Here is a 144,179-nt window from a genome sequence, read left to right as displayed (position 1 = left end):
TGCGTGGAATCCCGGATCACCTACGCTCTATGGAAATCCCAAAAATATTTTCACGTAAGTTCAGGCATATTGACTCTGAGAAAATGTTTTACACGGACGGATCGCGAATTGAAGAAGCGACAGGGTTTGGTATGTTCAACAATAATGTTTCCGCCTCATTCAAGCTTCAAGAACCTGCATCTGTTTATATAGCAGAGTTAGCAGCAGTCCATTATAGCTTGAATGTAATCGTCACATTATCTCCAAACCATTATTTCCTCTTCACAGATAGTCTGAGTGCAATTGAAGCCATTCGTTCAAACGCTGCTGGCAAAAATGAACCGTTTTTCTTGGGCAAAATAAAACAGTGTCTGAACGACATATTGAATAATAATTATCAAATCACAATAGTCTGGGTCCCGGCTCATTGCTCCATTCCAGGCAATGAAAGAGCCGATAGTTTTGCCAAACGTGGTGCTATTGAAGGTGAAATTTATGAGCGACCGATTGCTTTCAACGAATTTTATAGCGCGACTCGCCAAAGAACACTTGCCAGCTGGCAAGCTTCTTGGGATAGAGATGATCTAGGTCGGTGGATGCACTCAATTATTCCTAAAATATCGACAAAGGCATGGTTCAAGGGGCTGGATGTGAGTAGGGACTTCATTCGTTTTATGTCCAGACTCATGTCCAATCACTACACCTTAGATGCACATCTCCTTCGAATCGGACTTTCCGAAACTAATCATTGTGCTTGTGGCAAAGGCTATCGCGATATTGATCATGTCGTTTGGACATGCGTGGAGTATCGTGATGTCAGATCTCAACTAATAAATTCCCTGCGTACCCAAGGTAGACTATCCAATGTCCCAGTTCAAGACATTCTTGCTTGTTGTGACCTTTCTTGATACGGCGAAGAAAAACTTATGTAAATTGCCTTAAGAAATAAACGTATTTATGAAAAAAAAAATTAAAATTCCATAGTAATAATATATAAGATTTTTTACGACTGAACCTGAATTCATAAACTGGATTTTGGACACGAATTTGGATTCAAGGCCTGGATCCCGGAAATGAATTCAGGGATTGAATTGTCGGTCTAAGCTTTGAAAGTGGAATTCTGGAAATGAATTATGAACCTGAGCCCTAATTTTGAACTCTCGACTTACCTCTGGATTCTGAACTTGGATTCTGGACCTGAATTCTAAACTGAGCTTCGAAACAGAATTCTGGACCTAAATTCTGAATCTTAATTCTGTAAATGAATTTTAGATTCTGCACTAGAATTATAGAATTTGAGATAGAGTATCTGAATTATAAATTTGTATTCTGGTTCTGGGATTGAATTCTGGACCTTAGTTCTGAGCTTTTATTCAGGACCTTGATTCTGCATCTGAATTCTGGACTTGAGTTATGGAGTCTGGGTTCTGGACCAGAATTCTAGGACTGTATTCTGTATCTGAATTCTGGACATGAATTTTAGTTCTGTATTCTGGAGTAGGGTTCTGTAAATAAATTCTGGGTTAGGAACTGAATTTTAGACTTGGATTCTGGTTCTAGCGACTGGGAATGAATTCTGGACCTGGGTTCAGAACTTTAATTCAGGACCTGTATCCTGCATCTGATTTCTGGACCTGTAATTGAGACCTGAGTTCTGGAAAGGTATTAGAGAACTGGATTCTGGACTTAGATTCTTAGATTCTGTACCAGTACTTGGATTCTAGAAATGTATTTTGAACCTGAATTCTGGAATTGGATTTCGGACATGAATTATGAAATTGGACGCTGCTCTTGAATTCTGGAAATGATTTCTGGATCTCAATTCTGAACATTATCTCTGGATCTGAATTCTACACGTACACTTTGGACTTGCCTTCTGGGCCTATATTCTTAACTAAACTTTGGAGTAGAATTCTACAACTGGATTCTGTATCTGAACTCTGGACATGAACTCTAAATCTGTTCTGGAATTGAATTTTGTAAATAAATTTTGGACCTCAAATCTGAGTTAGGTACTGGATTTTGAACTTAGATTGTGGTTCTAGAAACCGGAGTTCTGGACTTGATTTCTGAACTTTAATTCACTTGGACTTTTAAGCTGGAATCTGGACCAGCATTCGGGACCTGGGTTCTGGACCTGAATAATAGAACTGGATTTCGGACATGAATTCTAGATTTTCGACCAGTACTAGAGAGTGTATCGAAAAGTAGTTAGCAAAATTGATTATTGAATAAAAAAGCGAGAAAAAACATATTTTGACATCAGTTTTCGATATATTGTAGAAAAATTACATTTCTATGCATTTCGCTGATTATATTGAAGGAAATCCTAGTTTCTGTGAAACGCTCGCAATTTGGACTTGACATTCTCCATTAAATTCTGCACAGTTACTTTTGTGACTTTCCTGGTGGTAGCTGTCCAGTTTTTTTAACTCATACATGTTTTGGGACACTGTACCTTCCTTCCGAAAGTGCCACTTGACAATTGCCCAATACTTTTTAATTGGCCGAAGATCCGGGCAGTTCGATGGGTTGATGTCCTTTTCCACGAATTGTACATTATTTTTTGACAATCACTGTAGAACGGAGTTGGCGTAGTGGACTGAAGCCAAATCCGGCCAGAAGAGAGGAGGAGCCTCGATAATCTCGATAATATTTTTGACACTGGTGTGGTGCACTTTCACCCGTTTTGCAATTTCGTTGCACGTGACACTACTTTCTGAGCACCAAGTGTGAAGAATTTTCTTTCGCGTTTCCGGATCAATTCGACTCATCATAGAAACGATAAACCGTACCGAAACCAATCGATTGCGCAGCAGTTATTGACATGTGAACAAACATGTCACCGCAAAACACGCTGCAAAAAATTAAGCCATTTCAGAGTAATAACTGTCTGAATGTTGCTAACTGTGTGTGTGTGTGTGTGTGTGTGTGTGTGTTTGTGTGTGTGTGTGTGTGTGTGTGTGTGTATTAGCACCTTTTCGCATTTTGCCTATGCACTCACTTTTCTCGAAGGTGGCTGTGCCAGTTTTAAAAAGCCTAAGATCGTTTGAAAGCTACTTTTGGATTGTGAATCACGTTCGAAGATCAAATGGCTGACTCTTCTGGTTCCGGAGATATGACCGTAGAAGTGGCGTAAACGACATACCGCACTTTTCTTCATATGCTCCTTTTTCAAGGAGATGGCTCAACTGATTTTATCAAACTAAGGCTCGCTCGAATAACAATTCGCTTTAACTTCCGGTTCCGGAAATACAAAAGTAAAAGTGACGTAAACGACAAAACTAGTTTTTTTCTATCCGTACTTTTTTCAGACAGTAACCATTGATCCAGAACAAATGTATTATTGCTAAAAAAAGCAGTTTCAAACCTATTAAAAATAATTCATTTAAAAAATTGACTCAATCGGCTACGTAAAGCTTGTAATCAAAAAGACCTGAATTTTTTTTTCAGATAAACCAATATTTTTGTTCGCAGCCGGTTAGCCAAAACAAAGTAATACACTAAATCATCTATTTTTATCGTGAATAACAATATTATACTAGATATTCGTGAATTCTGTTAACTTTGTCTAGTGACCAATGAATCAATCGGTTTGCATAAATCATATTCACTTGTTTATACTGTAGAAACCATTTTCAATTAGAAAAATAAAATGATCTAATTCAACAGTACATGGTACATTGGATATGTATTTTACACGGGCATTGCGAAGTTTTGATAGTACCAGTCGATTCATATCATTTACTATCATACCAAATCGAGAACAAAAATCAAATAATTACTTGGACTGTCGAATTTTGTTCAACTAACCCATTTATTTTGATCCAGCTCAACATGATCTTGTTCTACGATGACATCATCGATAAACATAAAATTGCACGGAATGTGCTACCTTCAAAATGCCTGGAATGAATTGGCTCCTACTGAATGAACTGACACACCATGATTGTATACACCTCAGGCGTATTCCTCATCCGTTTCTAACAATTATTGATACACTCTCATCTAAAAATAAAAATATATAAAGTGTTAAACTTGGACATTATTTTGGTAGACACTGACTGTGAAACTACTTTCAAGCAGCTCAGCTTTAAATAATCATTCAATTTTAACTACTGATCTATCTATAGGTTATTCTTCAGGGCATTGTTGACACAAACTTCGTAAAGCATGGGACTAGATGTACTTCCTTACGACACACCGGCAGGAATGAAAAACGTGTCAGAAAGTACAATATTCGGAGAAACCTGGAATGGTCTGTCTGAGAAATAATTTATGATAATCTTGATAAAGTACATGGAAAACTTTTACCGATGCAATTTAAACGTCAGCTGCCACCCATTGTCGAAAGCCTTTGCAATATTCAAGACTACCATGCCGGTCGTTTAGGTCTTTTACATTCATCTCGGTGGAAAAGTTAGATGTGCTATGAATTCTCGGAGCGCAGGGAAAATTATACCTAACACGGTTTACTTTGAATCGTGCGCTGTCCGAATCTCGCGGGCGCTTGTTGCTAACTAATAGCGTTTTCGTTTTTAACGGTGGCACTACACCGATGTAGGGCAACAAAGGATGCCTTGATTCCATAATATCGTTTTCGCTTCATGCCAAACCTAACCCAGTTTCCACCCTAACTGCTGTAAAACCGTTTATTTGCCTAAAGTCTACGTAGTCTCATAATTTTTGTTTTTAATTTTTCAAGCAATTTACTTAGTATAAAGGCCGACTAATTTCCTTCGATTGATCAAAAAGACCGTTGAATTTTGCGTATTCAACCAAATGCATGATGCTTAAGAGCAGAATTGTAATTTGTCACGTCGAATAACCTTGACAGACTGACTAAAAACATCCATGCAATCCATGAGCGTTCTGACGAGTGAAATGTCCAGAGAATTTTAGAAATCGATAAAGGACTGATGTTAGTAGGGTGACAAAATGATCAAATTTTATCACTCATCTATAACCGATCACGAATAAGAAAAAAAATTAATTATGAAAATACCAAATCGCGAGGAAGTCTGAAAAGTTATTCATATTTTTGTTCTGACGTGAAGTAGTTGTCAGTGTGGTTTCTCCCAACCAAAAACGGATTTGTAAAATCATAATGATTGGATTTGCGAAAGTAAACATTTGCCTAAAAATATATCGAAGAGGTTGAAATCGAACCAACCAACTATTTCCACCCATAAAATTGTTCATTTTAATTTAAAATAATTATGGTTTCGACTTTACCGATCTGTTAAATAAAAACGGCTGTTATATACTTCCCGACGTTTCGACCACTGGTTATGGTCTTTTTCAAGGGAAACTGTAAAGACTGTCCTAGAACCAAAAACCGGTTTAGGGTCTGTCAATTTTTATGGCTGCGTCCTGTTGTTTACACTCTTCTCTAACTACTTGTGCAGTTGTTTGTTCGTTTTCATTATTTGTTTTCGAAATGCGTGGACTTTCAGCAGAACAACGTCGAAAAATTGTGTACAAATGGTGCACAGTACGCGGACTGTCACTGAAAAAGATAGCAAAAATGGAAGCCGTGCGAAATCCAATCAGGAAGTTCGGTGAGGTTAACACCTTTGAGGATAAACCGAAAACGGGTCGAAAAAAAGGTCCTGCAAACCCTCAGTTGGATAAAGGTATACTGAAGGCGTTCGAGCAAAAGAAGGAGGTTTCAGTTCGGGATGTGGCCAAAAAAGTGGGCACTTCTAAGTCAAATGTTCTTCGTGCTAAAGAACGTTTGAATCTTCGAACCTATAAGAAGCAGAAACAACCAAAACGTAGTCCTAAACAAGAAGCATCGATCAGGCCGAGGGTTCGAAAGCTGTACAATACGATTCTTGCTGGAAATTTGAACTGTATAATGATGGACCTACGTGAAACCCGATTACAAATCCTCGCCGGGACCACAATACTATACGGTGCGAGAAGGGCAAGTGTTAAACCAGTCCGAGACATCGATTGAAGTCGAAAAATTTGGTAAGAAAGCTATGGTCTGGCAAGCAATTTGTAGCTGCGGTAAGATTTCGAAAACCTTCATCACCACTGCTTCAATGAACAGGAAAATATACATCAAGGAATGTTTACAAAAATACCTTCTACCCATGATTCGAAGCCACAAGGATCCTATTGTGTTCTGGCAAGATCTTGCTTCTTGCCACTACTCGAAATCAACGGTAGAATGGTATACTACCAAAAATGTCACTTTCGTCCCAAAAGACATGAATCCACCAAATTGGGCATTAACGAAGGCACATCTTAGGAAACATGTCTCGGCAGCCGAAACCATTCAACAGTTCGAAAAAGATAGGAAAGTGTCAAAACTTGTCGCCAAGAAGTCTGTACGGAATTTAATGAGGAACGTTCGCAGGAAGGTGCGCCAGTTAGTCTGCAATGGCTAAGTAGCAAATGTTGAGAATAATATTCTGTTGTTGTAGTCTAATATTATCAGTATATCCAATAAAATTTGAATATCTACCACTTGTGAATTATTTTCAGCGAAATCAAAGTGTGTCCATACTTTCTGGGGCAGTCTTTAAGTTTATTGGTTATGAAAGATATTACAAAAACATTAAAGGGGACGGGTTTAGCGTGATGGGATAGTCGATGCCTATCACGCAGCCCACCTGGGTTCGATTCCCAACCCCGCACATAGGGCCAGAAAGGTTTTCTGGTCCGAAGAGGCGAATGACCTTGAGATGTTGAAACCTCTATAATTGAAACAAAAAAACAAAAAAAAAAACATTAAAACTGTGTGTTAACTCACTATCTTATCGTTCCTCGTCTAAAAATCGTATGCCCACGAACAGTTGTTTGAATAATATGTGATTTCAATCATATTTGCTTTCTCAACGTTCATCCAGAGAAGCTGTTTAAGATTTATTGTATATCTTTACCTCTTGAATATCTTGAATAACTAAGACTTTATGACAACGGTACTGGATCAGATTTTATTTAATCTTATTATACAATGTGAACTATAAAAATCTATCAGTGATTGAAGACTTAGAAACCTTTCACTGAAAAATGATTTAAAAAATTGTTTTGTGACAAAGAAAAGTCAGTAGATTTTCCTGGAGGGGGGGGGGGGGGGGTTACTTAGAAAAAGTCTACGAAAGTCTACGAAGGGGAAGGGGGATTAAAAAATACCAAAATTTGGTCTACGTGGTTTATGGACGGTCCCTTACGTGGGCGACCTGATACCCCAACGAATTTACTATAGATGTCGCCACTACCCATAGTAACCTGTTCTCAATTAACTGTTTGGTAGTAATAAAAATGTGGCAACACTGCTGATTGGAACGATCGATTCATTAGGAGTTCATGAAGAATTCAGAAATTGATCGATTCCAATTCTAGCTCTTAGGGCTGCTATTTCCGGAAATCCTGGAAGCGGTAAATTGAAACCAATGAGATCAACAGGGCTTCAGTCAATCACCTACGAATCGAATCAATTTGGCGCATATTTAAAGGGTGATTTTTTAAGAGCTTGAGAACTTTTTTAAACAATAAAACGCATAAAATTTGCAAAATCTCATCGGTTCTTTATTTTAAACGTTAGATTGGTACATGACATTTACTTTTTGAAGATAATTTCATTTAAATGTTACCGCGGCTGCGTCTTAGGTGGTCCATTCGGAAAGTCCAATTTTGGGCAACTTTTTCGAGCATTTCGGCCGGAATAGCCCGAATTTCTTCGGAAATGTTGTCTTCCAAAGCTGGAATAGTTACTGGCTTATTTCTGTAGACTTTAGACTTGACGTAGCCCCACAAACAATAGTCTAAAGGCGTCAAATCGCATGATCTTGGTGGCCAACTTACCGGTCCATTTCTTGAGATGAATTGTTCTCCGAAGTTTTCCCTCAAAATGGCCATAGAATCGCGAGCTGTGTGGCATGTAGCGCCATCTTGTTGAAACCACATGTCAACCAAGTTCAGTTCTTCCATTTTTGGCAACAAAAAGTTTGTTAGCATCGAACGATAGCGATCGCCATTCACTGTAACGTTGCGTCCAACAGCATCTTTGAAAAAATACGGTCCAATGATTCCACCAGCGTACAAACCACACCAAACAGTGCATTTTTCGGGATGCATGGGCAGTTCTTGAACGGCTTCTGGTTGTTCTTCACTCCAAATGCGACAATTTTGCTTATTTACGTAGCCATTCAACCAGAAATGAGCCTCATCGCTGAACAAAATTTGTCGATAAAAAAGCGGATTTTCCGAATGGACCACCTAAGACGCAGCCGCGGTCAATATTTAAATGAAATTATCTTCAAAAAGTAAATGTCATGTACCAATCTAACGTTTAAAATAAAGAACCGATGAGATTTTGCAAATTTTATGCGTTTTATTGTTTAAAAAAGTTCTCAAGCTCTTAAAAAATCACCCTGTATTAGATTCCGTTCCTTTTGTGTTGAGTATCAAATGGGTATTTTAGATCAACCCAAAACTAAAATACAATTTCAGTTATTATACTACCTCAAATACTAACTTTCATTTGAACCTAACTTTCAACCGGAAACAGGAGATGATTTAGTAAATACAATATTATGTTCTAATAGTTGAAGCTGGAATCAAGTCCAATCTATTGTGTATAAAAACGCATAGAATGAGAACTTTGAATTTAAACCATATCTTTGAGTTCAATGTGATGTAATTGAACTCAAAGATATGGTTTAAATTCAAAGTTCTCATTCATTTTCTATGCAACAACTAAAGTGTTGGTTTATGTTTATGATGTTAACACTGAAAATCAAATGGGAACCGATAAACAATCGAGCTTCGTTGATATGAATACGAACATGTTGAGGATTTGTTGATACAGAGAAAATGATAATTCTGTTCATTCTGCGAACAAAGCTTACTTCGAACAGAGTTGTCTTCTCTAGGTGTTTATGTTTATTTACAAGTGCCATTTTCGAAGACTATGGACATATGAAAACAAAAAGAAAATAGCACACGCATCAAAGCAAACCGCGTTGGACATTTTTTTCTTGTATGTAGCAAAATGTTTATTCCAAGTTATTTCAATGTCATTGTTTTTGAGTAACACATAGATCAATAAGTCCCGGGAATGATACATAGATTATTTTTCATGAGATTCCAAAAATACCTGTGAAATTTCATGATATTCTGCTGTTTGGTCCACGAGTTACAGCGATTGAAGAGACGCTAGTCTTGATATTCTGAAAACAGTGGATTTCGTTTGTTGATTTGTCATTGCTTTTTGACACAGTGCAAGCTCAGCAATGACATGAAAAGTGCTACGGGGACTCGGCTCCATCAGAAACAACCATTCCTCGGTGGTATGCTGACGGTCAAACTGACTGCTCGAATTGACACTGAAGCTACTGAATACTCAAGTTGTTGAAATTCGTAAATCAATCTAGTCAATTGGACTTTCTTTTCATGTGTTTTCATATGCAGGGTAGTTTAATTGGCAAAACAATTTCAGCGGTTAAGAGTTAGCTACGGGTTCGAGTCTCGTCTCTGTGGTAACATTTTCGCGGTTTATATTACATAATTGCATTTGCGTGTCGATTTTACAATCTGTTTCTCCGATACTGATAAAACTTAAAACTAGCTCAAGACGGCGGCTCTACAATGAAAATCAAGTTTACCTATTTTTTGAAGAGAAATCACTCACTGTCAAGCTCGTCTATAAGCTGCCCAAAATTAGAACGTTATCCACTCAAACTCTGACTTAATCGTAAAAAAATGGGTAGCGTGATTTGCCATGGCATAACACTTTGGATAAACTTACATTTCCTAAATTTTGAGGTCATCACTCGTTATTCTCTTAACATCTGATCGATGTCGCCTGTTAGGTCTTGACACTCTGGAACGACGAAGGAAGATTCAACAATCTGCGTTTGTGGCGAAGATTATCAACGGCGAAATCGACTCTCCAAAAATCCTGTCTCTCATCGAATTCCGGGTTTCACAACGAACTCTACGATCAACAGGTTTGCTACAACGAGGATTCCATCGAACATCGTTTGGAGCCAACGAACCTATTGCAGCGTGTGTTCGAACTTTCTCCCTAGTTGAAAATTTATTCGATTTTGGTGAATCATCGCATAAGTTTGTTCAGAAAGTGTCGCAATCCTCGATTTTATAACTTAACTTTATATTCATTAAGACTTTTATTGTCAGATGGAACAAGCAAACAAATAAACAAACAAATAAACATTAGAACGACCAAATCTCTAAATAAAGAAACGGAAACTTACTGGTTTCGACTGTAACTTGCGTTCTGCTAGCAGGTGCGACTGTATGAATTCAAATGCACCTTTTACCAGCCAAGCAGATGCATGCTTCTGTGGCTCGGTCGATTAACAGACGTACTTGCGATCCAATGATTCTCGGTTTAAGTCGCGACGGGTTGCTCTCAGTATTTATTTTATTTCAATGAATTTCATGTATGGAGTTTTGGACACAATATTAAATGTTCTCCCACGTAAATTTGCCTGAACTGCAACGCTCTATTTATGTGTTTCTAATGAGATGTAAAATCACAGGGTTTTTTCAAAGTGTGTACACTCTTGGAAAAAATGAAATTTACGCTTGACGTAAATTCAAGTTAGCCGTAATTTCGGTGAGGACAGAATATTATATCTACTAACATGTAAAAATAAATTTTGCGTCTGTATCGATATAAGCTTCAGATAAATGAACTGTGAATTTGAAGATATGACTTATCTTTACATATTTTGAATTGTGTATGTAAGTGAATCGCGACGCTCCTTTTATGTGCATCTATCAAGATGTACATTTTTCTAAGCGTGTACACTTTGAGAAAAAATGAAATTCTTTCTTGACGTAAATTCAAGCATGCCGTAATTTCTTCGATGATGACACAATATTACATCTAATAACATGTAAATTAAATTTGGCGTTTGTATCGATGTAAGCTTCAGCTAAAGCAACTGTGAAGTTAATGGTATGACTTATCTTTACATGGTTTAAACTGTGAATGTAAATTTATCTAAGTGTGTACACACCTAGAAAAAATCGTGTAAATTTACGTCTTCTGTGACCGACATATTAGAGCGTCAAAAATAAATCAATTCTACAACTGATATAGCACATATTTAATGCATTCTGACACATTCTTAAGTTCTGAAACATGTAAATTTACACGCCTGCTTGAGAAGCTGGGTGTGTTTGACAAATATTTGAATCATTCTTGTAAAATTGAGTTATTTTACGAATTACGTCCTTATGAATTGAATCATATGTCGATTTATGTCAGCTGTAATTTTCTCAATTGTTTGCTGTGTATGACTTGCCATATCACAAAGGCTCTCAACAGAAAAAATAGCTAATATAATAACGATATATTGTATGTTTTCATATTTTTCAATATCACCAGTGAATTTTGTCGCAATGTTTTTGAAAGAAAACATTCTAGCTTTTCTCAGAAAGAAAGGGCATACATGAACAGTGCCAATAAATTTTTCTATATTTCCATTAAAAACAAAAATTCAAGCGCATTCGGAAAGATAGGAAAAATATCCGTTGAAAAACGCCATACCATGTTGCACAGATGGTACGTTACTATCGTTTATCAGTAACAATAAAAAAAGTCATCCAAACTGTGAAACGTGTGAAAGTGGTACGTATTGCAATCCAGTAAGAGTGGAGATGAAAAAAATGAACGACGCTTCTTAAAATGGACAAAAAAAACTAGGAAGCACTTTCTATAAGGGAAAGTCTCATTTCACGCTTTGAAGTCAAAGTTAAACGAGCCATATGAAGATTGAAGCTGAACACGTACCGTACGTAAATCTGCCAAAACGAAGTCTCACTCCGTCAGCCAGAATGCCAACCATGAGTTCGGAAACTAAACGACATATGTAGGTTTCGATCAGAACCAGTATCGTAAAGAAGGGCCGGTGAAAGAAGTGGGTACGGTGGGTAGTACTACCCACCCGAAAATTCCAAAGGTGGGTAATTACCCACCTAAAATTTTGATCGATAAACAATGCTAAGATTAGTATTATTCATAATTAAAATATTTGTGACTCAGAATAATAAAGGAAGGATGTGAAGATATACAACAGAGAGGTGAGGTATTTTACCATTTACCATCCGAACCGGTAAAGTTACCAGAAGTTGGCACTTTCCACTCTTCTGAAAGAAAGTAAAAGTTAAGTTACTTAAAAATCTCTGTTTACCTAAATGAACCTTCATATCGCACCTTTCCGTTCTATATCATCACAAAAATAAAATAAAACTTTTGACGTAGGACTACGTTTTTATTTTCTATAGTGGGGTGCAAATTCAAAATACAGAAAATAAGACCGTACAAACAGCGTTCTGGTTTTGTACATCTACATCTTTAATTGATATTCGATATCATATCACATGTTTCAGATAATTGATGATCGAATTGTCAATTAGTAACGTTTCTCAAACCATTGTCATGATTTCATCCAACAGATACGACAATTTCGTATACATCGGTTCGCGGTTTCTATAAGATTTCTGCTCTTGAATGAGTGCGTTCGATTTCAAGAAAATCGCTCATACAAAACAAGATTTAGTATCGAATCGACTTGCACTCTGTGCGGTTCGATACTGCCGTAGAGAAGATTGCTAACACATCGTTCAAAAAGTCCAGGAACTAACAAGGAAACATCATTCCTTGTGTAAGAATCTTTTTCATTCCTCAGCATACTCACCTTCAAATGCAATACAATCGTTCTTGCGCTTTTCTAACTATTCGATACCATGCTTATAGAAAGATTTGTCCATGCCCTCAAAATGGGCTCATTTGCGGCGATGACTCTGTCATTCGAGCCAAATATTTTTCCCTGGGGTATCTTTTTGACATCAGCATAGGCGCGGGGGGCTAGGTTCTTGAGAATATGGTGGGTGAAGAAGCAGATCGGAGCCCAATTCGGTAAATTTGGCAATTGTTTTAATTCATTTTCACTCGGCCATTTTTGATTTCGCACTTCAAATGCATCAATAATTCAATGTAATAATCACTTTTGATGGTACTTTCCTTTTCAAAATAGTCGATGATGAATGTACCTCAAGCATCTAAACACTGACGCCATGATTGTTCCAGCTACCAGTTTCGTTTTTGCACGGTTTTTTCCGTTTGAATGTTAATATGACTCTGGAGAAAAAAATAGATCCATGTTTCGTCCACTGTTTCATACCAACGCAACAAATCCTATTTATTGCGACTAAACAGTGCCGCTCTTTGGATCGTTGATGCGTTGTTGCTTTCGTTCGATTGTGACGAGGCACCCATTTTTAAAAGACCTTTTAATGTCCAGATTTTTGCGATTACTCTGACTTTTCAAACGTCATCTTCGTATCAGTCCCGGGATCTTTTGACTAAAGTGATATGCACATCAGTGGCTGGACCGTTTGTGGATTAATTTTGTGCACCTTTCGATTCGCACGAGACACATTTTGATCAAAATTCGGCAGTTTCTCCATATTCGAGAATATTGCAAGACGACTACTAGGTGAACGAGTTCAGCACCTTCCATCATCAACCCCAACAAACTAAACAGTCAGGGAAACCAAAATTCTCAAAAAGTTAATAGCGAAAATTCACAGACATAAATTAGTTTATACCGAACACAAAAAAACTGCTGAATATTGAATTCAAAACAAATGTTAGCAGTACTTTTTACACTAGTTGAGTAGTCCTACGTCAACAATTCGAACAACCCCGTAGTAGTTTTATGTCGTATTTAACGCTTAAATGCGCAATTTTGTTTTGAAACAAAATATCGAAAACGTTTCAAGCTTCGAATTTACGCATTTCATGCAATTATATCGAAACAAAATATTAAAAAGAATCGATCTTACTTTTTTGAGAGATAAATAACATTTCCATTAGAATTAAGGTATACTTGAAAATAGTAGGTCGTTCCTCCCGGTACGAAAAATTACCCACCTGGGCTTAACATGTTCCACCGGCCCTGCCGTAAAGTGATGAACGTATAAACATATTTGAAATTGAATTAAAAAGCACTCGAAATTCGACAATCCCTCTGATTTGAAATAAATTAAAAAGATCTGACCTGACATGCAATTTTCTCTTGCGGTAATTTTACGCTGCCAAACACCGTAAATGAAGCTATAAATGCAGATGTTTACGTTAATAAAGGCTTTAAAAATAATATATCGATTGCAACTGATTCCTCCACATGACAATCCTTCAATGTTCTGTACTCGGCCGGGTTTTGTGTCAATACGCTTAGTCAGTCGTGGATAGTAGCGCCCATAAATTCTTCTGAAATTCGTTCTGTTTTACATGTTCACTATAAATCGGGGGAATTCACATCAGCATGCAGCACAAAACTTTGACTATTCTTCGCCAATTAATCAGATTTTTAGACTAAATAAATATTTCTGCGGTTGTAAGAATTTTTTTATTGTACTCAGATGTACATCGACCGAATTAATATTTTTTTTACAGAAGAGCTCGACAGAGGTTTTTGCTGATAAAGTCAAACTTTTTCGGTTCTAATTATCACATCACATATTACGAGTACTTGTTGTCGGGATCGTACTTGGCTTTCAGCAACGTCCACTGTTCAGGACGATTCTCGGAAATGTGTTTTATCACCTTGGCACTGGTCACCTTCTGTTTCTCGCTGCATTTGGCGCACTTGTTTTCCAACGATTCCGGTAGGACACGTCTCAGCTCGTTGCCTTCTGGCGAGCAGCTACCCTCGTCCATCAGGCACTTGAAATAGTTGATGAAGAGACGATCCGATGCCAGGATCTCATCAACATCAATGCTATCGTATTTGGTAGTGTACTTGTCATCCTGGGCAGCAACCAGAACTACCAGTGCCAGAGCGATGATAACGAATTTCATGGTGGTGAATGCGTTGTTCGGCCACTGAAACGATCAAAGTCAATCAAATTCGATAGGCACAAGCTTGTTGGCAGTTTGCTCAAGTCTTTCTTACCTTACTTGAGTGAAGAGCTTGATTGGAACTATACTTTTGGCTGTGGTTCCACTGCTTTATATAGGGAATATTGAAATCATCTAATTCACGCAAGCAAATCACCGTTTTGTTCCATTCCTCAAAATTTTTCCTGATCACCTTTTTGCTACCGTTGGTATTGACCAATCATTTTTTTATGCTAGTACTGGATAATCCTGTGATGACGTACAATAAGGAAACCCCAGACAGAGCGATGAGATTGCTAATAATCAAAAAACAAGTGCTGCAACCTAATCGCGTTAGTATGAAATCGATTATCGTTTATTGAATAATCGTAATTCGACTAATGCAGAAATCATCATACCCAGAAATTTGCCTACAGGTTAACAAATTTTGCAATTCGATTCCAGAGCAATTTATTCAGATGAGTAGCGTTCTGTCTTCCTAGAATGCAACGCAAAGCAATGGAATTAAAACAATGGTTGTGAATGACGCCATACGATGATGCATGTTAGCTGTTTGCTGTACTGGGAACTAATTAAACGTTCATCTACTTTTTTAGTAACTGTGGCGACCGGCTAGACAACTTTCAATTGGTTCACGATTACCTGAACTTTGTAAAAGCAGTATTAAACGAAACCTGTTTAGAATCTCAATTCTCTTGAATTCGTCTTGAAACTGTTTTTTTGTTTGTTTTGGTACGATTATGGAGATTTTTACCCTGATGTTGATTCGTTTCTTGATTTCAAACATTTACACGTTCTCAACTACACTTATTTGTCACCATATAATTTTATCATTTCACTGTCATGTCACTTTCACTCAGTATAACAAACGTTACAATACAAATACGTTGAAAAGTTCCGGGCCTAACAAAGAGAGCACGATTTTTTGGGTCAAAATTACCTTTACTCATCAACATAATTTCCATCAAGAGTAACGCAATCATTCCACTGCCGCTCTAACAGTTCAATACCACCTTTGTAGAACGATTTATCTTTTGCCTCAAAATAGGCCTCAGCTTCAGCGAAAACCTCTTCATTCGTGCGAAATTTCTTACCGTCGAGCATGCTTTTCAGGTCTGCGAACAACCAGTAGTCACTGGGAGCCAAATCTGGCGAATACGGTGGATGTGGGAGCAATTCGAAGTTCAATTCATGTAGTTTTGCCATTGTTTTGATTAACTTGTGAAACAGTTCGTTGTCGTGATGAAACAAAAGTTGTTTCTTTGCCATATGCGGTCGTTTATTCGCCACTTCAGCCTTAAAACGCTCCAATGACGCTATATAATTCGTGAAAAATTGTCAGGGTGCTGTCGAGACAAACATCTAGCGGCTCATACAGCAGATGCTCCGGCTAAAAAATAAAAGTAGAAGACCTGCTAAATCAACACCAAAGGCGCCACCATCCAGATCATCGGCCATGACAGCCAAGGCGATTCACTATCCGACAATGGAGACCTTTGTCCAAAACGCACCCGAAAAGAATAAATTCCGGTTTCCCTTTGAATAATTGCATTCTTTACTTATATTTTTTCCGAAATCTCTTGGGGTTCCGATAGCCAAACACCTTTTTTGAAATTGCCAAAATTTATCACTTTACTTAATTAATCAGTTTAATCAGTTAATAGCTAGGGACTTTAGCTTTCCATTGATGTATAGATGTCCGCCAAATGTGCACTAAGCCAGACGTTATGACTTTAAAATAAAAGGGTGCCGGTAACCGAACACTCTCCCTTACATCACGCACATCCCACCCACAATACCGAGGCCACAACCTTTCCAGCCGATTGTTGTGCTTTCGGGAGCTTTGGACGAGGTTCACCAGTTGCTGTCCACTCAGATGACGATCGTTTTGATTCTGGAGTGAAGTGATGAATCCATGTTTCATCCATTGTCACATATCGACTCGAAAATTCGGGTTTGTTACGTTTAAACATGACCAAACAATATGACATGACGTTTTTGGTCAACAGTGAGCAAACGCGGCACCCACTTTGAACAGAGCGCAGCTCAGCGAGACATCAAAGAAAAAAATTTTAGTCAGAAGGGGCATAGTCGTGGGAGCGTGATGGATGAAGTAAATGTTCCCATCTGAGTTCTTTTTCGAGTAGTTCTTGATTCTATTCCATCATTTGCTGTCGGTGGCTATTAGTATTTACAGTTTCCCCTGGTTTGAGGAGCTCGTACAGGACACTTTTTTGATCCCACCAAATGATCAGAATCGTTTCCCCTCGATCCGAAGCATCCCGTTTCGATCCGAAGCAGTGAACTCATTGTTTCATGCAGGTGCGTATCCACAGTGGGACCTGAGGAGCCCTGGCCCCTGCCTAAATCAGAAACAGAAACAAAAACGGGTTTAATAAAAATTATGGCACTGTTGATCCTGCAGATTCCACCGAGAGATAGAGGTTTTGAGAATTTTGTGATGGTCGAAATTCTACTCAACTTCCATGCAGAGGTAGGCCCTACGATACGAAAATGCATAACTGTGTCAAAGCTACATAAAATAAAGTTTAAACCCGGAGCAAAATAAACTAAAATAATAATACATAAAATTGTACCTGATGACCGGAAAGAGAAAGTATGCGAGAATGCCATATTTGGGCCAGATTCTGCAGATGAGAAAGATATTTTGCCGCTGGATCACGCACATATGTATTTGGGACTAAAAATACGAACGCAAGCGCATTTCGAATATATATTTGGCTGGATCCATTATTATATGCCAGAGAGTGCTTCGGAGCGGCACGAGTGCCTTGAAGGGAGGCTCGATGGTTCTGAAAGATCATGATGTCGGTGTTCTGGGATTGTCATAAAGACTGTCTCAGAAAGTATGGACGCACTTTGATTTCACTGTAAATAATTCACAAGTGTTAAATATTCAAATTTTATTCGATATACTGATAATATTAGACTACAATAACAACGTTGCGAACGTTCCACATTAAATTCCGTACAGACTTCTTGGCGACAAGTTTTGACACTTTTTTCCAATCTTTTTCGAACTGTTCAGTGGTTTCGGCTGCCGAGACATGTTTCCTAAGATTTGCCTTCGTTAATGCCCAAAATTCCTCAATTGGTCGAAGTTGTGGGATATTTGGTGGATTCGTGTCTTATGGGACGAAAGTGACATTTTTGGTAGTATACCATTCTACCGTTGATTTCGAGTAGTGGCAAGAAGCAAGATCTAGCCAGAAGACAACAGGATCCTTGTGGCTTCGAATCATGGGTAGAAGTCGTTTTTGTAAACATTCCTTGATGTATATTTCGCTGTTCATTGAAGCAGCGGTGATGAAGGGTTTCGAAATCTTACCGCAGCTACAAATCGCTTGCCACACCATAGTTTTCTTAACAAATTTTTCGACTTCAATCGATGTCTCGGACTGTTTTAACACTTGCCCTTCTCGCACCGTATAATATTGTGGTCCCGGCAAGGATTTGTAATCGAGTTTAACTTAGTTTTCGTCGTCCATGATTATGCAGTTCAAATTTCCAGCAAGAATCGTATTGTACAGCTTTCGAGCCCTCGGCCTGTTCGATGCTTCTTGTTTCGGACTACGTTTTGGTTGTTTCTGCTTCTATAGGTTCGAAGATTCAAACGTTCTTTAGCACGAAGAACATTTGACTTCAAAGTGCCCACTTTTTGGCCACATCCCGAACTGAAATCTCCTTCTTTTACTCGAACGCCTTCAGTATACGTTTATCCAACTGAGGGTTAGCAGGACCTTTTTTTCGACTCGTTTTCGGTTTATCCTCAAAGGTGTTATCCTCACCGAACTTCCTGATTGCATTTCGCACGGCTTTTTCACTTACTGCTTCCATTCTTGCTATCTTTCTCAGTGACAGTCCGCGTTCTGTGCACCATTTGTACACAATTTTTCGACGTTGTTCTGCTGAAAGTCCACACATTTTGAAACAAACTAATGAAAACGAATAAACAACTGCACAGGTGGTTAGAGAAGAGTGTAAACAACAGGACGCAGCCATAAAAATTGACAGATTCTGAACCATTGGATGTTTGGATGTTTGGAAAAATATTGATGGTTGAAAAAATATCAACCGATATTTAACAATTTTGCTGCATTTTCTGTGTTTCTTAAGAGTAAAGAAAGTGAAAATTACTTAGAATTATTGCTAAGAAGTTATTTAGTTTGTGTTTGTCTTATCCCACGATGCATTAAAGACACTGGAAGCAACAAATTATTACGTGCAGAATGCATACATATATTTGCTTCCTTTCTAACTTGTATTGTTTCCATGGCATTTTGCCCAAACGTGTCGACGTTTATAAACGAAGGGTTAATACAATTGCACTATTATACCGTTTTCGTTTTTGAACCTAGACGCGGGCTACTCTGACTCCGAGTAAAACGAACACGTTTTACGCGCCCTAAACAACAACTCATGAAAAAAAGATAAAATAAACAAACTCGGCTGGAGGCGTGGTGCGACCCGAAAAAATTTTCAGAGCGAAACTACGCGATTGGAGTCCGCTCTAGAGCGACCTCAGGTTGCTAAAACAAACATATTAAACGTTGTTTGGGCGACTCTGGGTCAGCTTTCGGGCTGCTCTGATCAATAAACGAAAACGGTATTACTGAGCCTACTGGTTCACGATTATTGGTCCGACCTTTTTCAATAGATCGTGTACGACATTTTATTTTGGAGTTTATCGGTATATAAATGTCATACGTGATTATAATACCATTTTCCATTTGAATATAAGTTCACGAAAATATGCCCAGTAATATCCAAGGAATCTGTGTAAGTTCCATTTCGACGATTTTGAAGGCTTTTTCCGGTGCTTCCAGAACTGGTAGAGTCAAAGTAAATTTATTCGGCAAATAACTACCCTAATTGACAAACCGATGGTTTACTGAATAGTTTTAAGATATTTTTTTCTTTCTACAACGTCACTTATAAACGCATTATAGAAACCAGGGTCGTCGAGAGAAAATTCGGACCAATAATAATAATACTTGTGATGCGCATGTAGTGGACCCTGGCCGCCAGTTCAAAGTGTAAGGCTCTGGTCAAATAAGCCAGATGCCGTATATGTTCAAATTCAAAAGAATTTTTAGAGTCCGTATGATCGTAGCACTGGCCATGCAGTAGTTCTGTAAAGAGCGATATTTTAAGAAGTAAAGGATTAGATTTTCATCCAAATTTGAGAAAATTGATGAAATCTTTATTGGAATCGATTAAACGATCAATATAATTTAATATTTGAATATGATTTCATGCAAATGTTGGCCGCGTCTCCGCTTTAGATGGCCCATGCGCAAGATGAAATTTTGGCACGGATGATGCCACCTGCCCATAATCCACACCAAACAGTGACTTTTTTGGGATGCAATGGTAGCGCAATGCTTCTGGCTGGTTTTCATTCTAGATGCGTCAATTTTATTTGTTGACGTATCCATTCAACCAGAAATGAGCTTCGTCGCTAAACACAATTTTTCGATAAAAAAGTGTCTTCGCCAGAGCCCATTTATGATTAAATTATATCAAAAAATGTTAAATTTCATCAAGACATGACCATCCGATTCCAAAACTACAGACTGAAAAGTCAACTGAAAAAAACAAAGAACGCTCTTTGTTTTTTTCAGTTGACTTTTCAGTCTGTAGTTTTGGAATCGACATTGAAAAAACGAACAAAATCCTTTCAACTAGCCGTATATTTCTTGATTTTTGCAGGTCTGGTTAGTTGATGACCACCGAGCCATCTTGGCTGCGCAACATCAATCATCCAGGAGACATAATAACACAAAAAATAACCTCTAAATGACAAAAAATAATACAATGTATTCGAAATTACCCTTTCGGTGAAATGTCCCTTTCGGCGAAAAGACCCTTTCGGCAAAATTACCCTTTTGGTGGAACGACTTTCGGTGAAATGACCCGCTCCCGAGTGGAGGAATTGATAGGCATAACGGATCTCACTTCATTTTCTCCATAATAGCTTTACCAATTTTTACACACTTAGACTCAAGTTTAAAAAAAACCTATGGTTCCATAGGTTATCATTAAACCCTATCCGAATCCGACTTCCGATTTAGGATTTACAGGGAGAAATGTGATCAAAATTCCAAATTCTTAGCGAGTTTTTACTCTTTTCAGAAAAATCATACAGTTTAGGTATAAGGACGCTTGTACTTGCGATAAAATTTCTATGAATTGAACTGAAGAATAAGGTATAAGGCATTATGCAGAAAGCGAAACATCTGCCAGCTAACAATAACGCACCACTCGGGTTAGGCAGGTCCGGCAGATATAAAAATACTTGTAACTCCATCAATTTTGCACTGATCATAATCAGCCACATTTTCCGATTTTTTTCCCAAACACCTGCGTCAAAGCTTTTTCTCCTCGTCATCGTGTGGGTTTATTATAATTGTTACACATAACTGTTAAAAAATGAACAATATTCTCACATAAACTGTAACGAACGTAACGAAAAAAAAATAGGAGGCACGTCACTACATTTGATTTGGTTATAAAAACAAACTCTCAATTAATCCCTGAAAGTAACAATCCAAATAGCAATGCATTTTAATGCCGAAATTGATTTGCCCAAAACAATAAGAAGAACAGGATAACAGTGTAACATTCATCAAGTCATTGTCTGATCGATCATGAGCTAACCAAACTGGATTATTGGACTGGATTATACCTATATAAACCAAAATGATGATTTAGGAAGTACAGTTCAATTTTGGACATCAGCTCAACTTGGCCGAGATCTTCTACACGCTGCCATCCATCACCATGAAATTCGTTATCATCGCTCTGGCTCTGGTAGTTCTGGTTGCTGCCCAGGATGACAAGTACACTACCAAATACGATAGCATTGATGTTGATGAGATCCTGGCATCGGATCGTCTCTTCATCAACTATTTCAAGTGCCTGATGGACGAGGGTAGCTGCTCGCCAGAAGGCAACGAGCTGAGACGTGTCCTACCGGAATCGTTGGAAAACAAGTGCGCCAAATGCAGCGAGAAACAGAAGGTGACCAGTGCCAAGGTGATAAAATACATTTCCGAGAATCGTCCTGAACAGTGGGCGTTGCTCAAAGCAAAGTACGATCCCGACAACAAGTACTCGTAAGCGGTGACCAACAGCGCCTTCTGCCTACATCCAGATGATTAACAGATTGCTTAACAGCAATAATCCAAACAAATCCACTTACCGTCAGGCTGCTCTTCAAGACAAATAAACAAATTACTAATTCATCACCTTTTGCTTGCTTTTTTAATATCACAAAGTTTCATTTCACTTAAAATATATATTACATTAAAAGGTTTAATAGATAATGAGCACAAAGAAAGTATTTAGTAGTTTCGTTCTTCCGGAATTTCGATGCAAAAAGTGTTTTGCAAGTAACAATCAATAAAAACAGGGAAGTTTGTTCGAACGTAACCTAGAAAAATCTACGAATCGAAACACCCCACAGTTCCGGAATCAAAAACACTTCCTTGATCTAATTGTTCCCGGAATCACCACCGTGTGGCGCTCTTAGTCACCCGATTAAATTTCTTACTTATTTTTAGGTTGCCACATCTGTCACTGATAATTTATCTAATTTTCAGCTCGATACCTGGACATTTGTGAAAGTTACGTTGTATTGAGTACATCTGCGATTGTGCGCGTGTCTTCGATTTTGTACATTTTTCAAAATGGAATTGAATTTGCAACAACGAGCTTGCATTAAATTTTGCGTTAAAAACGGTTTGAATGGTGCAACTACATTGCAAATGTTAGAAGAGTGTTTCGGCAATGATACTCTGAAGAAAACAGTCGCAACAAACAATAGCCGTGAGTCTGTGAATGATGATGAGTTTTCATTGATTACAAGGGTTTTGTCTATCATGAATTCCGTAGCGTCACCAAGATTCGTGAAAATCGGTTCAAGTAAACTGAGAAATCGAAGTGAGTTCTTGTTTTGGAGATGTTCTTCACTACTTTTGGTGCTTCCGGAACAGGAAAGGCGGAACCAGTACTGCCGAATTGAGGTTATATGCTCACAAAGTAAGAAGTTCTGCAAACTAGAAGAATTTATCAGCCAATTTGATGGGGTTTAACCTGTTCTTGTCATCGTTTGTGAAAAAATACTCATGAAACCGAAGATTTTCCATTTATCGCGCTCTAGTTCCGAAACCGAAAGTCCGGACGAATTTTTTTTTATAAAAGATATTTTTATTCAGGCCTATTTGCGTACAAGCTTTACGTGGCCGATTAAACTGAGTTTTTAACAAAACATTTTTTTGTATTAGATCTCATTGTCACCCTTTTTCTAGGTGGAGAGGAGCTTCCATTTCCCTCCTGCGAGGGAAATTGTTCGTGGTTCGTCTCGTCATCCATTGCCGCATCGGTGGTATTGTTGTTGATTTCGTTGCTGTAGATGCGCCTTGTTGTACATTGTTTGCAGTTGCTGGTTGGTGGGATGGTAAGCTGGTTAACTGCAGCTGGTGAACTTTGTTCTATAGGGGTTACCTTGGATGGATTCGTTGAAGGGGATGCTTCATTGTTGTTGGTGGCTGTCACAGGTGTATTGGGGTTGCTTGGGGTTGGTGTGAAGGAAGCACCGTTGTCCTTTGGTGTGGTTGTCTCCTTGTCCAGTTTATCACATGACTTACCGTAATGAACAGCTTTTTGGCAATATTGACATGTGGCCATCTGATTGTCATAGGTAACAAGTGATTTGCACGGGATTCTTGTATCCTGACCGAAAGTTACATAAGAAGGTATAGGCCTTTTCAAGCGCATGCGTAACAAACGTACGCTATTTAGAATACCGGGGAAAAAGTTCCTCCACTTTTCCTTTTCGATAGAGAGAATCTCTCTGTATTGAGACATAGTTTTACGAATATAAGGATCGATGACGCTTGAGGGAAGATCATGCATACGCACTTCTATAGCACTATCTTCCATATATACTGGAATGTTGTACTTAATGTTCTCGTGCTCCACATAGTGCACATTGTTATTGTCTTTTGCGAATTGAATTGCATCCAACTCTTTATAAAACTTGGATGTAAACAACATTATTCGTCTTATTGCATTGAAGTAAATGCACACGTTTAATGTCAATATGCATTTGCTCCATAAGCAAACCTTTAAGTTCTCGTATCGAAGGTCGAATTTTGCACTGCCTGAAGTCAACAACAATTGTATTCTGTCGTATCGACGGTAGCTTTTGTTCGTTTGGTTTGATTTCGAGGTCGTTCTATTGTTCACTATACAATACTCTACTAGGTTTCTTTCGTCCCGAACGTAAGCGGTTTTGTTTTATCGACTGACTTGGATGAGATGTGAAAGCGAACTGGGTCCGAACGAAATGTTCTGTTTTTAAATAAATTAAGATATTTTCGTTTGAGCCTTAGTTTGTGGGAATCGGTAAATCAATTTCCGAGAAAATTGAGTGCACATTTTCGCCTTTCTCATATAGAAAGGCTATACAATCACTGTGAAAACCGTCTTTAGAATCGAGGCCCGGAGGTCCGAATACCATTCGACTCAGCTCGACGAACTGAGCAAATGTCTGTGTGTATTTAGTTGTGTGTATGTATGTATGTGTGTATGTGACAAATAAAGTCACTCGATTTTCTCAGAGATGGCGTGACAGATTTTCACAAACTTAGATTCAAATAAAAGTTCTTATGGTCCCATAAATTGTTATATCCTCCCGGTTCCGGAACTAAAATTCAATATGTGCAAATCTATGAGAAAATGCGCAGTCGGAAATTTCTTAATCGATTTTTACAAACTAAGTTGCAAATAAAAGATCTTAAAATTTTTTAAAAAGTCGCCGAAAATTTTATCCAGATCCGACTTTTGGTTCCGGTATTACAGCGCGAGAAGAGAAAAATTTTCAATTTCATGCGGATTTTTTCAAAAGTGATGCAGAAACGAGGTTTTATCAAATTTACTGGTAAATTCATCTAGTTGACAGGCCTTGTTAGTAAGTGAATATATAAAACTACTTTGGGACTACTAGTTTCCGGTTTCCGCTTCCGAAAGCACCGGTAATAGTGAAGAAAAGCTCCAAAAACGATTTCTCAATAACAATCACCGCGATTTCCCCAAATCATGAATCAAATTAAAGCACTCATTGTCTTATAAGATACTGTGCAATTTCAACATACGGTTCCGAAATTATAGGGCAATGAGTATCAAAACTTTCAAACTGTCATACAAAGTGATGTAAAATCGGTACGCAGCGGTACGTGCTGGAACAGAAGAAGAAAACGCCACCGCCTATCACACAGTGGGCTTTGTTCAATTTTGTATAGCGTGCGGGGTTGCCACATTTAAATCTATATTAACTTGACATAACTGTTTACAAATTAAGAAGGTGATAGTAGTTTATAGCAAAGAACGTTTTTGATTTTATTCAAGTTTGAATAAAAAAACCTTGATGGAATCTTCTGGTGATGTTTTTGTATATATAATCAATATGAGAAAGGCATCATTACATCACTAGGTGGTTTAAAAAAAGTTTTTCCTTAGTTTTTACATATTACCCTAAAACTCCGGAACTGGAAGTCGACTCGGGATGAAATTCAATAGCAGGCTATGGGACTATAAAACCTTTCATTTGAATCTAACGGCGTTTTCGTTTTTAATTTGCACTACACCGGTGCAGTGCTACACTGAGGCATGAATAAACGAACAAAAATGACGAAAACATAAACAGTAACCATTGACTACAATTAACGATTCCATTGCACAGAGCTACACCAAACTTTTGATGAGTGCTACACCAGTGGTATCGGTGCAGAAACAGTGTAGCACTGGTGTAGTGCAATTGGTAAAAACGAACGGTTTAGGTGCAGCTTTCGCTACACCGGTGTAGTGCAATTTAAAAACGAAAACGACATAAGCTTAGATATATATTACACAGCACAGATATTTGTCCAGTTCGTCGAGCTAAATCGAATAGTAACATTCGGCCCTCCGATAAACTCGGATAAACAGTCGGTCTTCACACTGATTGCATAACCTTTCGATATGAGAAAATCAAAAATAAATTCAAATGTTTTGCATATTGCAAAGCATCATTCGAGAAAGATACTGTGAAGAAATATTTTCGAAGACGCATTTGAAATCATGGTTTGCTGTGTCCACTCAGTACAAAATTTTCGTGTTTTCGAGAAAAATACGTTTAAAGTTTGTAGTCCATAAAATCGAAGGAAACAGTTTTTTTTAGGGGGAGCGTGAGGTCTAACATTTTCGAAAAATCATCATTTTCTTTGAATTTTGTAATAATAAAACATTTTTAGCATCTATTTCTTCGTGTTTCGCCTTCGGTACATCAGTGCTTAAAGGAGTTCAAATAGAACTACCATATCCGCCTAACAGTTTAATTTAAATCGCTGAGCAACTTAGCTTGGATGATTAATTTGAACTGCTAGGTGAAGCGGTGAAGCCGGATTAGACATTTTCTTCAGTTGCACTCAGTTAACGGAAATGTACCGCAAAAATTTACCTAATAAATACATCAAATAAAATACTTGGTAGTTGAAAAAGTTGACTAGTTTCCCTGGCAGCTCTATTCTGAGGATCTGAAAATTCTTCATGAATTAAACAGAGGGAAAATGAATTTTAATGACAATTTAAGATCAACAAAATGTCTTCTTAATTTTTCTCTATTTTTAAACAACTCCAAGACACTATTAAGACAATTGTACGATTCGGCGAAATGTCTTATGATCATAATAAATAACACTTATGATCAAAACAATTTATCCAAGGTGGTTACCTCAATCCAAACTACCACATAGTGACGCATTTTTAGCTAAGATTCATGTAAAATCAACACAACATACAATTATTTGCTATTGAGTTACGTTGAGGATACGCAAAAATTCACGAAAAAAGAGAATTACTCATGATAAAGGCAGGCACAAAAATTATTTTTGTAGAATGATTAAGATATGCAAATTTGAATTTTTATTATAACGGAATTCCTATACTTACCTCAATAGTTAGACGGAAATCTGTATTAGACTAAATTTTCCATTCGATACCATATACATTTCCATACATTTATTTACATGGCAATATTTCCTGCCTACAAATAGATTTGTTTACGTCATAATTGTATGAGTTTTACACATTTCTCTTATACTTTTTACTTGGCTAACACTCGACTAGCAAGTGCAACTGTACAAACAGTTTCTAGTTCTAGATATGGGCTTCTATGGCTCAGTCGTTTAACGTATGTATGTTGTGAGCAAATGTTTCTTGCTTCAAGTCCCGGTAGCTTCCGTATCACTTACGTTTTTTTATGAAAATTCATGCCATACCAATTTAAAAACACACGTTAAATTTTGTTATTATTGATGGACAACATTTTGTTACAGTTGATTGAATGGAAGTTTACTGGTTCCTTTCGTACTGTGTACATTAACTAGTAGCAAATGAATATCTCCCTTATTAGACTGGAGGTTCAGCTGAATTCCATACGGATTTAAGGGCTGAGGCCAGTGTGTTTTAGGGTGTTTTGGAGGACTATTTTACGCATCAAATCTGATTTTCTCAAAAACGGTGACGAATATATAAAAAAAAAAACAACTGACAATCTCTGAGAAAATTAGTTTAGATTATGCTGTTAAAATTTCAGAATAATTAATTGACTTTAGCCTTTTTTTCTGAAGGAAGAATTGCATAGCTGAAAACGGCTACTTTCAACTTGTTCATTGAATATCTCGCCTTCAAAGGCATGCATAAATATCTATCGTGACAATGTCTAGATAACTTTTTAGATGCAATTAGTGTATAAAAACATAGGCGTTGTCGCGATAGAAATGAAGTTAATGTTATCTTTGTGAAGGTAAGTCGATTTCTATGCATGCGCCATTTTTTTTGCTCCAGTTTCCTGGTGACGTAACGAAAAATGAGAGATAAATAAAATCGACTCAGCAAGGCTGCCAAACAAGCGGTAGCTTTATTGGATTGTATGTGAAGTAGTCAAACTTGTAATCGAAAATATCAAAAGTTTCTTGGCCACCCGTTCCATCGAGAGTCATTCTGCACATATGCGAGAGAGCAGTAAGAGAAATGCTATACGCAGAGCGAGGCACGTGGTTTTACGCGACCTACTGGCCACAGCCCTTAAGAGCTAATCATTGTTTTATATGGTTTTCTATTAAAACAAATTAAATGACTGTCATTTTTTTTCGTTCATCGCACAATTAATGATTTTGACGTATATTCAAAACATAGTTTTAAAATAAAATATAGTCTTACGAGCCAGCAAATATTTCAGATGTTTCATTTTCTATTGATTCTACTAGCAGTTAACGCTCACTATCGATTTGTTATGTAAACTTTCCAATTATGTAGTATGTATTTCCAATTATTAACTAAAAGCTATTTAATGGCTCTCCAAATCACTAGAATAATCTCAATCTGCGTACAACTAAATATCAAGCTTAAAAAAATGAATATTTTCGAACCATCATTTTTTACCCTGTTTATCCGATTCGAATAAGTATAAAACTAAATATTCAGTCATAATTTCTCTATTTTATCGGTTAATTGATTCGGCCATCGAATGTTTCTCGAGGTGTAAATCAAAAGAGTCAGCATCCACAGTCGTCATCGTCGCCTATGGCAGAAACGCGCTTTACTGATCACTCGAATGTGATTGAGCTAACAATCTGGTAGTACCATGAAATCTAGAAAAAGAAAAACGTAGTTAATTATCGGTGTACGTCGTATAATTTGAACGCAGTACTCACCTGTCAAAGAAACACTGCTGCGATGATTGTAGCTAATCCCGTCTAACTGCGCGGCTCGAACGATTCGTTCTCGTTCCGTCATCAGCACAAAGTTTCCCAACAGCAGACAAATCAACACAAACCCTACCAGTACGCAATAGTGTCCCATTCTGACTGAAGCCCTTCAGCTCAGTGGCGACAATGCAAAAAGCCGTGCGTCCGAACGCAACCACGGAAATTATTCAAATTCGTCTCGTGTCAATACTATGCATTAATCGTAATGACCGACACGCTAAACTTTCAATCCATTCGAAAGGGTCACCCCCCGTCAAACACGGAACTAGCAACGCGGTGATTTACGGAAATGATTCACGACCTGTAAGCTCGGTAAGCGGTAAGTGAGGACCGAACAATGCGCAACTGTCCGCTTGAGTGTTTACTCTCGGTGGCACTTGCCGGGCGTCTACTGAATAATCCGCGTGCGATCGCGTCAAAATCATCTTTTATTTTTTTCTTTTCGATTCTTTTTTCAATGCACACACCGTCGAACGACGCACGTTGAGACGGCATAGAGGTAATTTACGTTTCGTTCGATTGTTTCCGACTGTCTGGGTTGAATGAGTTCGGAATTACTGAACTGTATGATTTAGCAATAGATTTGAAATGAGTGTGATTGTTGCAACAATTCGCCATGAACATGCTATCATATGTTAATTATCTTCGAAAAGGAAATTTTTATATATTAGTACTTGCAACTTGAATGATATGTTATAAAAATAATGGTTTTAACCTAGTAATCATTCAACGAGGTCTTGAATGTCCGAAAATGTGTAAGGTTATCAAATTTCATCCAACATATTTTCGTCTTTCTGAGTAAGACAAATGAACTCATAATGTAAAAAAGAAAAGTACTGAAATATTTTCCAGACAGTTTCCAATCCATGGAACTGCCCTGTCGATTGAGCTACTCTGCGTAAGGAGTGTATCGAAAATAAGCTATCCACATACATTTGTGTTGTACGCATGTATTTGTGATGCTTTTTTATGCTCAGATCACAGTATGCTGTGCGTTTGGCTGTCAGCTTTCGTTTGTATACTTGTTTGTGCGGTAGAAATTCTGCGTTTTCAAAATGTCGTGTGTTGAAAAGGAAGTGAAAATTAGGGTTCTGGACACATGGCTAAGTGAGAAGGCTATTACTATGCGAAAATTGGCGAAGCGGTTTGGAATTCATAATGCCAGTGTTAAAACCATCATTAATAAGTTTGGGGAACACTATTCTTTGAATGAACTACCAGGAAGAAGCAGAATACCCGGTTCTTCCAACCCGAAACTGGTATCTCTGATCATGCAGAACAAATCAATGTCAATACGTGATTTGGACAAAAAAGCAGGAACGAGTGTCTTAATGATCCAGCGTATCAAGAAGCGAAATCACCTACAGATCTACAAGAACAAAGTGTAGAACAGAAGAAGCGAGCAGCAACAAGGGCCCGGAAATTGTTTTCGCGTCTTTTGCAGTGTCGGATGCATGCATTTTGATGGACGATGAGACTTATGTAAAGAAGAACTCAAAAACCCTTCCAGGTCCACAATACTTTACTGTCGTGGTTGGCTAGGATGTGAGCGATGCGGACAGGTCGATTCAAGTGGAGAAAATCGGCCGAAAGGTACTGGTATGGCAAGCTTGAAGTCAACCAGAAATCTGTCGATCTGAGTGTCTCCAAAAGAGATTGCCGTCTTTGTATAAGAATCATAGTACACCTCCACTGTTTTGGCAGGATTTAGCGTCGGCTCACTATAAATTTCGTTGAGAAAAATACCAATCCACCAAATTGTCCTCAGCTTCGACCCATCGAACGTTACTGGACAATCGTGAAGTTCGATCAAAAGTTCGAAAATTCATGAAGAAACAACTTAAATTTCATCTGGTTTTCATTATGCTCAAGTTTAACTTGGTACAATAAAGGATCAATTTTTGGTTTGAATAAAATATCGGTTTTTATCATAATTTGAAAGAAAAATTTGTGGATAGCTTATTTTCGATACACTCCTTATGTGAGAAAATCAGTTATCAGACTCAATTTTATCGGGCAAAGTGTCGCACAGGCATACTTTACCAGTTATCATAACATTTATTTTGAGCTATACTTCCAACGTTTCTTCCCCGATCACAAATATATCAAGGATCTTCAATGTTTTGCTTCTGCAGGGCTTGCAAATTGAAACAACGAATAATAACAAAAGAGTTTCACCCTCTGTGATATTCACACACATTCGTATGTCGGGTGGAATTCACAGCGCAACCCAAGCAAGGAGAGCTGCTTCGTTCGTTAATTAGTTCATGAAGATGTGCGCCAGCTGATGATTATGCTTTATGAGGTTAGCATCAAGTTCGAACATGTAGTTAATGCTACCTTCGAATTTGAGCATTTATGGCATACCGTATCGAGTCGGAGCCGGAAAAGCTGTAATAAGTATGCACAAAGCAAGAAACGTACTTCCTGCTGCAAAAATGCCACTTTATTAAATTTTTCTACTTCACTTTATCAGCAAACACACGAGTAGCAACCTCTGGAGCTACCTACCGAAAAATTGTAGTAAATACTATATGTTCAAAAGTTGTGTAGTAAAGTATCTGCTTTTGACAGGAACTTGATCCACATGTAGCATTTACTACCGAAATTCAAGCATGCTACATTTTATTCATACGGCCCAATGTTTTGTGTTCATGCACAATCTTGACAGCACGAAGAATTAGTTGTAATGATCGATGGAATACTCCTCGCTTGCTGCGATCGAAAATTTTGGTGTTAGGAGAAGAGTGTAAGCGAAGCGGGAAGGCAAGGACGCGGAGTTTCAGCTCGAAAGGCGAGCGATCAGCACGTAACGTAAATGAAGTGAAATCTATAGCATGCAATTTTTTAATCTACAACGGAAAATAGAAGTAACATAGAAAGACTTTAGTGTTTCCTTACAAAGTATAGAATTCCGACCGTCTGAAGAAAGCTTACAGTTCTCGGTTTACAAACAAACATTTGGGGTCGTTCCAAAAGCCAAAATGACGACCTCCGGTTTATTAATATTCCGTGAAAACCCCTTAAAATTGGAATATTTTCGAAACGGTTTTGATGTGTAGGTTCCAGAAAACGTTGTTTGAGGTCGTTTCGAGATCTAAGATAACGACTTCCCGTTCATCGTTATTCTTTGAAAACCCTAACAAAATGAGTAAGAGTTTTCAAGAAATATCGCTGAACCGGAAGTAGCCATCTTGAATCAGAGAAATACCCTTATTGTAAAGGTTTTCAAGGAATATCAATGAATCTTAAATCGCCATACTAAATTTCGTAGCGACCTTTTCTTTTTTCACAAAAAAATTTCTGCGCGATTGTGAAAAGCAAAACCCGTCCCACAGATGGATCGTGAAACAGTTGAGAATCGATAATTCGACCGTGTACTGTGTGGTAAAGTCATTCATCGAGATCCAGACGACCCCGCGGCGAGCTGGCAGCGGAACAAAAGCGAATACTAGGGATTTCCTCAACACACAATCCGAACCTTTAGATTTGGTAGAAGACCGAAAAGGTCAATTCGTCTGTCTGGCTCGTCCAACAGACAAAGAAGCGGACTACATTTCAGGTTTTCAAGGTAAGAAGGGGTCTAACTGAACCAATGGACATACTTGGTGAGGTTGGTGTCCCACCGGGATGTTCCGAAGAATTTCTTAAAAAGTACTTGATGTGGCAGGCAATCTGTGGGTGCGGAAAACGGAAAAGGTCAATCCACCAAACTTTTCGTTTTTTGGACCTCTCAGAAAACTAGCCGCAGCAACTTGGTCATGAAGAGACTATTTTTTATCGGAATTATTCCCCAATTTTTTTTTGTATGGTGGCCTTACCTCTTAATGGAAAGAAAAGTGCAACTGAAGCACATCAAATGCTTTTAGAAGATTGTGGCGATAATGTTCCAACTGATAAATCATGTAGCGAATGGTTTCAAGCATGGAGACTTCAGCGTTGAAGATAGGCCTCGCTCTGGACTACCAGAAAAAATCAAACGCAAACAATTGGAGGCATTAATCGATGAAGATCCGAGTCAAACGCATGAGGAGCTTGAAGAATCATGGGAAGTGACTCAACAAGCAGTTTATGTACGATCAAAACCCATGGGATGGATTCAAAAGCAAGGCAGTTGGGTAGCTTATGAACTGAAACCGAGAGATATTGTAAGGTAATTTTTCACTTGCGAGCAGCTGATTCAAAGGCAACAAAGAAAGGATTTTCACATCATTGCTGGGGACGAAAAATAGATATTCTATGATAGCTCCAAGAAGAAAAAATACTACGCTCCAAAACATCGACATTCTGTGCATCTGATGGGACCATAAGGGCACTATGAACTGCTACTACCAGGCGGTACTATAACAGGCGACCGGTATAGACTGCAATTGATGCATTACGAGAAGAACAATCGGAATACAAGCAAAGACATGATAAATTTATTCTCCTGCATGGCACGCTCGACCTCATGTTGCAAAAGTTGTAAAAAAAATCTTTAGAAACGTTCAAGTGGGACATTCTATCGCACACGCTGTATTCTCTTGACATTGCTCCTTCTGATTACTGGTTGTTTCGATCAGGGCCGCCGAGAAAAAATACGGGCCTGGGGGGATTGCAATATTACCGGCCCTTATACATGAGAATAAATCCTCCGAGTGTTTTTTCCACACCAAAACGCAACTCTCGAATAAATTGCACCACCCTCGGCCAGCCCGTCAGGCACGTTTTTTTTCTCTTCGGCTTTGATTGCGAGTGTTGTTTGTGCACGTATTCGTATAACGGATCCCGACAAAATTTGTACTTATATTCCCCTTCAAAGAATATTAAAAAAGTGCGTTACTTGGGGAAAACTATTATATAACTAGTAAATTTTGTTGAACTGATACACTGATGAAGGTTGTAAACAGCACACCGAAATATACGAAATAATACCTGTGTTTTAATGCCGAAATAGTACAAATTTTATAGTTGAATTAAATGCGATTAACACATATTGTTTATTCAAATTTGAACTTTCGGATCTACGCAAAGAATATCAAAAACTTCAATACAGCAGGGAAGCAACTTACAACGAATACTCTCAGCACGAGTAAATGCCGAGGAGCATACCAGTTTCAATAATTGCTATAAAGTAAATATTTATTCCACTGAAAGCTGTTCAATAAAATATATAATAATACCACATGCTTTAGTAAATCTATGTAACTAAACACCTTTTTACAAAACTAGAAAATTTATTCCCTTCATAATCGATCAACAATTTAAGCATCGATTTCAGCTTACTCTAAACTTATGCCAACGGTGACAATGCGTACATCGTTCTATAAGTCTATATTTAGGCGAATAAGTTATTAAGCTTTGATGATCGAAAGCGCTAGAAGAAGACTTTAACGATAGTGCAGTTAACCAAGCGAGAAACTTGCTTGCAATCTTCAACCGATCAGACGTGATCCAACGGACATACGATCTAGTATTTTGTTAAACAGTAACTGGATTTACTTGCGCAACACATGAACTCACACGATTATACTGTCGGACCTGCAAAAGAAGTAAGTAAGTTTATCACGCACACTCCGAAATGATTTAATTCGCTGGCAACATATAATAGAACACGTGCTTTATTAAAAAACCATCGATTCTACAACTGGCGTTTCAATTGCTATGAAACAAAGTTTTACAGAATTTCACTCAAATTTTAACTTTTACTATTTTCGCTCTAGATCACTGTAATATGATATGATGAAGAAAAACGTTTATAAAAAGCAATCACGCCGCTCCATTCCGGTAGAGACCCGATCCTTCCATGACGACAATTTATCTCCACATCCAAGTGCTAGTGACCCTCGGACTGACCCTGATCAACGTCAGTAGTGGCTTCTTCAGAAGAACTCGCCGAATCGGACTGATTACTCTCCGCCCGGGTGGAGGTGGTTTCTTCCATCGGCTGTTGCTGTCGGAACTTCGTTCGTTCATCCAAATACTTACGCCGATACTCCCCGGTCGGGTCATACATTGATTCCAAAATGTTAAAATCTTCGGTTCGATTTTCAATGATGAAGCGAATCACCTTGTTGGCTCCTGCTTTCTGTTTCTCAGAACAATGCATGCAATCGTTTTCCAACGCATCTGGTAGTTTTTCTATCGACACGGGAAGCAATTATCGGTGAGTGCAAAGTCTAGGCAAAAACTCTTTGACGTACCTTTCAACTCCTTTGCATCCGGCGTACAGGGTCCAATGTTTTTCAAACAATTTACGTAATTATTTACTAATCGAGTACTCTTGAAGACTTCATCCAGATCAATATCGTCATACTTTGTGACGTAGTTCTCCGCGATTACCGCCACTGTTAGGAAACAAACTGTAACCGATAGGTAAATTACGCCTGTGAACATTTTGCTGAGATTTTATCAAACGAACGTCTAATCTTTAGCTGAAATGTGACTTGTCGTCCAGTGTTGAATTTATATATTCATCGACGATAGAGGTTCAGGTATGCTTTTAGGTTCGTGATCGTAATCTGATAGAAATTATCTACGAAATGCATACAAAATACTCTTCCGGTCATTAAGGAAAGTGAAATGATCAAACATACCTAGAAACAATTGCTAACAGACATTTCGCGGTCTTGACAAACTGACTCGGTTCTCGGAAACTCTATTCAAATGTCGGTTTTCACCATGATTGTGAAACCTTTCTAAATGAGAAAAGCAAAAACTTATAACTGCCGAGTGTTTAGTCATAAGTAGTGACATTCTAGGCCTATTACATATCTGATTTAGTTATTACCATTACGATCATATTTACTTTTTTCTTGGAATTTCCTCAGAGGAAATAAATAAACCCTTTAGGATCTATTGCTCAGTTTTTAAGGGATTAACTTCTATTTACATTCATCACTACCAAAAACATTCTTTAAATTGATATTGTCACACTAATCGAGCTGTAATTTCGGAATCGGATTTCGAATCCGGATAAAATTTTACGCCAAACAATGGGACTCTAAGACGATCCATTTTTATATTATGTTATATCACAGAGAACAGATATCCAACAGACATTCATACGTGCAAAGTCGTGTGCAACGGTGATTTCTAACGGATTTTCACTTGTATGCTGGAGTTGAAATATGATCATATTCAAATGATATTTCGTATTCAATAAGACTCACAACGTTCAAATTAGAATTGTTGACATTCTATAACTGCTGAGCAAATTTTGGCGCTTTTCCACTGTGTGTTAGAGGTTTTCGATTATTTTTTTTCGAGAGCACGAATTGGTTTCTGAGGTTCTTTAAGAATCTTAGGAGATTTACAGAAAGGTTTTCAACGAAGTTTAACTAATTCAACTTCTTTAACGAAAATTCGCAAATGAGAAAACCACTAATTACTTTCCATTTGTAAATTCTTAACTATAGATTTCATAGCGGGACCATGAGAGCGTTGTCGTCGACGAACATTCTTCAAACGAATGAGCAACTGAAGGTTGTCGTAGAAGACGGAAAAATTGAATTTAGTTAGAGCTTAGTGGATTGATAGATTCCTAGCTTCAATCAGGTACAGATTCAAATGCTCTATTACTGTATCGATGTCACCAGAGCTTTGTTTTCAATGGGTGGCCTGTATTGAAACGCGGTGGCCGCATCTATCTGTCAGTGTGGGTCCGCGAAAAACACCTCCAAGTCCAGAAGACTCGGCGGGTGGCCCGCATTGAAAGTACAAATCTCCAAATAACTAGGGGAACGTGCCACTTGAGCCAATTAGTTCTGATTTCTGATTCTGATTCTGACCCGCATGTTGGTCATCGGCGAGAACGGCCCTCGGTGAGCGGTAGTTGGTAATTTTGCAGAATAGAAGAACCAAAAGCGAGAGAAATGGATATTGTTGCGATAAGGATTGATAAGGGGAAGGGGAGCCAATAATAATTAAATACAGAACTGATTGGCTTAATTATTGCTTCATTTGAAACTCTGAATGTTACAGGAAGATGAGCTGAGTTAAAGTCTGCATGTGTAATCAGTTCACTACAAATATGACTTTGATCTGTTAGAATCAGATCAATTGTCGAAAGGTTTCTCACAGAAGAGAAACACGTTGGATTGCTTGGAAATACAACTGAAAAATAACCAGCAGAGCATTGATTACGGAGTAGTTTCCCATTTCGGTAAATCGAGTGTCCATTTAGTTACTTATATGCACATTTCACACTGTAACTCCCCCGGGCTGGCGGTTCAATGCATAGGACGCTGGTCTTATAAGCCAGTTGTCGTATGTTCGAGCCCCGACCTGGAAGGGTTCTGTCAGTGTCAGTAGAATCCATAGTACTAGCCATGCAATGATTCTGTACTCTAAGAATCGGCTGCGAAGTCTGTTGAAACAGAAAGGCCAAATTCCACAAAAGGAATGTAATGCCAAGACTTTGCTTTTACACTGTAACTCCGGAACCTTCAGCTTTGTCTTAGCTGATCATTTTGCATAAAAATGAGCATTTTTTATGTTATTTGAAATTTATTTATTTTTTCCCCTCTCAAATTTCAACATTTCAACCGAATCCCGGAGATCAACTAAATTGAAACTAAATTCCTTCTGTTGCTTTATTTTTTCAACGATGTTTTATCATATGATTTTCTTGAAGTGAAAGTCAGAGAACGGAATTATAACTAAATCAATGTAAATGAAATGCTTCATCCATTTCATGTCAGATTTAAACACGACGAATTCACAACGCAATACAGACTGCTATAGTACATACTAACATCTTTAATAACAATCGTTCTAAACCCATCACAACTTGTTTGTATTACGGATACCAACTTACTTATTTCCATAGTTAGAACTGTTTCGGGTTTCATACTTCCATACTTTTTATGTTTACTGCCAGTGACAAAATATTTTAATAAATGCAATTTGGAACGTATTTAAAATAAACCTTTTTTTATGTACCTAGTGGTGTAATGATGATGTGGTCACTAGAAGATTCCGTGAGGAATCTTTTTTTTTTCTCTAAACGACGGTGTGCAAATTTAAACATTCTTTACCCTATAAAAGCGTGATGAAACTCAATAGCAAACAGTCGGTGTTGAACAGTCGTTCGCACCGCACGCGTATAGCTCTTGGCTCCTGGAATTTTTTTCTGGCTACCTAGAGTTTCATTGATTCAAGGCTTCAGTCTTTTTCAAGACTACCTGAATCACTAACTAAGTGACTAAGTGATACAAAGAGTGACTAAGTGATACAAAGAGTGATATTAGAGTGACTAAGAAATTAATCAGCCTTTTTTAAGGCTAGCTAGGAGTCTAATCGAAGACTAATTTAGCCTAGTTAATTTAATTTAAAATTTCAAAAATGCCTGCGTCCAACCGGAAAGGCAACAAGCCTAAGGCTAAAAATAATTCAATACGGAATAAATCACAATCCGTTATTCAACATTTTTCTAATAACATTCACGATATTATAGAATCTGAATGTAAAAATAAAAGACAACGGACGGATTTCCCTTCCGCTGATCCTATGCCGTCTAACAATATTTACGAGATTCTTCCTGAATCCGATTGTAGCGACATAGAAGAAAATTCTTCAAAAATTCCCAAAATGGACGCTTGTCGTTCTGGGAAGAAACATCAATTTATGCCACCAGTGACGGTGATGATTTCCGACTTCAAAGCATTCCGTACTGAGCTTTCTACTTTTCTCCCGGAAGTAAAAGTCTCATTTCAAATCGGACGAAGAGGTGAATGTCGAGTCTTGGTGGATGGATTGGAAGATTACGAACGTCTTATTCGATATTTGACCGAGAAACTTCATAAATTTTATTCATATGATATAAAATCAGACAGACCCTTCAAGGCTGTCTTGAAAGGATTATCAAACGATCAAAGTATTAATTAAATTAAAAATGAACTAAAAGAATTGCTTGGTTTTGCCCCTTCCCAAGTAATACTTATGAAAAAAAGAGCGAATGGTACTTCTAAACCACGCTCTGGAATTTCCCATGAACTTTACCTAATACACTTCAATCGAAGTGATGTAAACAATTTGAAAACTTTAGAAAAAGTACGTTTCATTTCCCACATTAAAATTAATTGGGAACATTATAAACGGCATAATCGTATTGCAAACTTAACGCAATGTCGTCGTTGCCAAGGCTTCGGTCATGGAACCAAAAATTGTCATATGGATATACGGTGTTTGAATTGTGGTAAATCGTTTGTCCAGTGAATGAAACCACTGATAAATTTTCATGTTCAAATTGCAATGGAAATCATAAATCCAATTATTTGAAATGTTCTGTCAGGGAAAAAAATTTAAACGCTCGTTCGCTTAGACAACAAGTCAAATCAACGACCTTAAATTTACAGAACATACCTGAAAATCAAAAGGCCGTTACAAATGCCACGCCTAATTCTTCTAAGGCACCTATTTCTTCGAATTTAAAACAAAAAACAGGTACGCCTGCCAATTCGTCTTCTAACGAAAACAATTTATTGACAGGTAGATCGACCTCGTCATCATCTTCTTCTAATGTCAGTTATGCTGGTATATTAGGTAGAAAACTACCACCTATTTCTTCTAATGTAAATAATTCTAACGAAAACAATTTATTAATAGGTAGACCGGCCAAATGACCTTCTTCTAATGGCAGTCTACCTACCAATATTCCTTCAATGCCATTCGCTTCTTTAAATGAAGTCGATTTAGGCGATATAACTGAAAATAAAATGATCTACCTACAAGATCAACTTTTTCAAATGATCATCCAAATGAATTCGACTTCATCTCTTTTTGAAGCATTTCAAATCGGATGGCAATTTGCAAATAAATTTTCGTCCAACGGCATATTAAACATCGAATTTTACCTTCTTCCAATACTAAAGTAATTGAAAGCTTGGGAATCGAAGTTGAAACCATTCATGGAATTTATTTCATCGCTGGAGCATATTTGCCATTCCAATGCACCGGCGAACAATTAAATTTCTTTAAAGGCGATTTGCAAAAACTTACAAGATATCGATCGAAATTTTTCGTAATAGGGGACTTAAATGCTAAGCATGTCCAGTGGAATTGTAGGCAAAATAACAGTAATGGTAAATTACTTCATAATCAACTCTCAGCTGGTTACTTCACAGTTCTTCATCCCAGTAATCCGACTTGTTTCTCTTCAGTGAAAAACCCGTCTACAATTGATCTGGTTCTAACAGATCAAAGTCACATTTGTAGTGAACCGATTACACATGCTGACTTTGACTCAGATCATCTTCCATTAACATTCAGACTTTCCAACGAAGCTATAATTAATCCAATTAGTTCTATTTTCAACTATCATAGAGCTAATTGGTTGGATTACAGATCTCACATTGAAAATCATGTGGATCATGAAACTATTTTAGAAAATTCTGCGGACATCGACACAGCAATTGATAATTTGAATCATTATATTATCGAAGCTAGAAATCTTTCAGTTCCTAAAGCTCAAACTAAATTAAATTCTCCTATCATCGATGACAATCTTCAACTGCTCATTCGGTTGAAGAATGTTCGTCGCCGACAATATCAACGTTCTCGTGATCCTGCTATGAAAAACATAGTTAAGGATTTACAAAAAGAAATTAAACATAGATTTACTCTTTTGCGAAATGAAAATTTCGCTAAAGAAGTTGAACAAATTAAACCATATTCTAAACCTTTCTGGAAACTTTCTAAGGTTCTTAAGAAACCTCAGAAACCAATTCCTGCTCTCAAGGAAGGAAATCAAATACTTCTTACAAATGGCGAAAAAGCTCAAAAACTTGCTCAGCAGTTCGAGAGTGTCCACAATTTTAATTTGAACGTTATGAGTCCTATTGAAAATGAAGTCTCACTGAAATATGATCATATTTCAACCCAAGTGTTATCACACGATGACATTATTGAGACGAATTTTGATGAAATTATATCAATTATTAGGAAACTCAAAAACATGAAGGCTCCTGGTAATGATGGAATTTTTAATATTCTTATTAAAAATCTTCCCGATGTTGCCTTGAGACTCCTGGTTAAAATTTTCAACAAGTGTTTTTCATTAGCTTACATCCCAAAAAGATGGAAAATCGCTAAAGTAATTCCTATCATGAAACCTGATAAAAACCCAGCAGAAACATCAAGTTATCGACCAATTAGCTTACTTTCTTCTATCAGTAAACTTTTTGAAAAAATTATCTTGTTGAGAATGATGACTCATATAAATGAGAATTCAATTTTTTTACCAGAGCAGTTTGGATTTCGTCATGAACATTCAACTACTCATCAACTTGTCAGAGTAACGAACATGATAAAATCAAATAAATCTTCTGGGTTATCCACTGGAGTTGCTCTTCTAGACATAGAAAAAGCATTCGACAGTGTTTGGCACAAAGGTTTAATAGCAAAAATGTCTGATTTCCAGTTTCCTATTTATTTGATCAAAATGATTCAAAATTATTTAACTGATCGTACTCTTCAGGTTAGCTATCAGAATTGTAAATCTGAATTGCTACCCGTACGAGCCGGTGTTCCGCAGGGTTCGAGTGTAGCTCCAATCTTGTATAATATTTTCACTTCTGATCTTCCAAATCTACCCGTTGGTTGTCAGAAATCGCTATTCTGTGACGACACAAGTCTGTTAGCCACAGGTAGAAATCTAAGAGTGATCTGCAGTCGCCTACAAAGAAGTTTTAATATTTTCAGTGATTATCTGTCAAAATGGAAAATTAAACCAAATGCAGCAAAAACGCAATTAATTATCTTTCCTCATAAGCCAAGAGCTTTATTTCTTAAACCAAACAATAATCACATTCTCAAATTGAATGGCTTGGAATTGACATGGTCTGATCAAGCTAAATACTTAGGTTTAGCGTATGACAAAAAACTCACTTTCAAGGATCACATTGAAGGAATCCAGGCAAAGTGTAATAAATATATTAAATGTTTATATCCTCTTATAAACAGAAATTCTAAGCTCTGTCTAAAAAACAAATTGTTAATTTATAAACAAATTTTCAGACCAGCCATGCTTTATGCGGTACCAATTTGGTCAAGCTGTTGTTCCACCAGGAAGAAAACGCTTCAAAGGATTCAGAATAAAATTCTGAAAATGATTTTGAAGCGTCCTCCCTGGTTTAGTACAAATGAGTTACACAGACTCACAAATATAGAACCATTAGATGTAATGTCACATAATATTATAAGCAAATTCCGACAAAAATCGATGCAATCTTCAATTGAATCGATTCGCTCTCTGTATTAGTTAGTAAGTTAGTATATAAGTTCCTTTTCCCCATTACACAATACAAGTAGGTTTGATATAGGAATTTACTTTTTTTTCACCTGAAAAATATAAATTTGAATGTGACAACCCTATACGAAATTGAATAAAGCACGCTGCGAACGGAGAAAAGCCGCACGTACCGTCGTGTACTAGTTTTGCATCGTCATTTTGAATGACGTTTTAAATGTTTTGACACTCATCGCCCCATAATTTCGGAACCGAAAGTCGGATCTGGATGAAATTGCACAGTGTATTTAAAGACAATGAGAGCTTTTATTTGAATCATGATTCGTCAAAATCGGCTTAACCGTTCCAGAGAAATCGAAGTGAGCTCCGTTTTCGGAGATTTTCTTCATTTTTATCGGTGCTTTCGGAAGCTCCTTTTTTCCTGCTTTCTCCAAGCTAGATGAATTTAGCAGTAAGTTTTATGAAAATGTACACATCGTTTCGCCATCGCTTCTGAAAAAATACTCATGAAATTGAGAATTTTCACTCATCGCACTGTAATATCGGAACCGGAAGTCGGATCTGGATCAACTTTTTGGAGACTTTCTAAAGAATTTTCAGAACTTTTATTTGCTTCTTAGTTTGTGAAAAACAATAAAGAAATTCTAGAGAAAATGGAGTGCGCATTTTCAATAAATTTGTACATATTTCCTTGTACTTTCGGAACCGGAAGTCGGATCCAAATGAAATTCAAGAAAATTGTATGATACCATTAGACCTTTCATTTGAAGCTAAATTTGTTCAGCCATCTCTGAGAAACGTGTGACTATTTTTTTCTCTTTTTTGGTGCATATCACCCTGTAATTCCGGAACCGGAATTCGGATCCAAATGAAAATCAGCAACTTTGTATGGACCACAAGACCTTTCATTTGTATCCAAGTTTGTGAAAATCGGTTCACCCATCTCTGAGAAAATCGAGTGACATTATTTGTCACATACACACGAACTGAGTCTACCCTAAATATAAACCAATGGTAATTCGAAAGCATGTACTTTAACCTAACTTTTGCACCGATGTCCAATCGTGGCGTACCCTGACTTCAAAGTTTAGAAGCTTCATTTCTATGAGGAAATTAAATTGGCACGTTTGATAGCTTCAGTCTATGATAATCCATGAACGGAGACACATCGAGTGCGCAAGGCTTCATCTACGTCAAGACAATGGAACTATACCCGGCATTATTCAATCAGTCAGTCAGTGGCGAATATGAGTTTTAGTTCCTAAGCCTAAACGCAGAGAAAACAACTGCTGTTGGACGTGTTATAGTATTCGCTTCAATCAAGAGCGTCATCCAACTGCTGGTCGTTTGCATTGTATAAAAGGAAAACGAGAAGTTGACAACGATGGGGACCATTACACGAAATCAGTCGTTCTAATGGCTCTAAATGTTAGCTAAAGATCTTTTAAGATAATTTCTTTGAAAATCAATGGTAAAAATCATTACTTTAGTGCAAATCATGAATAATTTGATTAGCTTTGTGCACTTTTCGCTGTACGAAATTCACACCAAACAAGCGGAAATACAACTAGCATTTACTGAATCGCATTCGAAAAAATGTTCCGAACAGTGTTTGATATCCAAGAGAATTCCACAATTTGACGGAAATGAATCCCGTACAGCATTTTGATAGTTTCTTTCATTCAAATATTGAGATTTAAGAAATGGAAAAGTATATTAGCGATTGTACGACTTGTGTTTCTATTATATTTATGTAATGATTTCTTCTAGGTCAAGGCTAAAACTTACAAATAGCACCCATATTCCTGGAATACAAACGTAATCATCTGTAACCAAATAGTCTTTTCTAGGACTTCAAAGCTACTAACGGTCCTTTTCAGGACCCCAGAAGTAACGAAAAGAAATTATTTAGAAAACTCGTCGCCCTACTTCCTACAATACAAACGCACTCTTTTGAAACCAAATGCACTACAAAATTTTAAAAGGTCAAAGGGTATCATGCGATTATGTCTCTGGCATTACCTACTCCAACCTTTCAAAATAAAACTGAAATCTAAGTCTACTACAAAAATATATTACCGATTTGAGTGAAACAGATGTATTTCAAACATCTTTTCCTCGAGTGTCATTTAAATTCGAGCGACTTCAAAGAGACGAGTCTCGTTACCGATTTTTCTTTTCGAAAAAAATCAATAAAAGTGTGAAATTACCGCAGCTTTGAAAAATCGAATTTGGTCGTATTGAGTTCAAATTTTAAATTTGCACGCGTGAATAGTATAGAATGATGTTGAAAATAAAAAGGGAGTATTTTAAAAGTACCAGGAATAGTAATCAAAGGCTCAAAGCTCCATATGAAACTTACTTTCTCAGAGAAAGCTTAACTAATTTTTAAAGTCTTTTGGTCTCACTGGATTCAGTTGAAATACCCCCAAGATAAATACAGTAAAAATACTGTTTAGATATGTTCAAAAACGAAATAGGTTAAGAAGAAGGTAATTAATAAGCATTTTAAATGGCAAAAGCGAAACTATGATTAATTTGGAAAGACCACGTTCATTGAAAATAGCGTACGAAAAACATCCAAAATCATCGATTTGATTGTGAAGAATCGGTGGCGCGCCGTCCAATGCCATGTTTCAGCACTTCTGCTAGTGAGAATGAAAACACGAATCACACTCAAATTTAAAGCAGTCTGGAAATACCCACGAGTGACTACTTCCAATGACATTGAAACGAGAGCTACTGAAAATGCATCCCTGCTGCTCACGTGACAGCCGGTTTGTGATGTCGTCCCACCGGACCGTCTCGCAATCGCCAAAGTAGACGGCAAAACGAGCATATTATGTAATCTTTGGCCGGTGGTGGGTGCGCCGCATTGGCTTGCGAAATTATGATGGCCTTCTGTCGCCGCATACTCTGGTAGTTCTCCCAGAGGGAACGCAAGCGACGAAGCGGCGGACACAAAGAAACTGATAAAAGCAAGATGCTCGGCATGCATTTGTCAATGATGATGGAACCGGTTTCACATACTCTTCGCCCGACAAGGCGGGAAATCCGTGACCCGCCCGATGGCAATCTGAAGCAAACTTTGGTGATCAAGGATTAGCTGAGCGAGGAAAATCGTTCACTTTAGTGTGTAGCCATTCATGGTTTCATCTAGCCAATCAGAGGGGAACAGTCATTTTTTAGTTGAATCAAGAAATATAATCAAGCAGGTTTCATAGCATGGCATCTTTATGACTGTTTCATAAAATTGCAATCAAATTTTTGTAACAGTAATTTAAATTGTTTCTGAAATAAATAGTCAACGAACTTTTTCAAGAGTATCTTTATTTTTCCTGTTCTTATACAAATAATAGTTAACTATGACAAGATTCGGCTGACCAGTTTGTAAAATGCATCTTCTTCACTAGACCGTACACTTCACCAGTGGAAAGCCATTATTATGAGTTTCATTTCTTGCGCAATTCTAGGGAGCCGGTACCGCTGCTACCATGCTGTTTTTCGTCACTTATTGACAGTTGACAATCTAGGCAGGGTTGCAAAGTTCGAACAACTCACGAACCGGCACCGTTGCTCGAAAGCGACCTGCCATTTCATGTGTCAAGTAGGCGTTGCCTTGCCGATTGTTTATTATTTATTGTTTACTTCGTCTGACAACCGGCAGCAGCGAACACCACCTAAGAACCGTCTTTCGTACAATTAAGGATCGATCACAGATAAAAGAAGATTGGGAAATTGTGTGTATTGTCATATTTTTGCAGGATCATTTCAAGAGTCTAAAGAGCAAGGCTGGTGACAAAACAAGGCGACTTTAAAGTGTTGCTTCGCTCGTTTGAATGCATTTCTGGCGCTCGTCGCTGTATCACTTCGTGGGTTGTGCTGGAACTTACAGCTGGATGTTGGATTTGTTGGCTTCGGAACGGTAACGATTGGTGTAAGCATCATCGGGATCGTACTTCGCTTTTAGTGCGCTCCACTGCTTGGGACGATTATTAATCATATATCTGAGAACCTTATCTGTACCTTCCTTCTGTTTCGAGCTACACTTGGAACAATCGGTTTTCAACGCATCAGGTAACACTCGCTTCAATTCGTTTCCGTCCGGTGTGCAACGGCCTTGATCCATCAGACACTTGAAATAGTTATTGAACAGTCGGTCCGACTTCAGGATCTCGTCCAAGTTGATTCCGTCATATTTGGTGGTATACTTCTCCTGGGCGGCCACGGCAGAAACTGCCACGAGAACGATAGCGAAGAAAAATTTCATGATGAAATCTGTGAAATAAAACAGAACCGTTAGAACCAATAGATCGTTCACAGAGATTTGCAAGTATACTTCTCATCAACAACAACAATCGACAATGAACAAACGAATGGAAAACCCCACTGCTATCAGCTCATAGTCAACTCTCACTAATCACATCCCACGTGCAAAATGTTACGATTCCAATCACGAATGCGTAATGAAGCAGATGCGATGCTAATGATAATACTCAAATAGCAGCATGATTACAGGTTTGATTATAAAGTAAACTAACGCAAACTTGAAACAGTCAGCAAAAACTCATCCTAAGCTAGTAAACTCAGCCGCAGTCATTTTGGCGACTGTGAAAATAAATCATCACATGCTCGCTAATTGAGGTTGCCTCATTGGAAGAAACTTCAAGAGTCTTTTTCGAATTTGTCGCCGTTTAAAACCCATTGTTAGTGACGTCAATTCAGAAAAATCAGCAATGTTTACCTTGCACATCTCGTGAATGAGGACACCTCTGGAAGACATACTGTTCAAACTGACGCATTTAGAGGTTAAAAACCGCTTCACCAGTAAGCATCGGTGATGACGCCGTGATCATCATCGTTGCGCTCAAGTTCAACCGTCGTCGTTAGTGTTGTTCCATTATTTGCCGGCTTTTTAATTATTATTCTTGCTTAGATTGAAAGAAAAAAACAAATGTTGACAAATAGCTGTCGCAATGTCGGAAAAAGATTAATTGTTTGTTGTTTGCTGTTCCTTGTTAGACTTAATGGCCTATTTGTAGCAAATGTGGTATCAGTCCAGCGCATAAAATTCGCACTTTGGTGAAAACGGATGTCACGTCACGATTGTAGTCTAGATAGAGAATAATCTAGCAGGCTTTGGAATCCGTTCGTTCAATTGTGATGTGACTAAAGTCCATCCGTAATCAGAACGATCCGTTCAATTGAATGGAATAGTTAAAGATAAGACTCACGTTCAAAACGGTAATCAGATCAGACTGTTAGGGAAGTTTATAAAAAATAAATCGTTTTCAATGCAACATTGGCTATAATGCATCGATGCATTCATTTGATAAAGTCTCGCATGCGTCTCGTGGCGTTTTTCATTGAAAAACACTGGTGGCGTGGTTGAAGTGGTTCAGATATTTACCCTTATTTTTTCGATCGAATCCTAGCTACCTTTGATTTTGCTAGCGTTATTGGAAATAGAAATGAAATACACTCAGGCAAAACGAGTAGTGAAAATCATAAGACAAATCTTAAGTTGGATCAAAAATCATCAAAATCATCATTCCAAAAGATCAATATGAAAAATATACCTCTATTATAATGTTCATAACTCTGCAATGTGTACCTCATCTTTCACTATTATAGTTTTTATACGAACAACTTATGAATTCTACAGTATATGAGAGAAGTTATGTCTGTCATTTCACACAATGTTCCAAAAAAATTCGTATGAATTGCATAAGGCATTTTATTGGAATTCCAGTTTCAGAGACTTGACCGCCGTCTTATGATTTACATACGATATTCTTGTGGCTAAAAACCACACGATATCATTAAAAAACTCCATATTTTTTACCTGAGAGAATCGAGAAATCAATACAACGTTATTCAGCATGCATTTAACTGATTTTTATTTAAAAAATAATCTCGATAATAATATGATTCAACCTATCATTGGCAAAATATTGCGGGTGTGGAGTAAGACCTGGCTGAAAAGCATGGAAATAGAAAGGTATATCTCATTTAGCTCTTAAATCTGATAAAAAATATTTTGATGTGCTTCGGTAGACAAAATGTAAGAACGATTGGCAATTCTCTAAAATATTAGAAGCCCCATAGTCCACTTCAGGTGACAAATGTGTGTTCAGTGAGTGTTAAAGAAAACCCGTATCTCAACTAACAATTAAAACTTGCTAGAATTTCCATGTCTCACAATTGCTACAGGAATGTTATTTTTGTTTGATTACTTAGACAATGGATTCCATGCGTTTTTGTAACAAATGTGAAAATCATTCAGATCATCGTTTGTGAATCCAACCCAAAAACCTGATAGGACTATGTTCCAAATCGGGTTTGTTAACTGACTGCACAATATGTTCATTCAAGCAATTTCATATCCAGTTTTTACTTAACAAATATATGAATAATCATGTAAAAGAAATCGGCAGCACTGTCAACGTCAGTAGCAATCGTTAACAATTGACAGACCTCATGGAAAGCAAAAAGAAAAACAAAATAAATCCTCTTTTCACATGCCGTTTTTGCTCGATATCGAACCTATCCCAATCGCTGTCAAATTTGTTTGAACAAATCATGCCATTTAACCTAGTTTTACCACCATCTGAAATTCGACTCAATTTCGAACCTGGTTCTTATTTTAGGTTCGCTCATATTACCGTGCGAACCCAACTTTGTTTGAAGCAACTGTCCTAATACAATTCTAAGTTTCTCAAGTTAAAATGACAGTGAAAGTGAGAATGTCAACTAAAAAGATATTTAGTTATATTTACTATTTTACTGTTTTACTGTTTTACTGTTTTACTGTTTTACTGTTTTACTGTTTTACTGTTTTACTGTTTTACTGTTTTACTGTTTTACTGTTTTACTGTTTTACTGTTTTACTGTTTTACTGTTTTACTGTTTTACTGTTTTACTGTTTTACTGTTTTACTGTTTTACTGTTTTACTGTTTTACTGTTTTACTGTTTTACTGTTTTACTGTTTTACTGTTTTACTGTTTTACTGTTTTACTGTTTTACTGTTTTGCTGTTTTACTGTTTTACTGTTTTACTGTTTTACTGTTTTACTGTTTTACTGTTTTACTGTTTTACTGTTTTACTGTTTTACTGTTTTACTGTTTTACTGTTTTACTGTTTTACTGTTTTACTGTTTTACTGTTTTACTGTTTTACTGTTTTACTGTTTTACTGTTTTACTGTTTTACTGTTTTACTGTTTTACTGTTTTACTGTTTTACTGTTTTACTGTTTTACTGTTTTACTGTTTTACTGTTTTACTGTTTTACTGTTTTACTGTTTTACTGTTTTACTGTTTTACTGTTTTACTGTTTTACTGTTTTACTGTTTTACTGTTTTACTGTTTTACTGTTTTACTGTTTTACTGTTTTACTGTTTTACTGTTTTACTGTTTTACTGTTTTACTGTTTTACTGTTTTACTGTTTTACTGTTTTACTGTTTTACTGTTTTACTGTTTTACTGTTTTACTGTTTTACTGTTTTACTGTTTTACTGTTTTACTGTTTTACTGTTTTACTGTTTTACTGTTTTACTGTTTTACTGTTTTACTGTTTTACTGTTTTACTGTTTTACTGTTTTACTGTTTTACTGTTTTACTGTTTTACTGTTTTACTGTTTTACTGTTTTACTGTTTTACTGTTTTACTGTTTTACTGTTTTACTGTTTTACTGTTTTACTGTTTTACTGTTTTACTGTTTTACTGTTTTACTGTTTTACTGTTTTACTGTTTTACTGTTTTACTGTTTTACTGTTTTACTGTTTTACTGTTTTACTGTTTTACTGTTTTACTGTTTTACTGTTTTACTGTTTTACTGTTTTACTGTTTTACTGTTTTACTGTTTTACTGTTTTACTGTTTTACTGTTTTACTGTTTTACTGCTTTACTGTTTTACTGTTTTACTGTGTTATTATTTTTCAATGCGCAGAAAACAGTCTAACGTTGACAAATCTAATGAAAAGGGTGAAAAGAACGCTCAATAGCTCATAAAACTCATATGCTCAATTCAAGATAATAAATTGTGCCAAGCATTAAAATTATATTTTTTTGTAACATAAACGATTTGAATCAAAAGTGTTAAAACTTTACAACATTGTATTCGAATTAATATGCATAGACGAATCGTAGTAAACCAAAGTCTCGGCATTACATTTCTTTGTGAAATTTGGTTATTCTGCTTCATCAGGCTTCGCGGCCGATTCTTATCGTACACAATCATTGCATGGCGATCAGTACTATGATTCTACTGACACTAAGAACCTTCCAGGTCGGGGCTCGAACATACACACCAAAAAAATTTGAATATTACAGGTGACTTAATTCCTCATACGATGTAATTCATAAAGACCTAATTTGTCAAATGACGGCAAATTTAATTTGTCATGACTTAATGTTAGAATTGCTTGAATTTTACTGGTTTCGACTGTAACTTGCATTCTGTTAGCAGGAGCGACTGTATGAATTTAAATGCACCTTTTACTACCAAAGCAGATGTATGCTTCTGTGGCTCAGTCGATTAACAGACGTACTTGCGATCCATTGATTCTCGGTTCAAGTCGCGGCGGTTGAAATTAGTATATTTTTTTATTTCAACGAACTTCATGTCATGGAGTTTTAGACACAATATTAAATGTTCTTCCACGTGAATTTGAGTGAACTGCGACGCTCCATTTATGTGCATCTTATAAGATGTAAAATCACAGGGATTTTTTTAAGTGTGTACGACAACTGGCTTGAAAGACCAGCGCCCTATGCATTGAACCGGGTGAACTGACGAATCGGAGACATTATGTAGAAATGGAATGATTTAAATTCATGTATAACTTAATTATTCAAAGTTTATCAATAGATCTATAAAAAAAATTCATTTGCTAAATTTAAATTGTTTGCACAAAATTTTGAATTTAATTTGCAATTGATATGAATTGATCTTGTCAATATTGTTAGAAGTGATATTTCTTCTATCAGATGAAGAAAATTGCGTGAAAAGCTGATCGCCTCAACAACTCTTTGACTACTTTTTCAAATACAAAATAACTCTTCACACCTCACAGTTTTGAATTTATTAAGTACGGTTTCATTTCGTTAGTTTCAACGTCATTCAACATAAACCGTGAGTTCTAATAAATTGAGTGTCATGTAATTAATCCAAACTTTCCTCGAACAAAACTTATCATTAATAACACACTAAAATTTCGAAACTATATTCCAGTAAAATAGAAACCAAGACTAGCCAAGTAACCACAAAGTTCAAGCGAATAAATGCTCTGCATGCCTAAATGGAGCAGATATAATACTTTTGAATACGAGAAAGTCATACTCTCTTATTGTTATTTGTTTGCAATATTTTGAGTTCTGCCTTGAATTTTCCTTATCTCAGTAATCAAATCGACGTAACTCGTCGAAATACAACTTGCGGATATAAAAGCTGCCAATTGACATGATATTATTGATAGTAATGATCGCTTAGATCTTATCCCAGGCACTCATTCGGTTCTCCAGCGAGAATCCAGGTTTCATCAACAGTTCTCGATCGATGTCAAAAGTCCACCCAATTTAAAATCACCGTGACCAAACACGCTTCTGAAGTGCGCTTGTGATTTAGTTTTGGTCATCTGCAGAATCATGTTCTAAATATGGTGTATGTGCTCAGTATTAATCTTAGTAGTATCTGCAAGCTTTCGCAACATCAGTTTCCGGTAAACCAATTAAAGCCTTTTCAAGTGTTTGTTCCGCGTAAAAAAATGGCGCAAAAAACCGCATAACTTCGGAAATCCGAGTACAAAAAAAATGTTGAATAAAAAAAATTATGTCCTATATCTTAGAAATGAATGAAACGTCCAGATCTAGAGTAATTTCAATAACAAATTTTTTTTTTCAAATCGACTTTGGAAAAATCTTGAGATTTCCGGAATCGGAATTTATTTATTTTTTTTTATATCATTTATTTTACCCCGGCTTTAACCATTTCGGTCGTTCACCGGGGAGGAATACCAAATGTCCTGAAAATGCATGAAACGTCTAGACAGTAATCTCAAACAAATATTTTGGAAAAGAACGACTAGGACTAGAAATTAGACCGCGTAACCGCGTGGAAAAAAACTGCAAAACTAAGAAAAAAAATTTTTTGTCATAGAAATGCATGAAACGATCTGGTTTGAAAAAAATCGTAAATTCGCGTAAAAAACGCATAACTTTGTAAATCCGCTTAAAAAACTGCATAATTCGTGTTAAAAAGCCGCCTAAAAACCGCATAAAAACGCGTAAAAAAGACCTCAGTGTATGACATATTGAATTATGAATATACTCATAATATTTTCACATTTTTACCCGTTTGGTTTGGTAATTCGATAATGAGATATTCTTATCGCTTGCTGTTCAAATTTGCTGAATTTTACTAAGACAAATAATTAACTCCAATCTTGAAATTGATTCCAAAACTTTGGATTGCAGAAAAAATATACTTGAATATAGGCTTTGCAGTCCAGGTGAAATTATAATCCGAATAACAAATCTTTGGAACTAAGTTTGAAAATGAAAATGCAGAACAACTATTTCACTTGAATGATTACTCAAAAAAATGGTTCCAGCATATTTTTTCAGAATTCAAAAGCGAATTTTAGCGATCTTTTCTCGAAAATTCATAACGTTAATTTAGTGCTGGGAGTTCATTTTCAATATTCGTTAAGTAAAATTGTATTTAAAAACATCTGAATCTCGTTAGAGGCTAGTCTAAGAAAATTGTTGAATATCAACAAGCTTCCAAAACATGTCCTATTTTGTGGTCTTTAATGAACCATCTCGGAATACTAGTGGAATCAAACTTTATCAAACTACTAGAAACTACGACGTAATCGTCACTCAGTAATTAATTCCTCTGTGTTTCAAAATGGTATCATTAGGAAAATAAAAAAATAGAAAACTATCTCGACATTTGTGGTAGAAAGGTGCACGATGAATCTATAATAGCAAATCTGACGATAAAACCATCAATTATGCATGATCACTTGCAAAATTACCGGCTATCGCTTTGCTTCTAGTAGTTGTCACTTTATGTAAGATTGTTGCGTCTTACGTGACAAACGTGTCTGCATCATTTAGAATTATTCAAGATTCATACAAATATAAATCTGTTTCCACAACGTTGTTCTAATTCCACCTTGCACCAAAATTTGCGAATTTTAAAACAAGAATATGTGAAATTCAAAGTCATTCGAATACTAGCCTAACTTTCTGTGAAATTTAAAAGATGATTTCCGGGCATCGGAAAATTTCTGTCGTTGACTAGATTAAACTATTGAAATGAGGTTGAAATTTGAGCTGCTTTCGTAAGCGACGAACCTATTATCACTATCACTAATCACAATGCACTGACGTTCCCATCATTCCAACCGAACTTACCGTTAAGCTTTGTATGAACTTGAAACTGCGTTAACGTTTTACTATCCAGAGAACTTTAATCGAACCCTCGAACTAAAGTGCTGTGTAAACCGAACAAGCAACAAACTGTGATTAACGCCCGATCAAGCTCGAGTTTATATATATGCAGAAAGTTATAAACTCATCTCACTCACTCTCTCCAATTGTTGAACGTTTGGGACCGGTGGAGATGGAAAGGGACTTTGTGTGAACAGGGCCTGGTTGACAACGTAGGAACGCAGCAGGCGGGTCGCCCAGTCGCGGCGTGAGTGATCGAGATTAACGGAGGGTTTCTTGTTGTTTTTATTTTGTTTAAGTCTCTCGCTGTCATACTGCTGCACGTTGCGATAACGCGGCATACGCTTTTAAAGATACAGTTAGTCCAGCATATGTCGCGTATCAGCGTAATTTGTCGAGTTAATAGTAATTTATATGTTTCCCGCAGACAGAACACTAATGAGACGGTTGACTGTACACTTACAACTTACAGGCTGCATTCGTCATCAAGCTCTCCCAGAGAGTGTGAATTAGTATTACGAGTCATCCTAGTAAGTGGAAAACGTTTGGGCTAGAACAATCAACTGCGTCATAAGATCATGCCTTAGAAAACAATATTCATTCTTTCGGAAAGTTTTTCTTGTCGTCACATCTGAATCTTGTTTCACTGTGACTCTTTATCGGACCAGTTTGTACAATTGTTAAGTGAATTCGGAGAATTAACAGGTCATTTCAACCTGATTGCAAACGTGACACAACGAAAAAAGGTGATCACGATGTTTTTTTTTTTGCGGTGCTAATGAATAATAATCTGACTTCTTATTATTTCCGAGTTGTTCTGGTTGAGAAATGATTCCATCCGAATTGAAATGGAAATATCTGGTCCATGATCCCATCCACACGAACAATACTTTAACAGCGATTTCTGAAGGAAGCAGATTCGTCATGATCTCTGAAGTATTTCCAATTTCCTAGTTTCTAGCAGGTGTACCCTTGACATGGCCGGTGAAAGAGGTGGCTACGGTGGATAGTACTACCCACCCGAAAATTCCAAAGGTGGGTAATTACTCACCTGAAATTTCTAACAAAAAATAATAGTAATGTTGAGCTTGAGCGACCACCCCTGGTTGCTACTCCGTTACTGATCGGGATTAGCTGAAATTGTACAGGGAGTTTCTAGATGATCCATCCTGGGACTGGTAAATCATCCTTCAATGTACATCTTCTGGTAATCCCAGAATTCATTGATCAGTACCGGCGCCGGCCAGGCCAGAACGTAGATCGTCTAAGGAATGGGAAGGGATGTTAGTCCAACACTTGTTGTTACTAGAGGCCGTATATACTACTGCGCACTCCACAAGTGTCACGGGAGAAGGATATTTGTTAGTAAAAATTTCAGTATTGGTATTATTCGCAGGCGACTTAGTATGTTCCGGTTTCAAGATGCTCGGATGTAACACTAAACTCATTGACTTCCCGAGTGAACGTTTCAACAATATCCTATATTGAAGTCCCGGCATGTCTTTATTCACAGCTCTTATTCGAGAAAACTGAAGAAAAATTTGCAATACTATCGCGTAAAGAATGAAAACTTCCCTTTTTTTATACAAGAAATTACGCGATACAAAATAAACGAGTGAATAGGATTTAGGTAAAATAGTTGATTCATTGCATTGACATATTCTAAACAGTTGTTATAAAATCATTTTAAATCACCAAATAAAGGTCAACAGATTTCACGCGCGTCTTTATTTATTATTTATTATTCTTTATTATTTCCGCTTTCTTATTTTAATTACTTATTAAAACTATTAATTCGTTATATTGGTTGATCTGGGCAGCCGGCTACCAAGAAAAATATTAATTTATTTTTTGAAATATTAATATCAAGTGTTTTTTACTACGTGTTCAATATTATCTCTGTTATTAACTTTGTAATATCAACGGATTTTCGCAATAGTTATAGATTATTTATTTATTTATCATTCAATTTATAATCCTGACAGACAATCAATAACATGGAAGAAGAAAACATTCCAAATTCCAAAATTTTTTTCGAAGTTAGACGGAAATTGATAGGTTGAATGAAGAGATAATTTAGTAAAATAGAGTAATCAGAAGTAAAACATTGAAAATATCTGGTAACTGAAAGGAAAAAGAAACTCCTGCAATTATCGCCTTTTACGACATGGAAGCAGGAACCCAGTGGATCTATTCTTGGTTCAGTTTTTTTCCGCCGGATTCCACACGGCATCTAGGCTGATACTGTCCGGAGAGAGCTAATAGGTACTATCAATCTCCTAGTGGACCCCAGCCCCTACTAACAAAAAATAATAGTAATGTTGGTATCATTTACAACAATAAAAATAGTTTTATTGTAACTGAGAAAAATAAATAAAATCAGAATTGTAAAATTCTAGTACTCAAGATAGAGCAAGGACAAATACAAATAATAATACGCTCAAGTCCCATACAAACATATCGCCAATGATTGGTTCACAAAACATTCTAGTCCATCCTTTTACTAACCCTCGACAAGGCCAAGTCACCATAAATATTCCTTTATGGCAACTTCAATTAATGTTGCTATGGTTATATTTGCTTATTTATGGTTCCATACTAAATAAAAAGATACCACCAAAGTTTCCTCGAATCCGAATTTTTATTCAAATAAAAATTCTTTTCTGGATTCGGAAAATGGTTAAGTCTGCATTGTAATAAAACAATTCAGATAGTTAGAATGAACGTACATTTTAAATAGTTGTATGCAGGGTTTTTTTGCCATTCCTCTCTAAGGCTAATGCACAATTTCACGATATCATCTAGATTGGTATCACGAATTGTTGGTATGGTAAAATTGATAACCTAACATGTTTGTGAATTGATAAGTATGATAATCTTAAAAATGTCCAGATGAGTCACGGTGATATTTTCGAAATTTTCTCTGAGTGCTCCCACAAAAAAGTTTTGGTTGCATGATTTTTATTGCATGCAAACTTTTATAGAATCATTTGTTGATCACGGCTAGGTATCAATCCAGCTTCAAAAAAGTTCTTTGTATTCGATTTAGGAGCGTCATAAACTGGTGAATATTACTATAATGATAAGACCATCTAGAGATTAGATGATGATTTAAGGGGTCGTGCGAATCCACACTGATCACTTGAGTCCGGATTTTTGATACATGATTATTGGTATCTGTTATCTGTCTCTACGATCGTGATTTAATTGTTTGAAAGTTTTGTTTGGTGTATACACTTTCATAATTCAATCTTGTAACTTAGCTAGACATGTGTAAAGGCATTTCTCCTTGACCGCGGATGAACTTTTAATTTCCTATATCAAACAGATAAAGATTTGTATTTGTTCCATCGTGTCCTGTGAATCCTACAATAAAAAGATTTAAAATTAATTTCGTGATCCTCAAACATACAAATATTTTCTATTAGTCTCCAAGCGTGATTCATTTTGTCGTCATGATAAACAGTATCCATGGTGAATTGATTTTCAGCCTTCAGCGTAGCTAGTTATTTAAAAAGTTCATTCAAGTAGATTGTCACTCTGACATTGTACCTTTAGAGTGTACCGCGTAGTACAAAACGTGTCCACGAAAATTCATCAGAGCATTCCGTATTATAATTTTTATTTGGCAAGGATGTGAAGATATACAACAAAAAGGTGAGGCGTGACAATGGTCATTTGAGCAAGCACAAATCTTTTAGTGACTTAACTTTTACCTTCAACCAAAGGGGTCGAGTTTAAGCATCTCATTCATGCAAATCACTCGAGTCTCTGGTGTGCCGGAAAGTACCGAAAAAGATACTTTTTCTTTTACCATTTACTATACGAAATAAATATAAAAGAAAAGTTACCAGAAGTTATCAGTTTCTACTTGCAACAGCATTCTTATACACATTGAGTTCTTCACTGTTTGGATATTTTTCTCAATCTCTGTACAGCTAGTTGAACATCAGAATGAAAGGTTTGTTCGAACTATTGCTTATACCCCCAGAGTCACAGCGTGCTGGCTGTTTAGTCTAGGTTGTAAGCGGTATTCAGTAGCGCTGCACCTGATGGAAACCCATCATGCTATTTTTACTTTTTCACTATTAGAGATAGTGAAGAATTAATTGTGTACGAGAATGCAGCCGCAAGTAGAAAGTAACAACTTCTGATAACTATTCTCAGTCAGTTCGGATAGTAAGTGGTAAAAGACCTTTATCGGTACTTTCCGGCATACCAGAGACTCGAGTTATTTGCATTGATGAGATGCTTAAGTTCAACTTCTCTTGCGAAAGTTAAGTTAGTAAAAGATTTCAGCTTGCTAAAATCAACATTGTCACATCTCACCTTTCCATTCTTTATCTTCACATAAATGAAATCACTCAAAATCTTTTGACGAAGGATTGCGTCTTTGTTTTCTATACCGGGGAACAAATTCAAAATATAGAAGTAAAACCATATAGACAGTGGTTAGGTTTTGAACATCTCCGACTCAACCACGAACAATGTCTAGTTCTCCCTGTTTTTCAAACCATTGTCATTCCTCTAATTGATATGACGGTTTCGTATACATAAGTTCACGGTTTCCATATGATTTCTGCTCTTCAAAGAGTGCGTTCGCATTTGAGAAAATTACTCAGAGAAAACCAAATTCAGTGTCGAATCGACTTGCACTCTGTGCGGTTCGATACTGCCGTAGAGAAGGTTGCTTCCATTTCGTCCAAAAAGTTCAGCAACTTACAAGGAAAACAACATTTCTTGAGCAAAATTTCTTTATTTATTATCTGAATTTTTTATATCATACTAACAGAATGATTTGTCCATGGCCTTAAAATAGGCTTCAGTTACGGCGATGACTCTCTCAGATCATCAAATGACAAGTAATCGCTGGGGGCTAGGTTATTGAGAATATGGTGGGTGAAGAAACAGATCGGTGCCCAAGACGTTCAATTGGGCCATTATTTTCATTGACTTGTGGCACGGTGCATTGTCTTGGTTAAAGATGATTTTTTCTGCTTCATATGAGGCCGTTTTTTACGATTCCATACTTCAAACGCATGAATAAATAAAAACTTTTGTTAATACTTCCTTTTCCAGATAGTCGACGTTAATTATACCTCGAGCATCTAAAAACTAACGCCATACTTGTTGCAGCTACCTGTTGCGTTTTCCCCGTCTAAATGTTGAAACAACTCCAGAGATAAAAGATAGATCCATGTTTCGTCCACTGTTTCATACCAACGCAAGAAATCCTTTTTATTGCGAAAAAACAGTACCGACCAGCTCTCTGGGTTGTTAATGCGTTGTTGCTTTTGATAGATTGTGAGCGAACGAGGCACCTATTTGGAAAACATTTTTTTCATGCCCAGATTTTCGCATACGATCGTAAATGCACTTCCAGTTCAGTCGGAATTTGATTTTGTGTTCATCCATAACGATTATCAAAACTTGCTCCCGTTTTTTCCGGATGACTACTTAATTTGGTCACGTTAAAATCAGAATACCACAAATCTTTGTTTTTAATCTGAGTGCGGGTAACACTTCTTAAACCATTGCTGGACTTGCCCGGTTTTTCTTATAGGAAGCAATGTTTTATCAATAAACGGAATTAGTTATTTTTAAGTTTTCGTAAATCAAAATGTAACGTCACTTATATGTTGGTCAGTTTAGTGTTTGTGGTGCAATTAACGTGAAAATTTGACACTTGTCTTCTGAATGATGATGATAGTTTGACATTACAAACGTCATCTCATTCGGTCCCGGGACTTTTTTTTTAACAATGTGTTATGCACATCAGCGGCTGGATTTGTTTTGTGCACCGTACGATTCGTCCGGGTTTGCGGTTCAATGCATACGGCGCTGGTGTTATAAGCCAGTTGTCATATGTTTGAGCCCCGACGTGGAATGATTCATAGTGTCAGTAGGATCGTAGTACTAGCCATAAAATGATTCTGTATGCTAAGAATCGGCTGCGAAGTCTGTTGGAACAGAAAGGCCAAATTCCACAGAAGGAATGTAAAGCCAAGATATTGCTTTCAATTCATGCGAGACATCTTTCACCATCAACCCCAACCAACCAACTAAACGATCAGGGTAACCAAAATTCTCAAAGAAATAATTTCGAAAATTTGCAAACACAAATAAGTTTATACGGAACCTAAAAGACTGCTGACTTAATATTCCAAACAAATATTGGCAGAAATTTTGTAGTTTGATATTGTATTTAACCCTTAAATGCGCAATTTTTTTACAACAAAATATCGAAAACGCTTCAAGCTTCGAATTTACGCGTCTCATGCAAAGTTATGTCGAAACAAAATATTATTTATAAATCGACTAAATAATACTTCGTTCTCCCCGGTACGAATAATTACCCACTTGGGCTTAATATGTTTCACCGGCTCTGGCCCTTGAAATTTCCGTTATTTACGAAAAAAATAAAAGCATTAATTGCAAGCAGGCACGTATTCCGAGAGGGCCTGGCCACTCCCGATATCAGACAGAGAAACAAAATTGTATGATGAATATTATGGGGCTGTTGATCCTGCAAACCAATCCAAGAAATAGTGGTTTTATGAAATCAAATCAAAACTACATAAAATGGAGGTTAAAACAGGGGCAAAATAAACGACAATAATATTAATAACAATAACACATAATAATACTTGTACTGGATGGCTGGAAAGAGAAAGTGCGTGAGCATGCCATAGTTGCTCAACATTCTGCAGATGAGAAAGATATCCGGCCGCTGGGTCCCGCACATACTTATTTTAGAACTAGAAAGACGAACGCAAGCGCACTTCGAATACATGTTTGACTGAATCCATTATGGTACGCTAGAGAACAGAATGACTACCCGACAATAAACAAAAGTCAGCACGAGTGCTTCCAAGCGACACGAGAATCATGGAAAGATCATGGTGTCGGTTTTCTGACATAGCCATGGTATACATTTGGAGGACTACTTCAAAACCAAAATGCAAGTGTTATCGTGCATTAATGAAGCAATCGAAGAACGAAATTGTTGTGAAATGACCTTACCTAAAGCATATGAGCATCACTACCATGGTTAAAATCAACGATTTAGTGTTTCAATTACTTACCCATCCACCTTGTTCACCTGATTTGGCTTCCTCAAACTATTATCAGTGCCCAAAGTAAGTTTGTTCTAGAAGATGTTTCCCGTTCTCCACGAAACGAAGTAAGGAACCACGTCTATGTTTTTTGACCGTTTTGCCTTAGCTGATTTCGGGAGGGGTCAGAGCCCCTCTAGGTACGTGCCTGGTGACTTAAATACCGCCGACCTGTTTTTTTTTTCATAAATACGTTCATTTCTTAAGGCAGTTTACATAAGTTTTTCTTCGCCGTAGTATCACTTTTACATAAAATTCTTATCCTAGTATAATTCTAAAACAGTCACAACGATTTAAATTTATTAAAACATATTCCTCTTATTACTTCAATATCATCTTAGGTAATTCGCCATTAATTATGAAATCTACTCGGAAATATTATTTGAACCAAACGATTAACTTCTATAAATTATAAAATAAGCTGTTATTTTCAGACATTTTGTTGATAATTTCATAAAGTATTTCGAGTTTTTTGTATCATTACTTAATTTCTATTCTAATTTAGCTATTGGTTGAACTCATGGTCGCAGCTGGAACCAAAACTAAGTCTTAAAAGGGTCCTTTATTAAATTGAAACTCCAATTTTCTTTATGAAATGATAAAGAATTTTCATGTATTGAAGGTCACGACAATTTATTAGTTGAGATCTGACATCACGATACTCCACGCATGTCCAAACGACATGATCAATATCCCGATAACCTTCGCCACAAGCACAATGATTAGTCTCGGAGAGCCCAATTCGAAAGAGATGTGCGTCTAACGTGTAGTGATTGGACATGAGTCTGGACATCATACGTATGAAATCTCTTCTCACATCCAGTCCCCTGAACCATGTCTTTGTCGATATTTTCGGAATAATTGAGTGCATCCACCGTCCCAGAGAATCTCTATCGCAAGAAGCTTGCCAACTGGCAAGTGTTCTTTGGCGAGTCGCGCTATAGAATTCGTTGAAAGCAATCGGTCGCTCATAAATTTCACCCTCAATAGCACCACGTTTGGCTAAACTATCGGCTCTTTCATTGCCTGGAATGGAGCAATGAGCCGGGATCCAAACTATTGTGATTTGATAATTATTATTCAATATGTCGTACAGGCACTGTTTTATTTTGCCCAAGAAAAACGGTTCATTTTTGCCAGCAGCGTTTGAGCGAATGGCTGCAATTGCGCTCAGACTATCTGTCAAGAGAAAATAATGGTTTGAAGATAATGTGACGATTACACTCAAACTATAATGAATTGCTGCTAACTCTGCTATATAAACAGATGCAGATTCTTGAAGCTTGAATGAGGCCGAACAATTATTGTTGAATATACCAAACCAAGTAGCCTCTTCAATTCATGATCCGTCCGTGTAAAACATTTTCTGAGACAATATGCCTGAACTTACTTGGAAATATTTTTGGGATTTCCATAGAGCGTAGGTGATCCGGGATTCCACGCACTTCGCGTTGCATGGATATGTCGAAAAATAAAGTTGAGTCAGGGACATTTAGGAGGCTGACACTGATAGGAATATATCTTGAAGGGTTTATTTCCTGGGACATATGGTTAAAATATACTGTCATGAATCTTGTTTGAGATTGAAGCTCGACCAGCCTTTCGAAGTTATTAATAACCAGGGGATTCAGCACCTCACATCTTATTAGCAGTCGTGATGAAAGCTCCCAAAAGCATTCTTTCAATGGAAGAACTCCCGCCAGTACTTCAACACTCATTGTATGTGTCGAATGCATGCAGCCTAAAGCAATTCGCAAACAACGGTACTGAATTCGCTCAAGTTTGATAATATGAGAGTTTGCAGCGGAACGAAAGCAAACGCATCCATATTCCATCACTGAAAGTATCGTTGTCTGATACAATTTTATTAGATCTTGCGGATGAGCACCCCACCAAGATCCTGTTATTGTTCGAAAAAAAATTACTCTTTGTTGGCATTTTGTTATCAGATACCTAATGTGTCCTCCCCACGTGCATTTGGAATCAAACCACACCCCGAGGTATTTGAAAGTCAAAACCTGCGCGATCAATCTTCCCATCATATGGAGCTGGAGTTGCGCGGGATCATGCTTTCTTGAAAAGACGACCAGCTCTGTTTTCTCCACAGAGAATTCGATACCAAGATGAACAGCCCAAACGGACAAGTTATCTAAGGTATCTTGAAATGGTTTTTGCAAATCAACAGCTTTGGGTCCAGTAACTGAAACCACGCCATCATCTGCCAATTGTCTTAGGTTACTAGACAGCTGTCAATGTCATTCACGTAAAAGTTATAGAGGAGCGGACTGAGACATGAGCCTTACGGGAGACCCATGTAGCTAATTTTGAATGATGCTAAGTCGCCAAATGAAAAGTGCATGTGCTTTTCTGACAAAAGGTTGTGCAAATAATTATTTATAACCGCTGGAAGTCCATGTTGGTGGAGCTTGTCTGAAAGAACATCAATGGAAACTGAATCAAATGCTCCTTTCATGTCCAAAAATACAGATGCCATTTGTTGTTTTTGAGCGAAGGCAATTTGGATGTCAGACGAAAGCAATGCAAGGCAATCATTCGTTCCTTTATTTCTACGGAAACCAAAGTATCTGACAACAAGCCGTTCGTCTCGACCCAAGTGTCGAGACGTCGTAGAATATTTTTTTCGAACAATTTTCTGATACAGGACAACACTGCAATGGGTCTATATAAGTTGTGATTGGAAGCTGGTTTACCCGGCTTTTGAATGGCAATAATTTTCACTTGCCTCCAGTCAGGTGGAACAATGTTTTGCTCAAGAAACTTGTTGAACAATTCCAACAAACGTATTTTTGCGAGGTCGGGTTCTTCACCAAGTTGAATTTAATTCTGTCCAACCCAGGAGCGTTATTGTTACAAGACAAAAGTGCTATAGAAAATTCCATCATTGAAAAAGGGCTATTAATACGAAGTCTGTTCAAAAAGTTCCCGGAGTTTTTAAATTGCGCGCGTCTGGAGAGTCCGGTGGTCAATTTTTTTTTATTGTGTTGGTACATATGTCCCTAATGTATGGTGAAATTTTCAGCTGTATTCATTGTTTACATTCTGTCTTGTAGCGACTGGTGTAGACGTGTTTTTTCGAGCTCGGCGATTTTTGTTAGTTTAAACAATGGAAGAATTGAAGAGTCAAAGAATTTGTATTAAATTTTGTGTGAAAAATGAAATAAAGTGTAACCAAGTGTGCGAAATGTTACAGAGAGCCTACGGTGAGTCTGCTATGAAAAAAAACAAGTGTTTACGAGTGGTATAATCGTTTCCAAGATGGCCGCGAAGACGTTGAAGACGACGAACGCTCCGGTCGACCCAGCACGTCAATAATCGATGAAAATGTGAGAAAAGTGGAAAAAATGATTATGGATGATCGCCGAATCACTATTAGAGAAGTTGCTGATGAAGTTGGCATATCAGTTGGCTCATGCCATCATATTTTTTCAAATGTTTTGGGCATGAAACGAGTGGCAGCAGAATTCGTTCCAAAACTGCTGAATTCATCGTAGCTTATTTAAGATTTTTTGGCTAAAAACAAGACTTTAATCATGCCCCAACCTCCTTATTCACCAGATATCGCTCCGTGTGATTTTTTCCTGTTCCCAAAGTTGAAGGGCCCATGAAAGGACAGCGTTTTTCATCGATTGAAGAGATAAAGGCAGAATCGCTGAGAGTGCTACAAAGCATTACAAAAAGTGACTATCAGGGGTGTTTCGAAGACTGAAAAAAAAACGCTGGCATTAGTGTATTATATCTAAGGGGGATTACTTTGAAGGGGACCATATAGATGTAGACGAATAAATAAATATTTTTTTTAGAAAAATGAGTATTCCGGGTACTTTTTGAACAGACCTCGTAAAACCATTATTTGAAGGAGATTCCCGATTAATGCTCTGCGTACGAACAGAATCTGGGCAAATTTTCCTAGCAAAGTCAAATATCCATCGGTTCAAATATTTTTCACTCTCATTGCCCACGTTACGATTCCTCATTCGTCTGGCCGTGTTCCAAAGAGTGCTCATTGAGGTTTCTCTTGACAAACCTTCGACAAAATGTCTCCAATAGGGCTCGAAGTATGCTCTTGTACCTGGTTTCTAAAACCATAAATTTTTCAAAATTTTGAAGAGTTCCTCCTCCCCGTTTTAGAAACGTTTGGCAAGCATTTTGTTTTGCGAGTTTAGCCTCTGAGTACTCTTTGTCCCACCAGGGGTTGGGAGGCCTTCTGTTAGTCGTTGGCGCCGACCTGTTCTATAGTTACTGTTAATTCGCCTATTAACGTGACATTATATAAATAACGACAGATTGTCTCCCTGTACTAGCAGGCAATGCAATAAAAACTGTTTCATGATCTGATTTGATATAAATATCCACAGAGCTAGGTCACCACTTACTGCACTTATCTGCAGGAAAATTACAAAGATGCGCGCACTCACTTGATCAGCGATCAGCGCCCTCTGCGCATATTCTCCGGGTGATCTTTCTACGGGAAATTGCCTGTTTTGCCTTCCAATCAACGATGCAGTATACTTCAAAGGACAGAATATGGGCGCCTTGTATTCCATCTAGTAGATTTATTAATGAATTTTGACTCAGCACAAAGTACGTTAGACATGCATGGTGTTTTGTTATTTCTAGACATAGATAGTCGAGATGTCATTCCATAATACAATAAATTTCAGTGACCTAGCTTTGTAGGTTGTGTCATTTATGGGAATATGTGAATATTGAGTGTTATGGCCGTTGATCTGAAACGTTAGTTTTCAGTTAGAAATGAACTTCCATTGGAGTTGCGGTTCAGTGTTTCACAAAAAAATGCGCCAAAAAAAAAACAACGCGTTCTGACGGTTACGTCACTTACACCATCATATCTCAGAAAGCAGAAGTCACAGCCATGTTATCTTCGAACTTGATCAGTGGCTAAAGGATTACGCACATACACACACAGACAAACATTTCCCGCTCTCATCGAGCTGAGTCGAATTTCACTGTGGGTCTCCGACGCTCCGTTCTAAAATCGGGTTTTCCAGCAAATCTAATACCTTTCTATAGAGAAAAGCAATAACAATGTGTTGTTTTTTTGTCAAACCGGTGACTTTTTGACCGACGTATGCGATTAATTAGGAGGAACAAATCAATTATATTTTAGCTGTACCGATTCTCAATGTCCCATTCAGAAAACGCCGGCGCAATTGGTCTAAAACTCCGAAATGGAAATTACTTCGTTTTTACATATAAATGATAATGAGAAACGCATTAAATAGGTTTTCTAATTCACATAAGCGACGTGCACAATTTAGTGTTCTGTAATTAATTTTTCACTTCAAAAAGCCAGAGTAAAAAAATGAGTGAAATAATATGTTAGTTTGTTACAAAGCTTTAAAAACGCAGTTGTGAGCACTCCATATGCAATTTCATTCCGGTCGGTTATGTCAGGAAATGGTAAAGCAAACTCGTGCGATAATTTACTGACTAACTTCAGTGAGGGTAAACAAATACGGGTCAAGAGCAAATTTGAAGGGCAGAAAGGTTGTAGGCTCGAAGGCACGTCCGTTCTACAGGGGGATGTAAAGTGGTCACAAACGCGGTCGAAAGTGGTGCGAATAATAATAGTGAACCGCTAATCTTGGCACCCGGCCCGTTGAACAAAATGAAAACTATTTTCGCATCAAATTATGAAAAATCTCGTGCCTAGAATTACCTATAGCGGGGATAAAACTAACACCATGGAATCGATTAACATCTGTGTGGAAAACATCTGAAACTTTTTTCGCACAGTTCGTGCGAGTTTGATTGATTTTTTATACTGTCGGATAAATAAAAAAAAATGGTTGTTAACTAGGATCTGGGATACCAGTAGCAAAAAGCTTCTAAATCTGTGATTCAGATACTGGTCCCTACAGCCCACAAGTGGGCATTAGTTCATTTTCAGTGGGTAGTAAATTCAAAATTGTTAACAGGTGAGCAATGATTCGCAAATAGAGGGCTTCGATACTTGTAAAATATTGCTGAGAAAGGCCTTGAGTAAAATGTACTCATGACAACTTTATATAGACATGTGGGTAATATATCATTGGGAAAAACAATTCCATTCCTTCCTAGTCTATCAGTTGCAAAAATGATGTAATTATTCAATTCTCGTGAGATTTGTGAGAAAGAAACCGAAAGTAAGAAGATGAAAATTTACGTGCTGTTACGACCAAGAATTGGTCAAATAAGAATGAGTGTAGTGTCAATGTTCTATCAGAAATTCGTACCATGTCTATATTCCAAATTCAATTCATACAAGATACAGAAAAGAAATGCTGGACCAGGTTCAGAATCCAGATTTTCAGAATGATTTTCAGAATTCGAGTCCAAAATCTTGTTCAGAATCCTGAGGTAAGATCCAGAACTCAGATTAATGTTCGGAATTCAGGTCCAGAATGCTGCTTCCCGGTTCAAAATTTAGATTCAGATCCAAAATTTCTATCAGTAATTCAAACCCAGAATCTAGGCCTGGGATCAGAACTCATTTCCAAAACACACGAGAACCTATGTATTCCTGTCAGGAGTTTAGGTCTATAACCAAGGTCCAAAATAGAGGTCTAGAATTCGGATCCCGATTTTCGCTCAAGAATCCAGGTCCATGTCCTGAAACTAGGTCCAGAATTTAAATCTAGAATTCAGGTGAAGAGGTAAGAGTATCAAGAACTAGTTTCAGGTTCAAAAACTCTGACAGGAGCTGAGCCGGGGTCAGAATTCTGACCCAAAACCAAGTCCAAGCCCAGGTTGAAAATTAAATTCATGAATCCCGATGCAGAATTCAGGTTCAGGTCCAATTTCAGAATTCAGAATTCAGATCCCGGCTAAGAATTCTGGTCCAGAATCGAAGTCCCGATTTTATGTTCACTCTGTACTCAGTTCTCAAATTCATGTTCAGAGGTTAGGTCAAGTTACTCAATTCAGATTCTGAGTTCCAATTATAGTACGGAATCCTGGTCTGGAATTCAGATCTTCGCTTACAATCCATGTACAGAATCCAGATCCAGATTCAGAATCCAAATAAAAAATTCTGTATCAGTTCCACAATACAGAATCAGGATCCAAGGTCAGAACTCAAATCCAGAAACCAGGTCCTTAGTCATGCTTTAAAATTTTTACCAATATTCCAAGTACAGAGTTATGTTTCTGAATCCAGCTTCAGGTTCGGAATCCAAAATCAGGATCAAATTCTAGGTTCACGATTCTGGTGCATTGTAAGTATCTCTGTCAATTTTTTTGAGTAAAAATCTTGTTTGGAATCCTGAATCCAGAATTCTGATCCAGATTGAGACCCAAAACCTTCATCGAGAGCTCAAGCCAAGAAATCAGGTTCAGGTCTAGAATCCAAAATCCATGCTCAGTATCCAAGTGTAGATTTCTGCCTCAGATTCAGAATCTCTGTCAGAATTCTGGTTCAAAAACCATCTCCAGACTCAGTATTCAAATCCAGAAACCTTGTCGGATATCCAAATCTAGTGTCCTGATTCAGAATCCTGGTTTAGGTTTGAAACCTCTGTCATTAATTTAGGTTCATGTTTAGAATTGAGAAATCCTAGAGAATTAGGTCTAGAATCCAATCCAGGCTCACAGTCCAAATGCAAAATAGGTTTAGTTTCGGAAACTCAGGAATCAGAATTCGGAAGCTCAGGAAGCAGAATTCTGGCGCAGAATCCAGGTCCAGAATGTAGGTTAACGTCTCTGTCAGGATTTCAGATTCACAATCTAACTCCAGGTCTAGAAACCATACCCATGCTCCGAATATAAGTACTGAATTCTGCTTCAAGTTCAGAATCCATATTCCGATAAAGAATCTCTTTCGAGAATCCAGGTTCAGATTCTGTATTCTGAACCAGAAACCTTGTTCGATAGTTCAGTACCAGAATCCAGATATATATATCGCTTAACTAAAAACTGTCCCAGAAAGTATGGACGCACTTTGATTTCGCAGTAAATAATGCACAAGTGCTAGATATTCAAATTTCATTCGATATACTGATAATATTAGACTACAACAACAGAATATTATTCTCAACATTTGCTACTTAGCCATTGTAGACTAGCTGGCGCACCTTCTTGCCCACGTTCCTCATTAAATTCCGTACAGACTTCTTGGCGACAAGTTTTGACACTTTTTTCCAATCTTTTTCGAACTGTTGAATGGTTTCGGCTGCCGAGACATGTTTCCTAAGATGTGATTTCGTTAATGCCCAAAATTCCTCAATTGGTCGTTGAGTTGTGGGCAATTTGGTGGATTCATGTATTTTGGGACGAAAGTGACATTTTTGGTAGTATACCATTCTACCGTTGATTTCGAGTAGTGGCAAGAAGCAAGATCTAGCCAGAAGACAACAGGATCCTTGTGGCTTCGAATCATGGGTAGAAGTCGTTTTTGTAAACATTCTGTGATGTACATTTCGCTGTTCATTGAAGCAGTGGTGATGAAGGGTTTCGAAATCTTACCGCAGCTAGAAATTGCTTGCCAGACCATAGCTTTCTTACCAATTTTTTCGACTTCAATCGATGTCTCGGACTCGGTTTAACACTTGCCCTTCTCGCACCGTATAATATTGTGGTCTCAGCAAGGATTTGTAATCGAGTTTCACGTAGGTTTCGTCGTCCATGATTATGCAGTTCAAATTTGCAGTAAGAATCATATTATACGGCTTTCGAACCCTCGGCCCGATCGATGATTCTTGTTTTGAACTACGTTTTGGTTGTTTTTGCTTCTTATAGGTACGAAGATTCAAACGTTCTTTAGCACGAAGAACATTTGACTTCGAAGTGCTTTTTGCCACATCCCAAACGGAAACCTCCTTCTTTTGCTCGAACGCCTTCAGTATACGTTTATCCAACTGAGGGTTAGCTGGACCTTTTTTTCGACCCGTTTTCGGTTTATCCTAAAAGGTGTTATCCTCACCGAACTTCCTGATTGCAATTCGCACGGCTTTTTCACTTACTCCTTCCATTTTTGCTATCTTTCTCAGTGACAGTCCGCGTTCTGTGCACCATCCCAAGCAACAATTTTTGTTACGCTAGCTTGTTTGTGACTAGTTTGCAACCAGAAATTTGAGTGATTGTTACTAACATCTAACCACTTGCATGACTCAAAAAGCGCAGTTTCTACTAGTTGTTAAGTCGGCTAAAAATAAGTTGTCGTTACGTTGTAATGGCAGACTGAAATCACTTATCTTTTCATAACTTGAAAATAAATTGTTTTCAAGTAAACTAGTTGAAACTTAGTCACCATCGACATTATAAACATTGATTGAATCCAGAATACTCATCAATAAAAAGGCAGAAGAGTTCTTTAAATCACAAACTTGATACAAGGTACAAATTTCACAACGATTTTAAAACTGTCGAACGGAATTCAATTTTACTTAACTGTTTTTTATGCGCCTTCAATAAAAATCTGTTTATAAAGATAAAAAAAATAAACAACAAAATAACGCTATGTTCAGAATGCTCAAAATTATTCCAAGTAAAGTGATTTCTCATCATTTTAAATTCATATATCATGAGAATTATAGAATTATCACAATCGATGTTCAATCCCTATATTATTTTCTTCGTGTTTATGACAGTGCATAGAACAAAAATGACTATTCTGCCTTTCACAATTTTCGGCAAAAAGTAGTTTTGAAAAAAGTAATATCCTGGTTTTATTTATGTTTCATACACTTCTTGAGACTCCATTTTGTGTTTGCCATATTCAAGCCAACAAAGGTTGTATTGTTTGGATTTTCGTTATCATAACGTTGGGAAAACCTACCGATAACTATCTGAATCAAAAACAGAAATTATATGTTATAATCTCATAACATCTAAGTTATTACTACATTAATTCACATAGTAACCATTTACATATACGCTTACGTATTTATAATGGTTTCGCAACCTTTTTTCAACTAGTAGCTAAAAACAAAACTGTGATTAAAGATATTTTAGAATCAAGTAACGATAACTTACAAATGATAGCTAGTTCAATGTTTATGTTATAAAGAAACATTGCCGTCACTTTGTTTTAACCAGCATAACATAAAAACATGTTCGTGTTCTTGTTGCAACATAGTTGGGCTAAGGGGTATCAGAACTAGTTACGGGTTGCCAATATTGGAATCAAATAAACTTATTTTCAACTAGTAGCTAGAAATGAAGTTGTGATTAAAGATATGTTTGGATTAAGTTACGATAGCTTATAATTTATAATTAATTCAATATGACAAAAAGATGTGATGATTTGAAACCTAACTAACTGTTTCGAAACTGGTTATGTTATGAAAAAACATTGCTGTCACCTTGTTTTAACCAGTATAACATAAAAAACATATTCGTGCTCTTGTTGCAACATTGTTTGGACTTAGTCGCATAAGAATTAGTTGCGTATTGCTACTTGGGATTTGTACACAATTTTTCGAAGTTGTTCTGCTGAAAGTCCACGCATTTCGAAACAAACTAATGAAAACGAATAAACAACTGCACAAGTGGTTAGAGGTGAGTGTAAACAACAGGAGGCAGCCATAAAAATGGACAGATTCTGAACCATTGCGAAATGGCAGCGGTTTTTGGTTGCGTCTATACTTTCTGGGACAGTCTTTATTGCTGGGTCGGAAATGACTCGAAAAGCTACTTTTCAGTGAGCACCTGAAAAAATACACAGTGTTGTGCACATAACCACAAGAAAACACACCCAATGCAGAACTTTTTCTATTACTCAACGAAAAGACACTGAAAACATGACAGATAAAATGAAAATAACGAAATCCAAAAACCGACGTAACAAGCTTTCAGAGACATTTACAAATCCATCCGCAACCTTCTCCAATTCGGGGAAATCGTTCTGCCAACTGAACTACTATGGATGTAATGTATGATAGACAACTCAGAAGACTTCCCGCTAGAAAAAAAACTTGGTATTCGATCGGACTGTGCACGGTCGGTAAGTTCACATTTTAGTTGATCCCCTGTGATCCAATTTCGCACTCAAAAACTTCATTCCTCTACCAGTCGGTCCCACGTTATTTCTCCGGTTGATCAATAATATGTGAGGTTTTGTTATTGTTTGGCTTACCCAATGTTTGAGCGATAGGATCTTGAATTAACAATTAATTTCTACCGCGTTGGGATTAGGAAGCAAATTTTTTGTCTTTTGGCGCATTGCCAACCCTAAAATAAAATATCGTTCTTGGGATTAATTGTACATTCCATTGCTTCCGGATATCACGGCTACATTAACTCCGGGAAACAATGATTTAGTTAACCAGGATACACAGTATAGAATACTATTAATAGTCTGTTTAGAATACTGAAAACAGTTTGTAAGTACAGGAACTAATTACCGTCAGTGTAACTTCAAAGAATTAGTTAGTTCTTTCTCATGTCCACTTTCCTTTCCAATGACCCTTGAACTCTTACTGCAATCGCGTACAACTTGAAGCTACTTCTCGAGACGTAAAACCACGTTCGTTTTGTGAATACGCACCCCGATATCGGCTGGTCACGCGTACTATCTCCTTCACGGCGGTGATCGGTTCGCTGTTTATGAGCTCGATACAATCGCAGACGCACCGCAGGAGGGCCAACCCATCAATGGACCACCAGATGACGCACGTTGCCTCATATGACCAATTGAATTGAAAGGATAGCTCCATAAACCTCGGGTTTCGCCATCTCTGAAAAGGGAGTTTAATAATCTACCGTTCTGCTCCGTTCCCTTTTAACCTCATTGTAAAGGTTTTTGCATCAACGAATAAAATCCGTGCAACTTTTCGTTACTGGGCATACATTTTGTTCCAACTACCCTTACTTCATTGACGAAGTCAATTCGTCAAAACACCCTAAACGAATATTATGGAACAAAATAAAACATAAGCGGCGATTTAATCTTTGACTTCGTCGGCTTGCTTGCTCATGATATGTGTATATTTCGACTAGGCTGAGGAAAGTGTCGCGACGGTTTTGATTTAACCAGTACTTGTCGAATGTATTTTTATAAAAAAATCAATTTACTGAGGAATTCACTCAAGTTGATGTTCTCATAGAAATAACATAAAGCTTACAATTGTTGGAATTGGCGTACCTAAACACTCACCATTTAACACTTAAGGCATATCCGGCACTCCGAATAGCACTTCACAACCAACGGCAAGTAGATAAGCTAATATTTGTCCGTTACATGACACCAGCCAGATATAAGGTGCAATAAAGCACAAAAGAAAAAGAAGTCATGTTTATTGCAAATCATATCGCAAACAGTTGATCTTATTCATTTACTGGTATAGGAAAGGTTTCTTTACTATTCCTCTACAATCTGCTTTGATCAGAAAATTTAAAAGATACGATAATGTCAAATTAAAACTTACTGATAATTTCACATTAATTACGTTACAAATTGTCTGTTGGTCTGTTGGAGAATCAAAAACGACATACAAAAACAACTTCTAAATATTGTCTTAGTTTGATTATGCTATGACCATAAAACACACGTTTAAAGGTACTTAATCCACTTACAAATGAGATGAGAATACCTACCGTATGCGAGATAATGTTTACACCTTTCCAATGTTCTCGTTTCACCTTTCCATACAATGCATTCTGCATGCACGTTAGTTATGGCGTTTTCGTTTTTAATTTGCACTACACCGGTGCAGTGCTACACTGAGGCTTGAATAAACGAACAAAAATGACGAAAACATAAACAGTAACCATTGACTACAATACATGATTCCATTGCACAGAGCTACACCAAACTTTTGATGAGTGCTACACCAGTGGTATCGGTGCAGAAAAAGTGTAGCACTGGTGTAGTGCAATTGGCAAAAACGAACGGTTTCAGTGCAGCTTTCGCTACACCAGTGTAGTGCAATTTAAAAACGAAAACGACATTAGAATTCATACCACAGTAGGCTGCGTTTAGAGAAAAGAAAAGATTTTTGCCTTTCTCTATAGAAATGAATTAGAATCGCTGGAAAACCCGATAATCGAACGGAGCCTCGGAGACCCATAGTGTTATATACCTTTCGACTCAGTTCGACGAGATCGGAAAATGTCTGTGTGTGTATGTGTGTGTATGTGTGTGTATGTGTGTGCACTTTTCGAAGATATTTTTACCGCTCAATTTTCTCAGAGATGACTGATCCGATTTTAACAAACTAAGGGTTGAAAGTTACTATTGGGCCATTGATCAAGTTCAAAGATCAAATGGCTGTGACTTTTGGTTCCGAAGATATGTTGGTATCCCAAGTAACAAACATTGTTCTAGTACTGAATTTATTAACTCTTCTCGCTACGAATATGCGATTGGAAAAGCGCACTTTTCTTGTATGATGTGCAACAAGTTTCTTGTTTCATATGTTTCACAACAGTAATATTTGCTAAGTGGAAACCGGAATTGAAACTTCTCAAATGATCTTGTCGTACAGTCAGTTGAAAAACAGAATGTGGAACTCAATCCATTCAGGTTTTTGAATTGGATTCACAAGCAGTAATATGAATGAATTTTACATCCCTGACAAAAACGTGTTGAATCAATTGTCGAACATATCCCAGCGGTTAAAGTTTGAAAATTTTCGATCGACGTTTCATGTAATTGTAAGACTTTTGGCATCAAAAAAATTTGTTCGGCTCCGGAAATTTCATACTGATTTTATATAGATTTATAAGAAAGTTAGGCTTTTCTACCAATATAAGTAATGTCACAGAAAGCTTTTCCTGCTTTATTATATGATGATAGAGGAACGCGATCAATCGGTTCGACAATCGGACCGATTCCGGCCGACAAATCTCTTTGAGTTAAATCATACGCAAGTTGAACTCAGTTGAGCTGAGCTGAAAATGATGATTCCTGGTGGGAATCAAATCATTTTCACTGTGCATACTCACTCACTCAAAACTTTTTACTACAGGGTCAATAACGACGCCGATCACGACCAAAGGCTACGCTACTGAGGAAGGAAAGAAATGTTAGTCCGATACTCGTTGTTTCTAGGGACCGCGTTTACCACTGCGTCTTCACGAGAGTCACAAGTTATATATTAGTACGAAATGGGAGAAGATCTGGGAAGTGTATTGGTGAACAACACGATCTCAATATAAAATACGGTGCACAAAAATGACAAACTTCTAGAACTCGTGAAACTACAGACAGCCGGCTGTAGTTTGATTTTTTCACTTTTGTTTTTACAATGACTAAGTAATTCATAACATATCGACCGATTGAACTGTTATATAACGAAAATTGAATAAAAAGCGCGATAAAAAAACTATTTGGAAACCTGCTCCCAAACCAACACATTCAAATAAATTTATCAGGGAAGTTGGATATCGGGAGAAATTGGCTTTTCTTGTAAAAGATTGAAGTGTACAGTGTAATCTAACTAAAGATCTACTACCGGTTATCAAGAATGAGAAGATTGGCCATATCCAATAATTTCCTTCTATTTATTCAACATATCACAAAAGCAGTGAGGCAGATTTATTAACATTATTAATATAGTAATTTTAAGGGAAAACGAACTTAGTCTGATGAACTGTTTTCAGGTACTAATAGAAATTGATAAGAAAAAGTTCTCTCGAAAAATTAAGAATAAATATTTATAATATGTATGTTGAAGTTTAGTAAAAAAACAACCGAAGTTGAAACACTACAACAATCTGGTAATCGAAATTGGGAAAAGAGAAACTCCTGCAATTGGAGTAGTACAAAGTATGACTTTTCTTACATATATCTCTATAAATCTCAACAAGTTCGTTCAATCGAAATCCTCTTTTAATAATTGGAAAATGAATGTTATTTATTTCAGTTACGGACTCAATAAACCAAATAAAAACATGTCCTACTCAGACGAACTAATTCGTTCTCCCTTTTCACATTGGTATTCCATTGGAAAGATCCCTAGTTGGTCATATAAAGACTAAACCAAGCATCAAAACAGCATATTTAATAAGAAAATGTGTGGGCTCGATATGCCAGACCAGGATGCTGGTCTTAAGCCAGTTGTCGTATGTTCGAAACCCGCCCACCTGGAAGGATTCTTAGTGTCAGTAGGATCGTAGTACTAGCCATGCAATGATTCTGTACGCTATGAATCGGCTGCGAAGTCTGTGAAACAGAAAGGTCAAATTCCACAAAAGGAATTCACCAGATGGGTTCTTGTTCCCTTGCAATGCTATCACTTTCGCGTACATATGACGCGTACATATATCCTATTACAACACAATTTAAGTTTGCAATAAGATAGGAACTAATGGAAAACGATAGCATTGTTGACGAATGGCGTAAGGGACACAGACGAAAAGAGCTCACCACCACCTCTGAGCAACTTGAACTCAGTTGAAATTATTAACTGTAGAACTTTCAGAACGCATCCGAAGTTTGTAGTACATGTACAAAAATGTGTGCATTATTCTCATCCAATACACTCATGCGCCTTATTTGCCATCACCTGCTCTCTCCTCTCGACAGATTCTTGCTGATTTCATATATTAATTATGTAATTCATTCTGAAAACTTTGTCAGACTTTTTCTACGAACAATGAGAGAAAAATTTACACCAAAATTTCATTTATGATTATTTGTTATATTTTCGTTCATAATTAAAAATGATGAAAATTTTTTTTTCAACAGTGATGTTTTTTTCCTTCAATGAGTGCAATAAAGATAAAGATAACTTACTCTGGATTAAACTATATTTTATGTATTTAAATAATAAAAATTTGTTTAGACACCAAATAATCGCTCTTACATAAATTTCGCAATAATAGATGTGATTATTGATCATACATGATTGATGTAAAAATCGGTTTGTTTGACCCTCTACTGATAAAAACTATCAATTGGAGAAGATTTGAGGTCGATTTAGAAAAAATTTTACGGTTTCTGACTCTTTTCATTGATGGTATAAAATTTTTAACACACTACCCTATATTACCGGATCCGGATGAAATTCAGGAATTACTTATGGGACCACAGGACCTTTAATTTGAACTTAAGTTTATGAAAATCGGTTCAGCCACACACTTAAAAAAAATTCCTGTGATTTTACATCTTATTAGATGCACATAAATGGAGCGTCGTTGAAATAAAAAAAGAATACTGATAGCAACCGCCGCGACTTGAACCGCGAATCACTGAATCACAAAGTACGTTTGTTAATCGACTGAGCCACAGAAGCATACATCTGCTATTATTCTGTATTATTCAGATTTTTTTGGTGTGCATCTCCGAGAAAAGTTAGTACAAAAAAAACGTTACATACACACATACACACACAAACATTTTGCGTACTCGACGAACTGAGTCGAATGGTACTCGGCCCTCGGCCTCGGTTCAAAAGTCGGTTTTCACAGTGATTGCATAACCTTTCTATATGAGAAAGGCAAAAAATAAATAAATTGAATATTGAAATTCAGATCGCACGATCTGGCATTGCTTGGAAGGCAACAAGACATCTATATTGAAATTTCAAGCGAGTATATTCTTCCGTGGATCAAAGAAAAGTACGGATGTAAACAAATCATGTATATATAATACAGATGTAAACAAATCATGTAAATTTACGTCTCGATAGATACACATAAAAAAGCGTCGTAATTAATATAAATTTACATCCCAAAAAGAATACTGATAGCAACCGCCGCGACTTGAACCGAGAATCACTGAATCACAAAATACGTTTGTTAATCGACTGAGCCACAGAAGCATACATCTGCTTTTATTCTGTATTATTCAGATTTTTTTGGTGTGCATCTCCGAGAAAAGTTAATACAAAAAAAACGTTACATACACACATACGCACATACACACACAAACATTTTGCGTACTCGACGAACTGAGTCGAATGGTACTCGGCCCTCGGCCTCGGTTCAAAAGTCGGTTTTCACAGTGATTGCATAACCTTTCTATATGAGAAAGGCAAAAAATAAATAAATTGAATATTGAAATTCAGCTCGCACGATCTGGCATTGCTTGGAAGGCAGCAAGACATCAATATTGAAATTTCAAGCGAGTATATTCTTCCGTGGATCAAAGAAAAGTACGGTCCAAAACCAGATATAAACAAATCATGTAAATTTACGTCTCGATAGATACACATAAAAAAGCGTCGTAATTAATATAAATTTTCATCCCAAAAGATGTTAAAATATGATATGTCAATTATTTCATTACTAATTTAACTGAATTTGGCAACAAAGCAGACAGAAAGCTCACATTTGTTAATCGATTTGATATCAAGTCTCCTCTCCCAACAATATAGCATGCTTTGTTTTACGTCATGTGTAATTTTTAAGAGTATTGTGTTGGGCTCCGTGTCTCACCTCACCAGATTATTGCATCTGTCGCTCTGGGCGAAGGATATGTGGCCACCATCCAACTCCGATCCTAATTGGCTGGATTACTCAGTATAGCGCATTACGAAGGCCGAAGTCATTTCTAAACGCCACCCGAGTACAGCAAGCCTCAGAAAAACATTGACCCGTAACTGGAGAGAAATGGGTTCAGGCTACGTTATTATGTTAGGATCTACCGTGCATTTCGAAAGAAATAAAATCCTTTTTAAACCCACCTTATGATGTAATGACACCTTTCTCGTACCACTCATATTCACATATATAACACCGTGGTTTTCTTCAAAATAATTTTCATTGAAAACAAAAAAAGTTTTTTTGTGCAACAACTAGTTTAACGTGAAAAACCGGGAAAGAATAAGAAGAAAACGAATTGACAATTCAGTCGGTATCTTCTCACTCAATTCCGATAGATTTCCGAACCAACCGGTTGGAGGCGAAATTCATACGGAATCGGTTATTGCACTGATGTTAGAATTTATTCGGAATTCATTATGATTTCCACATAGAATTCCGAATGAAAATTTCTCGCCGATTCGAAAATGATTCGGATCTGATAATGTGGGTGGGCTTATAGGCAGTGTTGCTAGGTATAAGAGAAATCAAAGCCGCGTTATGAGGCGAATGACCAAAAGGTTAAAATCTCAATAATCGAAACAAAAAAAACCGCGTTGAATAAAATACATACTTTTAATTTATCATAAGATACTTGCGCTCCAAGGTAAAGTAATTGAATTTAATTTCAAAAATTTTATTACAGTTACTCTACTAGATTTACGATACTACACGAAACGCACGAAACATGATCTTTCTGTAAGTGAAGTAAACAAAAAAAACGAGAACTGTTCTTCATTGCCACACAGACAGTCTTTAGTTAGGCATATCTGCAAAAAAGTTAGTACGCAGTTAATGGCAATATCCATCTACACTGCAATAGCAAATTAGTTCCAGTGTCTCAATTAACTCGTTCGTGAAATGTGGTTTGAATTTATGGCTGTAATTGTTTACTGCTAAGGAGGTCAACGCTCCGGAATGTTGATGCTTCTCAAGCCGAATGACGTCAAACCGATGAGATTCTTAAAGAACCACTAAAGGCATAACGACATACGGCTCTCACTGAGAAACCTGAAATATGACAAATAATTGAACAAGGTGAAAACTACCGAATATATAGGTACGCCATACAATGTACCGGAAACGATGGCAAATTGATTTTTGGTACGATTTCCATTCAAAAATAAAATATTTTGATTTTCTATGGATTTCCAGATTTTGCATTCTTCATTTGATTACAACTTTGTCAACGAAATAACTTCCTCTTCTAATACACATCACATGACAAGATGTGATATTTTTCAACAAATCAGTCGGTCTTTTTACTTAAAGTAACGGAAGCCATTTCACACAAAGACTATTCGTCGAATGAATTATCTTGCCGAAAACAGAATACTTAACAAGGGGCAAATCACTATAAGCTCTGGAATAACCAGGACTAGAAAACTTCCGAAACAGTCTCATTTAATCCCGAACAAACGTTGTTAAACTTCCATAAACCGACTAAAACCGCACAATTTCTCCTAAGCATTCATAAATCCGTAAATTTGTTGTTGATGTAAATCGAGAATAGATAAAGTTTAAAGTGATTCCGCTCCCTGTGTATCAAACGCAGATTTTTTCAAATGAAAAAGTCTTTTTCTTGCTTCGACGGGCCAAAACTCCTTATCGAAGTAGTTTGGTTGTGATTCCTCATAGATGGGAGAGACAGCCATGAGCCGTGAATGTTGCGGTGTCCTGTGATTCTCAATGCAACTGTAGGCCTAGGATGTCACCGGTGATCCGTCGTCCGAAACACTAACTGTACGATTCACGTAGAAATCACAGCTGTGTAGATTTATTCGTTCTTCCCGGTTCACCCACAACTAGTGTAATATAAGTCGCCAATTTGGAAACCACGCTTTACTTTGGCGTGTTCACACAAAATATTCACATGGACTTTTTTACATTAAAAAAAAACGCTTTTCCAAGGATCCCGACTTTTTTTTGTGCGTTTTCATAGGTTCTTTCCCGCTGTGCGCTGTGCGCTGTGAGTCTTTCCCGATTGTGAGAAATTCTGGCAGCCGGCAGAAGCCTGGCAAGATTCCGGCAGCTGTCAAAATTTTGCGGGTGAAAATTCTTCATTCTCTCGCTACGTCACGTCTTGCAAGATCGCTCTTCCTTCTTTTATCCTGTTCGACTTCATTTGATATTCGTCAATCCTGCATGTACATCCAACAATGAAAACGAGTCTTGAGACCAGGTAAATGTAATTAAAATACTGGTATATTGAGATAAGAAGCTTTGCAAATAATATTAAGTAGTGCAAAAGCTATGTTATTGCACTTCACTTATACTTTCAAGGAAAAAAATAAAATCAAAGGCGCTCAAAGTGAAGAACCGATTCAAAACGGTTCTGACAGTCTTGTATGGCAAAAATCCGGCAAAAACAGAACCGTTAATACCCGCTAGGCGAAATTCTGTGCCGGAAAAGGCTGTGGCATTGTTACTAGACTCTAGTCAGAATTCTGTCAGCATTCCGGCAAAACCTTCTGGCAGACACTGCAAGGCGTCTGGGGGGAAATCTGTCAGGCGCATGCAAGCGAGTTATTTCGGGGCATTCAGGCGAAATTAAGAAAAAAGCGTCGAAAAGTTTCGTTAAGAAGTGATTGAAATAAGTCAAAAAATATGATAAGTTGACTTTCTGGAACATGTGAAAACGAGTGTGACGTGTAGAAAACACGACAGCATGGGACGGGTATAGCGTGATGGGATAGTCGATGCCTATCACGCAGCCCACCTGGGTTCGATTCCCAACCCCGCACATAGGGTCAGAAAAATTTTCTGGTCCGAAGAGGTGAATGACCTTAAAGTGTTTAAAACCTCTATAATTGAAACCAAAAAAAAACACGACAGATTGATAGAGCTGCTATTTAAAATAAACTCTGCGTAACAAAAATATTTTTAGGAACGGCTACTGGAATTTTACTTAGCGTTTACAAAAAGCCAAAGTTACATTCGCCAAAAAAGGAATGCAAGTCGGTCTCAGCGCCATCAGATGACGTTTACTAGAAGCCGAGACCGAGCAGCTGGAAACCTCTAAGCAACTGAGGTCGAAAACAAAGAAACATGGGCATGAGTTCCAGTAAAACGTGCCTGGTTAGGAAACAGTATCGAATTCATTCAACGCTCTGTCAGACATCCGGTAAAAGTGAACCCATCGGAAAGTAGGAGTTTAAGAATATGAATGCAGCAAAACTGCACGAAATTTAATGACGAAGCCACATGAATCCTCCAGAAGAGATGGTACTCCATTCGCCTACCCATTTTTTTCTTCTCTCTCACCTTTTAAGAAAGAGCACTATTACTGCCATTTGATGCTTTGTGTCATCAACTAGTTATAGGATTATAGATTTAGTTTTAATTGTTAGTTTTGATTGTTAGTTCTAATTGTTAGTGTTAAGTCCGAATGTATCTATTGGATCATTGTAATCTGTTGATACTGATGAGGAGGTTTTATGCCTGCTGGAGAGAGATTGCTAAATTTCATCTCCATCGGGCTTTTCCCTGCTCCCAAATAAATAAATAAATAAAGAGATGTTCGGACTTGACAACAGGAGTTGAGTTTCTCAAGATAATGGTCCGAAGCACAAATCCACATTCGAAAGAAGGAAAATGATAAATTGGCCTCTTTGAACTAACTATTCCAATCTTCAGACGCAAACTCTATCGTCAATGCCAGAGCCTTCACGGAAGATAAATTGCAGGAAAGCTTGTTCACAATGTAAAGTTGCTATCTCGGTAAATTCGGATGGTTAGGTGATTCGCTAAAAAAAACCGTATTGCACTGTAAAGTATAATTGTTATGAAAATTTCATTCCAGATTTATAGTTACTAGAACAATTATGCAAAACACGCCGTTTTCTCACGTTAGATATCGCAATCTTTACATTTTGTAATGATGTATCAGCAAGCTGCATCACCTGATCGAAACATATCAATGTAATCAATTCGAAGCGATAATCGTGTGTAAACGGGCATGAATTCCCAGAACATTCAAGGGATAGTTACACTTTTTATGCCGGTGATTCCCATTTGAAGCCTCGGAACGACTAGTAATAAATAGTTTCTCGGAGTAAAATACCCAACATTAGAGCTGTATACCGAAAAGTTGAGTCGACTTTTGAATAAATTTCAAATTTTGATTAAAAAAATAACATTATCTAAAGATAAGTCACTCGTAGATATTTCCCAGTAATATGAAAAACTGGAAGTACTCCCTCCGTACAATACTCAAAATGAGTCATTCAAATTTACAACTAGGGACATATAAAACGGTATCATTGAAAACAAGAAAGTTATTGTATGAAATGATAGAGAACCTCCCAACAGCCGGTTATCCGGCGCAATAGAATTGCAATGTATTCTCGATAGCTGACTATCCAGAGCAATAAACACATGATAATATTTATCGAAAATGTGGGAATGCAGATGATTTTTGGAAGCTTAATTGGTTTTAATCAATAACGGAGTAGCAACACACGGGCGGTTACTAAAATTGTGTTATTTAACAAATTAATAAAGACTTGTTTACACATTTCTCACAAAAAACAAGTGCTGAAACACAACTTTGATAGCCAGTGCTATTCAATAGATTATCATCAGTTTAGCTAACATTTTACACATACAAAATATGTAGTTTGTATTCAAACTGGTGGTTTTTGCCCTTCTTACATTTGTTCACTAACCAAATATTAAGAGACTCGAAACCAAAGATAAACTCAAGATGGAATGGTCAATGTTTTTTCATGTACCATTCATATAGGACCCCTCGAAGCACTCGATTCACCGTCAGTCGCAGACAGAGATGCCAGATATTTTCATAGAAAATCTGTATTGCTTTGCGAAAAAATCTGTATTTATCTGTACTCACTAATAAAATGAATTTTCTACAATAAAATAATGCTAGAAGATGTTATTCCAATAGATTATGATTAAAGAATAAAAGATTTAATGAGCATTCATTCTTCATATCTCCGTAAGTCATTGCCGCGCTTACAGTTCATCGACGAAATTTAATAGTTTGAAAATTTTGACTTCATAAGTTCAGGTCATATAGCTCTCAGTCTGACAAAGTTTCATGATGCCATGAATTCCTTTTTTTTATTTAAAAGATATTTTATTCAGGCCTATTTGCGTACAAGCTTTACGTGGCCGATTTACCTGAGTTTTTAGATAATTTTTTTTTGTATTGGATCTCGTTGTCACCCTTTTTCTAGGGGGAGAGGAGCTTCCATTTTCCTCCTGCGAGGATTGAGGGGCAGTTTGTTCGTGGTTCGTCTCGTCCTCCATTGCCGTGGTATTGTTGTTGATTTCGTTGCTAGTTGCTGTAGATGCGCCTTGTTGTACATTGTTTGTAGTTGCTGGTTATTTGGATGGTAAGCTGTTAACTGCAGCTGGTGTACTTTGTTCTATAGGGGTTACGTTGGATGGTTTCGTTGAAGGGGATACTTCCCTGTTCTTGGTGACTGTCACAGGTGTACTGGGGTTGCTTGGGGTTGATGTGAAGGGAGCACCGTTGTCCTTTGGTATAGTTGTCTCCTTGTCCGGTTTATCACATGGCTTACCGTAGTGAACAGCTTTTTGGCAATATTGACATGTGGCCATCTGATTGTCATAGGTAACAAGTGATTTGCACGGTATTCTTGTATCCTGACCGAATGTCACATAAGAAGGTATAGGCCTCCTCAAGCACATGCGTAATAAACGTACGTCATTTAGAATACCGGGGAAAAAATTCTTCCACTTTTCTTTTTCGATAGAGAGAATCTCTCCGTATTGGGACATGGTATGGCGAATATAAGGATCGATGACGCTTGAGGGAAGATCATGCACACGCACTTCTATAGCACTATCTTCCATATATACTGGAATGTTGTACTTGATATCTTCAAGCTCCACATAGTGCACATTATTATTGTCTTTAGCGAATTGAATTGCATCCAACTCTTTATAGAACTGGATATAAACAACATTATTGGTCTTATTGCATTGAAGTAAATGCACACGTTTAATGTCAAGATGCATTTGCTCCTTAAGCAAACCTTCAAGTTCTCGTATCGAAGGTCGAATTTTGCACTGTCTGAAGTCAACAATAATTGTATTCTTTCGTACCGGCGGTAGCTTTTGTTCGTTTGGTTCACTCATTTTCGAGGTCTATTGTTCACTACACAATACTGTACTTGGTTTCTTCTGTCCCCAACGTAAGCGATTTTGTTTTATCGACTGACTTGGATGAGATGTAAACCCGAACTGATGACTTCCTTTAATATCAGTTCAAATTGATTTCAAGTTATATATATAGTCCGTTGATTGATAAATTTTTATCTCGTCATTGCAATCAAATACTAATAGATACATTTAGGAGTTTTTGTTGGTTTGTGCAGAAACTGTGACGCGAAAAAATAAAAAATATGTGCTTTTTGCACAAACCAACAAAACCCCTAAATGTTCACATTTTGCGACGGCCAGTATTAAGCCTGAGACGTCAGAAACAATATGGCACTTGTACAATATCATTTGAGGATTGCATAAATAGTGCTAACTTTACGTATGCTTAGCGGTATAGATTGATCTGCTAGGCGCGAGATGGCAGTGCAGTTCAAACTGCTTTGAGCATTGACAAGCCGAAGACGAAACGCGAAGAAATAGAAACTAATAGATAGCTCAGGCGAAATAGTTTAATTTTTTCTTTCTTACTTTTTGTGAAATCTGTATAGATCTGTATAAAATTTAGAAAATCTGTATAATATCTGTACTCTGTATTAAATCTGTATGCGTATTTAAAAATCTGTATAATACAGATAAATCTGTATAAATGGCATCTCTGAGTAGAACCGAAACAATAAACGTCCAGTCGCTTTATGCACCGTAACTATGATGATGTTTGTTTTCATATTAGTAACAAATCGTGTTCAAATATCGAACAATCTCGCAGCACTTTCCGCGGTTCTTTGTATTCGAATGTAGAAGTAATTTATTATATTCACCTAGCCTAATATTTAATTAGTATAAGACGGTTTAATTCACTTAAGAAGCAATCAGATCAAAAAATATTTTACGCAAAACTTGTAAACTTTTGTTTATTTTCTTTCAATATTGTAGCGCAACCTTGGTATTTTTGCGACGCTTTTCTATGTTTATCGAGGCTTTTTAACAAGGGACTACTAATAATGTACTATCACAGACTAACAGACATGACAGTATGAGTAAATTCTTATATAATTTTTCGTGATGCACTAGCTCCACCTATATTGTACTGCGCGAACTATTTACTATCTGTACACCCCTTGTGTTATGTAAAAGTTTTTTTACTAGTTGGTTTCCCCTTGTTTGTCAACACCGATCAGCTGCTTGCAGGGATGCCTGATTTCATCAAAATATTTGAAAATGAATCGTCACAATAAATTATTGGACTACGTTGATAATATATTTAACTTTTTCGCGGTGTTGGAAGGTAACCATTTATTTGACTCAACGTTGTTCATCTAGACTATTTTTTATTGTGTTGGTAGTTTTCACCCGAAATTAAGTGGCGGCAGACCAGAAGCAAGTAAATATTGTAACAAAACGGGTTCGATTTTGTCTTGCGTTGGAGGATGAGAAGTAGACACAATTATGTATACAGTTTTGGCAATATGTATTAAATCTGTATCCTGCATGAAATTCGCAAGGACGTATACAAATCAATACATTACAGGTAATTCTGTATGAATGGCAACTCTGTTGGTAAATGAAAAAAAATAAACACAGTATAGATGACAGACAGGATGTTTTTAATAGAGTAACGTGGCGCCATCATGACACATGTGAGTACTGTCCCAAATAAAGGAATATTCGAAATGACCGTTAAAATGATTGAAGAATCTAATTTGAGTGTCCTGTCTGTTAGTCTGTGGTACTATTACAGAGTTCATGGGCTTACGATTACTGAACAAGTTTTTTTTCAATGATTTATATGGGACTTCGTAATCTTGAGTTTATCTATATCAAAACCATCAAAGATTAATATCATGTTCACATTAGCGCTGATATCACTTGAAATACCGAGAATACCTTATGATCAAAAAAGAACCGGAATTTTCATTTTAAAATTCCCGCGCTCGTCCAATCGTTGGTACACATTACACATTCTGTCAAATTTTGACGCATATCGTACGATTAGTTTTTGTTTGGCGTCTATACAAAGAAGTTGGAAAATGTTCGTGTGGCGATTTTTATAATGGATGAAAATTTAGAACAACGTGCATGCATCAAATTTTGTATTGCAAATGGATTTAAGTGTTCCGAAACGTTGAAAATGTTAGAAAAGGCCTTTGGTAAATCGTGTCTAGCAAAAAAACAGGCATACGAGTGGTATAAACGCTTCAAAGGTGGTCGTACAAGCTTGGATCATGATGAGATCCCTGGCAGCCCAACAACATCTGTTACTGAAGAAAACATTGAATCGGTGAAGCAAATCGTGTTGCAAAATCGTTCTGTACCGATTAGAGAGATTGCTGTGTTGTTGGGCATCTCTTATGGATCAGCCGAACACATTTTAACTGATGTTTTGGGTTTGAAACGCGTCGCTTCTCGGCTGGTGCCAAAAAAGCTGAATTTCATTCAAAAACAGCGTCGTGTGTGCGTTGGTTGTGTCGCAGTTTTTGGCCAAAAACTCAACCAATATCATCAACCAAGCACCGTACTCTCCTGATATGGCCCCGTGTGACTTTTTCCTCTTCCCCAGACTCAAATTGTCATTAAGGAACGCGTTTTGAGACCATAGAGACCATAACAGAGAATTCGCTGCGTGAACTAAAGGCTATACTAAAGGCAGGAGGAGAGTACTTTGAAGGCGATAATAAAGAAATTTATTAAAAATTGAAATTTTGCGTTTTTTAATCAAATTCCGGTTCTTTCTTGATCATAAGGTATATGCAAATCGTGTCGAAGTGTTCACATATGATCGAAATGATATCGTTTGACAATCAAGTTGTCATATTGAATGTTTCCATTAGGAGTAAGATCAATAATATTGCTTTTCTCTCCTACAATTCAATCAATAATTGCAGTTTGGCATTAACTGGTAATCTTCTTCTTCTTAATTTTTCTTCTTTTCACCTCACTTGAGATGACGCCGAATTGATGGTACAGCAACTATGGCTATATTGGCAATTAATTTTCGTTTATAGTCCAATGGGCTTTATTTTCACTTGACTACAAGCGAAAATCTCGCGGTGTGGCTGCGTCGAATCGTCAAAGTGCGGCTGAAAATCCTTTCTTTCTTGCGAAATACTCGAATTTTCTCCGGACTAACACCGAGTTTCACCGGAAGTGTTACTGGTCATCGAACGCCAATATTCGTTAAAAAAATTCAAAATTATAATGATTTTTTATTGTCAATCTCAAAGTGACATTCATGAATGAGTGCGTTCAATACCATTATCCGTGTTGCTAGTCGCAACTTTTGATAATTCTACATGATATCGTTCGTGATATTCCGGATATCGTGCAGAAATGGTTATATGCGTTGATAATAAACATATATGGGATATTGAGTGATATGGCACATGATATCTTCGTATATCAAGTATAATCGCATATCACTTGATATCAGCGCGGATGTGTGAACATATTACGAGTATTTACGGTGGAAAAATCACACAGTCGGCTTAGAATCGATTTACTGTACCGAATGTTAATCCGCCATCGGAGACCATTTCCCACAGTTTCCGATTGTATTTAAAATTATGAACTTTCCTGAACCTTGTCATTTAATTGAAAAATAGGTGATTAGTCTATGGGAAAATCCACTGGACTCTGTCGATGACTTTACAATTTACCGCACGATGAACGTCCGGAGGCCGTATGTTAGTATCAGTTGAGATAATAGAGCGGATCTTCGAGTAAAACGAATTTTCCAATAACAAACGAGAAACAATCAATTTTGCACGCCTTGACTCTACCTGGATGTCTACATTTTCATACCGTCAACGATGTTTTGACTTTGTTTCCTCTAATGAATATATACAGATAACATGAATTTGATCACGCGAACTGAAACATGACTGATGAATTATTTTTTGCTGGTGTAATACAATTTGTTACGCACATTAACGAATGGCGATTTTCATCTAGAACTTAGTATTAATCGATTTTATACCCGCGAAACGTTTCGAACTTTTCATCTTGTTTCTTTTATCTCAACACAATAAATCACACATTTTCGCTTTATGGTAAAAAGAAATAATTTTTTCAAGTACTATAACAAAAACGTGATTAATCCACCTAGCAGTGAGATGATACCTTTTTTTATCAATCCGCATGTGTTTTTTGCATGAATATTCTTCGGTGTTTAAGTTTTCATTACATTATTTTAATGACCGTCGTTTTAAGCGACAGTTTGAGATTGTAATCACTCATTACTCTGTAATGTCGAAACTGCAAATACAATCGAATTTAAATCTAGAAGTGTGATAATCGATTAAACATGCCATGATATGTAGGTTCCACTTTAGAGTTAACGGTAATTTAAGGTACTTCCAGAGCCGGTATTCAGGAACCAGCATAACCCAAACCGATTCGTATGGCCATATGACGAATAAATTACAGTTTTGAGTACAACTTTGAAGCTTAATTGGATAAAATTCATTAATTTTTGTATGTATGTATAAAACTAATTAATTTTGTATATAAGTTTAATTCAATTTGAATTTTTGTTTCTGAAATTTGATTAGGATTTTTTGAGAAAACGATTGAGCTTTGAGAAACGATTTTATACTGGAACCGGAATTCTAAAATCGGTATGGCCGAAGTCAGATAAATTCACCTGAGTAGCTGTATAGTTTACATTTGTTTCAAAATATTTGAAAATCAGTGAAGACATCTTTGAGAAATCATAGCACGAATTAAATTTTTAGGTGCCTTCTGAATCGACAACTGAATACCACTAAAACTGAAAAAAGTTATTTTTTTTTATCGACTATCCAAATCTGCTAACACGATAAACCTGATTAATTTATGTGGAATAGACATTTTTATACAAATCACCCTGTATCCCCGAAACCGGAAGTTGGATCTGACTAAAGAGCAAGATGTTTTAAAGAATCTTGAAACTTTTCATTTGCATCTTAGATGATTCTTAGATTTCATTTGAATCTTAGATCGGTTCAGCCATCTACGAGAAGAATGAGTTACACAATTTTGATTTCATTTCATATATCATCCTGTAGTTCCGGAACCAGAGGTCGGAACCAAACATTATTCAGAAACTTTGTTTGGGAGCATACGAATTTTCGTATGAATCTGAATTTGTAGAAAAGAAATTTTCAGAGAAAATTGAGTGAAATTATTTGTCGCACACGCATTTGCTGATCTCGACGAACTGATTCGAATGGTATATGGATGTTATGTTCTTCCAGCATTTATTGCTGTAAGTAGTTTAAAACAATATAATTAAAAAAAAATCTGCCATCATCTGGTTTATATATGTCATATTCGAATGATTATGTTGCCAAAAACGAGCCGTGCTAAAATCGGTCCGAGACAAATTGTCATGAAGAAGGATGCTGTACACAGTCTTTTTGGTACTTAGAAACAATTGTATGTAACAGAATAAAAAATCGTGTTTTCCGTTGCTCCCAAGCATTGCTTTGTCATACAGCGCTCAAAACTCCTACTGCTGGAATAGGGGGAAAAGTCGTTTACACAAAAATTTCGATATCTCCGTTAAAAATGGACGGATTTCAACAATCTATGGCTTGTTGAATAGGTATTATCGTGCGGAATCTAAGTCTGAAAACATATTCTGTTTTCAAGGTCAATTGTGACAGATACTGTCAAAAAACTGAAAATTTTGACATAAAACTTCGTATAACTCAAAAAGTAAACATCCGATCTCAAAACCATTCAATAGCGTTTTGGGTGACGGGGAGACCTCTCATTTGCAACTAGTTTGATCAAAATCGGCCCAGCCATCTCTGAGATCTCGACCTCTTAGTTGACAACACACATACAGACACACACACATACACACACACAGACATTTGCTCAGTTCGTCGAGCTGAATCGATTGGTATATGTCATTCGGCCCTCCGGGCCTCGGAAAATTTTTCGAAAGTTTGAGCGAATTCTATACCTATTTTTTATATATATATATATATAAAAAAAGGTAAAAATCGATAGAGGATAATAATATAATTAATTTTAAGATATAATTCGATCCAAAAAAAGTAAAATTATAAAATACTGAAAAGTATATTACTTCATTTAAAAAATAAGTTTCGAGGAGGAAGTGTCAAAAATGTTTGAAGAATAAGAAAATTCTGATTGCAAGCTGATAAGAGAGTCTTCCGAAAATCATATATCAGTTATGTTTTTTGTGCCATTTACCATAGCTGAACCCTAAAGTTTCACAGTATTTAAAAAAAACTAACCGTCCGTAAGCTCAGTTTCAATTTAAAAAAAATAATCAGATTCCGTTTCAATCTATCGTGCGAAACAGAATAAAGAATTTAGTATATCAATTACAATCTAAAATAATTTATTCAGTAGTCCATAGTCCCGTCATACTGATCCTAAATTAGAAATAAATATTCAAGTCATATCCTAAATAATGAGGTAACTAAATTCCGGATAGTATTTTCGAATGATTTTCATCCCGACTGTGTATTTTGACAGCTTTCTTCAGAGACAGGACTCGAATTTTGCAAACCCCCAATCATTAAAATTGTTTTACCATTCTACCACTTCAACTATCCTGGGATGCGATTAAGCACATTTCAGAGTACATTTTGATTGAACAGAGCGTCGTACACTTACATTTCCCACGTTCAATTTAGATAAATTATTATTTTACTCGTATGTCTCAATATAACAAACAATATTTGATATATTTTCGTTCCATTCGTTCGCCCAATGAAGATATATGATAAAGTAAAATCTGTAATTCCTTCTATGAAATTTCCTGTTCGTACGTTACAATCATTCGAATACACAACTTACAAATGAAGGAAAATTTGCATCGATCAAAACTCTTGTTAAAAATAATTATCAACACAGGAATCGGTTTTCCCGGATTTCCTTGAAACATTAGGAGAAATAAGACCTGAGAGTTACAATGAAACAAAACAATGAAATCTCATTGGTAATTTTTAAGTAACACAATTTATAATTTTGAAACACGACTAAAGGTCAGATTTCCATTTAAAATTAATTTAAAAAAAGGTTCTGGCTTATATGCACATGGTTATTTCGTCTTTCTACACTAGAATCTATACTCGTCTATATTGTGTGTTGTTACGACGAAGCTCTTCTTACAGTGTTTCAAGTAGGTAATGGATTCTGTTCACAATAAAGCTTGCAGATGGTTACTTTACTTTAGGTGGTATAATGTTAGCACAAATGCGACTAACATAAAATTGAAAAAGCAGAAAATGACAATACTACAGAATGGATCAAAATGATTTCGTTATCACTTTAGTAATTAAATTCCGAGTGACGAACAAGACAACCGCAGTGAAATTCCCATATTGAAATTTTACCAGGTGGATAACGTGATTAAATGGCGACTACATTGTGTGAGTTACTTGTTTACAGAGTATATACAAGAGAGTTTTAGCAATTAGACTGATTTATTTTTTATAATTCCTTTGTCTGTATTCAATTTTTAACAAAATATTATGATTATTCAAGATCAGAGGTAGCAAATATGATTGGTTTTGAGTAATTTTATCGAAATAAATAACAACATACTTGATTCATATTTGGGTTATACCTCCCTTCTTGAATAAATTGAAGAATTAGGTCAATATTACAATAAGTAACAAATTATGCGAAACTTTCAATCTGATGCGAAATCAGATCACATTATTCGAGAGCTCCTCACTTACTAGCACATTACCTACCGGATGAAAAATTATGGCTAAGACCCGATTTAGCCAACTTAGACAAAACCATGCGCATCTCCTACGCATCGTAGATCTTCTGGTTAATAGATCCCTAGTTAAATACATACACCCCTAATAAAATTCGAATATTGTGGTGTAATGAACACTCCAACATCTGGTATTACATCCCAATTTTATGATATTTGCGGCATGACAAGAAAAGTTGAAAAAGCAACTCCCTTCCATTGCATGATCTTTTCTTTTTTTTAATTACTACCGGGTGAGGAATGCATCCAAGATGGTAATACTACTATCGAGAGTGAAATGAATTGGATAACTGGAACTCCATCTAAACACAAAATGAAAATTTCACGCTCCATACACAAAACTGAACATAAACCGAAACACATAATCGGGGTGTTTATATGGGATATAGTCCGAAGAATCAGAAATGAAAAAATTACAGGTCGCAGTGTAAATCCAAATACTTAGTTTCACGGCTGCTCGGCCATCCATGGAAGTTGTCCATCAATGTCAACTTCCCTCTCTGAGCAGCCTAGATAGCCGTGTAGTGTCGGTAGCGGTTTCCCAACTGGCTAAGAATAATGCTACGGTCCACCTGTACCGGTGGTATAAGTCCACCTAACAGGTAAGCCGTGTGGCATCCGGCGGAATTATTTTCTACCAAGAATTGATCCACTGGTTTCCTGTTCCATGTCGTAAAAGGCCACAAAAATAGGAACTCCTAAGTCAAGGTGTATTTCAGTGCCGAGGACTGAATGGCTGCATGAAGTTAAACAATGCAGTCGTGAACGGAATATCTTGGAACCTAGTCGCTGATGGTTTGTTAAGGAAACTTAATAACCTTGGATTTCCGACTTATGGTTTTGCCGACGATTATCATATATTGATGACCGGTATAAGCATTATCACTCTCTTTGATTTAATGCAGCAAGCCCTGCGATCTGTTGAACAATGGTGTTGTCAGGTTGGATTATCTGTAAATCCGGGCAAAACATCAATGGTGCTTTTCACTCATCGTAGGATAATCACAGGAGCTCGTCCGTTACAGTTCTTCGGTTCAGAGGTCACTGTGGTTGATCAAGTTAAATACGTCGCAGTTATTCTTGATTCAAAACTGAATTGGTCTGCTCACAATGACGTCAGGATTAAAAAAGCTTGCGAGGCTTTCGGCCAATGCAGACGAGCTTTTAGAAAGTCATCATTCATTGGATCTACACAACTATCGTTAGACCAATTTTAGCATACGGATGTCTTGTATGGTGGCAGAAAGGAGATGTTGCGACAGTTTAGTCAAAGTTAAATCATCTCCAAAGGATGGTCCTAATAGCGATGACAGGAACATTCACGACAACTCCTACTGCTGCTCTAGAGGCGCTACTGTGCATTAAACCACAACACGTGTTCCTAAAACAAGATAATGTGTGCATACCGTCTCAAGGTTACAGGGCTTTGGAACAGTAACCCATTAGATTATGCTACCAGCCACACTCGCTTGTGGTCTCGAATTGTTACGTGGGATGAGTATTTATTCGCTCCTAGTGACCTAACTCTCACATTCAGTTTTCCTTCCAAAACATTCAATGTGAGCTATCCTCTTCGTGAGGAATGGTTGTCTGGTTGTCTGGAACGACAACTTGATGAACACATAGTTTGTTATACGGACGGTTCTCTGTTGAATGGTCGTGCTGGTACTGGTGTCTACTGTCGTGAAATGAGGCTAGAGCAGTCTCATTCACTTGTTAAATACTGTACTGTGTTCGAAGCAGAAATCTACGCGATTCTGTGTGGTATACAATCGGCAATGATGAGTTGGCTAGAGCTAGTGCAACGAATGATTTCGTTGGTCCGGAACCAGCTTTACCACTTTCAACTAGTTGGATAAAGCACAAGATTCGTTCTTGGGCTGCATCCAAACATGCCAACAAAAGGATATTCTCTCGTTTCTCACCCAATGTGATAAGGAGCTATAGTCAGAAGGGTTCATTGTTCTTCTTGTAGTGAATAAATCCTTTCTGTATTCACCTTAAATAGGGTTTAGCAGATTGTTTGGCATCCTTTATGGGGTACCGAATTTACTTCTGCTCGTACATACTGCGAATCGTTCTGCATTCTTCCGGGAGTGCAGAATGGTGTCGCTTTTGTAAATTCTCCAAATCCTCTCGGTGGTTGGAGGTTTTATCAACTGTGCATCGTTCATCAGAAAGCATAGTAACAAACCTAAATAGGTTTTACAGCAGACTGTTCAGAATAAACTTCTGCTTCCACTAAATGTGATCCCCAGCATATTGTTCAGCATCCCTTAGGGGTGCAGAACTTACTTCTGCTTTTTTGTGTTTTTGTGTCGTCAATTTTCCCCATCCTAGTCCAAACCTTACCATTTCCATTCAATTCTTTCCCTCTCATATATCGGGAAAATGATGCTAAAAACAAATTGATGGCAAGGCACAAATCTCCAAGTATCAATGGGAACGTGCCATTTGAGCCAATTTGTTCTGATTCCTGATAGCTGGATTATGTAGATTATTACACACCAAATTTCTCTTTTGACGTTCAGTAATTATTTTTTTGGTTATGAATTGTAAAACATTATTTTCACTAGAAGAACTGTAAAATCGACCCAATTCACAGTCGTCTGTCAAAAAACTAACGGATTTCGGTAAATCCTATACAAATATTACGGAACAATCGTTTTTATTTTACTTTTAATTATAATGACAAACTTCAGTTAACATTACTGTCTTTTTCGGTGAGAATCATAATTCCTGTAATTTCCTGATGGTAAGCAAGTTTTTTATTGTTTATATTTTTTAATTTGTCATTATTGAATAGTAAGTTCTTAATCTCCTCGTAATAATCAATAAGTTACTTGTTGGACGAAAATATTTTGTTAGTAATTTTTTAATTTATGTGCTCCCTTCATTTCACGGGTTTCAGTGAAATTTACCGAAGAATAGTAATAGTTCACGATGCTCTTTTATTTACCGATTATTTGTAAACTTCTCCGAGTGTTGGCAATGAATGATGAACAAGTTAGTATAATTATGACAGAAAGATGTTCAGTTCAACTCTACATAAAAATCAATTGCTCAAATCGATACTTTGAAATGTTTGAAATTCATTCAAATACATGCAAAAAATTCACTTTTCTAATGGCGACCCGAACCAGTTTCGACTCCCAATGCTGTCGAATATATGGATTTTACAGCAGGTATATTGATAAAAATTCAATTGCACGATTGATTCATATGTAAATAGCAATTAGATATGCTTTTACATTTCAATGATCAAAGCGATTTGTTTTAAGATTGTATGTGCAAAATCTCTAAGAAGCAAGATTAGATTATTCTTCACTTAGATTTGATGTGTTTTTCCTTTGGATGTGATGTGTTTTGCTATTGAATCGAACTTGATGTGTTAAACACTTCATTTTCTAGTATGACTACAGCACATATGTATATATGTATGTGTGAAGCCACCATCAGTTCAAGGCATTACCAGTGTAGACTTACAGTAGATCCGAAGATGATTATCATATAGCTTTCATATAATTGCTGTTAAGAAGGCCAAACTGGATTTTGAGGGCCCGGCGCCTTCCAGCAAGAACATCCGGCCATATAATAAAGAATTTCGCTGTACCAACTTAAACTCGCCTGATGGTTTGTTTGTAAGAAGGGTGCGTCTTACTCATTACAGGCCTTCAGGGAGAAACAGAAAGCTTCCCCCACGTGACTCAGGTTGGCAATCCACTCCATCATCCAGTCATTTACTTGTAAGATATCCTGATGCACTCCCTGCTCCTCCCCGTTGTCGATATACTTGAGCATAATACACTGAAGTCTTTTTTTATGCGAGTTTACGTACCGCATAAAAAAATCCGCATAACTCTGAAAATTCGCATAAAAAACCGCATAACTCTGAAACTTCGCAAAAAAAATTCGCATAAAAAAGACCTCAGTGTATAATATAATATAATATAATATATTATATATATATATATATATATATATATATATATATATATATATATATATATATATATATATATATATATATATATATATATATATATATATATATATATATATATATATATATATATATAAATGCAGAGATCACTCTTTGTAATCGCATCACTTAAGAACGGATGGACGAATTTACATGAATCATTTTTGTTTGATTAGTTTTTACCCCCACCGGGTTCGTACATAAAAAAATTAGGAAAATTTGCAGAAAAGTGGGAAAAATCCATAAAGTTGTTTTGTATGGACAATGGAATTTTCCGTTGAAAAAGTCGTCAATGATTGCTAGATCTACGACTGATGTTTGGCACGCAACGAGTTGCATAAGTGTTTGGTCGTCGAAGAAAAGAATACTAGATCTAGAGTGACTATAGGCACTCTAACTAGATCGTAGAAAAAATCGTTTGGCGCGCAACGTTTTGTGTGGAGATTTCACATGCATACTTGATTCATGTTATTTGTCATTTCGAGTCACGTGCTTAATTGGATATTACAATTGGATTCAAGGGTGGGGAAGGCACACAAATTTGAAGGAAAAGTCAAGTTATTTGCACTTTTATATAATAGGTACTCTATTGTTCATGGAACCTAATGTTGAAGAATCTTCCATTTGGTGGAGAGGGGGTGGGGAAGGGGTGTGGATGTAGTTGTTAAAACCCCTAAACCCCCCCCCCCCCCTCTGCGTACGGGCCTGGTACCTGAACAATATCCACTATATTAGAGCCCTAAAGTACGCGTGACACTTTTTGGCAACTTGAATATACAGAACAAGTTCTGAGAAAACTTTCTCGCTGCTTAAAAACTTTACAAGGAACTGACCATTCAAGTATGAGTAATTCCTTAAAACGGACTGTTCAGAATGGTTTGTATGCTTTGTATGTATATGTTAAGTTTATCAATACAAAATTCTGGTTAGTGAGCTTTTTTAACCATTACCGAAAGCAAGAATCACATCTGCAAGAGAAAGCGTGGCACCTTATATCCATTATGTCGAAGCCATTAGAGAGAGATTCTTTATTGACTCAAATAATTGGATGACAATCTGTGCATTTGCTCAATTTTTTCTTAACAGGATAAGTAATCAGAAAAATAATTCACATTTTCACATTAATTTTTGGTGATATTGCTTTTTTGAGCTAAAGCGAATGTGTGTCGAATTCCGTTGATTGTAGGATAAGTAATCAGAAAAATAATGGAGATAAACGTTAACTACTTAGTCGTTTGACAATTCTGCTGTCCGAAAACATAAATTCGAACAAATAATTTTTGGGAGAGACGAAGTTCGACTTGTCAGCTAGTAATATTATATAATTCAATAAACATAACACTATATAATAGAATCAGCGATGCCAGATCTGCAGATTTGTTTGTAAATATGCAGATTTCGCACATAGTGCTGCAGACATTTTTTGATGTGCAGACTTTTGCAGACTTTTGAAAATCGAGTTTTTCGCAGACTTTCGTCAAAATTTACAAACTTTTGCTTTATAGAGTAATTGCTGCCAGCAAGAGACATACTTGCTGACTGCAGATTTCATTTCGGATATACAGACAACCCTGTTTGCAGACATTTGAAATTTTTACCTGCGGCATCTCTGAATAGAATACAATATAATCCAACACAGTATAACATAATATAATATAATATAACATAATATAAAGCAATACAGTATGATACAATATAATATCTCCTTTTTAATAATAATATTAATTATAATAATAGTAATAATAATAATAATAATAATAATAATAATAATAATTATAATAATAATAATAATAATAATAATATTAATAATAATAACAGCAATATATAATACAATGTAATATAATTCAATTCAATATATAACAAATAATGCAACACACAACAGAACCACATGTTGCAATATACTATGATAAATATTGCACTTTAGGATGGGCTTCAAACTACAAGCCATTTCGCACCCTCTCATTCTGCTACTAACGCAGAAGGCGATAGCACCCATTGACGCCGTTCTGTTGACCAAATGTAATCATAGGCGCTCGGGGAGGCATGAGATAGGAACTAGTGAGGACTTAGTTATCTCACAATTTGACGACCAGTATGACTACAGCTACTACAGTATGTGCTACACACTTGATTCGGTCAACCGTTTTCCAATTGAAATCTATATGGAAAACAATGTGGCAATCATATGAAAATCACTGTCAAAATTTTAGGAAGTGTAACCAACAGAATGCATGTTGTTCTACCATATTTCTTCCAACCGAGGCTTCCGAGTGTATTAACATTTTTAAAACTGATGTGATAACCTAGTTCGCTTGACTGTATTCTCCTTGATTATTATGTATGTGGCGTAATTGAACGGGCGACCAATGAACATCCCCAGAACACCATTCAGCCTGTTTTCGTCGCCAACAAGAATTTTCCTCAGCCATTTAGGGGTTTGGGTTCCGCAGGGTACCAGTTTGTGCTAATAGCACATGACTATACATTAACTTTATGTATGTTTAGCAGTTTATATTGAACCGTTAGGTAGCGTTAGCAGCTCAACATAAACTGCTAATGCTAATGAATTTCAAAATCATTTTGTGCTCAAATGTTGTGCGCACCCTGTAGAAATGTGATAAAGGGTAACTGTACCTATAGCCATCTCATGAGTTGAACAGATTGCGAAAGCCAATATGTTTGCTTCGGCCCAATATCACTAAACAAATACGGTGAAAATCTTTAACACGTCCGTTATGGCGATGCGAAATTTCGAAACAAATGAAACAATTTGTATCCTATTGGTTAAGCTAATGTATTCAACAAAGATTGTTGATTTTACTGTAATAAATGGTTTAAATATACATTATGATTGGTGAAATTGAGATTATTAGAAAAGGAACTCTACGAAGTGGTAGATAAAACGGTCCATTTTCTTTACTGTACAGAAACATAAAAATTGAAACAGAAGTCCACGGTTGACTAGTTGTAGTCACCTAGTCGCTGAACGATTTTCGTTGTCTCTAGAGGAAGCTGACTGTTTCGCAGTTTCAGTGCGAACCAGTATTGAATTTTCTCATATTTAATTAATAATAATTGCCAGAACCAGTGTTTAATTTTCTCATATTTAATTAATAATAATTTTTACAAAGTACTTTCAAATATGGGATAATATACCTCGGTTACTCTATAACTGAGCGAACACAAATACACTGACAGCTTGCAAATACTCTTATTATGATTTGCGCAAAGTATAAATGTAAAACGCAATTTTCGTTTCGAATGGAAAACAAATAATTACATTCATATATAAAGCATCTCTATCACAACCAACGATTTTCTGATCGATGAGCTGATGAGTCAAGTTCAAGCTCACATCAACATGTGATGGAAGCTAAGTCCACAGCGCTGCGATGAATAAGTGCGAGTGCAAAGCGGTTAGCAAGGTTGAGGCTTGCACTTGAACGCCCCTCGTACTGCAATAATCGCTTAGCATGCAATACAAAGCAGGTAAAATGACAGTTTGTTAACTTTGTTGAAACTTATAATTTTATTGGGCCTTGATATCGATCTTCAACATTAAAACGAAACGTGCATCCAATCTATGAATTTCTTTTTGGTTCAATGTGATAATAACGTCAATGTAGTGTTAGTAATGTATTTCGTAACAATTTGAATTCGAATACGAGTATAGAGACATGATACGTTCAAATAGTTGTACTGCACAATTTACGCATTTGTACATAATGCATAACTTTCAACTTAAAATTTCCCTAAACCACCTAAACATAATTACTGACCATAAACAGTCATCATTTCAACTTTAAGATCGATTGTCTTACAACCTACAGATCAACGAATTTCAAAAATCACATTTCTGGTGAGCAAATCTGATATTTCAACCAAGTTCACCAACGCCATCGACACCTTTGAACACATTGAGTGCAATTTCCATCGACAGCTTCCCGGCTAGGGTACTATGCTTTTCCATGATGTTCCAAATGGTGGCCATAAAAACGAAAAAAAGTATCACACCACAGAGTAAAAAATTCAACAGCAAAAAGGCCATTTTAAGTCCGTAAGGGGCATCTAATTCGAGCATGCTGAGCAAAACGATAGCTACTCCGACTGCCATCAATATGTAATTCCGCTTGTCAGATTCCAGTTTCTTCAAACTTTCGTTGCATATGACAATACTTTCCTTAAGAGCTAGGACGGTTTCCTGGTCATTATTTTGGCTCTGTGTCGGTTCTCCACTTTCTCCACCCGTTTGAGTCGTTGCTTTTTTCAGTATTATTTTGGCGTAAACTGCCTCGTGGTCCGAATAACTTATGTCTCTACCTGGAATTCTGTTCGGTAGTGGAAGACGATGCTCCAACTGATGACCCTCGTAATGATTTGCAAATCGATACATGATATAATCGATTCTTTTACCTTGAGGACTCTTCTTGGCAAGCTCCGGATCGGTGTAAGTATTCTGCGCGATCTCGTTCGTACCCAGCTCGCCATTGGTGTACATGGTACGATCGTAGGAATCAGTAAGCTTTGTGTTGGTACGAATAATCCGGTACGCCAAATCGCCCGGCTCAGTGTTCAAATCACCGGCAAGAATCTGAACAACAGCGCTACCTCGTGTACTTTCAATGAATTGAGCAGTATCGTAAGCCTGTATGACTCGATGTGACATGTAATCGTCGAAGTTTCGGTCATATTCGGCGTGAAGCTGAAAAATTCATAACAGAATCGTTAGTGCAAGCATAGGAAAATTATTTTTCAATTTGCGTTTTTTGATGACGCCATATTATTCGCTTTATTCCCAATAACATACTGCGTTTCATTAGTTTTCTAAATACTTTTTTTTGTAAACCATCAGACTCTATCGATCGATACTTACATGAGCAGCATACACGTGTACTAGTTCCCCATTCACGGAGATCTTGGCTAATCCTACGCCTTTTCCACCAAACCAGTCACCATGCTGAATACGATGCACATACCCGTTGACCGACCACGCATGAAAGAATGCAGAAATGATGGGGTACTTGGAAAACACAGCCAGGCCGGAACCGACTACGCCACTAAAACAACCGAATGCACGATATATTTAATCAAATAAAAGCATTTGTATAGTTCAAAACAAAAATCAATTTTAATATACCTGTAGAAGTAATGTGCAAATGGAAGCACTCCTTCAACACGGTTTTTCAAATACTGATAGTCACTATCAGACCAAACTTCCTGCAGGGAAACGATGTCGTAATTTCCACTGGCCAATACATCTCCAATCGCAACAACCCGAACACTGCGGTCCTTAGATATATATGGAATGCCCCTGTAAAACAATTTTGGTAACATACCGAGGTGATAAAAAAAACTATTGATTTCACTCACCATATATTTAGCGTCAATATGCTCAATTCGAGAGCCATGTCATACTGGGAATGTATTAGTTCAATTGTTGTCTAACAAAACGAGCATAAAATGAAACAAGAAAATCAATTTTCTTAAGCTAGTTCACAACGCTGAGTTAGCAATATTATTTGTTTTCATAACACAACATTTCACATCGTTTGAACTGATTACACTACAAAACATTCGTTTGAGCTTAATAAGTGACAGACAAAAGTAACACTGGTCACTGACAACAGCAGCGTTGCCAGGTTGCCAGATTTGTCTGGCAAACACCAGATTTTTCTCGTTTCGCCAGACACTAAAACTAATCAGATATTTTGCCAGATTTTCCAAATTTTCCCAGATTTTGTCAGATCTCGCTAGATCTCTACGGGTTTGGCCTCTATACTACTCTAGGTGGGGAGACCTTTTTTTCTATTTTTTTGCTTACTGAAAATGAAGCCCGGCAAAAATTTCCTTGTATATAGTACCTAGACCCAGACAAATCCAGATAAATTTTTGAATTTTGACAGATTTTTTGAAAAAATAAGCTGGCAACGCTGGACAACAGTGACGCGACGTTTTTCTACAGTAGAGGCTTAAATGTATCACAAGAATGTCTAACGACGTTTGCAACATTATTGCGGTTTTCAGCGGGGCTGAGCATGCGACGGAGCCCGATAAGAAAAAAACGTTCAACAGTTGGTCCGATGAATGGCCCCATTTCTCAGCGGGATGCGACAGGATCGCCGTAGAATTGAGGTTTCTATTCCCGGAAAAAGGCGGTTAGTTGATCGATTGTGAGAATTGTGCAAGCATTCCCCTTCTTCACTACTAGAATTTGAAACAATGCTCCTACACTAGAGTACGGATAAGGTACAACCTTTTATGAATACGTTCGTGTTGGAGAGTGACGAGTTCATCCAACTATCACCGGCTTGGAACGGTTATGGAACGACAACATAATTTGTAAGCAATTCTTATGGAGACACACAACGTCATCGTCACGGAACATTTTGACATCCGGTACGTGAATAATATCCGGCTAAAGAAATTCTTAAATTAAGCTTGACGTCGACCGATGTTGATCAATCGTCTGAATCGTATTTGATATTGGCATTTCCTGGTGAAACCAAACTAATCTCATTTTTAGTTGTGGTTGTAAATGAACTGTCATAAAGCCTAATAGCGAAATAATGAGTGGCAGAACCCCAGATACCAGGTTTGAAGATTGTAAACAGACTTTGCAGTTTTGTTGATTTTATACAGATTTATTAAGTTTCTATAGAAAACGTCCAATTTACACACATTCAAAATTGCATTGGGCTTTTTCTCGTCATATTTACAAAATTTAAGACTTGAATTTTAACAATTGTAATATGCAAATGCGCAAAATTTTACCTATCATCTCTTCCACCAGTTAGACAATTGTTTTAATCCCTTCGCTGTATGTTGTACTGTAATTGAAAGCTTTTTGATATCGCCGAGGGCTGAGTTTCATTAACCATTCGACTCAGTTCGTCAAGATCACAAGATGCCTGTGTGTATGTGTGTATGTGACAAATCATGTCGCTCAATTTTCTATGAATTTGAATGAATGAATTGCTGAATCGATTTTCACTAACTCACCGGGTCTGATTTCCGGTTCCAGAACTATAGGGTAAAGCGTGTTTAATCATTTAGTGCGACGATGCAAAATAAAGAAAAATTCTTATTAACTTGTTGTCATAACTGTTTACAAAGTGAAAAGATTATGTTAGTTCACCTCAAAGAAAGTTTCTTTTTTTATTCAAGATTGAAAAAAATATCTTGACCAATGTATCTTCCAGTGATATTATTGAAAATATAAGTGATATATAGGGTGATTTTTTAAGAGCTTGAGAACTTTTTTAAACAATAAAACGCATAAAATTTGCAAAATCTCATCGGTTCTTTATTTTAAACGTTAGATTGGTACATGACATTTACTTTTTGAAGATAATTTCATTTAAATGTTGACCGCGGCTGCGTCTTAGGTGGTCCATTCGGAAAGTCCAATTTTGGGCAACTTTTTCGAGCATTTCGGCCGGAATAGCCCGAATTTCTTCGGAAATGTTGTCTTCCAAAGCTGGAATAGTTACTGGCTTATTTCTGTAGACTTTAGACTTGACGTAGCCCCACAAAAAATAGTCTAAAGGCGTCAAATCGCATGATCTTGGTGGCCAACTTACCGGTCCATTTCTTGAGATGAATTGTTCTCCGAAGTTTTCCCTCAAAATGGCCATAGAATCGCGAGCTGTGTGGCATGTAGCGCCATCTTGTTGAAACCACATGTCAACCAAGTTCAGTTCTTCCATTTTTGGCAACAAAAAGTTTGTTAGCATCGAACGATAGCGATCGCCATTCACTGTAACGTTGCGTCCAACAGCATCTTTGAAAAAATACGGTCCAATGATTCCACCAGCGTACAAACCACACCAAACAGTGCATTTTTCGGGATGCATGGGCAGTTCTTGAACGGCTTCTGGTTGCTCTTCACTCCAAATGCGGCAATTTTGCTTATTTACGTAGCCATTCAACCAGAAATGAGCCTCATCGCTGAACAAAATTTGTCGATAAAAAAGCGGACTTTCCGAATGGACCACCTAAGACGCAGCCGCGGTCAACATTTAAATGAAATTATCTTCAAAAAGTAAATGTCATGTACCAATCTAACGTTTAAAATAAAGAACCGATGAGATTTTGCAAATTTTATGCGTTTTATTGTTTAAAAAAGTTCTCAAGCTCTTAAAAAATCACCCTGTAGAAGAGGCATCATTACACCATCAAATGGATTGAAAAAAGGTTTATATAATAGTTTATTTTTATTATAAAAATCGATAATGTATCGAATAAAGATAGAAGTATCATTGCATAATTATTCTGGTTACAAAAAAAATTGTCAACGATCAATTTGAAAATATATTTTCCTGAACTGTGGTCTCGAGCGAGTTGAATCGACGCAATGACAATTTTGCTATTGTCGCTGCAGATGAGGTCTGAAAAAGGCAATTAGCGATAATTGTTTTTATCACGTTCATTGGCCAATCCAAAACGTCGCTACTAGTGCACATACTAGTGCATCACTACATGAATTAAGCGCGGTACTTGCGACATCATATATTCCACGTACATCCCTATTGAACATAACTCAAAATTGAGTAACACATCACTCAAGTTCATAAAAAGTGCACGTACTCTAAGCTTGATTTATCACCTATCTACTCATTTCTGTGTTAAGGGACGAAGCTTTCAACATTTGAGTATTTTTACTCAAAATAAGAATGACATATTTCTTAAAAATTTGAGTTAGCTCACCTCAAAATTTGAGTTCGTTGCACTCAAAATTCTTCGGTAATGTTTATATACATGGATTTCTAGTTAAAGTCATTCTTCTTTCTTTTAAATGGGAAAACAAAAAAGAGATTCAAAACTATTTCCTTTTGACCGGTTTGGAGTTAAAATTGAATAATTTTGATATCCTTATGTTGGACGTCTCACTTAGCATAATTGAAACCACAGAATTCTATTGAAAACAACTATGATTGATGATTTCTTGTTTCAAAAACCGGATCTAGAAACGGCAATGAAAAACGGCGTATTCTTGCATTTCTAAATTCAATTAGAATATTCCGATAATGAAATCGCAATGAACTGCAAGCATTTTTTTCACTCAAATGTTTGAAAACTAAACGCTTACTCTAATGTATGAATAAATGCGAGAGAACTCATGTCCTGAGTTAATTTTACTCAAATCCATACTCAATTTTTGACATATTCTTCCAATTTATGAATTTGAGTAGTCGCAACTCAAACCTTGAGTTATGTTCAAAGAGCGTGTAGAACGTGATTAGGTTTTTTATCGTGACGACACAAATGAACAAGTATTCATCCTTGACAGTTCAGCGGTACTGTTTACAAACAAGCTTAAACAAAAATCGAAGAGCACATCTAAAACAATCATCTTCACACTTTGCAACTAGTCACTTTTATTTAATAAATATCAAAAACGAACCGTATTCAATCGTGAACAAATGTTTTAAAACTTTATTTAGGCGATACGGACCGTAAATAGTCTGATCCAATTTGTCAATAAACAAACAAAAGAAATTTCTGTTTACAAACAGTACTGCTGGACTGTCAAAAAGTGTTCATCCGATTGAGGTTAGCAGTGACGGTAAAAAACCTAATAATTAGGTTTTTTACCGTCACTGCTAACCTCAATCGGATGAACACTTTTTGACAGTCCAGCAGTACTGTTTGTAAACAGAAATTTCTTTTGTTTGTTTATTGACAAATTGGATCAGACCATTTACGGTCTGTATCGCCTAAATGAAGTTTTAAAACAGTTGTTCACGATTGAATACGGTTCGTTTTTGATATTTATTAAATAAATGTGACTAGTTGCAAAGTGTAAAGATGATTGTTTTAGATGTGCTCTTCGATTTTTGTTTAAGCTTGTTTGTAAACAGTACCGCTGAACTGTCAAGGATGAATACTTGTTCATTTGTGTCGTCACGATAAAAAACCTAATAATGATTATCGCTGGAAGTGTTTTCAACTGCAACGAGAATATCTTTGCGTTTGCGGCATCTTGTCGCATCGCACTTTCAATTGTGCACTGCTAAAAATCGACACTTTTTTAAATGTGTTTCTCTAAATACATTTCAAGTTTCTAGACTCAGCGACGACGCAAAATAGGGTTAAACTCTTATATAAGTACGCATCGTGTTTCAAAAGTTTAGCGCATAAATGTGAAGTGTGTCGTCACATGGCTCAATCATATGTCATCACATTAAAAAATAATATATAAAAGTTTATAAAAATATACTCTGAATTGCAAAAAAACATTTTTATTTGAAAGAAATTTTGCCTCTTGTATTCAGGGTAAATTTTAGTCATACTTTAAATGAAGTGCGCATGGAACGATTTACAGCATGTGAGACTAAGTTATGTTGAAAGACTTGAGCAGATACTCAATCGAAGATGACGATGCTCAATCGAAGATGACGATGCTAACGATGCTCAAATATTACTTTTAGTTTTCTCCTTTACCAGTTCGTCGTAAAAGAGCAGCTGCAAGATCCTTTTTCATCGCAGCTTGTTGATTTGTATCAGCCAATGATTGAATGCTTCTCAATCCGTTAATTATATCCTTCGTTTTCCCAAAATATATTTCGTTCAATGTATTGCGTATTTTGTTTTCCATGTCTTCAACGATGCGACCAATATTCGCAATATGAGGACTGCTCTCACTCACTGGTGCATCCTGTTCAATCTGAAAGTAGCACAAACAAATTAAAAAAGTCTTAGTTGTTAGCGTTGTTTCACACCAAGTTTTCCCACATCGTCGCAAAAATTGATCAAACCGTTATATGACACGTAACAAACTTGATTACTTTCCATATGAAAACAAATATAAAGCTGTCAATGCAATTCAGGTGATATGCGACCGACCCATGTACTCTCAAAAATGCAGGAACTAGCCGTAACAAATTAATGAGAAACTAAGCGCTGGAAATGTTTTAGCTAAACTAATCTCTACAACTAGACCGCAATTCTGACTGCAGTAATACACCAACTTAAGGCAGACTGTAACAACGCATTCGTGCACCCATTTTGGTGACCATGATTTTACCTGTCTAGTTAAACTACCACCAAGGTTGATTGTCCCAGACGTTTGCTTCTGCGTCTGCAGCCAAAGCATTGCTGTTGACGTCAACTTGTAATGCGCAGTTCTTCCGGAACTTTTTTCCTGTACTTCCACAACATGGATAGAATCCCAGCATCCTTTCGTCTTTTGATTGCCTTCTCCTGCTTTTTTAATCAAAATAACTCCAGCGAAACCATGATCCAAATCCCACAAATATGCTGACGATACACCACCTTCGTAGTACATCTCTCGATATTGGTCAAAAGCATGATTCGCTTCAATTTCCAACTTACGTAGACGTTCCGAAGGCATTGATCCATCTTCTAACGGCGGATCGTAAGTATTGGACCAAGGCGATCGGTATGAGTCACCATCGCGATTGTAGTCACACAACAAATAATCTTTTCCTGTTTCCTTATCTTTAGCAATTTTTAATGGTTGATCCACAGATGTTAAAAGATCTTCGCATAATGCCGGAGCTAGATCGATCAAATCAATCAAATTTTTTTCAATTTGTTGTGGCGGAAGTCGTCTCATCAAATCTAGAGCACAATCCATTTGCTGTTCCGTCTGCGGATGGAAACAGTTAAGAATTTTTTTTTGGGTGTGACATTCGAAGCAAAATGTCAATAATATGAAAAAAGAGTCTTATCAAATCTTACCATACTTTAATCGTGAACGAATCTAACAACACAAAACAATTTATTGATAGATTGATCGGAGAAGGCTTAAATAGTATCTATGGTTATAGGCACTCGAGCTTAAATCACTTTTCTATGATGATAAAATGTTTCAAATTGTTCTTTTTTTTTTTTGACGTTTTCATAAAAGTAATACACACCAAGGATGCCAGGTATTTTTTTCAAAAATCTGTATTCGATCCAAGAATTTTAGTGAGCAAAATAAAATAGTCTAGACACTTTCCCGCGCATGGTCGGAAATAAATTTTCACTGTGTTTTCCATGGCAATTTGACAACTTTTAACGCCCCATTGTCACTCTGTGATTGCATTCGGCAGTCTGTGAAAATATGAGATTAGCGGCCCTTACACAAGCATTAAAAATGTCATTTTTAATGTAACTAAGTAATGATGTATTTCAAATTTGTTAGAAATCTCGTCATTAGTACACCATTACACGTTCATTAAAATGATATTATTTTATAGTAATGACATTTTTAATGACTCGTGTAAGGGTCGCTATTAATCTGTGAATCTGACATCTCTGTTGCTGAGGGCGTTTTGTTTATCACCACACACACTTATTCACTGTTATTCAGTTTAGCGCAAAAAACTTTCACCCAAAAATGAGTAACGCAAATACTAGCTCATTAAAATTGAACTGGAAGTTTATAGAATTTAAGGAAGTTTATAGGATTTAATTTAAGAATAAATTTGTTTATTCTTTCATTTGCATGAACCAAAATATATCAATTTGATATAATAATATTTTAGATTCACCATACTGGTCAATTTCTGCGAATCAGAATTAGATGCGAATCTCTTAGAAAGAGCTGTGATGCATCAGCTTACTTTTATGATTCGATTTACATCTCTATCGAAGATACATAATTGAACAGTCCATGCATGATAGAATATCGTTGCAAAAAATCAGTATTCTCCCAAAACCAATCAGTATTCCCCACAGTGTCATCTCATTAGTAGTTATTTGGCCGATCACTCGACTTTCCATCAACGAATTGTGATAAAATCGGATACAATATCTTTTTCTTTTGCTCAAAAACGCAATACCGCAGAAAAAATTGTACGAACATTGCGAGAACTCGAAGCGAATGTACTTTTTTTCATGTTATCCTTAAAACAAAATCGTCATATTACCAAGATATTCAGCTCTCAAATTTTTCGAACAAATCATAAGCGGCATAATGTTTTGCGAGCATGGCGGCTCCAGTCGAATCTCGTACATATAAGTGAAAAATATATCAAACTCGTGCACGCGAAATCAGCAGCACTGATAAACGGATCTCGTGCGATGACGTTATTAAACTGAATATTAATTTCCCTTTAAGCTGACAGGATCTGCCTAAAGTCTCAACAGATATATGTGATGAATGGAGGTACGGTTATTCTAACTACATGAAATCTGACCAAATCTAGCGAAAAATATTTAAAAAAAACATGACTCGTGAAAGACTACGTTTTATTAATTCATTTCACTCTGACACAATAGTAGCTTCGTCATGCAATCATCCGATCTATATTATTGGATCACAATTCGCTTTGTCCAGCAAAACGTCTGCCGGAACACGTTCACAGTTTGATTCCATCCTTATCAGCATTCGAAGCATACTTTTCGACGTACTTATTGTCCGGGTCGTACTTAGCCTTCAACAGCTTCCATTGCTCTGGTCGATTCTCAGTTAGAAATTTGATAACCTTGGTACTGGTTTCCTTCTGTTTCTCGCTGCATTTAGTGCAGTCGTTGTCCAGCGAATCCGGGAGAACACGCTTTAATTCGTTACCTTCGGGTGTACAGGCGCCCTCATCCATCAGGCAATTGAAGTAGTTGGTGAAGAGACGGTCCGACTTGAGGATTTCCTCCACATCGATGCTATCATACTTGGTGGTATACTTATCGTCCTGAGCAGCTACCAGGACAACTAAGGCCAAAGCAACGACGATGAGCTTCATGATAATAAATATTAGATCTATAACGACGAATTCGAAACGTTAATCTTAAATTGTTACGAGCCTCAGAGTTAATATTTTAAACTCAGAATCAATCTAAGTAAGGACCAGATTCGTACTGTGCTTCTGGGAGCTTTCTTCAGCTTTATATAGGTGAAGGCGGAATCATCATCCTACAACTATCGTAGCTACAAAACATTGATGTGATTAACATTTTCTATGATCATTCATTGCGTTCTGGTTCTGGATCACATAAAAAATTCGCGTTTCTTCTTTGCACTATATCAATTATCTGCTTCGACCATACCTAGCGATGACGTACTTGTGAATACCCTTCCAGAGACAGAAAGGATGAGGTTAAAAGAGGAAGAAAATTTTCAACGGAAGTTAGCTATTTACCTTCCGCGAAGAATAGCAATCTCTTTATCGAATCTGTGAATCTGTTCTAACAGAAAAATTATTTAGATTCATTTACTAATCTCTCTTAACTTGTCTAACAATTTATTTATCCAATATATCCAAATCTGAGAATCCAAATGAATCGAATCTTATTCCACACCGAATATGGGATTATAAAACAATAGTCATTTCAAATAACATTGCGAGTGGCGGATATTGCGTATTCGACATTCAATACCTGTTGCACTATTAGCATTAGCATTAGCAATTTATATCATTTAACACATGGATCAATAAGTCCCGAGACTAACAATGGAAACAACATTTTTCTGCAATTTTTTTTTTATTTATCAACATAATCACCTTTTAGGGTGATACAATGGTTCCAACGTTTTTCCAATTTTTCAATACCATGTTCATAAAAAAATTTATCTTTCGCTTCAAAATAAGCTTCAGTTTCAGCGATGACTTCCTCATTTGAGCCAAATCTTTTTCCCTGGAGCATTGTTTTTAAGATCAGCCATGAGCCAGTAGTCACTGAGGGCTAAATCTGGCGAGTATGGGGGGTGGGGAAGCAGATCAAAGCCCAATTCGTTCAATTTAAACTGCTTTCTGAATCATCGACTCGTTGCTGTTTTTGTTCCATCGAAAGCAATCGCGGCACCCACTTGGAAAAAACCTTTTTCATGCTCAATTTTTCATGAAGGATAGTAAATACACTTCCATATGATATCTGTGTCATCTCAGCAACCTCACGGAGCTTCACTTTACGATCTTTCATTATAATTTTTGTCACTTCACTCACATTTTCCGGTGTAACGGCTTCCTCAGGTCTACCCGAGCGTTCCGCGTCATTTGTGTCGGTACGACCACGTTTAAACTCAGCGAACCACCGACAAATCGTTGCTTTTGATGGACAAGAGTCCGGATAACATTTTTCAATCCATTGTTTCACTTGCACGGTGTTTTTACCCATTAAAAAACAATGTTTTATCAAATCACGAAACTCGGTTTTTTCCATTTTTTTAAACAAACTACAAAACGACTTTACTCCAACCTCGATAACTCAGCTGTTTCTGGTCGGATCGACTTAAAATTTTAACCCGTTTCAAGCAAAGGTTAGTACTCTAGAAAGACGTGGTTACTGGTTTACTACGAGCGCCATCTCTGCTTTAGTCTCGGGACTTATTGATCCATGTGTTATGCCAGGTAATATGGCACTAATTAGTTAGAAATGTAGATTAAGAATAACGCCTCCACATTCGAGCATATTTTTTTTTTCATTATATGGACCAAGAGAATATCTGAATTTACATTTTTCAATGCTAGTGTTTTCTGGATACTGGAATTCTTATATCGACAAAGTAACACTATAACCACAGACTAACAGACAGGGCACTCAAATTGGGTTCTTTATTCATTTTAACAGTCATTTCGAATATTCCTCTAGTTGGGACAGTACTCGAATATGTCATGATGGGGTCACGTTACCCTATCAAAAGCAATCAGTCTGTCATCTAGACTGTGTTTTTTTTTTTCATTTATCAACAGAGTTGCCATTAATACAGAATTATTTGTATTGTACTTATTTGTATACGTTCATGCTGATTTCATGCAGGGTACAGATTTGATACATATTGTGCCTACTTCTCATCCTTCAATTCAAAATCGAGCCCATGTTCTATTACGATATTTACTGACCTGACGCCACTCAATTTCGGGTGAAAATTACAAACACAATCAAAAATAGCCTACACATAGTGTCATGTCTGTTAGTCTGTTCTATAAAATTTTACGTACAACTGAGTGTACATATTATATTACCAGAAGGAGGTCGTTAATAGAGTATATTATTTTAAATATAAAAACGTTCATTTAAACTGAAAAATTAAACTTGATACTTGAAACTTGCTTACTGCAGTTTGAATCTTATAATTGGATAGCTGAATAAGTGTTTTGCAAGTAGCATTAACTTTACGTCTGCTTAGCGGTTCAAGTTGAACTGTTTAAGTTTGCAATAAGCAGTTCAATTTGAACTGCTCTGCACTGACGAGTCAAAGACGAAACGTAAAGAATAATAAAAACGGTTATGTGTCCTAAGCACAAACATAGGCTAACCCCTAAATGACCATACCTGAATCAGCCAGTAAAGCCGAAAACAACGTTTTCGTTCGGCACGTCAAGAAAGACGTGGTACTTCGGTACCAACTGAATAAGTGTTTTGCAAGTAGCATTAACTTTACGTCTGCTTAGCGGTTCAAGTTGAACTGTTTAAGTTTGCAATAAGCAGTCCAATTTGAACTGCTCTGCACTGACGAGTCAAAGACGAAACGTAAAGAATAATAATTATCCGAATACTTTTATCACATTTGTAACAGTGATTTTGGCCAGGTTCGTCAATTACGACTACTTTGCGTGCGAGTAGCTGGGATTTTCGAGATGCACGAGTAAAATTCGATACCAGAAGGAAACTTTTGAAGTTTAAACGTAATTTGGGATGTCGAAGTTTTCACAATCTTTGTATCTCGCTCGGCACACTTAGAATTTTTCTCAGAATTGGAATTATTTCGAGATGTAATAATATCTTAATTCCTGTATGTTGGTATGTGAAGATCACCTATAAATGCGTACAATAACGAAGTTAAAGTTATTCACCATTTGCATCCAGGAATTAGCAAGTGAGGTAATTTATAAATTTAAATTATTGACGGTTAACTAATAGGTTTCAGATAAAAATATTTTGTGAAATTACCTCTTTTTGCCTTTCTCATATAGCAAGGTTATGCAATCACTGTGAAAACCGAATTTTAAACCGAGGCCCGGAGGGACGAGTTTCATATACCATTCGACTCAGTTCTTCGAGTACGCAAAATGTCTGTGTGTGTATGTGTGTGTATGTGCGTATGTGTGTATGTAACGTTTTTTTGCACTAACTTTTCTCGGAGATGACTGAACCGATTTCTACAAACTTAGATTCAAATGAAAGGTCTTATGGTCCCATACAAAATTCCTGAATACTATTTGGATCCGACTTATGGGGTAAAATGTGCAAAAAAATGAAAATATGTTTTCTAACTTTTCTCATTGATGGCGCGACCGATTTTCACAAACTTAGATTCAAATGAAAGGTCCTGTGGTCCCATACGTAATTCCTGAATTTCATCCGGATCCGACTTCCAGATCCGAAAATATAGGGTAAAGTGTGTTAAAAATGTTTTACCATCACTGAAAGGGACGAAAAACCGTAAAAAAAATTCTAAATCGACTTCAAATCTACTTCAATCGATAGTTTTGATCAGTATACGGTCAAACGAACTGATTTCGATTATTCTTTTAAGAATCGAAGAAAATTATTTTAAAAAATACCACAGTATTATATATGATAGTATAATTGATATGAGAAAGGCATCATTACACCACTAGGAGGATTAAAACAGGTTTTTCAAACACATATTTGGAACAGGATATTGAATATAAACTTACGTTACTGCTTCTTGTTTTTAGAAACACGTTAAAAGCCACATTTAGCGGCAATTTATAAAATCAAGTTATATTCATGGAAAAATCGATGTGCTCAAATTTAGTTTTACATTGGTTTACATCTATTTCTTAATATCATTAATTTACATGTCGTGTAAATTTCATTTATTTTTTGTATTGTATGAAAATGTCAGTTATTGTTGTCTCTGTCCTATATCAAATTTTTAGAAAAAAAACTATTACGCACCTCGAAAAAGCCATACTTAGCATGGTCAGAACCCCCATATCTAGTTTTAATGTATTACACAACGGAAAAAATAAAAAATAAAAAAAGAAACAAACTCGCATGGATGCGTAGTGCGACCGAGAAAAATTTCAGACTACGCGATTGGAGTCCGATCTAGAGCGACCAAGTTATCTATCTCACAAGTTGTTTGGGCGACTCTGGGTCAGCGCTCGGGCTGCTCTGATCAATAAACGAAAATGGTAATAGACAGTTAATAATTTGCAACCTACTCCGATCCGAGGCAAAGCGTTTCGCCAATTGAACTACTCTGGATGTGATGAAACACATCGCAGAAAACTTTCCAGTAAAAAAAGAACTTACTGTGCACGACCGGCGTGACTCTTGTTAAAGTGCCTAATATCAGAGTGACATTTAATCCACATTGTTTGCAGTTTTGTTAGCTATATTTTGTATTTGACAGGTCGTTTGCTCGTTTGGAACGATGCTGTTAAAAATATGTCTTCCAAACAATAAGCTGTCGTCACTCTGGGTTTAGGAATTCTAGTTCAAATATTAATCTCAAGCCTGTGATCGCGGTACACTTATCAATCCTTTTCCCCACCAATCAAATTTCTCTTTGATTCTCCGGCTGGATAATATGAGATTTTGTTGTGTCTTTGTTGCCATCTATTTTTTCCCAATGTTTGCTCGATAGGATCATGAATTAACATGTTGTTTTTACTCAATGCTAATCCATCCATCCCAAAATTTTAAATTTTTCAACGTGGTGGGCAGTAGAAAGAATATTATATCCAAAATGGGCATTCGACCGAAAAAGTTTGGGAACCAGCTCTATTGATTGCTGATCATCGAAAATCCAGAAGTACTAGGAAAATTATCAAAAAACTTCAAGATGGTATCGAATAAAAATTACTACACGGTTAAAATCCGTTGCCGGTACCATGATTAATAAATTTTGAAGCATTATTAATGATAGTATGAGCAAAATAACTTAAATCATAAAAATTTGCTCATGAACTCATCAGTAATAGGCATGATCTTATGAGAAGACATGTTTCATGATTTTCATGATTTCTTAATCATGGTACCGGCAACGGATTTGTATCCGTGTATGTATTTTTTTAAAGATTGGTTTCAAATTGTAATCTAATTCAAATTCCACTAGTAGAGTTATAAGATTTGCCGGAGTCTATAGTCTATCGTGATAAAATATTTTGCTACTCAAACTGCACGTATTGTTTCCAAACCAATAAAAACATATTGAATCACACATTAGCGAATTTTTTTTTGTGCAATTGTAGGTAATTTCTTTATTTCTATCAAAAGTGGCAGCCAGAAGGCATTACAGGGTCAAGGGTCAACATCAGCAGCCGCTTTGTCCAGCAAAACGTCAGTCAAACCAGATCGAAGAAAAAACTTCACAGTTTGATTCCATCTTTATCAGCATCGGAGGCGTACTTCTCGACGTATTTGTTGTTGGGATCGTACTTGGCTTTCAGGAGTTTCCACTGCTCGGGACGGTTTTCCGTTAGGTTCTTGATGACCTTACTGCTGGTTTCCTTCTGCTTCGGGCTACACTTGGCACAGTCATTCTCCAGAGCATCCGGCAGAGAACGCTTCAGCTCATTTGCGTCTGGAGTACAGGCGCCTTCATCCATCAAGCACTTGAAATAGTTGACGAAAAGACGGTCCGATTTCAGAATCTCATCCGTGTCGACACTGTCGTATTTCGTGGTGTATTTGTCATCATCGGCAGCAGCCAAGACAACCAGAGCCAGAGCAACAATGATGATTTTCATGGTGATTAACGTTAGTAGTAGCTGTAATGCTAGAAACGAAATTCAAACTGTTAGGCGACGGTGAAATCCTCTCCTACGCTCAACTTACCTTTCACAGATCGAGGTCCAGAATTGAACTATACTTTTACCGGCTTTCCCCGGGGTTTATATACGTGAAATCTTCTACCTTCTTTCTATCATCTATCATCTTTCTTTCCAACGACGATTTTTTTTGCGCTATCTTTTGGCACCCAGACCAGATTGGCCCAGCACTCATGTAGCGAGAATATGTCTGCGGGATTAATTGTGGATGAGACCGATGACCTGACGATAGTAGGTGTGTGCTTTCAGAGGTATAATTGATCCTTCCGACAATAGATCAACTCTTTGTCTTATTTTGATAGTAAAAACCATTTATTTTAACAAACGTTGCACAGTTGAACGAAAAATCGACGACAATGATTGAAAAACGCGAAATTTGAATTCGTCACATTATGGATTTATAATAATCATGTTTGATTTCGAATAATTAGCAAAAAAAACTGTTGAATATTGCTGTTTTTATCATTTTACATGTTATAAAATGTTCACTTCAACTTTAATATTATATAATTGTATATGATAATAAACAATAAAAACCTGTTTCCATCCACCTAATGGTACGATAGCCTTTCTTTTGCTATTTAAATAGCCTCATTAAAACATTTGTAAGATTTTATCCTCGACCATTAGTATTGTAAGCTTATAAAAAAACCTAATAGTAGCTTCCAAACGAGTCAAAGTCTTTCGAAGTCGATTCATTCATATCCGAGAAATTTTGTTGCATTGAAAAACACTGGGATTAGTCAGTTCGTCACATATAACATTGCTTCTTTTAAAAACGGAAATTTTCGCCATTGCTCTTCCAAATTCGATTGACGTTGTTAGCCTTCAAATAAGCATGTGTTTATCGAAATTTGTCGATTCATCTTCGCGAAAATTCAGCCGATGAAAAATGTGCCGTTATTCGTTTACATCACTTACAGCATTCTATGTTCGGAACCAGAAGTGACAGCCATTTGATTTTCAAACTGGCCCAATAACAGCTTTCAAACGAACCTATGCTTATTTAAATTGGTTGAGGGGTAAAAAACAAAATTGAGGGGTAAAAAACAAAGCGTTTTGTCGCTTACGTCACTTATACCATTATAGCTTAGCCGAATAGTACAGGGTCCGGCACTCGAAGTGTAACCAATTAAAAAGGCCATAAATTCAGTTTGGAAAATTACTTTTACTTAATTCAAAGTACAAAGTGTGTAAAAATAATACAAAATTCAGAATCAATTCACTTTTGCTCGATATGACCACCTTTTGCCTTGACTTGATGACTTGAGAGAGCGAAGGAGTTGCTTCGTTTTGCCGAAAGCGGTCATTTTCCGAACATTGTATTTTCTGACGAGAAAATTTTTCCAATTGAGCAATTTGTAAACTCTCAAAACGATAGGGTTTACTTGACCGACCGTTCATACGAGAATTTGAGTCATCGATTGGCCACCAGGAGGCAGCACCCGCAACAGATAATGGTTTGGACCGCTGTAACCGCAGATGGGCGCTCTCCAATCGTTTTCATCGAGCCTGGCGTCAAGGTAAATGCGACATATTATCGGGAAAGTATTCTGGAGGTTGCTTTGAAGCCGTGGGCAGACAAATATTTCGGTGGCAGACCATGTACGTTCCAGCAGGACTCGGCACCGTCTCACAAAGCTCGAGTGAACCAAGAATGGCTGAAAAACAACGTTCCGAACTTCATCACGTCCAAACAATGGCTCTCGAATTCACCAGATGCGAATCCAATGGATTATTCTCTTTGGACCATTTTGGAGAGCAAAGTCCGAACTAAAAGATCCACCAGTCTCGAGGCGCTGAAAAAAGTTATTGTCCGCGAGTGGGCCAAAATACCTGCAAGTCACATTCGGCCAAACGAAGCAACTCCTTCGCTCTCTCAAGTCATCAAGTCAAGGCAAAAGGTGGTCATATCGAGCAAAAGTGAATTGATTCTGAATTTTGTATTATTTTTACACATTTTGTACTTTGAATTAAGTAAAAGTAATTTTCCAAACTGAATTTATGGCCTTTTTAATTGGTTACACTTCGAGTGCCGGACCCTGTATATAACACTATAGGTCTCCGACGCTTCCGAAAGTCGGTTTATTATCTCCTATATGTTTAACTAAGTGAAAATCGATTCAATCATATTTGAAAAAATTAAGTGAGTTCAAAGTGAGCTCCATTTTAAAGGTTTTGAGCACTATTTTCGGAACCGAAAACTAGACACCGGTACAGTGGAATTCGGATTATTAAACCAGCAGATAATATGGTTAACTATGAAAATGAAAAATACTCTTGAAATTATCTATGGAAATCGGGATATACTTATTCTATCTTGAAATCGGGATATTCTTATTCTATCTGAAGTCCTCTAAGTTGAATCTAAGATGGTAAAAATCGGCTTGCCTGTCTCCGAGAAAATTGAGTAATATATCACCCTGCAATTTCCGAACCGGAAGTCGGAGCTCCGACTATCTACTGGACGAGTACAAAAGGTAAACTTTGATTGAACATCGTTCATTCTACTGCTTCAGACGGAACTATATGTCGAGGTGAGATTCTTCCACTAACATCGGTAAGAACAAACCAAGTATAAAGCGTGAAACGGTTTTTATATCCAAATAGTGTTTAATATCTTAGAGAATTACACCCCTCTTAATGCCATACATTAATCCCGTAGTTGCTTTCACTGAAAGCAACTATAAAATTGCATAGAACTGACTCAGAAGCCATTCATTTCAAATTTGGTTGTCGTAATCAAGGTGTGCCTCGCTCCAAGCAAAATGCAAAGCTTGCTACCGCAAAAAAGGTTCTTTTGAATACTTTAGGTGTATCTTTTCAAATTCTAGTGCCTTAAAAGGGGAAAGTAATTCACAAATCGATCAACTAATTGATATTTAGAAGTATAAAGGTGTCATTTTTATTTGTATTCACGACATCCAGTTATGTCTCTGACATTACACACCCGAACTTTTTTCCAAAATTTTAAAGCTTTATTGCGAAAAAGTGCTTACAGTTGTATTATTCAAAGTATTGTCAGTCGCTAGCGACAACTTTCTCCCATCTTTTCGGAAATTTTCGGATCCCGGCTCGAAAAAAGGAGTCCTTTTTTTGACGCTATCCATGAAGCAATACATTTTTCCAATTTTTCGAAGGATTGAAAATGTTGATCTGCCAGGCCGTGTGCCATCGAACGGAATAGGTGGAAGTCAGAAGGGGCGACATCTGGGGAATACGGCGGGTGGGGCAAGACTTCACATTTCAGCGTTTCCAGGTACTTTTTGACCACGTGAGGCCGAGCAATGTCGTGTTGGAGGATGACTTTGCCATGTCGCTCTTGATACTGTGGCCGCTTTTCTTTTAGCGCGCGACTAAGGCGCATCAGTTGCGTTCGGTAGCGATCTCCTGTGATGGTTTCAACCGGTTTTAAGAGCTCGTAGTAAATTGTTATTCATCTTTGAAGGTTTTTTCTCTTCCACCATCATGTTTGTCTTCGACATCGAAATCACCATTTTTAAAACTTTGAAACCTCTCCCGATACGTTCTTTTATTCAGAGCAGCATCACCGTAAGTTTCTGAAAGCATTCGATGCGCTTCAGTTGCATTTTTTTTCGAATTGTAGCAGAAAAGTAAAACTTCCCGCAAACGGCGAAAATTGGGCACATAAACAGACATTTTCGAGCGTGAATATTACGAAAACAAGAACAACTGTCACTGAAACGGCAATGACAATTCGTTAGGCACTGTAAACACTCACTTTGAAGGCATTATCATCTATGTATTTTAACCAGCCTCAGCCGGTACAGTCACCTATCGGAAAACGGCGGAAGCAAAGTTGTACACCTGATTATGAAATTATTTTATCATGCTTTAAATAGATCAATGCCGAAGAACCCGCTTCGGTACTAAACACTCCATTTAAGTTTTTTTTTACTTTTTTGTCACAAACTTTGATTAATTGGTTCACTAGTTCCTAATATTACATAGGATTCGATAGTAGAGCTGTGAAAATGTTGCAAATTCTGAGACCTTCATTACATTATATAAAATTATATAAAAAAAACTGCAGATGTTTGCCAATTCATCAACTTGAAAACGAAACGAAGTGCTCAGTTAAAAATATTTTGTGAATTTTCATTTTTTTTTTCATACACATATTTGGAGCAAGAAATTGAATTTGAAGTTGTGCAGTAACTTCAGTAAAGTATATTGAAATTCTTTATATTTCAATATACTTTCAAAGTAGAGCTAATCGTTAAGGGATATCTACAGTTTTATTAATTGAATAATCATTGCCTTCAAATTTATTTTCAGATCGATGATGATTTTCGATCACATTTTCGATTCAACTGACAACTGATTTACATGTCTTGTAAATTTCATTATTTTTTTCTGTGGAGGTTTTTTATGCCAGGTTGTAAATCTGAGAAGACAATTAAAGTGAACTCTACTGTACACACAACAGAAATCGATCAGTGATAGGAATCAAATAGTTACATTGGTACTAGAAAAAGTTTGCGATATAAATTATGCCAGTAAAAACTTGGGCAAAATGTGTCATTCACAAAGTTGATACCGGCTTTTGCAGTGAAAAAACGTGTTTAATCCACCTAGCAGTGAGATGATACCTATTTTTATCAATCCGCATGTGTTTTTTGCATGAATATTCTTCGGTGTTTAAGTTTTCATGACATTTTTTGTATTGAACCTCGTTTTAAGCGACAATTTGAGATTTTAATCACTCATTACTCTGTAATGTCGAAACTGCAAATCGGATCGAATTTGAATCTAGAAGTGTGATAATCGATTAAACATGCCATGATATGTAAGTTCCACTCTAGAGTTTACGGTAATTTAAGGTACTTCCAGAGCCGGTATTAAGGAACCAGCATAACCCAAACCGATTCGTATGGCCATATGACGAATAAATTACAACAGTTTTGAGTTCAACTTTGAAGCTCTTCGGGATTGTCATCTTCTATATCGGTTTGAATTTTAAAAATTCATCATCATGTAATTCGAGAACCGGAAGTCATAATTGGATAAAATAATTAATTTTTGTATATAAGTTTGTTTTAATTAAAATTTTTGTTTCTGAAATTTGATTAGGCTTTTTTTGAGAAAACGATTGAGCTTTGAGAAACGATTTTATACTGGAACCGGAAATTCACCTGAGTAGCTGTACACTTTACATTTGTTTCAAAACATTTGAAAATCAGTTAAGACATCTTTGAGAGATCATAGCACGAATTGAATTTTTAGGTGCCTTCTGATCGACAACTGAATACCACTAAAACTGAAAAAAGTTAATTTTTTTATCGACTATCCAAATCTGCTAACCCGATAAACCTGATTAAATTATGTGGAATAGACATTTTTATACAATCCCCGAAACCGGAAGTTGGATCTGACTGAAAAGCAAGATGTTTTATAGAACTTTGAAACTTTTCATTTGAATCTTAGATGATTCTTAGATTTCATTTGCATCTTAGATCGGTTCAGCCATCTTCAAGAAAAATGAGTTACACAATTTTGATTTCGTTTCACATATCATCCTGTAGTTCCGAAACCAGAGGTCGGAACCAAACATAATGCAGGAACTTTGTTTGGGAGCATACGACTTTTCGTATGAATCTGAATTTGTAGAAAAGAAATTTTCCGAGAAAATTAATTGAAGTTATTTGTCACACACGCATTTGCTGATCTCGACGAACTGATTCGAATGGTATATGGATGTTATGTTGTTCCAGCATTTATTGCTGTGAGTAGTTTAAAACAAAATAATTAAAAAAAATTCTGCCATCATCTGGTTTATATATGTCATATTCGAACGATTATGTTGCCAAAAACGAGCCGTGCCAAAATCGGTCCGAGGCTAAATGTCATGAAAAAGAATGCTGTACACAATCCTTTTGGTTCTTAGAAACAATTGTATGTAACAGTATAAAAAATCGTGTTTTCCGTTGCTCCCAAGCATTTCTTTGTCATACAGCGCTCAAAACTCCTACTGCTGGAATAGGGGGAAAAGTCGCTTACAGAAAAATTTCGATATCTCCGTTAAAAATGGACGGATTTTAACAATCTATGGCTTGTTGGATAGGTATTACCGTGCGGAATCTAAGTCTGAAAACATATTCTGTTTTCAAGGTCAATTGTGACAGATACTGTCAAAAAACTGAAAATTATGACATAAAACTTTGTATAACTCAAAAAGTAAACATCCGATCTCAAAACCATTCAATAGCGTTTTGGGTGGCGGGGAGACCTTTCATTTGCGACTAGTTTGATGAAAATCGGTCCAGCCATCTCTGAGATCTCGACCTCTTAGTTGACAACACACATACGGACACACACACATACACACACACACACACACACACACACACACACACACACACACACACACACACACACACACAGACATTTGCTCAGTTCGTCGAGCTGAATCGATTGGTATATGTCATTCGGCCCTCCGGGCCTCGGAAAAATTTTCGAAAGTTTGAGCGAATTCTATACCTATTTTTTATATATATAAAAATAGGTAAAACAGAGGTAGATTGACACCTTGCTAGAAATTTATGTAGAACTATTAATTAAACTATTACCTACTAGTTCGAGTTGAAAACATTGAGAGTCATGATTTGAACTAAAACTTACAGTATCTTTTCATGCGTCAGGAGGATACTCTATGGAATCATTATTACTTGTGTTTTAAAAACTTTCAGAGATATAGTTCATTGAATTTAGTCGCGCTCCGATATTTTCTCGAAACTACCCATACATACGATAAAAACCTGTTTTAAAACACCTAGTGGTGTAATGATACCTTTCTCATATCAATCATACTATCATTATAGTACTGGTATTTTTCAAAATAATTTTCTTCGATTCTTGAAAGAATAACTGAAATCGGCTTGTTTAACCTGGCTTGTTGTTGTTTGTAATGATACCTTTCTCATATCAATCAAACTATCATTATAGTACTGGTATTTTTCAAAATAATTTTCTTCGATTCTTGAAAGAATAACTGAAATCGGCTTGTTTAACCGTCTACTGATAAAAACTATCAATTGGAGAAGATTTGAGGTCGATTTAGAAAATTTTTCACGGTTTTTCGCCCTTTTCAGTGATGGTATAAAATTTTTAACACATTTTACTCTACACTGAGCTAAATTCTCATTTTCACATTATATGATATTCTAATATAACTATTGGAAATTCCAATAAAAGTTACATGGTGTATCAATATCATGTCAAACATATAAGATAATCATATAAAACCTAAAACTCTTCTTAAAGTTATTTTCATAAGATTTTCAGAAAGCGAATGGAATTTCCAGACTCAATAAAATTGATTAGCACCCCCTATAACAACTATTATATAATTACACAACATACATTGGGACATTTTATAAAGTGCATATTGTATTAAATCAGAATTTATATAGATAGGAAAACATATGACTTGTTGAATAACATTTATAAATAGCCTTTAATGCAGGCCATCATAGTTCCATATACCAGTAATATATAGATCAAATGATTACTATTGACTTATATTAAACAAAGCAGTGCGTGAGCCTTCGATTTGCATAGAAAAATATCTTTTACTAATTATTTTATTCAATAAAATAGTTACAAACAAAACCTATTTTATTAAACTTAGTGGTGTAAAGATGCATTTCTCATATTACATATATTTTCAAAAATATCGTTAGAAGATTCTGCCAAGAATTTTTTTTTCAAACTTGAATAAAATTAGAAAATTTCTTTGGGTTAACCCAACATAATCTTTCACAATTTGTAAACAGTTATGTCAAATTAATAAGCATTTTTGCTTATATCGCATCGTTGCACTAAATGACGGTTTGAAATTTTAAACACACTTTACCCTATAATTACGGAACCGCAAGTCGGATGCGGATGAAACTCAATAGCAACTTATGGGACTATAGGACCTTTTTTAAGCCTAAGTTTGTGAAAATCGATCAGGCCATTTCCAAAACAAATGAATGACATTATTGACACATACACACATACATACATACTTAAACACACACAGCCATTGCTTAGCTCGATGAATTGTGTCGAATGGCAATTTTTAGAAGTCAATTTTTCAAGTGATTGCATAACCCTTTTGTATGGGAAAGGTATAAAGTATAGTTTTATAAGATCGTTATCATGACTTTGTGATAATATAGTGATAATAGAATCGTTATCATGATTTTGTGATAATATTAACAAGTAGGTACAAATTAAATAAAAGAAAAATGGAAGATGGTAAACACTACAAATAGTTCCATCTGCTAATGACGGTATATTATTAACTTTTTTTGACGTAATTCATTATGTTTTCTAAAATTTCTTCCGATAGGATGGTGGCCTTGGCCATAATGTAAGATAGTAAAAAGAAATGATTGCCAATTACATTGCAATAAAAGGTACCTCTAAACAAAAAGTAGCTGTCATTTTCAGATTCGATCCAATAACTTTTTCATTTCGTTTGGCTTTCATTTTTTTTTTATTTTTCATACACAGATTTTCATTTTGTGTGACGGTTTGAATGTTTTGGCACTCAACGGCATATAATTTTGGAACCGGAAGTCGGAACTGAATGAAATCACACAGTATCTTCAAAACAGAACTCGTTTCGCCTTTCACTTGTGAAAAAATACTCATGACATTGAAAATTTTACACTTATCACGCAATAATACCGGAACCGAAAGTGTGTTGTGAAAATTGGTAAAGAAATTTCCGAGAAAGTTGACGGCGCATTTTCTCATAGATTTGCGGAACCGGATGAAGATGAATTTCAATATGGTTGATCATGGTTTCATTTGAATCTGAGTTTGTGAAAATTTGTTCTGCCATCTTTCTGAGGAAATTGAGTGACATACTTTGTCACATGAATACACAGTATGGTTTCGGACATATGGCCGCCACGACTATTTCTCACAAAGGTCATTGTGGAGGTTCAGTTTTCGATCATTTTTTAAAGCATTTGAGAGCGTATTTAGTATTTCGTATTATTTTGAATATTGGTTTCCAAAGCATGAATCGTTTCAAAACCAATTACTTCACGTATCCCCACAAAAACTAATCGAGTTGCGTCAAATCACACGAACGCGGAGGCCAATTCACCCAACCCGTGGACAACTTGACAGCTCCCATATATCGAGAATATAAGTAAAAGTTTTGGTTCTCTGGTTCCACAATGGCGTCGTAAATGGAATAACATTTGGAAATAACGTATTTGTTTTCCGACAATCTGCGGTTTAAATTTTTATATTTAAATAAGTAAATTAAATTTTACTAGCATTTCTTGACATTGAAAAAATAATTATGATGATAAGTTACTATGGTTTAGTATAAGTATAATTTTTCTCTTTTCTCATCAATAGAAGGCTTAAAGTAGTTCATCACATTTCAATGAACGTGAAGTAATTTATTCTACTGAATCTTAAAGAACAATACTACTAATTTGCAAACAAAGAATAAATCTATGGTTCCCTTATCTTTATCCGAGTCGTTAGAAGATCATCCAATGATAACAAATACTCCTACAAATGGCTACTAATTCTTTGCGTGTTCATTTATACGACTAAATACGTTAGGTACTCTTTAGTCACACACCACATTTCTAAAAACACTTCATTTCTAACTCTACTATTAATAGTTATCTTTTCAGAACAAAAAGAAAACGTTGGGCAGAGTGAATTCAAAGATGGAAAAATTACAAAATACGCATATTTGTAGATTTATGACGGGTGTTATGGATGAGTTAGTTGCTATACAGCGCTGTTAGAAAAAATCGCAATATTTTTATTTCATTCAAAAGTTCTTGCTTGAGTCACAATATGAAAATTATGCTCCTTTTAAATATACTGCTGTAACCATACACAGTAACCGTAAATAAAGTAATGAAGTACTGGTTTCTCTTGTGAACTTTTTGTTTCGTAATTCATTGCACCCGTATTGTTTAGATACATTAGCGCCGTTCTGAATTCAGTGGAACACATATGAAACAGGCTCATTTCTATCAGGTTGTGTAAGGGTTGAATTCACCGGTCAATTTTTCGAAATAATGTTGTCATTGTAATGTACTTTCAATAAGTCGATTGTTTCGGTCGCAGTATGACAAGTGGCACCATCCTGAAGAAACCACATTTCGTCCACATCCACATCTTGAAGATTTGGCAACAAAAATTCATTGATCATGGTTCTGCCAACTAAACTAATCACGATATGACTGCCTCTTTGCCAAAGTTTCTTTTTTGTAATGTAGAAACATTTTAGGCGTGAGTTCCCTTGAAGTGTGCTTGGTCAACCAGCGGTACACGTTTCCTTCGGTATACCGTCCACCGTGGTTTCAGCTGATCAGGATAATCAAAAGTTCAAACTTAAGAAGGATGCTGATTCTATACACCGTAAATGTTAGGCGTAAACATGTAAAGTAGAGTATTACGTCAAGTTAATAGGCTGGCGCATACAATTTGTAAATGTTAAAGGTTATTGTGAATGTATGAGGAATTCAAAAATACACCAGGGCACGATTTAAAGCAGTTCTCTTGCTAAGTTCTAGAGAACTGTTCATCGACTAAGTGAAAAAAAACCGCTTATCAAAGGCCCAGAAGACGTGGCGATGTTGTTAACAGTATGATTCAACCAAAAGGTTACTATTATTCACGAAATGGTTCACAGCCTCAGCTGGTCTGCAGAAGATCTCTTTCGATAGTAATGATCATCTACTTATTTGTATGTACGTATAAATTGTAGGTTGAACTTTCAAGCAGTAGCTCCTTAGAAATAGATATAGTAGTCAACATTCCTCATCGAGACAGGCGATGTTTCAATTCTTACATAAGTTAATAAAAACAGTACAGTACCAAAATTACCAGTTCATCAAAGGGTAAGTCTAAGCCAAACACAAATGAGATATCATATCTTTCGCTTGTTTTTGTTCAAAACTCAGAACGATTGTCAAAATTTTAAGTCAACTCAGAACACTCTCTCGTGTTGTTTTTTCTTAAGCCAACCTGAGACACGAATTAGAAAAGAAAAAAAACCCATGCACTTGAACCGAGACGAAGTCCGCAATAGTTCGGAACAAACAATCACCCAGCTCCTCGATAGACTCGGCCAAAAATAGAGACTTGTATGTGTAGCTAAATATACTGTACAAGTAAATATATGAATCATCGGTCGATTCGTTTGATTTTTTCGTAGTTTTTTGTGGCAAGCGATACTGGTTAATTATGCAATTATCCACATGCGATTGTCGAAAAATCATCTTCGAGCATGGCTGAACGAAAACCGCCGGTGCACGTCAATCGAGTACTGCTGACGTCAGACCAGTCACAGCGAAGAACAGATCAGTGATTGGCGAGAACTCATCTAAGGTAAGGGAACAGGAACGGAAAATTAAAAAAAAAACATGATGACGTGAGCATAATTATTGAATTCCAAAGCTTTAAGAAAGACTTGCGAAATTTTTAGTATGCTCCAGAGAATAGTTTTTTAATGGCAGGTGAAAAATGTTTCTATTCTACTAAAATCTCTTGAAAAGGGTAATAATAAATGTTTCATAAGCCTATCTATCCTTTGTTATATTCATAAATTTGCCCAATAAGCCATAACTGTCGAAAAACCTGCTGAAATACTATCAGATTTTATGCATGATTCCGATTATAGAACCAGTTGTAAGTTTTTAGCCTTTTTTGCACATGTTAATATATGAGATCAATTTTAAAACAAAGATGACTGGCCAACGAAACCATCTTAGACGAATTGATGCCCTCAACATCTGATAATCCTCAAAATTATTCATGTATTCTACAACCAATCAATTTGGCTTGATATGACTTTGACAGCTTTGATAACTAATCTGAAAACCAGACTGATCGCATTATCCGCAGATCTGATGAGAGTTGCGATTTTTGGAATCCGTGAGCATCTCCCAATTCATCAATCAACTTGTGCGAAATCCTGCGATTAAGATCAAACAGCAAAAAAAGAAGTTTTTTTGAGGTTCTTTTCTTCGTGATATTCTTCGGTCCGAACACAAACCCCAACCCCCACTACTCTGTACCAAAATAGAAACCACAAGAAATTTTGGCTAAACCGCAAGAACTAGGCTCAACGGACATGCTAAGCGAAACAGAGATACCAGACCAATCATTTTTTTTTGTTTCGCACGTCAACATTACTGCTCGAAAGTTTCGAGTTTATTGAACCAGAAAGTTGAGTCGAGACTTCGAGTTTGTTCAGTAGAATATTATTTAGCACTGCGCCAAAGCTTATAAACCGGTTTCAAAACATTCAGACTGCACTGCTTATATATAGCAAGATAAATTATTCGCAAAATCTTTTCATCCGATTACTCTTTTCAAATGTTACTTTCGCATCGGCATGTCAAATTAAAAATCATGATCAGAATTATTTGGAACCCTTCAATGTCGGATGGAGTAGGTTTACCACTTTCGGATTATTACTTTTCGGGAATAAGAAGAGTCAAATAATCGTTGATACCTGGAAAAAATATTTATCAGAATAAACGTAGTATCCTAGATTTTCAAATCACTTTTAATGGATTCTCGGAATTAGGTTATTTGTTTCATAACTTAACTATACTATAACTGATAGTTGGATCGCCAATGAACCCGGTTTGCAAAAGGCAAAAGTAAAAAGGCTTTGTCCACCCAATGGCCATATGCGAAACCGAATAAGCAATAACAAGACCAAAAAAAGTTGAACAAAGTAAACTTGATTAACAGAAAAAGATACCCAACGGAAGAAACTAAATAACTAGCTCGACTTTCGATTTATTTATATATAGCCGAGACGAATCATTAAACCGGCACAGTTTGCATTAGAATCTTTGCTGCAGAACACTAGGTAAGAATGTGCTCCTGGTAATGTAAATTATATATTATATGAACAAAACGATATGCTTGTCTCATTGTCTACTTTCTAATTTTTTAATATAACATAGTAAATTATAAAACTTATTTATTTCGTATTTTTCATATCTAGGCTTCGATTTTCAGGAGTATCTTTTTGTAAGTAATATTGGACGAATGCTAAGTTTTCAGTTTTTTATTACCTGATTTCATGTAAATTGTCTACTATCGTTTTTTACTTGATTTCTTTAGGATCACAAACTAAATCCTGATATCGATAAACGTTAGAATGTTTTGAAGATTCGATATAGGGATCGTCTTCACGTTGGTAGAAAACTGACGCCATTCAAAAGCGGCCTTTACACGAGACAAAATTTTTGTCAATGCAACAAGTATTGACAATACTTTTGTCCGTGCAGCGAAAGTTCCACTAGACGAAAGAAAATATTGTCAGGAAAACCTATTTTCTCTCCAAGGAAAAAATGAGCATTTCCAGAAAAAAAGGGCAGGAAAGGTTACAAAATCAGGATCGAATTAATTCGATTTGGATGAAACTTTTCAAACGTCCACAGTACTTCGACTCGAGACTGATTTTCAAAAGGGCAAACATTTTCTTTTTGCATACACTTTCTTCAAATCTTTGTAACTCATACAGTTACATTAACATGCCCGGGTTGGCCGGATCAATGCATAGGGCGCTGGTCTTACAAGCCAGTTGTCGTATGTTTGAGCCCCTTCCTGGAAGGATTCTTTGTGTCAGTAAGATCGGTAGTACTAGCCATGTACTGATGATTCTGTACGCTAAGAAACGGCTGTAAAGTTTGTTGAAACAGAAAGGGCACATTCCACACAAGACTTGTAATGCCAAGACTTTGTTTTTTTTTACATAAATGGTATCCAAAATGAACTTATGTGAACTCAATTGGGCGCTCTAGAAGAAATATACTCAGAAAAAAATCTTAACGCTATTTTTCAAGAATAAGAGAACTAAACGAAAATATAAAAATAAATGAAAAACGTGTCTTTGTTTTTTCAACATTTTTGTTTCAAACTTGATATCAAGACCAAGGGCTTTTTCAAATTAAAAAAAAATTCTTGATGAAAGACAGTTCGAATATGATTTTACAACAGAAGAGAAATAAATTTTCTTGTGGTGACTTTCCTACTAGAAGTAGCTATTCTTGATATCTTTTATTTAGCAATTCAAAGTACTCAGTTTTTTTGTTTATTTGCGTAATTTTAGCAAGTTATAGGAAATTGTACCTGTTTCCGTATGCGTGAACTTATTCAAACGGCGCAATTAAAAAAAATACCTTAATTATCTAAATTAAATATCTACATATCTTGACAACGGTTACTTCCAAGAATAACGTCACTAAGATCAAATGAATTGCTCCAAAGCTGTAAAATCAAATTCAAGAGTTCAAATGTCTAGTCTCAATAACAAAACAAACATCCTAATATCTTTATAGCTATAACTTTGACATTTAAAAAAAAAGATACTACACAAATACATAATAGATGCTGTTTTTAATAACAAGCTTAAAATAAAAATATAAAGAAAAAATTCAATTTGCGATTTTTTTTAAATTTTATTCTTTCTCAGACACCGTTCTTGTACAATGCAGTCACGTACCCAGAGGGGGGGCCCGAGGGACCCTGGCCCCTCCCGAAATCGAAAACATCTAATTATTTAGAATGTCTCCGACATGTGTTACAGAAATAATAAGACAGTAAACGTAATGAAATGTAATACAATATCAGTTCCAGTGGAAAAGTTTAAAGTGTATGTTAAAAACCGCCGTAAAGGGCACACCGAAAATTAGGTACATTGCTTTTTAATCTTTGGGCCCCTCCCGAAATGAAATCCTGGGTACGGGCCTGGTACAATGTACAGTTTCAGTGTTACAACAATTTGAAATAAGTGTATGCGAACATACATCTGCCCTTTTAGAACATAAGTTTTAGATCTAGTTGGTATCTCCATCTGTGAAAAAACAAATGGTTTGCTATACAGAAGACGTGTTTCATCCAAAGCAGGGTATGCGAAGTCTAATGACTATCCATTTCTAGAATCGCTCAGCTGTTTAATATGCGCATCCAACTTTGCTCTGAAGTTTCGGGTGTCGTTTGCATAGTTGAATGCTTATAATGCTAGAGCTAGAAAAATTAAGAAAGAAATTATAACATTGTTGAATTTATATAATGAAATGGTATTAATGATAATAATAACTAGTGTAAAGGTCGCTAAACAGTTCAAAGAAGAAAAAACAATTATAGTTTTTGTACTTTCTTTGCGGTTTCACGGAGAAAAAACTATGGTATAAACAATTATATTTCAGGTCGTTTCAAATAAATGTCTACGTTGAATGAAATTGGAACAAACATATTTTTGGCTTACCATAACTGACTATGTAGGGGAAGATGGGGTAAAACGCGCACCCGAGGCATAATGCACCTTTTGCTTTTCTCAAAAGTTACCAATTTTTTTCACTGAAATTTTAATGAAACTGAAAGTCCGCCATAACAACAGATTACTATAAAATTTTGGTAGCGATGGTTCAATCATATCTGGAAAAATTTAAAATTACCAATTATGTCTCTGTTATAAGTAATTTTTGATGTTCGTTCCATAGTAATTTTCTAGTGTGAGGAAGACGATTTTAATTATGTAACCAGTGATTTTTTTGCCTATCATTCGGGTTTTCTAGAATTAGTTCTAATACAGACGATGTATTTGCGATTTTATAGAAAAATCGTCAAATTTATCGTCTAATATTTTTTTTGGCAAAACGAACCGAATTGTGTGAGACAAAATGCTCAAGAATTCGCTTAAAAAAAATTATCCATAAGTTATCAATTTAATGAATAATAGTGAACAATCTTCCATCAGGCAAATATTTCGTCAACGAAAAGTCTAAAACTTTCTTTAAATAAGAAGAAGAAGCTTTATGAGGGTGCATATTGCCCCGTAGTTGTCATGAGCTTTAATCCGTTGTTTTGATGGATGTTTACTCGTTGTTTAAGATCATCCTGCATCTATGTTCAGATAATCGTCACTTCGCGTAATTTAAAATGTATATTTTTCATGTTTTCTACGATCGGGCGTCATGCCCCGCATATATTTCAATAGACAATTTTTAAGGGTTTTGGAAAATAAGATATTTCTGGTATTTTTCAATGTATTCAGCGAGTATTTGTACGTAATTTTGAGAAATAATGATTACGAAAGATAGTCATGCATGAAACTCGTCCTTGTTATTCTCTATAGCAAAGATATAGCTACATTTCCTTAGGGGGTGCCAACATTTCGGATTAAATGTTTTGAATTGTTGCCAACATTACGGATGACATGTCGTCACTCTGGTTGTAGGCACTCTAATTCATGGCTTTATTATTTTATTATATCGTCAATATATCATGACTATATCATGTTATCAGAGCAAATTTAAGCTGCTTTCAAGTCGTTTAACGCATAACGGGTTCGGCATATCGGAATCTTATTCTTAGTAATTCGTACGCCGAACTAATCTCTCACTCGGTCAGAAAAAGTGTGATTTGTTCAGCGTTAAAGGCTTTTGATTTTCGCGGCTTTCAATAGTTTCTCCATTGCCTTTCCGTTAACAGTACAGTTCACAGTTTTTCGAATCCCAATCGACGAACTTGTTTCCAATAGGCAAACGCACAAGTACAGCTCAATATACTCGAAAATCATATTTCCATGAAAATAAACAAAACTAACTAACTAATATTACTTATGGAATACCTGTTCAAAATCGTTCAAGTATATGGACGTTACAAACAACTCAACTCCGCTTGCTTCGATCTTTGTATGAATTGACCAGCACCGGCACCGATGGCTGCTTTGATCGCAAAAATTTCTTCCTCTACCATGTTTTTCAAGCTCAAGAGCCGGAATATTCTGACCATTGTTAAACTTTACAGTAGGCACTTTAGAAGACAAGGTAAGTGATTATGTAGTAGAAAATATGAGAAGTAATGGGAAATCTAGCCAAATTTTTAAATTATCTGTTAATTTTGTTTACATACAATGTTAACGTCAATTCAAACTAGGGATGGGATCAATTTAAATTCGTGTAACCTTTTTTTTTTGCTCGCCCAACGAACAAACTAAGTTCTTCACACTTCGAAAAAAACCCTGTGATTTTACATCTTATTAGAAGCACATAACTGGAGCGTCGAGAATCATTGGATCGCAAGTACGTCTGCTAATCGACTGAGCCACAGAAGCACACATCTGCTTGGCGGATAAAAGATTCATTTAAATCCATACAGTCGCACCTGTCGGTCGTATGCAAGTTACAGTCGAAACCTGTAAAATTCATGCTAATCTGAAATTAAATCATTACAAATTAAATTTCCCGTCATTTGGCAAATTAGGTCTTTATGTATTACATCATATGAGGAATTAAGTCACCTGTAAAATTCAAATTTTTTTAGAGTGCAGAATATGGGTTCAAAGTTAAGACTTAAACTCCGGAACTAAATCCTAATACTAGATTTTTGGAACTGTTTCCTTGACTAAAATTGGAACAAAATTTAGTGCCTTAATTTAAAATTAACTTTGATTTTTTAATTCGTATCCAGAAACCTCGTTCTGGAACAAAAAATCAGAATTCGGAAACCAAATTTATGATATTACCTCTAGATCTGGATTTTGGTAACAAAATTTTAGATCCGAAGCAAAACTTTGAAACTTGCTTCTGAATTTAATTCCTGATTCCAGTTTCTGAGTTCATTACCCTTATTCAAATTAAGCATGCTGGAATCGAATTCAGGAACTTGGGTTCTGGAATAAGATTTGGAACCGGATTCAGTGCTTCAAGTCAGGTTCGGAACTCAAGATCAGTATTCAGTTCTACAATTAAATTTGGATCCTGAATTATGAAAATAAGTTCAGCTACAGAATTCTAAGACTAAATTAATTAACTGAATTCTTAAATTTTGCAACTGAATTCGAAGCTAGTCCCATGTTTCGAATTCAGTTCTAGTCATACTTCAATATTCGTTACTATTCTAGAAGCGAAGCAGTAAAAGTTATACAATTCACACAATCAATCATTCAGAATAAACCTTCGAAAAAAAGCTTTGAGCACCCTCTCTAATTGTATACAAATTAAATACTCAGATTTACAAACACAAAAACTGTCGATAGAATATACAATTACTACGAGTCGAAAGCGGGGCTACCACGTTTGACATAATACCGTTTGACATAATACCGTTTGGCATAACGCCCTTATTATGGTTATTTGGCATAATAGTCATTTCGCATAATGATCATTTGGAATAACAGATGAACATGCTGCTTAATAGAAATTGTTCTAATTTACTGCAATTTCGAAAGGTCTAATGCGACTATGCCACATCGTTTTAATGACCTGCTGTCCGACCTCGCTGCCACTCGTTCGGACTTAACTGAGGGATAGCTCCTAGCTTTGGGTAATCCGGTCAAACGCCCGCAACTAGACAGAGGTGATTTCTGCGGGGGCACTGCGGCCCCCTGTGGCTGGCAACCAGCGCTATCAAATATACACCCCAAATGAGACAAGCGTATTCACCAGGATTACGCCACATCGGTTCTGAGGTAGACGTGGCTGCCAGCCGTTTGTCATTCCGATCGAAATCTTTGACATTTTCAGCGAAGGAGAAAAGATAAAAACGCTCGGCTAACTAAGCTGCAGGCGACAATGTTTTGCCAAATTGGATTTGACAGCCGTCACTGAAATAATTTTGGTAGCCGTCTGGTGTACATGGCTGCCAGTTTGGTCAAAAGGCCGTTCGGGTTTTGTACAACTAATCTTGAAAAATAAATCAACATTATGGTCTTTTTCAAGTAATTATGTTTTGATTTATTCATGTTATTCTAGTTTGTAGTGATAAGATTGTGGATTTGATAGGTTAGTTCGCTGATTGTTTCGTTTGTTTCCAAATAAATTGGATTTCTTTCAACTTGTGATCAGTATAACATAAAAACCAACTTACTAAAGTAAATATTGCTCCTCATTTTTATTTAATTATACAGTATACTACAAATCATCCTTTAGCTTGTTTCCAGGTTCGGCCAAATTCTCACTAAATTATAGCTTGATTCCGGCAGATTGAGCCTGCTCGCGGAACTTATCAATCAGCTTATTTTCCGGATCGAACTTTGCTCGCAGGCTGGCCCATTCTTCGGGCTTGTTTTCTATGAGGTAATTCAACACTTTCACGGCAAGCTCACGTTGCTTTTCCGTACACTTGGCACAGGCGGTGGTCAAAGCATCCGGCAGGTGCTTCTTGAGTTCGTTTCCCTCCGGCGTGCAGGGGCCCATATCCATTAGGCATTTGAAATAACCACTAAACAGACGGGGTGTCTTCAGGATCTCATCGATGTCAATGTTGTCGTACTTGCTGGTATAGGTATCTTCCTGGGCAAGAACTATCACCACAGCCGCAGCGAGAACAAAAAAAAGTTTCATTTTGGATATAATTTTTCTTCTTCTCGATATGACTATCTAAAACTCAGTATCCAGACTGTGAGAATTACCTGGAACCACTCCTTATTTATACCAGACCCTGAAATGCAAGTTGAACCTTGGCAGATTAGAAACCCACCATAATGCATATTTGCATTTTCCTCTCGTCATGTAATTGGAGTTTTTCCCAAAAAAATCATCTATATTCGTCATTTGGGCATGATTAGGCCTTCGCAGTTACGATCTCCTCTAGCTTCTTACCGCAATCGAATGTAACATTCAATATCATTGCCGGTAAGAATATTACTGAAATTGAATAATAATTGATTTTGATTAGGATGAGTGGAGCAAAATTTGGATGGCAAAAGGCACATGAATTTGAAATAGACTGCAGCTTGGCTCGCATATATATAGAGCAGAACATTGTTGCAAAAAGTGTAGTACGCAAATTGCTCTCCGTAACGAAGGTCCCCCCAAGAGTAGTGTTCGGCAAGATGAAACTAATAGTTCTTTGCATGTTGATCGCCTTTGCCGTTGCTCAGGAGGAAACCGGTACGTACACAAACAAATACGACAACATCGATATCGAGGAAGTGTTGAAGTCCGATCGGCTGTTTCGAGGCTACCATAACTGCCTACTGGATATGGGACCATGTACACCGGATGGAGCCGAATTGAAGAAATACCTGCCCGAAGCACTGGAGAACGCTTGTGTCAAATGTACGGAGAAGCAGCGTGAGATCGGAATTAAGGTCATTAACTACCTGATCGAGAATCGACCAGAAGAATGGGCTACTCTAAGGGCAAGATTTGACCCAGAGAGCAAACTCATCGAGAAGTACCGCGCAGATGCCATCAAATCGGGTATCAATCTAAACTGAAAAGGATTACTGCAAACTAACGGCAACTTAAATACTCAACGTTGAATAGTACAATTTATTTATGTTTTTCCTGTCGATCAAATACAAATTTTACGTTATCATAAAACACAATCAAATTAGTTGTCTTATTTATACACGGATACAAACCCATTTCCGGTACCATGATTAAGAAATCTTGAAAATCATGAAACATTACTTTTTCATGAGATCATGCCAATTACTCATGATTTTAAGAGCAAAATAATTCATGTCATGAAACATAACTCATCTCCCATAAACTTTGCGGAAACGTGTATGTACAACTTTGCGTGTATGTAAAACTTGAATGAAAACCATTTGTTATCGAGCCCTGGTCCCTTCCGAAATCAGAAACAGAAACGAAAAAAAATGTGAAAAATATTATGGGGCTGTTAATCCTGTAGATTACACCGTGGAGTTACGAAGCGGTACATGTGTTACTTTTTTGTAAGTTATAAGCGTTACATGCGTTACTTTTTTGTGAATCATACGCGTTACGGAGCGTTACATGCTTTACATTTCTGGTAGTTATAAGCGTTACGAAATGTTACATGTGTTACTCTTTATAAGTTTTTGGCGTTACGATTTTGTTACGAAGCGTTACATGCATTAGTGTTTTGTGAATTGTAGGTGTTACGTGCGTTACTCTTTTATGAGTTATTTTATATATGTTAGGTGTTACTAAATGTTACATGTGTTACATTTTTAAAAAATACATGCGCTACGAGACGTTACAATTTTAAGATATTTAAGAGCAGTGCAATAAAATTTCATTTTCCATCGAACGATATCAGATGAAAATGAAATTTATGACCACAGACTGTCAGCATATCGATACAAATTCATATGACTTTTGCTGCTATTTTCAAGTGAAGCTTCCAGAATTCAGCGTCAGTTGAATAATCGTACCTAGTCATTTCAAGTTTTGCTTACTCAGTTTCAAGTGCTAAGTAATATTGCTCCTTCATTTTCTTCACTCCTGGTAGTGAGCAAGTTCGAATGAATAGAATTATAAATGGAGTAAAGCATTAAAATGAAAACTGAAAGAGGAAACTATAAATCTATGAGTATTCTGTAATTGATATTTCAGCTAGCTGGTTGGTCTTTCATCTATTATATTGCACCAATTTCGAACCTCCTTTGAAGGCCGCTCTCACACTATTGAAAGAGATATTTTGTTACTACAAGAGATCAACTGACGGTGGTTAAACTGAGCTTTGATTTGAAAAGAATCGATTGAAGAACTGAATGCTGCCGGTTCGGTACGTCAGTGAACGTATGTGTCAGAGTGTGAAGTTTACAGCAATAGAGAGATCGTCAGTGTGTTCACATTTGGTTTCAATTGAATTGAATGAAATTTTACTGCACTGCTTAAGAGTCATTTATTTGCTAAATCTACTGGAAATGTCAGAATTATTAAATGATTAAAAATGATCCTACAACGGCATGGAATACACTGATCAAAATTAGCACGATGACATATCTTATCGAAACGAAAATTTGTTTCTAATTTTAAAGGAAAATGAGCATAAATATTATTCAAGTGATTTAATTATTCTATTCTATCCATGAAGGAATCATTAGTTCTTTTCATGATATGTTTGTATTCAGTGAATTGAAATGTTGTTTCGCATGATTCAACGGTGAAATGTTACCGACTGCCACGTACCCAGACAACACCACATAAAATGGAGGATGAAACCGGGATAAAATAAATGACAATTATAATAATACATAATAATTTCAGACCACTATTTCCGGAACCTGGAACCAGAGCCAACTAATATGATATATATGGCACAGTCACAAATTTGATTTGAATACTCCATAACCCGCATACGCATGGCTGCCAGATGGCTGACTAAACGCTGCCAGCTGGAAAAATATGGCTGGCAGACATTCTGGTGACCGACTCCCTCACCGCTGCCAGATATACAACTCAAACGATACAGCCGTATCCACCAGGATTTTCCACATTAAAATCTTTGACATTTCCAGCGAAGGTGAGAAGATGAAAACGCTCGGCTAACTTAGATACAGGCGACTTTGTTTTGTCAAATTGGATTTGAGAACCGTCACTGAATCAATTTTGGTAGCCGTCTGGTGGCCATGGCTGCTCAGGTAGCCAAAACGCTATGCGGGAATGACTGTTCCAGTAGAAAAGTTCAAACTGTTAAAAAACGAAACGAAACGAGACGAAATCCTGGGTACGGACCTGATTGTGACTAAATCAACCATTACTTTCATAATAATAATGCTAAGAATTCGTCGAAAGTCAGGAAGACCGATTCGATACGAAATAGAAAACCGGAGACCGCAAAAACGTAGAAAAGAGTTGTCAGCTTTTTCTCCTTTTGAAAAAAAAACTCTAGCCTGTCCACTCGAACAGCCGCCATCAGGCTGGAAGTTTCGTCCAAGGGAGACAAAAACTCTCTCATGAGGCTCATTTTTTCCTATTTATCAGCTCACCTGATGTTTCCCCTATCCAAATGGTTACCCAGTTAATCAAATCGCTCAGTGATGCTACTGAAACCGATGAACAGCTGAGCTGAACTCACTTAGTACAAGGGTGGGTAAGTCGATGCCCTTTCACGCAGCCCACCTGGGTTCGATTCCCAACCCCGCATATAGGGTCAGAAAATTCTTCTGGCCCGAAGAGGCGAATGACTTTAAGGTTAAATCGTGACGAGCAAAACAATTCAGGTCGAGTACGATCGCGTACATAGGAATGTTAACGAAGCGGAGTACTGGATGATACGTCAAGATAGACTTTGAACAGCTTCCTGGACGGGAATATTATAGTACAACTTCCTCAAGTAGCACAATTATTCCGTTCTTCCGAATAGCAAACAAAACGACCATGAAGTGGTATAACTAGCAGCGTTCAGCTGGTGCCCAAGGTCATGAAACTTGTCAGTGAGATGCAGTACAAGGCGATTGTGCAAAATTTGATGAAAGGAATCGAACAGGAGATCAGGCAATTTGCGTTCGCGGAAAATGAAGCTTTAGGTTGTTGCCAGAGTGCAAGCGTCGCGCGAAGCGTCAAAACGCGCTTGCAAGATAGTTACATTTGATTAAAGAAGACCTAGAAGAGAGAATGCCATGCGCTCGAAATTATGCGATAATCGCGTAAAGAATTTTTGCATATTGAAGTTTTAAATTTTAATATATTAGAATGTTTTACCATGTCTGAGCGAATAAATAGATTGAAAAGTCAAATGAATGGCAATCAGTTCGCTTTCACATCTCCTCCAAATCAGTCGATAAAAAAAAGCTTACGTTCGGGACTGAAGAAACCAAGTACAGTATTGTGTAGTGAACAATAGAAGGGTCTCGAAATGAGTGAACCAAACGAACAAAAGCGACCGCCGATAGGAAAGGATACAATTATTGTTGACTTCAGGCAGTGCAAAATTTGACCTTCGATACGAAAACTTGAAGGTTTGCTTAAGGAGCAAATGCATCTTGACATTAAACGTGTGCATTTACTTCAATGCAATAAGACATATAATGTTGTTTACATCCAAGTTTTATAAAGAGTTTGATGCAATTCAATTCACAAAAGACAATAACAATGTGCACTATGTGGAGCACGAAAACATTAAGTACAACATTCCAGTATATATGGAAGATAGTGCTATAGAAGTGCGTGTGCATGATCTTCCCTCAAGCGTCATCCTTATATTCGCAAAACTATGTCCCAATACGGAGAGATTCTCTCTATCGAAAAAGAAAATGGGAAGAACTTTTACCCCGGTATTCTAAATGACGTAACAAACGCATGTGCTTGAAGAGGCCTATACCTTCTTATGTGATTTTCGGTCGGGATACAAGAATCCCGTGCAAATCACTTGTTACCTATGACAATCAGATGGCCACATGTCAATATTGCCAAAAAGCTGTTCACTATGGTAAGCCATGTGATAAACTGGACAAGGAGTCAACTACACTAAAGGACAACGGTGCTTCATTCACACCAACCCCAAGCAACCCCAGTACACCTGTGAAAGCCATCAACAACAATGAAGCATCCCCTTCAACGAAACCATCACCATCCCCTACAGAACAAAGTACACTAGCTACAGTTAACAACTTACCTTCCAACCAACCAGCAACTGCAACCAATGTACAACAAGGCGCATCTACAGCAACTAGCAACGAAAAGAAGACGGGAATCGACAACAAAACCATCGATGCGGCAATGGATGACGAGACGAACCACGAACGAAGTGCCCCTCAATCCTCGCAGGAGGAAAATGGAAGCTCCTCTCCCCCTAGAAAAAGGGTGACAACGAGATCCAATACAAAAAAAAATATTTAGAAAATCGGCTCAATCGGCTACGTAAAGCTTGTACGCAAATAGGCCTGAATAAAAATTTTGAATAAAAAAAATTATTGAAAAATCATAGAAAATATACTTTTATTTTGGGATAAAGAAATACAGCATTGAGTTGGTACAGCACAGTGGAGACAGGGGCTGGTTCGCCAAGTTTTACTTGCGAAATTTCTGTACTCGTTCTGGTTAGGCTTTTTGATAAACGGTTTGAGCTGTCACAACCCATGAGCACAAATGAGAATGTTTTCATATAGGAATAAAAATCAAGGAAAAAGTTATTAACAATCACACTTTTAGATGAATCAGATGGGCGATTTGACTTTTTTGGCCTCGCCCCGAATCAAGACATATTGTGGATTGTGCCTGAAGTAATCCTGCGGAACTGACCGAGATTTTTCACAACGGCACACAAAATTTATTTATTAATTGAGAGCCATCTCGATAAGCACTTTACAGATTGTGACGAAACTAGAATTTCCCAAAATTTCATCAATTTTTATTCATCCAATAAAAAGTTATACTCAAACGAAAGTATTGATTTTTTTTCGAATACAGTTCTTATTCCGTGAGTTTTCATTCATTTGACTTTTCAAATTGATTTTTTTTTCGCTGAAACATTGCCAGATCAGTTTCCATATGAAACAATATGGCGGATTTGCCTTTTCACTTTCTAAACCATGAACGATATCCATCTGTAGTTCATCTAGTGTTCTACTGAACTGGTTTTAGTATATTCTTATTGTTTGTTTCGTTTTTACATCAGGCGATGAAACGTCTGCATAAATAAAATCATAAAAAGAAAAGTTGTATTATTTTACAAATACAATAGCAAAATCTTAATCAAACCAAAAAATTACCGAACCATTCGATAAATGATATAATTCAATTTACTGAACCGTTTGGTAGTTGTTTGAAAACCTGTTATAAAAATCTGTATTACCAAACATTCAGTAATCAATTCAATCAAGGTCATCCTCGCAGACGACGACCATTTTCAGCTTTTCTACTGAGCATCACGTAAACCATCTTCCAGCATGGACATGTAGTACTGTCCAGTCCATTGTAATCAGCTGTATTTTATCAGCCGTCCGAGTTCAGCAAGTACAGCTCGTAATTAGTGCGTTAGTGCCATTCTTCAGCATGTCACACATGACATGACATTAGTCACGTGTGACTAACTAAAAACCCTGTTTTAATCCACCTACTGGTGTACTGATGCCTTTCTCATATAAATCCCCTTCATAAATATTACTAAGAGATTCTTCAAACAAGTTTAATTTGAATCCTGAAAAAGAACAAAAAATTGCTTCAGCATACACTAGCATAACCTTTCCAGTTTATAAAACGTTTTGAGCCAAATTTATAGAAATTATTCGTTTTCTTCTGCAATCCACGACGGTTTAAAATTTAAAACACATATCACAACGTTGTTCAGAAACATGAAGTCGGTTACGAACAAATGTCAATATCAGTCTTCGAGACCAGAAAACCTTTCATTTGAGTCTTAAGTTGTGAAAATCTACTCAGCTGTCTCTAAGAAAATGCAGAGAGTACCGTTTTTAAGTACTATTTCCGGAAAGAGAACTGGAAGCCGGTATAGCTGAAATCGGTTCGTTTAACCAGCAACTGACACAACCTACAAATTGAAACAATTTTGAACCAAATTAGAGATTTTTTTCTTCCTGGTTTTGCGCTCTAAATGACGGGTTGCAATTTCATACACACTTAACCCTGTATTTCCGAAACCGGAAAATGGATCTTGGTGAAACAGTATTTTTTTCTTTCCTTGAATTTTGCATTTGTTAGAACATCGTTTTGATTCCGGAGTGAAGCGATGGATCCATATTTCATCCATTGTAGCATACCGACTCAAATCTGATTTATTACTAGTGAACATGGCCGAACACTGCACTGAATCATGAGCACGTTGTTGTTTTTGAGCGACTGTGAGTAAACGCGGTACGCACTTCGGAAAGAGCCTTCCCATGATAAAATTTTCATGCATAATTGTAAACAAACTGCCATTTTGACGGCCTCAGCTATCTCACGTAATTTCAATATACAATTTGATATTTCCATTTTAAGAACATTTGTGATGTTTTTTGAGTAACCACCTCAATTGGACAGCTGCTGAGCTTGTACAGTATTTTTTCATCAAGAAGCAATGATAAAACAACACACGAAATTGTTATCAATCCATTGTTTTGAAAATGACAAAAGTAGCTTCACTTAAATGGCAGTCACATGTAATATGCATTTAACGCCTTATGTATGTCAGTGTTAGTGGTTGGATATTTGTCAATAGGAAATTTTGCCTTATAGTCCAAATTTTTCACCATCCAACATCCACTTATTTCGATTGTTCCAGAAAAATGTGTTACCAGGTTTTCATAATAAATCTTCCAATTTTGGGGAATGCCTACAAGCTACGCTTGAACCACATGTGCTTCCGTTTCTTCCATTTCCGAATAAAATACTAACTCTGTAGATAAATGTCGCATAAAACAAGTATGCCTTACTCTTTTTTATATTTTGACCCCCTCAGGACTCTCAAAATCAGTAGGTTAGAAGGGCAGTGGTAGACATTTATACATTCAATTAATACTGCCGACAACCATTCAATGTCAGTAAACACAGGAAAAATCGTTACACCAACAAACCAATTTTATTTTTTACTTGCATCTAAATTGTACTAAATCGTAACAGTTTAACATCGTTGCTCCTATTACTAACGAGAAATGATAGTTGTTCGATCAACCAACAAAGTTCACTGGACAATTGGTCACGCATATATTAATATTGGATTGCAGTTTGGTTCCTTTTAACATTGCATGTAGAGTACTTCAAGCGAAGTTTTGTCGGTGGAAACTTTTTTTACAAATCATCTATAGCTTTTAAAGCTCAATAGTAATTGCTTCCGTACTGAACGAAATAGCTCATTATTAAGTCAGCACCAATAACCGATTGATTGTTAGACTTCTTAGCCTTGGCGAATAGAGGATTAGATATCAATTCATCAGATATATAAGCCATTCACAGAGACAAAACTAACAGTATTCGATTGCACCGTAACATTTGTGGTACAACAGGCACCAGGTAAGTCGCTAATTGTCTCAATATCGCCCGAAACCAATTCGAACCGTGTTCATTTATCGGTGTTTAGTTCCAGAATGAAGTTTGTTCTAATCACCTTCGGTCTAATGGCACTGGCTGCTGCCCAGGACGATCGCTACACCAACCGATTCGATACCATCGATTTGGATGAGATACTGAAATCCGACCGGCTGTTCAAGAACTACTTTATGTGTCTGACGGACGCAGGCCGCTGCACTCCGGAAGGCAACGAATTGAAACGCGTCCTACCGGAGGCTTTGGCAACGTCCTGTGCCAAATGCAGTGAAAAACAACGCGAAGCGGGAGCTCGCGCCTTCAAGTACCTATCCGAGAACCGACCGGAGGACTGGAAAATCCTGCGTGCTCGTTACGATCCCGACAACAAGTATGCCGCCATGATCGAAAAAGAAGGTGGTTTGGCGTAAACTGATTATGTTAATTTGCAACTGAATATTTATTTTGACTAGTTGTTTCCTTTCAATTTATTGCTCAACTGTCTGCAAAAATTGTACCTGTTAATTTGATTTCCGCTGTCAATAGAATAAATAAACACGTCTTCCAAACAATGTCAAAACAAAACCATATTTGTTGAAGTTAGAAACCGAGCGTAATATAAGTATAAATAATTCTCCAAGTCAAAATAACGCGCGGGATTTAGCTGCAGTGAGTTTAGAATTTTTTGATCATCAAAAATTGGTACTTCGTAAACAAGACCAGATCGACGCACATTTTCTTGAAGCAACATTGTCTAGATAAGTGTGCGAAATGAGAACTCAAATCTTTTGCATGCAATGATGCAACATTTGTGTCATTTTTTTTTGTTTCATCCTCGTTATACTGTGGGTGTGAACTGACAAGATTACAAATCGAGATTTAGCATGATAATAGAGCCACGTTGCATTCTG

The 144,179-nt window shown here is 36.7% G+C and overlaps 11 protein-coding genes and 1 long non-coding RNA gene across 13 annotated transcripts; 3 read left to right on the top strand and 9 right to left on the bottom strand.

The window, feature by feature from the left end:
• Window positions 1-14,358: 14,358 nt before the first annotated feature.
• On the bottom strand, window positions 14,359-15,032 carry LOC131431334 (ejaculatory bulb-specific protein 3-like). The gene is made up of 2 exons (XM_058596987.1): window positions 14,928-15,032; window positions 14,359-14,857 (listed from the first exon to the last, which is right to left on the bottom strand). The coding sequence occupies exon 2, from the start codon at window positions 14,831-14,833 to the stop codon at window positions 14,495-14,497; it is 339 nt and encodes a 112-aa protein (XP_058452970.1). The 5' UTR covers window positions 14,834-14,857; window positions 14,928-15,032; the 3' UTR covers window positions 14,359-14,494.
• A 6,566-nt stretch (window positions 15,033-21,598) lies between these two features.
• LOC131431335 (ejaculatory bulb-specific protein 3-like) lies at window positions 21,599-22,143 on the top strand. Its single transcript, XM_058596988.1, has one exon. The coding sequence runs from the start codon at window positions 21,677-21,679 to the stop codon at window positions 22,013-22,015; it is 339 nt and encodes a 112-aa protein (XP_058452971.1). The 5' UTR covers window positions 21,599-21,676; the 3' UTR covers window positions 22,016-22,143.
• A 5,600-nt stretch (window positions 22,144-27,743) lies between these two features.
• Window positions 27,744-29,108, bottom strand: LOC131431336 (uncharacterized). The gene is made up of 2 exons (XR_009229666.1): window positions 28,654-29,108; window positions 27,744-28,590 (listed from the first exon to the last, which is right to left on the bottom strand). It is a non-coding gene; the product is annotated as an uncharacterized LOC131431336 (long non-coding RNA).
• Window positions 29,109-33,874: 4,766 nt separating this feature from the next.
• LOC131431332 (ejaculatory bulb-specific protein 3-like) lies at window positions 33,875-36,031 on the bottom strand. Its single transcript, XM_058596984.1, has 2 exons — window positions 34,890-36,031; window positions 33,875-34,827 (listed from the first exon to the last, which is right to left on the bottom strand). Exons 1-2 carry the CDS (start codon window positions 35,080-35,082, stop codon window positions 34,523-34,525), a joined length of 498 nt encoding a protein of 165 aa, XP_058452967.1. The 5' UTR covers window positions 35,083-36,031; the 3' UTR covers window positions 33,875-34,522.
• Window positions 36,032-45,248: 9,217 nt separating this feature from the next.
• On the bottom strand, window positions 45,249-53,514 carry LOC131431333 (ejaculatory bulb-specific protein 3-like). The gene is made up of 2 exons (XM_058596985.1): window positions 53,357-53,514; window positions 45,249-46,213 (listed from the first exon to the last, which is right to left on the bottom strand). Exon 2 carries the CDS (start codon window positions 46,203-46,205, stop codon window positions 45,825-45,827), a length of 381 nt encoding a protein of 126 aa, XP_058452968.1. The 5' UTR covers window positions 46,206-46,213; window positions 53,357-53,514; the 3' UTR covers window positions 45,249-45,824.
• A 45,976-nt stretch (window positions 53,515-99,490) lies between these two features.
• LOC131431329 (putative neutral sphingomyelinase) lies at window positions 99,491-101,465 on the bottom strand. Its single transcript, XM_058596982.1, has 4 exons — window positions 101,238-101,465; window positions 101,005-101,178; window positions 100,741-100,924; window positions 99,491-100,569 (listed from the first exon to the last, which is right to left on the bottom strand). The coding sequence occupies exons 1-4, from the start codon at window positions 101,273-101,275 to the stop codon at window positions 99,745-99,747; spliced, it is 1,221 nt and encodes a 406-aa protein (XP_058452965.1). The 5' UTR covers window positions 101,276-101,465; the 3' UTR covers window positions 99,491-99,744.
• A 4,621-nt stretch (window positions 101,466-106,086) lies between these two features.
• Window positions 106,087-107,846, bottom strand: LOC131431326 (F-actin-capping protein subunit beta). Its single transcript, XM_058596960.1, has 3 exons — window positions 107,571-107,846; window positions 106,894-107,478; window positions 106,087-106,533 (listed from the first exon to the last, which is right to left on the bottom strand). Exons 1-3 carry the CDS (start codon window positions 107,571-107,573, stop codon window positions 106,294-106,296), a joined length of 828 nt encoding a protein of 275 aa, XP_058452943.1. The 5' UTR covers window positions 107,574-107,846; the 3' UTR covers window positions 106,087-106,293.
• A 1,260-nt stretch (window positions 107,847-109,106) lies between these two features.
• On the bottom strand, window positions 109,107-109,638 carry LOC131427677 (ejaculatory bulb-specific protein 3-like). The gene has a single exon (XM_058591077.1). The coding sequence runs from the start codon at window positions 109,556-109,558 to the stop codon at window positions 109,178-109,180; it is 381 nt and encodes a 126-aa protein (XP_058447060.1). The 5' UTR covers window positions 109,559-109,638; the 3' UTR covers window positions 109,107-109,177.
• A 5,318-nt stretch (window positions 109,639-114,956) lies between these two features.
• Window positions 114,957-115,658, bottom strand: LOC131431325 (ejaculatory bulb-specific protein 3-like). 2 transcript variants are annotated; one of them, XM_058596958.1, is made up of 2 exons: window positions 115,569-115,658; window positions 114,957-115,509 (listed from the first exon to the last, which is right to left on the bottom strand). In XM_058596958.1, exon 2 carries the CDS (start codon window positions 115,478-115,480, stop codon window positions 115,100-115,102), a length of 381 nt encoding a protein of 126 aa, XP_058452941.1. In that variant the 5' UTR covers window positions 115,481-115,509; window positions 115,569-115,658; the 3' UTR covers window positions 114,957-115,099. The 2 variants fall into 2 exon arrangements, with proteins under 2 accessions (XP_058452941.1, XP_058452942.1); XM_058596959.1 differs by having other exon boundaries at window positions 114,957-115,527; window positions 115,569-115,588.
• Window positions 115,659-134,452: 18,794 nt separating this feature from the next.
• Window positions 134,453-134,974, bottom strand: LOC131431323 (ejaculatory bulb-specific protein 3-like). The gene has a single exon (XM_058596955.1). It carries the CDS (start codon window positions 134,926-134,928, stop codon window positions 134,548-134,550), a length of 381 nt encoding a protein of 126 aa, XP_058452938.1. The 5' UTR covers window positions 134,929-134,974; the 3' UTR covers window positions 134,453-134,547.
• A 405-nt stretch (window positions 134,975-135,379) lies between these two features.
• Window positions 135,380-135,895, top strand: LOC131431322 (ejaculatory bulb-specific protein 3-like). The gene has a single exon (XM_058596954.1). The coding sequence runs from the start codon at window positions 135,420-135,422 to the stop codon at window positions 135,804-135,806; it is 387 nt and encodes a 128-aa protein (XP_058452937.1). The 5' UTR covers window positions 135,380-135,419; the 3' UTR covers window positions 135,807-135,895.
• Window positions 135,896-143,130: 7,235 nt separating this feature from the next.
• LOC131431324 (ejaculatory bulb-specific protein 3-like) lies at window positions 143,131-143,864 on the top strand. The gene is made up of 2 exons (XM_058596956.1): window positions 143,131-143,256; window positions 143,324-143,864. The coding sequence occupies exon 2, from the start codon at window positions 143,331-143,333 to the stop codon at window positions 143,697-143,699; it is 369 nt and encodes a 122-aa protein (XP_058452939.1). The 5' UTR covers window positions 143,131-143,256; window positions 143,324-143,330; the 3' UTR covers window positions 143,700-143,864.
• Window positions 143,865-144,179: the final 315 nt, after the last annotated feature.

This window comes from Malaya genurostris, chromosome 2, assembly GCF_030247185.1.
Source record: "Malaya genurostris strain Urasoe2022 chromosome 2, Malgen_1.1, whole genome shotgun sequence".
Classification (NCBI taxonomy): domain Eukaryota; kingdom Metazoa; phylum Arthropoda; class Insecta; order Diptera; family Culicidae; genus Malaya; species Malaya genurostris.
This window is presented reverse-complemented; position numbering and strand designations above follow the sequence as displayed.

What these genes read in the sequence shown, in the direction of transcription:
- LOC131431334 (XM_058596987.1), bottom strand. Translation starts at nt 14,833, where the DNA reads ATGAAATTCGTTATCATCGCTCTGGCACTGGTAGTTCTGGTTGCTGCC.
- LOC131431335 (XM_058596988.1), top strand. Translation starts at nt 21,677, where the DNA reads ATGAAATTCGTTATCATCGCTCTGGCTCTGGTAGTTCTGGTTGCTGCC.
- LOC131431332 (XM_058596984.1), bottom strand. Translation starts at nt 35,082, where the DNA reads ATGTTCACAGGCGTAATTTACCTATCGGTTACAGTTTGTTTCCTAACA. An exon ending in GGATGCAAAGGAGTTGAAAG is followed by an intron (nt 34,828 to 34,889) that starts GTACGTCAAAGA and finishes CCGTGTCGATAG; the next exon opens with AAAAACTACCAGATGCGTTG.
- LOC131431333 (XM_058596985.1), bottom strand. Translation starts at nt 46,205, where the DNA reads ATGAAATTTTTCTTCGCTATCGTTCTCGTGGCAGTTTCTGCCGTGGCC.
- LOC131431329 (XM_058596982.1), bottom strand. Translation starts at nt 101,275, where the DNA reads ATGGCTCTCGAATTGAGCATATTGACGCTAAATATATG. An exon ending in TTTGCACATTACTTCTACAG is followed by an intron (nt 100,925 to 101,004) that starts GTATATTAAAAT and finishes CGGTTGTTTTAG; the next exon opens with TGGCGTAGTCGGTTCCGGCC. An exon ending in TACACGTGTATGCTGCTCAT is followed by an intron (nt 100,570 to 100,740) that starts GTAAGTATCGAT and finishes TGAATTTTTCAG; the next exon opens with CTTCACGCCGAATATGACCG.
- LOC131431326 (XM_058596960.1), bottom strand. An exon ending in GTGGTAGTTTAACTAGACAG is followed by an intron (nt 106,534 to 106,893) that starts GTAAAATCATGG and finishes TGCTACTTTCAG; the next exon opens with ATTGAACAGGATGCACCAGT.
- LOC131427677 (XM_058591077.1), bottom strand. Translation starts at nt 109,558, where the DNA reads ATGAAGCTCATCGTCGTTGCTTTGGCCTTAGTTGTCCTGGTAGCTGCT.
- LOC131431325 (XM_058596958.1), bottom strand. Translation starts at nt 115,480, where the DNA reads ATGAAAATCATCATTGTTGCTCTGGCTCTGGTTGTCTTGGCTGCTGCC.
- LOC131431323 (XM_058596955.1), bottom strand. Translation starts at nt 134,928, where the DNA reads ATGAAACTTTTTTTTGTTCTCGCTGCGGCTGTGGTGATAGTTCTTGCC.
- LOC131431322 (XM_058596954.1), top strand. Translation starts at nt 135,420, where the DNA reads ATGAAACTAATAGTTCTTTGCATGTTGATCGCCTTTGCCGTTGCTCAG.
- LOC131431324 (XM_058596956.1), top strand. Translation starts at nt 143,331, where the DNA reads ATGAAGTTTGTTCTAATCACCTTCGGTCTAATGGCACTGGCTGCTGCC.